General features: G+C 42.8%; 5 protein-coding genes across 5 annotated transcripts in view; 2 read left to right on the forward strand and 3 right to left on the reverse strand.

The window, feature by feature from the left end:
- Positions 1–14,857: 14,857 nt before the first annotated feature.
- Positions 14,858–18,514, forward strand: LOC128120726 (phospholipase A2-like). Its single transcript, XM_052754932.1, has 4 exons — positions 14,858–14,891; positions 16,108–16,267; positions 16,732–16,859; positions 18,365–18,514. Exons 1-4 carry the CDS (start codon positions 14,858–14,860, stop codon positions 18,469–18,471), a joined length of 429 nt encoding a protein of 142 aa, XP_052610892.1. The 3' UTR covers positions 18,472–18,514.
- Positions 18,515–19,988: 1,474 nt separating this feature from the next.
- On the forward strand, positions 19,989–52,614 carry LOC128120727 (phospholipase A2-like). The gene is made up of 4 exons (XM_052754933.1): positions 19,989–20,010; positions 23,901–24,060; positions 34,334–34,461; positions 52,508–52,614. The coding sequence occupies exons 1-4, from the start codon at positions 19,989–19,991 to the stop codon at positions 52,612–52,614; spliced, it is 417 nt and encodes a 138-aa protein (XP_052610893.1).
- A 16,293-nt stretch (positions 52,615–68,907) lies between these two features.
- On the reverse strand, positions 68,908–81,924 carry LOC128120728 (phospholipase A2-like). Its single transcript, XM_052754934.1, has 4 exons — positions 81,891–81,924; positions 73,148–73,346; positions 72,209–72,336; positions 68,908–69,014 (listed from the first exon to the last, which is right to left on the reverse strand). Exons 1-4 carry the CDS (start codon positions 81,922–81,924, stop codon positions 68,908–68,910), a joined length of 468 nt encoding a protein of 155 aa, XP_052610894.1.
- A 3,304-nt stretch (positions 81,925–85,228) lies between these two features.
- Positions 85,229–98,139, reverse strand: LOC128120729 (phospholipase A2-like). The gene is made up of 4 exons (XM_052754935.1): positions 98,100–98,139; positions 96,459–96,615; positions 95,521–95,648; positions 85,229–85,335 (listed from the first exon to the last, which is right to left on the reverse strand). Exons 1-4 carry the CDS (start codon positions 98,137–98,139, stop codon positions 85,229–85,231), a joined length of 432 nt encoding a protein of 143 aa, XP_052610895.1.
- Positions 98,140–108,340: 10,201 nt separating this feature from the next.
- The window catches only part of LOC128120730 (phospholipase A2-like), a 13,899-nt gene continuing 1,342 nt past the window's right edge, over positions 108,341–120,897 (reverse strand). Inside the window, exons 2-4 of the mRNA XM_052754936.1 lie at positions 119,571–119,727; positions 118,633–118,760; positions 108,341–108,447 (exon numbers count right to left, since the gene is read on the reverse strand). Coding sequence (XP_052610896.1) covers positions 108,341–108,447; positions 118,633–118,760; positions 119,571–119,727 — 392 coding nt within the window. The remainder of the gene's footprint in view (positions 108,448–118,632; positions 118,761–119,570; positions 119,728–120,897) is intronic.

Consider the following 120,897-nt stretch of genomic DNA (forward strand, 5'->3'; position numbering starts at 1 on the left):
TGACATTAAAGGCATGCACCACCATCACCACCACCACCACCACCTGCCTATATTTCTAGTTTTAAAATGAAGTTTATAGGTTAGTGAGATACAGCCTACAATACAAGTCTCTTGACCTGAGTTTATTCCTGGAATCCATTAAAGGAAGAAGGAGAGACCTGACTCCACAGGGTTCTTCTCTCACCTCCACATGTGCACTCAAGTGCTCTCTGTCTCTGTCTCTGTCTCTGTCTCTCTGTCTCTGTCTCTCTTTCACACAAACAACACACATTAATTAATTGGTTAACTAATTAAAGGTTGAATATGTAATTCGACCTACTCCATAGGCTGTGTCATGTTCTTGGGACAGACTTAGCATGTATTTTATACAGTTAACATTTAGGATTGTAGGGGCCAGCTCCTCCTGCCTGGGGCAACAGGTTACTATCTGCGTCCCTCAGACCCAACCCCAGAAGCAATGTCTGTATCTCCTTATGGCATTAAAGCTTCCATGGGCAAGGGACTTGACACTTTGCCAGTCACTGGCTTGAGCTGGTTGGGGTGTTGAGCTAGCCCTTTGTCTTTGTCTCTGTGACAGCACTGATTCAGGCTCTGTCACCATCTACAGCAGCTCTGCAGGTCGGGACTGTCTGTGAGGGTGCACATAGTCTACTTCTGTGCTACACACAGAGTAGTCACAGGCCCTGTGTGCTGACTGGACACTGTCAGAGCACAGCTACAGGACTGTAAAGAGAAGTCACTTGAGTCCTCCCCTTACTCAAGATGAAACTTTTTCGACTGGTCGCTCTGGTCACAGGAAGGACCCTTGTCCCCTCTGGTTGCCCCCCCATCTCCCTCATCTTCATTGACAGTTTCCCAATTGTCACACCTGAAGTTCTTGTTTATGGTTGCAATTCTATTTTTTTCCTGGCATTTTACATGAGAGGGTTTCTTTGAATAGTGATGGCTGGTTTGGAATTCACTCTATAGACCATCCTGGCTTGAACTCAGATAGTCACCTGCGTCAGCATCCAGAGTGCTGGGATTATATTGTGTGTGTTCCACTGTACCTGGCTTCTCCTGCATTTTAATGGTGAGCAAGTATCCTACTGCAGACTGAATCCTGGCTTATTTACCTACTCCTCAGCTGATGAACAGTTTGTTGTATCAAATGCTGACATTACAATGATGATCTGACCATTATCCTTGTCTATGAGCTGTGCATGGCCGCACAACAGATTCCTTCCAATTCCTCCAGTGTAAAACAATGAGCACGTGTTGGCTACTTCTCTGGCTCAAGGTCTGAGCTAGAACTGTGATGAATCCCACTGATGGCTAAGGCTAGGGTTTCACCTAGGCTTGAGTAGGGGTGGGGCAGCTTTCAAACTCAAGAGATGCTTGGAAAGAAAAGAAGGGTAGGGTTGGGGGAGAAAAGAAAGACAGGAGGGAAGAGGAGAGAGAAAGATGTGGTGTCACATGGGCACTAAAGCGAACATCTTGCTCTAAAAATACCAGACTTGCTGAGTGGTGTCCATGCAGGCCTTTATTCCCTGCACTGGAGATGCAGAGATTGGCAGATCTTTGCAAGTTGGAGGCCAGCCAGGTCTATAGAACCAGTTCCATGACAGACTCCAAAGCTACAGGAAACCCTGTCTCAAAAAAAAGAACCCCCCCCCCTAAAAGAACTGGACTCAAACCCTTGTGCTGTGCACTCATCATAAGAAATAAGATACAGGGGCTGGAAAAATGGCTCAGAGGTTAAGAGTGCTAGCTGCTCTTCCAGAGGTCCAGAGTCCAGTTCCCCGCAACCACATGGTGACTCACAAACCATCTATAAGATATCTGGTGCCCTCTTATGGCCTGCAGGCATATATTCCCGAACACACAGTAAATAAATAAATAAGTAAATCTTGGGGATAAAGAAAAGAAGTTGGATATAGGAAACCACACTGGACTGACTGTAAATGACCTGAAGGCAGGATTATATCCTGGTGGACTTCCAGTCTTCACTGTGCCTTAACACACACCACAGGATAATTGTCCCAGTAAAGTGTACAGCAGCCTAACTTTTTGAACAAAGAAAACAGAACACATCCTCTTCTCTACCTTTGTCTATCATGAGACTCTGAAGGTAAAGCCAGGTTAATCCCTGGTTCCCTGGTCAACCAGGTTCAGGAATAACCTGTCTCATTGGTGGTTTAAGGCTACATGGTTGTCAGTCACTCTTTTCTTTAGTGAACAGCTGCCCAGTCCTCTGTCTTTCTAACACCAACACTATCCCCACTGGAGTTGTAAAGGTCAGGCCTTGACCCTCCCAAGGTCAGGCCTGGTGAGCAACAGGTGCGGCCCGAGTGTCCTGCTCAGGCACAGTGTGTGGTGATGTTTTGCTTGTGCTGAAGTGTGATATTTTATTCTTCTGTTAATAGGTAAAGTTGCCTGGAGATCAGAGGCCAAAGCAAGCCAGGAACGGAGGTCAGGTGGTGGTGGCACATGCCCTTGATCCGATCACGTGGCAGGCAGTGTCTCTGTGTGGCTCGGGATGCAACCAAGTGTGGTGACACGTGCCTTTGGTCCCGGTGCCAACCATGGAGACCTGGGGGTCTGTGTGGACGGGCAGTGACGAGGAAGTGATGTGACTGGGCTTGGAGCTGGTGAGAGGGCAGAACAACAGGGCAGTGGAAGCTCAGTTTGGACAGGAAGAGGCTCTCTCTCTGTGTGGAAACTACTGCGTGGTGATAAGCTAAGCCTAGTCGTGGCTATTTGCTCTGATCTCTTTGGCTATTACCTTTGTATTTGGCTCTGTGTTTCTTATTAATAAGACTGTTTAGAAATTTGTCTACATTTGGCACCTACGTGGCAAGATTTCATTAAAAACCCATTGGTGCCGGGCGGTGGTGGCGCACGCCTTTAATCCCAGCACTCGGGAGGCAGAGCCAGGCGGATCTCTGTGAGTTCGAGGCCAGCCTGGACTACCAAGTGAGTTCCAGGAAAGGCGCAAAGCTACACAGAGAAACCCTGTCTCGAAAAACCAAAAAAAAAAAAAACAACAAAAAAAAAAACCCATTGGTGTCCTTTCAGGCCAGAGTTTACAGGCCCATGGCCCAGCCAGAGGTACAAGCAGTCCGGCTGCACTTGACCATAGCTACAAGTGGTCCATCTACACGTAGCTGGAGCTACTTGTGGCTAGATCTCCAACTCAGGTGGCTGGAGCTTAAAGGAGCCGGAGCTACAAGGGGCTCAGGCCCGAAACGGCTCAAGCTGGAGCATGTGGCTGGGTTTTTGCTTTTAGCTTTTTTCTCTTCTCCTGGTAGGTAGTAGACGCTTTCTCTCTCTCTCTCTCTCTCTCTCTCTCTCTCTCTCTCTCTGGATTCCCACCTTGGACTGCAACCACTCCAGGTAGCTGTTTTGAAATTCCCTCGGACTTCTACTGTTCTACACAGACTTGGTAAGTCAATTAAGATATCAGATATATTAAAGGGAGAAACTACTTAAAAGAGAAAAAAATTTTCCCACATTAAAAAAATGGGAAATATCTTTACAATGGTCGGAATTGGTCTTTGTTTGATAAAACCTTAGGCAGTCTGAAAATGGAACAATTACATGAGAGGATAAATGTTGATGGGATGTATGTAACTTCAATTATACATATTGGTTTAATTATCCTCATTTTATTATTAAAACAGTTGGTCAATTTAAGTGCCAAGATAAAGCTTTAGAAAAACCTGTTAAAATGAATTATAGAGAAATTCAGACTCAGACAGAAGAATTTAAGGGTGAAATTATTTCAGGATTGGACTATAAGGTTACAGAGAGACAGTCTGTTTTCAAACAATCAAAGTTAATTTATCTAATAACCATACGGCAACTACCTGATCAAGGGCGTGTACAAAGTAATTGGTCTTCAGTTGAAATGTTAGATTTGAGGAGATTTAAAGAAGTTGTAGTATCATATGGCATGCACTCTCCATTTGTAAACCAAATGTTAAACTCCTGGTCAACTTGTAGTAGGATTATTCCTCAAGACTGGAAAGAATTAGTAAGTGCTGTCCTGGAACCCGGAGTACAATTACAGTGGCGGATGTGGTGTAGATATGAGGCTAAAACCATAGAAAGTCAATGGAGAGCTAGAGGTGTGGAAATTTCCCAGGATCAGCTTCTAGGAGAGGGCCAATATGCTTAAATACAAAGACAATGCTTATATGATAACCAAACCTTAATTCTATGCCACATAGCAGCCATGAATGCATGGGACAGACTTGAGGAAACAGGAAAGAAAATTGAGTTATTTACAAAAGTTATACAGGGCCTTAAAGAATCCTTCACAGATTTCTTACAAAGGCGGTCTTTAGCATTAAATAGAATGGTCTCAGATTCAGAAGCTAGACAGATAATAATTGAATCTTTGGCTTTTGAGAACTCAAATGCAGCATGCAAAAGAATAATCAGGCCATTAAAGGCAAGATCTGCACCCTTGGAGGACTGGATCAGGGACACAATTAATGTTGAGTCTCATGGCCATGATGATATGTGGATAGGAGAAGCAATTTCAAAAGGTTTGAGGAATATCAGATGTTTTGGGTGTGGAAAGCAAGGTCATTTGAAAAGGGAATGTAAACAGGGCATTCTTAGAAAGAATGTTTATTCCAGGAACAACAGCAACAGAATGCCCCTCCCTTCTGGAGTATGCAGAAGGTGTGGTGAGGGTTAATATTGGACCAACAAATGTAGATCAACAAGGGACAGACAAGGTAATTTTTTGCCTCTGTCCTTGGGAAACTCCCAGAGGGGCCTCATGCAGGCCCCCACAGCAAATCCAGTTCAGACCTTTCCTGCCTTTATAGAAGACACCCCTACTCAGAACAATTAAATAACCAAATGCCTATTAAAATGAACCGTGCTGCTCAGGGTGATAGAACAGCTGAGGTAGAGAGAATAGAAAATTCAGGAGAAACCATAAAGCAAATTTTTTGGCAAACTTCTATAAATGAACAAAGACCAAAATTAAAAGTACGAATAAAGGACACTTTCTTGGATGGTTTAGTAGACACAGGTGCAGACGGGACAATAATTGCACCAGAATTTTGGCATCTAAATTGGCCTCTTCAGAAGGTAATTGTTCAGCTGTTAGGGATTGGAACATTATATCAAGTGAAACAGAGTGCAAGATGGCTCGAATGTATAGGTCTAGAAGGACAGAGAGGAAAATTAAAGCCATATGTGGCTAATATAGGCATGAATTTATGGGGCCATGATCTATTACAACAATGGAATACTCAGATGAACATTCCTCCAACCTCAGAAACAAATCATAAATTAACATATGTTTCTGAGAGAAATATTAGAAGGTATTCTTCTTTTTTCTTTAGTAAGAAAATTATATATATATATACATATATATATATATATACATATATATTATAATAAACTTGATTTTTAGCCACGGATTCCCCCATCTTCTCTCCTCCCACCCCCTAGCGCTCCCCCCAAATCCACCCCCTATTCCCACATCCTCCAAGCCCAGCCTGGTAGACTCAGCTGAGGCAGTTCCAGTCCCCTCCTCCCTACACCAAGGCTGGGCAAAGTGTCCCAGCATAGGCCCCAGGCTCCAAAAAGCCAGCCCATGGACAGGTCCCAGCTCCTCTGCCTGGAGGCCTCCCAAACAGTTCAAGCTAATCAACTGTCCCACTTATCCAGAGGGCCCAGTCCAGTTCCATGGAGGCTCCTAATCCTTGATTCACAGTTCATGCATTTCCACTAGTTTGGCTATTTGTCCCTATGCTTTTTCCAATCATGGTCTCAATATCTCTCGCTCATACAATTCCTCCTCTCTCTCGCCGATTGGGCTCCTGGAGCTCCACCTGGGGCTCGGCCGGGGATCTCTGCATCAACTTCCATCAGACACTGGATGTGAGTTCTACCATGACAGCCAGGGTGTTCAGCCATTCAATCACCAGAAAAGGTCAGCTCAGGCACCCTCACAACCATTGCCAGTAGTCTACAGTGGAGGTATCCTTGTGGATTTCTGGGGACCTCTCTAGTTCTCTGCTTCTTCCTGTTCCTCTGTAGTCTTCATTCATCATGGTATCTCCCTCCCCATTCTCCCACTCTGTTCCTGATCCAGCTGGTGCCTCCCGCTCCCCCAAGCTCTCTTTCCCATGACCCTTGCCCTCCATTGCCCCTCCCACCCCCAGTTTGCTCATGTAGATCTCATCCATTTCCCTGTTGTAGGGTGATCCCTGTGTCTTTCTCAGGATCCTCTTTACTAGGTAGCCTCCCTGGAGTTGTGAGTTGCAGTCTGGTTATCGTTTGCTTTACATCTAGTATCCACTTATGAGTGAGTACATACCATGTTTGTCTTTCTGAGTCTGGGTTACCTCACTCAGAATGATATTTTCTAGTTCCATCCATTTGCCTGCAAACCTCATGCTGTCATTGTTTTTCTCTGCTGAGTAGTACTCCATTGTGTATATATATACCACATTTTCTTTATCCATTCTTCAGTTGAAGGGCATCTAGGTTGTTTCCAGGTTCTGGCTATTAAAATAATGCTGCTATGAACATAGTGGAGCATGTGTTCTTGTGGTATGATTGAGCATTCCTTGGGTATACCCAAGAGTGGTATAGCTGGGTCTTGAGGGAGGTTGATTCCCAATTTTTTACCAAAATGCCATATTGATTTTCAAAGTGGCTGTATAAGCTTGCATTCCCACTAGCAGTGGAGGAGAGTTCCCCTTGCTCCACATCCTCTCCAACATAACCTGTCTTCAGTGTTTTTGATCTTAGCTGTTCTGACAGGTGTAAGATGGTATCTCAGAGTTGTTTTGATTTGCATTTCCCTGATGACTAAGGATGCTGAGCAATCCCTTAAATGTCTTTCAGCCATCTGAGATTCTTCTGTTAAGAATTCTCTGTTTAGCTCTGTAGCCCATTTTTTAATTGAACAGTTAGGTATTTTGATGCCTAGTTTCTTTTGTTTTTCTTTTCTTTCTTTCTTTTATTTCAGAGCTGCGGACCTAACCTAGGGCTTTGCACTTGCTAGGCAAGCGCTCTACCACTGAGCTAAAATCCACAACCCCTGATGTCTAGTTTCTTGAGTTCTTTATATATTCTGGAGATAAGCCCTCTGTCAGATGTGGGGTTGGTGAAGATATTTTCCTTTTCTGTAGGCTGTCGTTTTGTCTTATTGACCATGTCCTTTGCCTTACAAAAGCTTCTCAGTTTCAAGAGGTCCCATTTATTAATTGTTTCTCTCAGTGTCTGTGCTACTGGTGTTATATTTAGGAAGTGTTCTTTGGTGCCAATGCATTCAAGACTACTTCCTACTTTCTCTTCTATCAGGTTCAGAGTAACTGGATCTATGTTGAGGTCTTTGATCCACTTGGACTTAAGTTTTGTGCACGGTGACAGATATGAATCTATTTGCAGTCTTCTACACGTTGACATCCAGTTATGCCAGCACCATTTGTTGAAGATGCTTTCTTTTTTCCACTGTACAGTTTTGGCTTCTTTGTCGAAAATCTTATGTTCATAGGTGTATGGAATAATGTTGGGGTCTTCAGTTCAGTTCCATTGGTCCACATGTTGGTTTTTATGCCAGTACCAAGCTGTTTTTATTATGGTAGCTCTATAGTAGAGCTGGAAGTCAGGGATAGTGATGCCTCCAGAGGTTGTTTTATTTGTACAGGATTCTTTTGGCTATCCTGGTTTTCTTGTTTTTCCATATGAAATTGAGTATTGTTCTTTCCAGGTCTGTGAAGAATTGTGTTGGGATTTTGATGGGGATTGCATTGAATCTGTAGATTGCTTTTGGTAAGATTGCCATTTTTACTATGTTAATCCTACCTATCCATGAGCATGGGAGATCTTTCCATTTTCTGACATCTTCTTCAATTTCTTTCTTCAGGGACTTAAAGTTCTTGTCATACAGGTCCTTCGCTTGTTTAGTTAGAGTTACCCCAAGATATTTTATATCATTTTTGGCTATTGTAAAGGGTGATGTATCTCTGATTTCTTTCTCAGCCCATTTGTCATTTGTATATAGGAGGGCTACTGATTTTTGGAGTTAATCATGTATCTTGCTACATTGCTGAAGGTGCTTATAAGCTGTATCAGTTCCTTGGTCGAATTTTTGGGGTCACTCATGTATACTATCATGTCACCTGCAAATAGTGAAAGCTTGACTTCTTCCTTTCCAATTTGTATCCCCTTGATCTCCTTATGTTGTCTTATTGCTCTGGCTAGAACTTCAAGTACTGTATTGAATAAGTATGGGGAGAGTGGACAGCCTTGTCTTGTTCCTGATTTTAGTGGAATCGCTTTGAGTTTCTCTCCATTTACTTTGATGTTGGCTGTTGGCTTGCTGTAAATTGCCTTTATTATATTTAGGTATGTTCCTTGTATTCCTGATCTCTCCAAGACCTTTATCATGAAGGGGTGTTGGATTTTGTCAAAGGCCTTTTCTAGTGAGATGATCATGTGTTTTTTTTCTTTCAGTTTGTTTATATGGTGTATTATATTGACAGACTTTCATATGTCAAACCACTATTGCATCCCTAGGATGAAGCCTACTTGATCATGGTGGATAATTGTTTTGATGTGTTCTTGGAGTCTGCTTGCCAGTATTTTATTGAATATTTTTGCATCAATGTTCATGAGGGAGATTGGTCTGTAGTTCTCTTTCTTTGTTGCATCTTTGTTTGGCTTGGGAATCAGGGTAATTGTAGCCTCATAGAAGGAGTTTGGTAATATTTCTTCTGTTTCTATTGTGTGGAACAATTTAAAGAGTATTGGTATTATCTCTTCCTTGAAAATCTGGTAGAATTCTGTGCTGAAACCATCTGATCCTGGGCTTTTTTTTGGTTGGGAGACTTTTAATGACTGTTCCTATTTTCTTAGGGGTTATTAGTCTATTTAAATAGTTTATCTGGTCTTGATTTAACTTAGGTATGTGGTACCTATTCAGAAAATTATTAATTTCTTTTAGATTTTCCAGTTTTGTGGAGTACGGGTTTTTGAAGTATGACCTGATGATTCTCTCGATTTCCTCAATGTTAGTTGTTATGTTTCCCTTTCCATTTCTGATTTTGCTAATTTGGATGCTCTCTCTCTGTCTGCCTTTTGGTTATTTTGGATAAGGGCTTGTTGATTTTCTCAAAGAACCAACTCTTTGTTTCATTAATTTTTTGTATTGTTCTCTTTGTTTCTATTTTATTGATTTCAGTCCTCAATTTGATTATTTCCTGGCATCTATTCCTCCTGGGTGACTTTGCTTCTTCTTGTTCTAGGGTTTTCAGGTGTGCTGTTAAGTCACTAGTGTGAGATTTCTCCAACTTCTTTATGTGGGCATTTAGTGCTATGAATTTCCCTCTTAGCACTGCTTTCATAGTGTCCCATAAGTTTGGGTATGTGGTATATTCATTTTCATTGATCTCTAGGAAGTCTTTATTTTTTTCTTTATTTCTTCCTTGACCCATTGGTGATTCAGTTGAACATTATTAAGTTTCTATGAGATTGTAGGCTTTCTGTAATGTTTGTTGTTGTTGAAATGGAAATTTATACCATGGTGGTCTGATAGAATGCAGGAGGTTATTCCAATTTTTTTTGTATCTGTTGAGATTTGCTTTGTGGAAGAGTATGGGGTCGATTTTACAGATGGTTCCATGGAGTGCTGGAAGAAGTATATTCTTTTTTGTTAGGATGGATGTTCTGTAGATATCAATTAAGTCCATTTGAGTCACTACATCAGTTTAGTCCCTTATTTCTCTTTTAAATTTCGATTTTGTAGATCTGTCCAGTGGTTAGAGAGGGGTGTTGAAGTCTCCAAATATTAATGTGTAGGGTTTTATGTGTGATTTAAGCTTTAGTAATGTTTCTTTTATAAATGTGGGTGCCTTTGTGTTTGGGGAATAAATGTTCAGAACTGAAACTTCATCTTGGTGGATCTTTCCTGTGATGAGTATGTAATGTCCTTCTTGATCTCTTTTGATTGATTTTAGTTTGAAGTCTATTTTGTTGGCTATTAGGATGGCTACACCAGCTTGCTTCTAAAGACCATTTGATTGGAAAGACTTTTCCCAGCCTTTTATTCTGAAGTAGTGTCTATCTTTGAAATTGAGGTGTGTTTCCTGTATGCAGCAGAAAGATGGGTCCTGCTTTTGTATCCATTCTGTTAGCCTGTGTCTTTTTATAGGTGAATTAAGTCCATTGATATTAAGGGATATTAATGACCAGTGATTGTTAGTTCCTGTTATTTTTTGGTGGTAGTCTGTGTGTATTTCTCTTCTTTGGGATTTACTGCTGTGGGGTTATCTATTACCTGTGTTATTATGTGGCAAGGGGACTTTTTTTGGGGGGTCTAGTCTGTTTGGTGTTCTAGAGGTTTCTTGTATCTTCATAGGTATTTCCTTTTTTCAAGTAGGGAAAGTTTTCTTCTATGATCTTGTTGAATATATTTTCTGTGCCTTTGAGTTGGTATTCTTCTCCTTCCTCTATCCCTATTATTCTTAGTTTTGGCCTTTTCATGGTGTCCCAGATTTCCTGGACATTTTGTGTTATGACATTTTTGGCTTTGGTATTTTCTTTGACTGACAAATCTATTTTCTCTATTGTATCCTCTACACCAGAGATCCTCTCTTCCATCTCTTTTATTCTGTTGGTTATGCTTGCATCTGTGTTTCCTGTTCATTTACTCAGATTTTCTATTTCCAGCATTCCCTCTGTTTGTGTCTTCTTCATTTTTTTCTATTTCCCTTTTGAGGTCTTGAACTGTTTCCCTCACCTGTTTAATTACTTTTTCATGGTTTTCTTGGCTTTCTTTAAGGGATTTATTGATTTCTTCCAATTTTTTGTTTGTCTTTTCCTCCATTTCATTTTTCATTTTTTCTTGAAAGGCCTCTAGCATCTTCATGATGCTATTCTTAAAGTCGCTTTCTTCTGCTTCTTTTACATTGTGATGTTCAGGTCTTGCTGTTGAAGATGATGCTGTATTGCTCTTTATGTTGTTGTATGTATTTTTGCCTTGACGTCTGCCCATCTCCTCCTCTCTTGGTCCAATGAGAGCTGGCGGTTTGGTTTCCATGCCTCAGGACGTTGCTGGGGTCTCAGGCAGATGGATAAGGGGGCAGGGTGTGTAGATTGCAGAGTTTGGTGGTGGGGTTTGGAGAGGGGAGGCCTTCCAGCAGGAGTTTTGCCTGCTGCCTGGCAACTCTTGGTCCAGAGGGAGCTGGTGGTTTGGTTTCCGTGCATCAGGAAGTTGCTGGAGTCTCAGGCAGATGGGTATGGGGGCAGGGCATGTAGATTTCAGGGTCCAGTGAGGGGTTTTGGTGAGGGGGGCATTCCGGAAGGGGTTTTTCCTGCTGGTGGGCAACTGGGACAGAGTTGTGTGGGTGTTCCTGGGGACTGGTTGTGTCCCAGGGATCTGCACTTCCTGTTCACTCAGGGGTCTTGGATGGAGTTGAAGACTAGATAGTTATAGTTGTAGTTTTCCTTAATTATGATAGAAAGTAAATTAGGTATAGAACTTCGGAGTAACTAAACGGCATGGATGATGGAATGTTTTCTCTGAATTTGCTAAATACAAATGGACTGAACATTGTAAATGTAATTCTACTTGATAACTGCTTTGTTACATATAGTTTATCTATGTTAACCTTAAAACCTTTCCTGTTTATTTAGACGAAAGGGGGAGCTGATGGGGAATATTATTTGAAGATGTGTTTCATTTGTTTATGCTGTGGTATGTTTGTTTTAATAATGCAAAGATGTGTTGAATTCTTTTACGTTGCATTTGTTTAACTCTGTGAAGCTTTGTTTTTTGCCTGTGTAAAACACTTGATGGTCTAATAAAGAACTGAACGGCCAATAGCAAGGCATGAGAAAGGATAGGAGGGGCTGGCAGGCAGAGAAAATAAAGAGAGGAGATATCTGGAAGGAAGGGAAGAAGAAGGAGAAGGAGCAAGAGAACAAGAAGAGGAGGAGGCTGGGGGCCAGCCACCCAGCCACCCAGCCACACAGCCACACAGCCACACAGCCACATGTCAGCCACAGAGTAAGTATGAAAGTGAGATATACAGAAGTAGGAAAGGAAAAATCCCAGAGGCAAAAGGTAGATGGGATAATTTAAATTAAGGAAAGCTGGCTAGAAATAAGCCAAGCTAAGGCCAGGCATATGTAAATAATAATAAGTCTCCATGTGTATTATTTATTTGGGAGCTGAGTAGTGGGTCCCCAAAAGAGCAAAGCGACAAAATAGTAAAAGAGTAAACACAAAACAAACAAAACAACAGAGTGGAGGGGTGAAGAGAGAAGGAAAGAGAAGACAGAGAGGTAGGAGGGGAGAGAAGAAAGAAGCAGTGTTACGTGGGCACTAAAGGGAACATCTTGGCCTTAAAAATATTGCACTCAAAGCACTTCTGCTGTGAGCTCATCATAAGAAGTTTGATATAGGAAACCAAACTGGACTGACCATAAATGACCCAAAGGCAGGATTACATCCCAATGACCTTCCAGTCTTTACTGTGCCTAAACACACATCAGAGGATTATTGTCCCAGTAAAGTACACAGCAGCCTGACTTTTTCCAAGAAACAAAACAGAGCACATCCTCTTCTCTACCTTTCTGTACCACCCAATCCCACAGGTGAAGCCAGGTTAATCTCTGGTTCCCTGATCAATAGGATTTAGGAATGAGAAGTCTCATTGGCTAAAGACTACATGGTTTTCTCTTTTGTTTTAGTTAACAGCTGCCCAGTCTTCAGCCTTTTAACCGCAACCTCATCCCCACCCGTAACTCAAACTCAGGCCTCGCTCCTCTCAAGGTCAGACCTGTGAGCAACAGGTGCAGCTACAGCCACCTGCGCAGGCGCAGTGACTGGTAGTAGCTGGTAGTGGCTGTCCAGAGTCCTGCTGGAAGGAGAGGGCGGTTCTTGAGTATGGAGAAAACTAACTCAACTCACCCTTACATCGTTTGTATCCAGGGAAGAGATGAGTGGTAGGGAAGAAGAGGTGCTAGGATGCTAAGTTACAGCATACATGACAAATGGTCAAAGGCAGAGACAAGAGGGCATTGGGCCAGCAGACATTGTTCACAAGCTACCATGTGGTGGCTGAGTATTGAAGCCTAGTCCTCCATATGAGTAGAAAGTGCTCTTAAGTGCTGACCCTCTCTCCAGCCCCTGCAATGGTTGATTATCAGCTTCACACACTGGGTAGGGAGAGCCTCAGCTGGAGGATTGCCTGCATCATATTGGCCTGTGGGCACATCTGTTGGGCAGACATTTGAAGTCTGTCTTTCTTTTTTAATTTTTTGGTGGTTATTTTTAGACAGTGTTTCTTGATGTACCTTGGGCTGTCCTTGAATTCACTCTGAGACCAGGCTAGCCTCAAACTCAGATATTCGCCTGCCTCTGCCTCCTGAGTGTTGACATTAAAGGCATGCACCTCCACCTCCACCACCAATACCAGCACCACCAGCACCACCATCTGCCTACATTTCTAGTTTTTAATGAAGTTTGTAGGTTAGCAAGATCTAGCCTACAATACAAGTCTCTTGACCTGAGTTTATTCCTGGAATCCATTAAAGGAAGAAGGAGAGACCTGACTCCACAGGGTTCTTCTCTCACCTCCACACGTGCACTCAAGTGCGCTCTCTGTCTCTGTCTCTGTCTCTCTCACACACAAACAACACACATTAATTAATTGGTTAACTAATTAAAGATTGACTATGTAACTGGACCTATTCCATAGGCTGTGTCAGGTTCTTGGGACAGATTTAGCATGTAGTTTTTACAGTTAACATGGAGGATTGTAGGGACCAGCTATTCTTGCCTGGGGCAACATGACACTATCTGTATCCTGACTATCCAATCCTAGGAGCAATGTCTATATCTTCTTATGACCTCAAGGCATCCACGGGGGAGGAACTTGTCCAGTCACTGACTTAAGCTTGTTGGGGTGTTGAGCTAGCCCTTTCTCTGTGCCTCTGTGACAGCACTGATTCAGGCTCTGTCACCATCTACAGTAGCTCTGCAGGTCGGGACTGTGTGTGAGGGTGCACATAGTCTACTTCTATGCTACACACACAGTAGTCACAGGCCCGTGTGCTGACTGGACACTGTCAGAGCACAGCTACAGGACTGTAAAGAGAAGTCACTGAGTCCTCCCCTCACTCGGGATGAAACTCCTTCTGCTGGTCACTCTGCTCACAGATAAGATCCTTGTCCCCTCTGAGTGCCCCCTCCAACTCCCTTGTCTTCAATGTGCAGGCCCTGCTGGTCACACCTGAAGTTCTGGTTCAGTGTTCCTGTTGGGGTCTAATAGCCTGTGGGTTGGGGTTCCATGCTCACCACATGTCCACAGCAGCTGGGAACTCTACCCTCTAAGTCAACTCACATGATTCCTTAGGAAAGTCCACTACAGTCACCTACACAAGCAATGAAGCCTATTCTCTCTCTGCCACATTGCCCTGGCACCCATTTCCTTGGGCCCAAGTTGCCCTGACAATGTGATTTTTCTTTTCCTTTAAAAAAACATTCACTTTTATTTTATGTATTTGAGCCCTTTGCCTGCATGTATGTCTGTGAACTGTGTGTGAGTAATGCCTACAGAGGCCAGAGGAGGGGTTTGATTCTCCAGAACTGGGGTCATAGACTGTTGTGAGCAGCCTCATGGCTGCTGGACCTCAGTCTGGGTCCCATACAAGCTCACCAAGTGCTCCTGACTGCAGAGCCATCTCTCCAGCCCTTATTATTTTTTCACAGGATTATATAATTCTGGCTCAGGATGTCCTCCAACTAGCCAAAATTTACCTCAGCCTCCCAAGTGTTAGGATTACATACAGAACTATAAATAGAGAAGTCACTTGAGTCATCCACACATTCAGGATGAAACTCCTTCTGCTGATCACTCTGCTCACAGGTAGGACCCTTGTCCCCTCTGGGTGCCCCCTGTGTCCCTTGTCGTCAATGCACAACCCCCTAATGGTCACACCTGAAGTTTTGGTTTAAGGCTGCTATTCTTTTTTTTTTTTCTGGGCATTTTACACAAAAGTGTTTCTTTGAATAGCAATGGATGGTCTGGAATTCACTCTATAGACCATCGTGCCTTGAACTAAGTTATTCACCTGCCTCAGCCCCCAGAGTGCTAGGATTATAATGTGTGTGTTCCACTCTACCTGGCTTCTCCTGCATTTTAATGGTGACCAAGTATCCCACTGTATTCTGAATCCTGGATTATTTACCAACTTCTCAGCTGATGATCAGTTTTTTGATCAAATGCTGACATCACAATGATGATCTGACCATTAATCTTGTCTATGAGCTGTGCATGGCCGCACAACAGATTCCTTCTAATTCTTCCAGTGTAAAACAATGAGCATGTGTTGGCTTCTTCTCTGGCTCAAGGTCTCAGCTAGACCCATGATGAATCCCACTGCTGGCTAAGGCTAGGGTTTCACCTAGGTTTGAGTAGGGGTTTGGCAGCTTTCAAACTCAAGAGATGGTTGGATTGTTGGGTTACTGAACTAAGAGATCAGTTCGTCCCTGGCTGTAGATGGAGAGTGTTCTCAACCCTTAACACAGAGACCACAGGGCAGCTCACAGTGTGGTGGCTATCTGTCCTGACAGAAATGAGCAGGCAAGCAATGCAAAAGGCAATGTCTATAGAACTTAGTCCTGGGGAGTCAGCCCAGCCTGGTACAGTGGTGTTCGTTTATAATCCTACTACACGGGAGGCTGAGGCCAGAGGGTTCCTATGAAGGCTGAGGCTAGCCTGGATGACAGGGCAACTCTCTATCTCAAATAGGTAGACAGCTTCCTGCACAGGCCTGGTGACTTCAGTTTCCTCTACAATACCTACGTAGAGAGAGAGAAAACCATCTCTCTAAAGCTGTCTTCTGGTCCCCTCATCTGTAGCGTGATAGTTATGAGTGTGAACAAGTGCATGCCTATGAACTAGTTTGAAGGAAAGCACACACCTGCACACTTTTGCACACATTGTACATACACACATACACATATCTATTCACTGCTCTCCTGATGCAGCAGCTGGTAGGAGTCAGGAGGAAGCTAGCAGCAGGCATCAGACATCTGGTAAACCAGGTGGGATTGATGGAGTGTGCTGTGCATTCTTGCAGCAGGCGCTACTGCACACAGCATCAACCCTCGGTCTTTGCTGCAGTTCTATGATGTGATCAAGTGCACCATCCCTGAGAGTCATCCCTTGGAGGAATTCAATGACTATGGCTGCTACTGTGGCTACGGGGGCTCAGGTGCTCCGGTGGATGAGTTAGACAGGTGAGTGATCCATCTGGTGGGAGACTGGAGTGTCTGGGTTGGTGGGGACAGGACACAAGCAGAGCATCTCATGAGGCACAAATAGGAGACATGAAATTCACCAGACATAATATGTCTTGTTTAGTTTCTTTATTATTTTTGTTTGTTAGTTTCCAGACAGGGGTTCTCTGTGTAGCCCTAGGTTTCCTGGAATTCCTTCTGGAGACCAGGCTGGACTTGACCTCAGAGATCCATCTGCCTCTGCATACCAAGTACTGGGATTATTGGTAGACACCACCACACTCCACAGAAGTTGCTTTCAATAAATATATGCTTAATAGAAATCACAGACTCTGAAGCCTCAGGATGATTTCTTCTGGAACATCATGTTTAAGTCATCCTCACATGTTTGAGAAAGACTGCAAGTGAGAACTGACCTTCTGTGGGTCCATAGTCCTCACTCAGCTGTTCCTTCCTCTCTCCAGGTGCTGCCAGACTCATGACAATTGCTATGGTCAGGCCATGAAGATGGAAAGCTGCAAATCCTTCATTGACAACCCCTACAGCAGCTCCTACTCATACTCATGTTCTGGGAATGAGATCACCTGCAGTGGTAGGTTTACCCTCTGGGACCCCTGGATCCTGCTTGTCCCTCTTGTGTTTAGAAGGGACAGGGAAGTAACGAGGACCGTCACCATTTAGTGGTGATTTCCTTAGTCTCATTTGACCTCACAACAACCTTATCAGGTAGATACTAAAATATAGATGAGGTCACTGATGAGGAAGATGAGGTAGTCAGGGTCATTTGGCCATGGCCACCCAGCTTAGAAATGATGACATTTGTTTCTGGAACACAGATCTACACCATTCTAAAGCCTATCTTTAAAAAAATTTCAAGATTTTGCATATCTTGGGGAGGCATTTCTGTGCCACTGCACAGTTATGCAGGTCTCAGGACAACTTGCAGAGGTCTGTTCTTTCAACCATGTGAGTCCTGGGGATGGAACTCGGGTTCAGACTTGGCAGCAAGGGCCTTTATTCCCTGAGCCATCTTGCCTGCCCAAAGCCTCTCCTGTTAGCTGCTGTGTTATACTGATTCCATACTGACTAGACAATGGAGAGCTGCGTCATTGTGTAAGTCAGATATGGAGTAAACACCTATACAGGGCAAGATTTATCATTCCTATTTTACAGGTGAGGATTCAGAGGGCTGGGAATATAGATCAGTTGTTAGATATCTTGCCTAGCATGCACAGAGCCCTCTTCCACCTCCAGAACCCATACATTGAGTGTGGTGGTGCATACCTGCAATCTAGCACTTGGTGTAGACAGGAAGATTGTTTTCAGTTACATAAATTTATAAGTGGTAATTAATATTTGTAGTTTCTTTATTTTTTTGAGACAGAGTTTCTCTGTGTAGCTTTGGAGCCTGTCCTGGAGCTTGCTCTGTAGACTAGGCTGACCTCAAACTCAGAGAGATCCATTTTCCTCTGCCTCCCAAGTGCTGAGATTAAAGGTGTGTCACCACTGTCTGGCTGATAATAGTCGTTTTATAGGTTTTAGGATTAAATATATGTGTTTATTTTTATGCATAATAAATATTATACATAAAATACAGAATGAGTCGGCATCCTGTGTCTTTTTCAGTCAGTCACTCTCCACCATGTCTTTAGAGCCTGGGTCTCTCTCTCTCTCTCTCTCTCTCTCTCTCTCTCTCCTCTCTCTCTCTCTCGCTAAATATGACACTCACTTTTAGCTAGCCTGAATGAGCAACAAGTTTTGGGGATCTGTGCTCCCTACTTCCAAGAGAGTTACAGATGCCCCATCACATCTTGCTTTTTAACATGTTTCTGGGCATCCTAGGTCAGGCCCTCATGATTGTATGTCAACCCCTTTCCCAACTGTGCCATCTCCCCAGCCCACAACAACTAATGATATTATAAGTGTGTTCCAGCAATTTGGGCAACCCAATGGACTTCTGTGTGCTCTGTCTCTCAGCCCATGTCTCTCAGCTGCATCAGTAGGTGGGTGGGGGAAAGGCACCGGTTCCTTTTGGCTATAGATCATAGGGAATGGGGTAATGGGCTCCACTCAACTTCCTTTCTTGTTTCTCTGCAGACAAAAACGACCCCTGTGAGGACTTCATCTGCAACTGTGACCGCGAAGCCGCCATCTGCTTCTCCCAGGCCCCATACAACAAGGAGAACAAAGGCATTAAATGTTAGACTAACCACCTCAGTTACTGCCTACACCATCCCTGCCTGCCTGGTTGTGGTCGCTACTCACTGCCCCTCTAATAAAGCACATATAGAAAGAACTCAGCTTTGGTGATTGTCTTTTGTCTACCAAACATAAGTAGATCCTCAGAGGACATCATCCTGTCTATTCCTGGAAACTGAAGGTTAATGGGAAAGACTCTTCTGTAAAGCAAGCACCTTGAAGAGTGGGTGATGATTGCAGGCATGCCTTTCATCCCAGCATTCTGGGATGCAGAAGCAGAGGCAGAGGCAGGCAGGTCTCTTGAGTTCTTGTCAAACCTGGTCTAAAAGCAAATTCCAGGACATCCAGGACAGTTAAAGAAACCCTGTCTCAAAAAACTAACAAAAAAAATTCAAAATCAAAATAAAGAAACCAGCCTGAGATACATAGGTGGGTAGGCGGAACAGAAAGAGGAAGATGAGTGGAGAGATGCGGAAGGAAAATGGAAAGGAAAGAAGGGTAAGGATGGGAAGGGAAGGAAAGAGAGAGTTAGAAAGGGAGCTAAGACAGAGAGATTCAGTGTCACATGGGCACTAAAGGAACATCTGCTAGGTGGTGTCCGTGCAGCCTTTATTCCCTGCACTGGAGATGTGGATATAGGCAGATCTTTGCAAGTTGGAGTCCAGCCAGGTCTATAGAGCCAGTTCTAGGACAGACTCCAGAGCTACAGAAAACCCTGTCTCAACCCTCCCCCCTCAAAAAAGAACTGGACTTAAACACTTGTGCTGTGCACTCATCATAAGAAATAGGATACAGGGGCTGGAAAGATGGCTCAGAGGTTAAGAGCGCTAGCAGCTCTTCCAGAGGTCCTGAGTTCAATTCCCAGCAACCACATGGTGACTCACAAACCATCTATAAGAGATCTGGTGCCCTCTTCTGGCCTGCAGGCATACATCCAGAACACATAATAAATAAATAAATGAATCTTGGGGGGAGGGGAGAAAAAGAAGTTGGATATAGGAAACCACCTGGACTGACCGTAAATGACCTGAAGGTAGGATTACATCCTGGTGGACTTCCATGCTTTACTGTGCCCAAACACACGCCATAGGATAATTGTCCCATTAAAGTGTACAGCAGCCTAACGTTTTTGAACAAAGAAATCAGAACACATCCTCTTCTCTACCTCTCTCTATCATGGGGCCCCCGAAAGTAAAGGTAGGTTAATCTCTGGTTCCCTAGTGAACCAGGTTCAGGACTAACCTGTCTCATTGGCTGGTTGAAGGCTGCGTGGTTGTCAGTCCACTCTTTTCTTTAGTGACCAGTTGCCCAGTCCTCCGTCTTTCTAACCCCAACCCCATCCCCTCTGGAGTCCCAAAACTCAGGCCTTGACCCTCCCAAGGTCAGGCCTGGTGAGCAACAGGTGTGGCCCGAGCCCTGCGAAGGCTCAGTGACTGGTAGTATTTGGTAGTGGCTGTTCCAGAGTCCTGCTGGAAGGGTAGGGGGGTCTTTTGCATGGAGACAAACTCACCTCACCCCTGACATGGTGTTTATCCAGGGACGAGGTGAGAAGTGGGGAAAAGGAGGTGCTGGGGTGAAAAGTTAGAGGGGACATGAGAGATGGCCCAAGCCAGAGGCCAGAGGGCACTGGGCCAGCAGACATCGTTCCCCAGCCACCATGTGGTGATTGTTGAGGACTGGACTCACGGTCCTCAGCAAGAGCAGAATGTGCTCTCATATGCTGAGCAGGAGATTTACACAAAGAAACCCTGTCTCAAAAAATAAAAATAAAAAACAAAAAATATGAGAAGAAGCCAGTATGAGATAATGAGGGGTTATAGGGGACAGAAAAGGGAAGGAGAGGGAGAGACAAGACAGGGAAAGGTACAGGAAAGGAGGGGAGGGTGTTGTGGAATATTATTTGAAGATGTGTTACAATTGTTTACGCTGTTGAACATTTGTTTTAATGATGCAGAAATGTGTTGCATTCTTTTCTTATGCTTTTTTATTTAAACTTTTTCTTTTCCTTTTTATTACAATTTTTTTATTCATTTTAAATACCAACCACAGATCCCCTGTCTCAACGCTCTTCCTGCTCCCCCCACAGCCTCCTCCCCTCACTCACTCCTTTCCCCTCCTCCAAAAGTGTAAGGCCTCCCATGGTGGGTCAGCAAAACCTGGTACACTCAGTTGAGGAAGGGTCAAGGCACCGCCCCCTGCATCAAGGCTGTGCAAGTTGTCCCATCATAGTTAACGGGCTCCAAAAAGCCAGCTCATGCACCAGGGGTAGATCCTAATCCCACTGCCAAGGGCCCCTCAAACAGACCCAGCTACACAACTCCTGTATGCAGAGGGAAGGAGCAAGAGGACAAGGAGAGGAGGATGCCGGGGGCCAGCCACCCAGCCACCCAGCCACCCAGCCACCCAGCCACCCAGCCACCCAGCCACCCAGCCACATGTCAGCTACAGAGTAAGTGTGAAAGTAAGATATACAGAAGTAGGAAAGGAAAAAGTCCAGAGGCAAAAGGTAGCCTGGGTAATTTAAATTAAGGAAAGCTGGCTAGAAATAAGCCAAGCTAAGGCCAGGCATTGATAAGTAATAGTAAGCCTTCGTGTGTTTTATTTATTTGGGAGCTGAGTGGTGGGTTTCCAAAAGAGTAAAGTGCCAAAAGAGTAAAAGTATATTTAAAAAAAAAAAACCCAAACCAACAACAGAGGGGAGAGGTGGGGAGAGATGGAAAGAGAAGACAGAGAGGTAGGAGGAGAGAGAAGAGAGAAAGAAGCAGAGTCACATGAGCACTAAAGGAACATCTTGGCCCTAAAAATATTGGACTCAAAGCACTTCTGCTGTGCGCTCATCATAACTTGTTGGATACAGGATTCCAATTGGACTGAGGGTAAATGACCTGAATGCAGGATTGCATTCTGGTGACATTCCAGTCTTCACTGTGCCTAAACACACGCCACAGGCTAAAGTACACAGAAGCTTAACTTTTTGAACAAAGAAAACAGAACACATCCTCTCCTGTACATTTCTTTGTCACAGAACCCTGTATGTAAAACCAGGTTAATCCCTGGTTTCCTGGTCCACCAGATTTAGGAATCAGATGTCTCATTGGTTAAAGGTTACATTGATCTCAGGCTCTCTTTTTTCTTTTGTGAGCAGCTGCCCGGTTCTCCGCTTTTTCACCCCAGTCCTGTCCCTACCTGTGTTCCAAACTCAGGCCTCGCCCCTCTCAAGGTCAGACCTGTGAGCAACAGGTGCAGCTACAGCCACCTGCGCAGGCGCAGTGACTGGTAATAGGTGGTAGTGGCCGTCCAGAGTCCTGCTGGAAGGGTAGGGGGAGCTTGAGTATGGAGACAACCAACTCAACTCAATGCTACATGGTTATATATCCCGGGAAGAGGTGAGAAGTGGGGAAAAGAAGGTGCTGGGATACTATGTTAGAGGGTACATGAGAGATGAACAGACACAGAGGCCAGAGGGCATCGGACCAGCAGACATTGTTCCCCAGCCACCATATGGTTCTGAGAATTGAAGTTCGGGCCACAGCAAGAGCAGAAACCTCTCTTAAGTTTTGAGCCACCTCTCCGGCCCCTGCAATGGTTGATTCTCAACTTCACACACTGGGTAGGGAGAGGCTCAGCTGGAGGATTGCCTGCATCATATTGGCCTGTGGGTATACCTGTTGGACATTTGTTTTCTGTTGTGTGATATTTTGTTTGTGTTCTGACAAATAAAACCTTCCTGGAGATCAGAGGGTGGAGCCGGCCACTAGTTAACCATAGAAGCCAGGCAAGTGGTGGCTCATGCCTCTGGTCCTAGCACTTCGGAGGCTCACACCTTTAATTCTAGCACTCTGGAGGTGGAGACAGGATCTCAGCCCCCCTTTTGGTCCCAGGATTGAGAGAGGTAAGAACTCCTCTGGTGGCTGCTGCTCTGCTTCTTTGATTTTTCAGCTTTACCCCAATATCTGGCTCTTAGTTTTCATTGATAATTTTAATTAGAATCATGCTTCAGCTTTCTTTATTTTTTGTTTTTCATTTTTTTTGAGAGAAGGTTTCTATGTGTATCTCTGGCTGTCCTGAAACTCACTCTGAAGACCAGTCTGACTTGAAACTCAGAGATCTGCCTGCCTCTGCTTCCTGAGGGCTGGTATTAAAGGCGTGCGCCACCACCATCTGGATACATTCCCAGTTTTCTGGGTTTTTTTGTTTTTTGTTTTTTGTTTTTGGTGTTTGAGACAGGGTTTTTTCTGTGTAACATTCTTGGCTATCTTAGAACTCCCTTTGTAGACCAGGCTGGCCTTGAACTCACTGAGATCTGCCTGCCTCTGCCTCCCTAAGTGCTGAGATTAAAATGTGCAACATTATCCCCTGGCAACATTGAACTTCTGATCCTCTTGCCTCTGCCTCCAGAATGCTGGAATTACACAGTGTGTGTTCCACTGTATCTGGCTTCTTTTGAATTTTAATGGTGACCTGTATCCTACTGCAGACTTAATCAAGGCTTATTTTCCTACTCCTCAGCGGGATGAACAGTTTGTTTGTGTCAAATGCTGACATTACAATAATGATCTGACCATTATCCTTGTTTATGAGCTGTGCATGGCCATACAACAGATTCCTTCTAATTCTTCCAGTGTAAAACAATGAGCATGTGTCAGCTGCTTCTCTGGCTTAAGGTCTCAGCTAGAACTGTGATGAATCACACTGCTGGCTAAGGCTAGGGTTTCACCTAGGCTTGGAGTAGGGGTTTAGCAGCTTTCAAACTCAAGAGATGCTTGGATTGTTGGGTTATTGAACTAAGAGGTCAGTTTGTCCCTGGCTGTTGACAGGAGAGTGTTCTCAGCTCCTCAACACAGGGACCACAGGGCAGTTCACAGTGTGGCGGCTGTCTGTCCTGACAGTGAGAAATGAACAGGCAAGCAAGGAAAAAGGCAATGTCTCTGAACTTAATTCTGAGGAGTCAGCCCAGCCTGATACAGTGGAGTACATTTATAATCCTATCGCTGGGGAGGTTTGAGACCAGAAGGTTGCCACAGAGTCAGAGGCTAGACTGGGTTACCAGGCAACTCTCTGTCTCAAACAAGTAGACACCTTTCTCTAAGGCCTGGTGACCTGAGTTTGGTCTCCAAGACCTATATAGTGGAGGGAGAAAACCAACTCCTTAAAGCTGTGCTCTAACCTCCTCGTGTGTAGCATGACATTTATTAGTGGTCCCAGGTGCTTGCTTATACCTGTGTTAGGGCAAGCATGCACACACACAGACACACAGACACACACACACACACACACACACACACACACACACACACACACACACACACACACCTCTATTCCCTGGTCTTCCAATGCAGCAGCTAGTAGGAATCAAGGAGGAAGCTAGCAGGCAGGCATCAGATCCCTGGTAAGGACAAGTGGGACTGATGGAGTGTGCTGTGCTTTCTTGCAGCAGGCCCTAATGCACACAGCATCAGCCCTCAGGCTGTGTGGCAGTTCAACAATGCGTTCAAGTGCACCACTACTCTGATTGAACCCTTTTCAGACTACAGTTACTATGGCTGCTACTGTGGCTTGTTGAGATTCGGCGATCCAGATGAAGACTTAGACAGGTGGGTGATCCACTTGGTGGGACACTGGAGTGTCTGCTGTGGTTGTGGGGACAGGACACAAGCAGAGCATCTCATGAGGCCTGAATAGGAGACATGCATATTCACCAAACATCATATATGTTGTGTTCTTTATTATTATTTATTTTTCTTTCTTTCTTTCCTCTTACACAAAGAGATTTTTTGTGTAGCCCTAGTTGTCCTTGAACTCTCTCTAGAGACCACACCAACCTTGAACTCAGAGATCTTCCAGCCTTTGCCTCCTGAGTGCTGAGATTGAAGGTGTGCATCACCACCCACAGCATGTATTTTCCCCTTTTGTCATGCAAAGAAATCAGTTCAAGAGGACACTGTATCTACTGGTCCCTGAAAGCAGAATGTGTGAGGTGTTGTAGTAGTGCTGCCCTCAGTCGCCAGACTAGGGCACGGCCAGCCATCACAGCTCCCATCAAAGTGTCAGCCTTGGCTATAAAAAGTCATCAAAAGTTCAGAATGTATAATTTCATTGTGCTCCTGCAGCTTTGTTCAAAAATCGCTTTTTTGGAGACAGGGTCTCACTTATATATCCTGGCTGATCTCAAACTCAGAGATCCATCTGCCTCTGCCCCGTAAGTACTGGGAAATGGTAGAACCATACACTTCACAGAAGTTGCTTTCAATAAATATATGCTTAATGGAAATCACAGATTCTCGAGCCTCAGGACCATTTCTTCTGGAACATCATGTTAAATCATCCTCACATGTTTCAGAAAAACTGCAGGTGAGAACTGATCTCTTGACAGTCCATACTCTTTCCTCAGTTGTTCCTCCCTCTCTCCAGGTGCTGTAGGAATCGTGACAACTGCCTCGCTCAGGTCAAAAACCTGGAAAACTGTGCATTGCCCACAAGGAGACCCTACACCAGCTCCTACTCATACTCATGTTCTGGGAATGAGATCACCTGCAGTGGTAGGTTTACCCTATGGGAACCTCTGAATTCTGCTTATTCTTGGGCATCTTTGAAAGGGGCAGAAGTAACAAGGACAGTCATTTACTTGGTCCCATTGGACATCACAACAGCCTTATCAGGTAGATACTAAAATATGGATGAGGTCTGATGCGGTAATCTGATTAATCTTTTTCAATAAAAAACAGGAGTCACATATTGGGGTAAGAACCAGAACATCAGTGAACAGGGAACAGCCACCAGCTGCTTCCTACCTCTTCCATTCTTCCTTCCAAAAGGCTGAGATCCTCTCTCAGTCATGCCTTGCCACTTCCTGTCTCCATTCTGTCTAGAGTCCTCCAAACTTCTATGGTTAGCTAGTGGCTAGCTCTGCCCTCTGACTCCAAGCAAGTTTGATTTGTTAGAACACAGTCAAAATATCACACGACATTTCCTTTTTGTCTAAACAAAAAGGAAAGGTTTTTTTTAACTAACTTAGTAAAACTATATACAATAAGTACAATAACTATATACAAATATATACAGGCAAGAATTACATTAACAATGTCCAATCCATTTGCTTTTGCCTAATTGAGAGAAAATATTCCATTACCCATCCTATCTTGGTAAGTTCAAAGTGTTCTACCTAATTCATTTTCTACCCTAACTTGCATTACCAACCCCAAACTACTTTTTATGTCTCTCAAACTTATGCACTTTACATCTCTTTTGTGAGGTAAATTTGTTAACAAGGAAAACTATAACTACCCAGTCTTCCACTCCATCAGAGACCTGAGAAGGAAATATTACCTGAGTAAACAGGAAGTGTAGAGTAAATAACTAAGAAGTGACAGAAACAGTCCCCCAAGGTTCCTCTGTAACCTTGGGACATCCATCTTCAGCCTACAGGCCTAGAATATCTGACAGACTTTTCTGTGAAACAGGACTTTTAAAGGGCTCTCCTACCTTGTCTTTGCAAAGTTTGGCAGTCACTTTCTTTTATGTCCTTCTTGTCCAATTTGGACAGCATACTGTCAGCAGTTGAGGCAAAGACAGTTTCAGGCCTAGTGGCTACGCTTTGTCATAAAGAAAGTAAACTCCATATGGGGTTTCTTTGATGTCCATCATCTTCTCTGAAGTAGGTTGGTCCTGCCAGGAGCAGACATGTTTCATTGTCACTAACAAAAAAAACCTTATGTTACTAAAACATCTTAAATGCCATACTCAGTATCTCTGAAGTGTTTGAAGACCACCTGTCTATCTAAAATATATCTCTGTTTGACTTCAAAACATTCTTAACATGACTACAAGTTTGATTGTAATAGGTGGCTAATTACTAACCTGTATTTCTTTATTATTCTAAATAGTTTGTAATAATGACTTTAAAGGACTAGATATTTACATTTCATTGTTTAATGAACTGTATAGGTACAATACTTTGAAGAATAGAAAGGTATGTACAGTATATTATAACAAAAATAACCTTAAATTTGTATCAATATAAAAAATGTAAAATATTTAAGGCTATTAGTTGTTTTTATGGTTTAAAAGTAGACTCAATAATCTACATTTTATCCTATCATTTCTATATCCCCCTGTTTCTTTTCAGAACAAGATCCCCGAATTTAATCTCCTTTGTTCAGCCTTTTTCCTGACCATCACCAATAACAACTTGTAACCAAACCCCCTAAATAATGACAAATATCCATAATCCAATGAATGACCAAAAACCATACACCACACCTTTTGGGAATGTGGGTGTTTTGTTCTTAAAATTGCTTCCTATTTTCTGGGGATCATGGCATCTTTAGGGGACCCTTAAAAATTCGGATAATTGTCAAGTCCTGGGAGAGCGAGCTGTATCATTTGTTGTCCAGTCTCTGTAAAATGGGAAAGTGCAGGGCTTGTCTCAACTCCTGGCTAGAGTAGTCTGTGAGGCTGGACCATCTCATTCACCACCTTGAAATTGTCCTAAGCAGTTTGTAGTCCAAAGTTGATCTTTGGGTGGTGTTTATCAGCTCAGTGATGTTACCACAATGCAGATGGAAATGTCATGTTTAAGTTTTCTTCAGTGAACCACGACCATGCCTAACAGTAACTTTTGAAGTCTCCAAAAGGAATATAGGGCCCCACAAATGAAAATGTGAAATTTTTTAAAAAAAGAAAAAATGAAAATTTTTTAAAAAAAAGTTAAAGGACCATAATTTCTTATGTACATCCAGAATACAAAAACTTACTTCCTAGTTAACTGATAGAGACTCAATCCTGAAATCATGTACAGGGAGCTAGATGAATCCTATTTCTAGAATTAGTTAGTACTCTATATGACCATTAATATCGTGACAAAAGTTGAAACATATATAATTGTGTAAATATTAAGGTAATATATATATATACCTTAAGAAAATATTTAAAATAAAACCAAAGAATTATGAGATTAGTGGCAATAAACTAGTCCCTTAAGTTTAGTTTTTCTTCTATCTAATATCAAGTGGCTCTTCTGACATGAGACAGAGATTTGGGGTTTTCCTTTTAACAAGCATGCTTGAGTTTAGAGAATTTAGAGTTTTAGAGTTTTGTCTTGTTCAAATATAATCTTTATCAATTTTGATGGTATTCATAGTTTTTATTCTCCTGTGGAAACAAAAGCAAAACCTCTTCCCCAACATAACACATATCCTGGTTTCCAATCTGAGGTTAATACATCTTTAAAGTATACAGGATGGTTTAATTCAGCAGTTTTTTTTTCTATTATCCAATGTCTGTCCACAGCTGTCATTCTATTCTCATTAACATTTAGAAAATTACAATTAATAAAGCATTGTGCAATCTATTTCTGCCAGTCTTTATTACTAATTTCTTTTTATTAAGCATATCTTTTAGAGTTCAGTTAGATCCTTCTATAATTCCTTGCCCTGTAGGATTGGGTGGAATACCTGAAATATGCTTTATTTTGTATTATGAAAAAAAACTGTTTCATTTTACTAAAGACATATGTTGGAGCACTGTCAGTCTTAATTTTTACAGTTATCGCCATGATGGTCATAACTTCTAACAAATGTGTGATTACAGAATCAGCCTTTTCAAACTCAAAGGAGTTTTCCTTTAAAATCCTGAATATGTATCTTGGTATGGTGTACATATTTTAATTTCCCAAACTCTCCAAAATGAAATACATCCATTTGCCAAATTTCATTTCTTTGAGTACCCTTTTGGTTAGTTCTTGCAGATAGTAGAGTTTGGTAATAATAAAAATAGTAGGACAATGTGGTGGTATTGTGTTCCCCAAAATATTGTGCACCATAATAAACTTATCTGGGGTCAGAGACAGAGCAGCCACAATATTAAATATAGAAGATAGGCAATGGTAGCACAAGGCTTTAATCCTAGCATTCCAGAGGCAGAAATCCATGTGTTCAAGGATACAGCCAAGCATGGTGACTCATGCCTTTAATCCCAGAAATCGAGCTTTTAATCCCAGAGAGTGGTGGTAGAAAGCAGAAAGGTATATAAGGCATGAGGACCAGAAACTAGAAGCATTTGGCTGGTTAAGCATTCAGGCTTTTGAGCAGCACAGTTCAGCTGAGAGCCATTCGGATATGAGGACACAGAAGCTTCCAGTCTGAGGAAACAAGATCAGCTGAGAAGTTGGCCAGTTGAGGTTAGCTGTGGCTTGCTCTGTCTCTCTGATCTTCTGGTGTTCACTCCAATAACTGGCCTCAGGTTTGATTTTATTAATAAGACTCTTTCAGATTCATGCTACATCACATTTTGCTATAATGCCCATGACTTGTTGCCAAGTATGGGATATATGTATTATACCTAAGGGACAATTTCTATTTCTGGTTAGTTCTTGTAACTGAATAAATAAAAAAGTCAATTCTGAATCATCTGGAATGAATTTAGCAATTTCAATATTTAAAGCAACTCTTTCTGCATATTGAGAGTCAGTCACTATATTAAGAGGTTCTGGAAATCTATTAATACTAGGAATGCCCTGTCTACAAGACCTATTTAGGTGACCTTGTTTAGCACAATTAAAACATCTGACATTTTGATTTTTCTTCAAGCCTCTAGAAATCACCTTTGCTATTCAAACATCAACATGGTTATAAGATTCAATATTGATTGCATCTCTGATCCATTCCTCTGTGGGTGCTGGTCTTGCTTTTGAAGGACTAATTACTCGTTTGCATTGTGGATTAGCATTTTCAAACTCAAAGATTCAATTATTTTTTATCTAGCTTATGGATTTGGTATCATTCTATTTACAGATGAAGTTAATTCTTGTAAAAAATTAGTGAACCTTTCTTTTGGGCCCTGTATAACTTTAGTAGTAAATGACACAGTTTTCTTTCCAACTTCTTCATCTCTGTCCCAAGCATTCAAAGCTGCTTCATGGCATAGAGCCAAGATATGGTCATCATATATAGACTGTCTTTGTACATCAGCATAATCGCCCTCTCCAACCAGCTAGTCTTAGAAAATTTCTATACCTCTATCCCTACTTGGTTGTTCAATGGCCTCAGCCTCATCTTTCATCAAGGTCCTTCACTGTAATTGAGGACCAGGTTCCAATACTGTTAGAACCAAGTCTTTCCAGTCTTGAGGGTTAATTCTGTTCCTAGTTGACCATGAATTTTACTTCTGCCTCACAAAAGGAGAATGCATACCATATGAAACTATCACTTCTTTAAATCTCCTCAAATCAAGCATTTCCACAGGAATCCAGTCAGGTCTTACATAGCCTTGAGGATTCCTGTCATTTGATAGTTGTTCCTGTTTGGTGACTGGATAAATTAAGGTTGATTTTTTGAACTTTAGGCTGTTCCTTTCTAATTTCATAATGTAATGTTAAGGTTGGATCTCCTTTAAATTCCTCTGTCTTTGAATATCTCTATGATCTGTTTTAATGAGTATTTCTAAGGCTTCTAACTTATCATTCAAAATTGCATTTTTTCTTTAGTACGTATTTTTAAGGCTGGCATATTATCAGTCAATTTCTGATATCTGGCATTGATATCAACTAACTTTTTTAGGGATAAAACAAGAATTACCAAGCTGATAATGCTTATAATTAACATTACGTAAATCACAGCTAAGTTAATTATCCCCTCATGTAATTGTTCCATTTTTAAACCATCCATTGTGGAATCATACAGAGACCTAACTCCTTCCATCATAATAGTTTTTCCTTTTTTTTTTTTTGAGACTGGGTTTCTCTGTGTAGCTTTGCGCCTTTTCCTGGAACTCACTCTGTAGCCCAGGCTGGCCTCGAACTCACAGAGATCTGCCTGGCTCTGCCTCCCCAGTGCTGGGATTAAAGGCGTGCGCCACCACCGCCCGGCAATGTTTCCTATTTTTTAACATGGGAAAAAACTCTCTCTCTCTTTCTTTAACTAATTCCCCCTTTTAGAAGGTCCCAGCTGTCTCACCAAATCTGCTGATGATGACACTGAAGTGTGAGGCTAAGGTTGCTGTGCAGCACATCTGGATAGAGAACACAGGTGGTGCACAGCTGGCTGAGAACAGCTGCCCCGGTCAGATGTCAGGAGCCTGAGGACAGGGTCCAGGGGAAGTCCACAACCCACAGGAAAAAGTAGCCAAAGAGCCAGCAGTCTGAAAGGCAGATACAAGGGAACGTACAAAAGCAGCATGTGTGGTTGGCAGGAAGTGAAAAACACAGAGCTGCCTGAAGACAGAGCTGGCCAGTGGTGTGGGATGAACTCCAGCGGCTTTTGGAACCCAAGCCCCTGTCGAGTTAGGGGCTTGTGGAGATTGCTGTAGATAGGGTGTAACTGGAAAAACCCAACACCCACTCAGAGGGCTTGGGGAACAAATGGAAAAGCCAACCAGCCACATGGCAATTCCAGTGGGTGCAACTCCCATGCACAGCTCTGGCGGATGCCTGTGGCTGCAAATCCATGGGCAATCGGGCTGTTTCCTGAATTTGTGCCCCGAAATTTGAACACCAGATGATGTGTTAATTCAATTAATCTTATCAATTAAAAACTGGGAGTCAAATATTGGGGCAAGAACCTGAAAGATGAGAGAACAGGGAGCAGCCGCCTTTTACTTCCTTCCTCCCCCATTCCTTCATTTCAAAGGGCTGAAGTCCTCTCTCTGCCCCACCTTACCACTTCCTGACTCCTCTCTGTCTACAGTCCTCCAAAATCTGTGGTCAGTAGTGGCTAGCTCCACCTTCTGACTCAAAGGAAGCTTTATTTGTCAGAACACATTCAGAATAACACATAACAAGAGGTCCCTGATGGGGAAGAAGAGGAAGCCGGGGCCAGATGCGCAAGGTCAACAGCTTAGAATTGGATGGCATTTGATTCTGGATCAATCATCTACATCATTCAAATGCCCTTTTAAAAAACCTTTAAAGATTTTTATATATTTGTGGGTGAGGCATGCCTGTGCAACTACACATCTGTGGATCTCTGAAGGAATCTGTACTCACCCTCAACCATGTGAGTCCTGGGGATGGAACTCGGGTTCAGACTGGGCAGCAAGTGCCTTTATTCCCTGAGCCATCTTCCCTGCCCAAAGCCTCTTCTATTAGCTCCTGTGTTATACTGATTCCACATTGACTAAACAAGGGATAGCTGAATCATTGGATATAAGCCAAATACTGGCCTGAACACCTATTAAGGGCAAGATTTATCATTCCCATTTTACAGGTGAGGATGAGAAGGCTGAGAATATAGCCCCAGGTGCCAGAGTGCTTGTCTAGCATGCACAGAGCCCTGGGTATTCACCTCCAGAACCCAGAAATTGAGTGTGCTAGTGCACACCTGTAATCCCAGCGTTTGAGAGGTGGAGGCAGGAGGATTGTCCTAAATCATATAATTTTGAAGTGTTAGATGATACTTGTAGTTTTCCAGGTTTTAGGGATTAAATACATGTGTTTATTTATTTTTATGTATAGGAATGAGTTGGCATCCCGTGTCTTCTTCAGTCACACTCCACCATGTCTTTAGAGACTTGGTCTCTCTCTCACTAAACATGACACTCACCTTTAGCTAGCCTGACTGACCAACAAGTTTTGGGGATCTGTTCTCCCCACATCCCCAATAGACTTACAGAGGCCCCAAGCACACCTTGCTTTTTCCATGGTCTCTGGGCATCCTAGGTCAGGCCCTCATGCATGTATGTCAAACCGCTTTACCCAACTGTGCCGTCTCCCCAGCCACAACAACTAATGTTCTTATTGTGTGTTCCAGCAATTTGGACAACCAATGGACTTTTGTGTGCTCTGTCTATTTTTTTATTAATAATTTTTATTCATTAGTTTTTTGTCTCTTAAACCCCAAGTCTTCATCAATGGGAGGTGCACCCTGTCTTTTGGTTACAAATTGTTGGGAGCAGGGTCATGGACTCCACTCAATTTCCTTTCTTGTTTCTCTCCAGATAAAAACAACCCCTGTCAGGCCTTTACCTGCAACTGTGACCGCCAGGCTGCTCTCTGCTTCTCCAAGCAGATCAAAGACATTCACTGTTAGACTTGTCACCTCAGTGACTGGTACACCATCCCTGCCTGCCTGGTTGTCTTCACTACACACTGTGCCCTCTAATAAAGCACATATTGAAAGAGCTATGCATTGGTGATTGTAATCACTGTCTAACAAACATAACTAGATTCTGAGAGAATATCATTCCATTGATCCCTGGAAACTGAAGTATAATGGGAAATATGCTTCCAGGAAGCAAGCACCTTGAAGTGTCATTTATGAGACCAGCCATGCCTTTCTTCCCAGCATTCTTGGGATGCAAGGCAGAGGCAGAAACAGAGGAAGGTAGATCTCTTGAGGTCAAGGCAAACCTGGTCTAAAAAGCAAGTTCCTGGACCGTCCTATTACAAGTTCCTATTACACAAAGGAACCCTGTCTTGAAAACAAAATGAAGAAGAAGGAGGAGGAGGAGGAGGAGGAGGAGGAGGAGGAGGAGAAGAAGAAGAAGAAGAAGAAGAAGAAGAAGAAGAAGAAGAAGAAGAAGAAGAAGAAGAAAGAAGCCAGTCTGAGATACACAGCAGTGTGTGGGGGGACTGCTGTGGAATATTGTCTTGAGACATGTTACATTGGATTATGCTGTGGAACATTTGTTTAAATGATGTAAAAATTTATTGCACTCTTTTGTGTTGCATTTGTTTAACTCTATCAAGTTGTGTTACTTTAACTGTCTAAAACACCTGATTGGTCTAATAAAGTGCTGAATGGCCAATAGTGAGTCAGGGGAAAAGATAGGTGGGGCTGGCAGGCACAGATAATAAATAGGATCACATATCTCCAGAGATGAAATAGGAACAAGAAAAGGAGGAGAGGACATGAAAAGGGCCAGTCACCCAGGTACACAGCAAGCCATGGAATAAGAAATAAAGAAAGGTGTACAGAAATAGAGAAAGATAAAAGCTCAGAGGCAAAAGACTGAGAGGTTAATGTTAGCCAAGAAAAGCTGGGTATAAATAAGCCAAGCTAAGGTCGGGCATTCATAGTAAAGAATAAACCTCCCTGTGTTTATTGGGGAGCTAGGGGTTGGGTTCCCAAAAGAGCCAAAAGACTAAAAGAGTAAAATAATCAACTCCAGGGGACAGAAAAGGAAGGAGGGGGGAGAGATGAGGCAGGGAGAGTGACAGGGAAGAGGGAGGAATGGGAAGGAAAGAAAAGACAGAGAGGTAGGAGGGGAGAGAAGAGAGAAAGATACAGTTTCACGTGGGCACTAAGAAACATCTTGGCACTAAAAATACTGGATTAAAAGTGCTTCTGCTGGGCAGTAATTCTAGAAATGGGGATACGGAAACCACACTGGACTGATTATAAATGACCCGAAGACAGGATTACATCCTGGTGGACTTTTAGTCTTCACTGTGCCTAAACACACACCACAGGATAATTGTCCCAGTAAAGAACACAGCAGACTAAATTTTTGATCAAACAAAAAAAGAACACTTTGTTTCCTCTACCTTTCAATATCACCTGACCCCATTGGCCAAGTCAGGTTAACCTCTGGTTCCCTGCTTATTTTTTGTTTATTTGTTTCCAGACAAGGATTTTCTATGTAGCCCTAGGTTTCCTGGAACTATTTCAGGAGACCATGCTGACTTCAAACTGAGAGATCCATCTGCATCTGCCTCCCAAGTACTGAGATTAATGGTGGACATCACCACAACCCACAGAAGTTGCTTTCCATAAATATATGTTTAATAGAAATCACAGATTCTGAAGTCTCAGGACAATATCTTCTGGAACATAGTGTTTTAAGTTATCCTCACATGTTTGAGGAAGACTGCTGGTGAGAACTGATCTCCTGTGGGTCCACACTCCTCCCTCAGCTCTTCCTTCCTCTCTCCAGGTGCTGCCAGACTCATGACCACTGTTATGCTCAGATCAAGAAGCTAGAAAACTGCAAATTCTTCATAAGGAATCCCTACACCAGCTTATACTTGGACTTGTGTTCTGGGAATGAGATCACCTGCAGTGGTAGGTTTACACTCCAGGACATCTGGACTCTGCTTGGTCCTGGGCAGGTTTGGAAGGGACAAGGAAGTAACAAGGACAGGCACCATTTACTGGTCATTTCCTTGATCTCATTTGACCTCACAACAGCCTTATCAGGTAGATACTAAAATATAGATGAGGTCACCGATGAGGCAGATGAGAAATCTGGGCCACTTGCCCAAGGTCACCCAGCTTAGAAGTGATGACATTTGGATCTGGAACACAGATCTACATCATTCCAATGCCTCTGTTTAAAAACATTTCAAGATTTTATGTATTTCTGGGGAAAGTTTGCCTCTGCTACAACACAGGTGTGCAGGTCTGAGGACAACTTGCAGAAGTCGGTTCTCTCCTTCAACCATGTGAGTCCTGGGGATAGAACTTGGGTTCAGACTTGGCAGCAAGGGCCTTTATTCCCTGAGCCATCTTGCCTGTCCAAAGCCTCTCCTGTTAGCTGCTGTGTTATACTGATTCCATACTGACTAGACAATGGAGAGCTGAATCATTGTATAAGTCAGATACTGGAGTAAACACCTGTGCAGGGCAAGATTTATCATTCCCATTTTACAGGTGAGGATTCAGAGGGCTGGGAATATAGCTAGCTCAGTTGCTAGAGTGCTTGCCTAGCATGCACAGAGCCCTGGGTTCCACCTCCAGAACACATGAATTAAGTATGGTGGTGTACACCTGAAACCCTGCACTTGGAAGGTGGAGGCAGGAGGATTGTCTGAAATCATATAAGTTTAGAAGTGGTAGTTGATATTTGTAGTTTTCTAGGTTTTAGGATTAAATATCTGTGTTTATTTATTTTTATGTGTAGGAATAAGTTTGTCTTCTTCAGTCACTGTCCACCGTCTTCAGAGCCTGGGTCTCTCGCTAAACATGACATTCACCTTTAGCTAGCCTGACTGATCAACAAGTTTTGGGGATTCATGCTCCCTACTTCCCAAGATGCCCCAAGCACATCTTGCCTTTTACAAGGGCTCTGGGCATCCTAGGTCAGGCCTGCATGAGCTTTTGGCAACCACTTTAGCAACTGTGCTGTGAGAGCCCCCAAAAGTTTCCCAGTTAGATCTGATCTTTCTTTACACAGCGGGGCTGCATTAGGGGATGGATTGACCACGTGCACGGTCTCCAGGTGTCTGTGATGGTCTGCACTTGGCTGTGCTGGGGGAGGTCTTTTGCTCCACAACTTGGCATTGCTTTATAAGCCCTTTGGCAGAGACAATCAAGGCCTGATGGATGAGGATCTAGGTCCTCCCTAGGCCATCCTGTGTTTTCTGTCTGTCTGTCTCTAGCTATATTTCTATCTAATATTTCCTGCTGCTCCTGCTCAAGAGTACCCTGGGGAAAAGTCGGGATGAGACGGCCCCCCACACTGTGCCATCTCCCCAGCCACACAACAAATGATTTTTTTTTTATTATAAATGTGTTTGGACACCCAATACACTTTTGTGTCTTTGACTCTCAGCCCTGAGTCTGTACAAATGGCAGGGCCGCCACTCCCTTTTGGTTACAAATCGTAGGGATCATAATCATGAGCCACACGCAACTTCCTTTCTTGTTTCTCTTCACACAAAACAAGGCCTGTGAGGACTTCATCTCCAACTGTGACCACCAGGCTGCCATCTGCTTCTACAACACGCCATTCACCAAGCGTTACAAAAGCATTTACTGTTCGACTTGTCACCTCAGTGACTGGTACACCTTCCCTGCCTGTCTAGTTCTGTTCACTACACACTGTGCCCTCTATAAAGCACCTATAGAAAGAACTCGGCTTTGGAGGTTGTATTCTCTGTCCACCAAACATTTCCAGATCCTCAGAGAACATCGTTCCATCTAGCCCTGGAAGCTGAAGGTTAATGGAAAAGACATTGTCATTAGGGGAGTGTCTTGAAGAGTGGGTGATGAGCCTGGCCATGCCTTTTATCTGAGCACTCTGTGGTGGAGAGGAAGAGACAGAAGCAGAAGCAGAGTCAGGCAGATCTCTTGAGTTCAAGGCCAACCAGGTTTAAAACTCGAGGGCCGAGACAACCAGGGCTATTCCACCAAGAAATTCTCTCTGGAAAAATGAAAAAAAAAAAAAAGGAGGAGCAGGAGGAGGAGAGGAGGTGGAAGAGAAGGGAACAGAGAGAGAAGGGTTGGGACAGTTGAGGTGGGGAAAAGAACAGGAAGAGAGGGGTGGGGTGGGGAGGGAAGAGAGAAGAGGTGTCATGTGGGCACTAAAGGAACATCTTTTCCCCAAAAATACTGGGTTCAAAGCGCTTCTGCTGTGCGCTCACCACAGGAAGTTGGATAAAGGAAACCAACCTGGACTGACTATAAATGTCCTGAAGGCAGGATTACATTCTGGTGACTTTCCAGTCTTCACTGTGCCAAGCACACGTCACTGGATCGTTGTCCCTCTAAAGTACACAGCAGAATAACTTTTTGAACAAACAAAACACAACACATCGTATTCTCGTACTTTCCCTATCACGGGACCCTGTAGGTAAAGAGAGGTTAATCTCTGGTTTCCTGGTCAACCAGATTTAAGAAAAAGATTTCTCGTTGGTTAAAGTCTGTGTGGTTCTTGGTCTCTCTTTTCCTTTAGTGAACAGCTGCCCAGTCCTCTGCCTTCCCACCCCCAACCTCATTTCCACTCCCGCCCAAATGTCAGGCCTCACCCCTGGCAAGGTCAGTTCTGATGAGCAACAGGTGCAGCTAGAGCCACCAGGGCAGGCCCAGGGACCTGCATAGCTGGTAGTGACCATCCAGAGTCCTGCTGGAAGGATCAGAGATCTTGAGCGTGGAGACAAGCAACTCAACTCATCACCTACTGGTTGTTATCCAGGTAAGAGTTCAGAAGTGGGGAAAAGGAGGTGCTGGGTGCTAAGTTAGAGGGTACATGACAGATGGCCATTCACAGAAGCGAGAGAGCATTGGGCCAGCAGACACTGTTCGCCAGCCACCATGTGGTTGCTGAGAATTGAACCCATTCCTCAGGAAGAGCAGAAACTTTTCTTAAGTGCTGAGCCATCTCTCCAGCCATCCCTGCAATGGTTGATTGTCAGCTTCACACACTGGGTAGGGAGAGCCTCAGCGGAAGGATTGACTGCATCATATTGGCCTGTGGGCACATCTGTTGGGCATTTACTTTCTTTCTTTCTTTATCATTTTTTAGATGTTGGTTTCTGGTTTCTTTTTTTTTAATTAATAAAATTTTTCATTCATTTTACACACCAAAGATCTCCCTCTTCCCTCCACCACTCCTCCCAGCCTTCCCCCAAACCCACCCAGCACAAGAAGGCAAGGCCTCTCATAGGGAGGCACATCCAGTAGAGGCAAGTCCAAACCCTTCCCCTGCCTCAAGGCTGCACTGGGTTCCCATCAAGGGTAGTGGACTCCAAAAAGTCTGTTCAAGCACCAGGGATGGATTCTGATTCTACCACCAGGGGGCCCCCCAAGCACATCAAGCTACACAATTGTCTTGCCATGCAGAAGACAGTCCAGTCCCATGCAGGCTCCACAGCCTTTGATCCAACTTTCATGAGTTCCCACTACTTTGGTTTGGTCATCTCTGCATGATCTGCGTCATGATCCTGATGCCCTTGCTCATAGAATCCCTCTTCTCTCTCTCCTACTGGACTCCTGCAGCTCTGCCTGGTGTTTGGCTGTGGATCTCTGCATCTGCCTCCATCAGTCATTGGAGAAAAGTTCTGTGATGACAGTCACAGTATTCACCGAACTGATCACTGGGTCAAGCCAGTTAAGTTCAGGCACCCTCTCCATTGTTTCTAGTAGTCTAAGCTGGGGTCATCCTTGGGGATTCCTGGCAACTTCCCTAGTTTTTTGAGATAGGGTTTTTTAGTGTATCTCTGGGTGTCCTGGAACTCACTTTGTAGACCAGCTGGCTTCAAACTCATGTATTTGCCTGCCTCTGCTTTTGAGTACTGACATTAACGGTCTGCATCACCACTACCATCTGCTACATTCCTATTTCTTAAATGGAGTTTGAAGGCTAGTAAGATGCAGCATATGATGCAAGCCTGTAGACTTGAGTTTGATTCCTTAAAGGTAGGAGAGACCTGACTCCACAGAGTTGTCCTCTGCCCTCCACATGTGATCACAAGGGCTCTCTCTCTCTCTCTCTCTCTCTTTCTTCCTGTTCATCTGTCACTCTAACTCTCTCTAACCCTCCCAGTTCACCCACACACCAACACACACATTAATTAATTAGTTAATTACTTAAAGATTAAATTTGTAACTAGATCTACCTCAAAGCCTGTGTAAATACTTGGGACATACTTTGCACTTAGTTTATGCAGTTAATAGGGAGGATTGTAGGGTCCAGCAACTCATTCTTGGAACCACATTTCACTATGAACATCCCTCAGACCCAATTCCAGGAGCAATGTCTGTATCTTCTATGACCTCAAAATGCCCACGGGGGAGGAACTTGGCCCTTTGCCAGTCACTACACTTGAGCTGGTTGGGGTGTTGAGCTAGCCCTTTCTCTGTGCCTCTCTGACAGCACTGATTCAGGCTCTGTCACCATCTACAGTGGCTCTGCAGGTCGGGACTGTGTGTGAGGGTGCACGTATTCTACTTCTGTGCTACACACACAGTAGTCACAGGCCCTGTGTGCTGACTGGACACTGTCAGAGCACAGCTACAGGACTGTAAAGAGGAATCACTGAGTCCTCCCCTCACTCAGGATGAAACTCCTTCTGCTGGTCACTCTGCTCACAGGTAGGACCCTTGTCCCCTCTGAGTGCCCTATCTCCCAAGTCTTCAATGCACAGGACCCTACTTGTTACACCTGAAATTATGGTTTGGGGTTCCTGTTGGGATCTAGTAGCCTCTCGGTTGGAGTTTCCTCCTCCCCTCCATGTTCACAACAGCTGGCACCATTAGGCTCTAGGTTTGAACTCAGATGACCCCTTAGAAAAGTCCACTACATTCACCGACCCAAGCAAAGAAATCCCCTTCTGCCTCTGCCATATTGCACTGGCACCAATTTTCCTGGCCCTCAGGTGCCCCAGATATTTGAATTTTCTTGTCTTTTAAATAAATATTTAGTTATATTTTATGTATATGAGTGTTTTGCCTGCATGTGTGTCTATGAACTGTGGTGAGAAGTGCCTACGAGGCCAGAAGATGAGTTTGTTCGTCCAGAACTGGGTCATAGACAGTTGTGAGCTGTTATGTGGATGCAGAAACTGAGCCTGGGTTCCATCCAAGTCCAGCAAGTGCTCCTGACTGCAGAGCCATCTCTCCAGTTCTTATTTTTTATGACATTATCATGTGGCTCAGGATGTCCTCAACCTCAACATTGTAGCCCAGACTTGCCTCAACCACCCAAGTGTTAAGATTACATACATGTCTAACTTGCTTCTGCAATTCATTGTCCTTCTACTTTATGGGACAGGTTTCTCTGAGTAGCCATGGCTGTCCTGGAACTCTCTCAATTGACAAGGCTGGTGTTGAACTGAGATATCCACCTGCCTCTGTGTTCAGAGTGCTGGGATTAAAGTCCTGCAACACTATGCCCTGGCAACCTTGAACTTCTGATCCTCTAGCATCTCCCGACAGAGTGCTGGGATTATGTAGTGTGTGTTCCACTGTACCTGGGTTCTCCTGAAGTTTAATTGTGATCAAGTATCCCACTGCAGACTGAATCCTGGCTTATATTCCTATTCCTCAGCTGATGGACAGTTTGTTGTGTCAAATACTGACAGTACTCATGATGATCTGCTCATTATCCTTGTCTATGAGCTGTGCATGGCCATTCAACAGATTCCTTCTAGTTCTTCCAGTGTGAAACAATCAGCATGTGTTGGCTGCTTCTCTGGCTCAAGGTCTCAGCTAGAACTGTGATGAATCCCACTGCTGGCTAAGGCTAGGGTTTCACCTAGGCTTGAGTAGGGCTGGGGCAGCTTTCAAACTCAAGAGATGGTAGGATTGTTGGGTTATTGAACTAAGAATTCAGTTTGTCCCTGGCTGCTGACTGGAGAGTGTTCTCAGCTCCTCAGCACAGGGACCACAGGGCAGCTCACAGTGTGGTGGCTGTCTGTCCTGACAGTGAGAAATGAGCAGGCAAGCAAGGCAAAAGGCAATGTCTGTAGAACTTAGTCCTGGGGAGTCAGCCCATGTAGAACTTAGTCCTGGGGAGTAGCACAGTGGTGTTCGTTTATAATCCTACCACTGGGGAGGCTGAGGCCAGAGTGTTGCTAAAGTCAGAGGCCAGACTGGGTGACAGGGCATGTCCATGTCTCAAATAGGTAGACAACTTCTTGCTCGGGCCTGGCTGTCCTCTAACCTCCTTAGGGGTAGCATGACATTTATGAGTGCTCACAAGGGCATGCTTTCTACCTGTGTTGGGGTAAGCACAAACACACACACACATACATACACATACACACACATACACACACACACACACACACACACACACACACACACACACACACATCTCTATTCACTGCTCTCCTGATGCAGCAGCTGATAGGAGTCAAAGGGGAAGTGTCAGGAGTGATGGTCACGATCTACTGTGGGCCATGACACAGTTACAATTATACTAATTGATACTTCAGATGTCACCCCATCAGAGGAATAATTTCTCAGATGGGGTACCCTGTTTGGCAAAGCTTGTAGGCTACCACCTCTGAAAATGTTGCTTTCATCTGTAATTTCACTTTGCAAGAACAGCTATGACATCTCCCCATTTACCATGCATTTTCATGTAACATGTACATGTAATCTCATGATTCCATCTCAATCTTATGGGCACACATATATCCATGTCTTTCATTTGCTGTGGCAGCCTGATCTGAACCCTGAAGAGGACCTTGAGACTGGACCTCGAAGGTTCTCAATAAGTAAGGTAGCAGGCAGGCATCAGACCCCTGGTGAAGCCAAGAGGGATTGAGGGAGTGTCCTGTGCATTCTTACTGGAGGTGCTACTACATTGAACCTCAGCCCTCGGACTGGTTGGCAATTTGGCAATGTGTTCCGGTGCACCATCCCTTTGATTTGTTACTTCTCGGATTACAACTTCTATGGCTGCTACTGTGACTTGTTCATAAGCAACCGGGAGAAAGAACTAGACAGGTGAGTGGTCCATCTGGGGGAAGACTGGAGTGTCAGGGTTGGTGGGAACAGGACACAAGCAGAGCATCTCGTGAGGACTGAATAGGAGACATGCAAATTCACCATACATCATATATTTTTTTATTATTTAGTGTTTGTTCGTTTTGTTTCCAAACAGGGGTTTTCTGTGCACCCCTAGTTGTCCTAGAACTCTCTGTGGAGACCATGCTGGCCTTGAACTCAGAAATCTTCCAGCATCTGCCTCCTGAGTGCTGAGATTAAAGGTGTGCATCACCACTCCCAGCATGCATATTTCCCTCTTGTCATGTGAAAAAATCAGTCCAAGAGGATCCTGTATCTAATGGTCCCTGAAACAGAATGTGTGAGGTGTAAATAGTGGATAATGCTGGGCTCAGGCACCAGACTAGGGCAGGGCCAACCATCACAGCCACCATCAAAACATCAGCTTTGACTTTAAAATGTCACAAAACTTTGGAACATATAATTTTACTTTGTTGCTGCAGTTTTGTTTTTAAAAAATCATTTTTTGGATACAGGGTCTCACGTATGTATCCCTGGCTGAACTCCAACTCAGAGATCCATCTGCCTCTGCCCCCCAAGTACTGAGAATAAAGGCAGACACCCCCATGTTCCACAGAAATGGTTTTCAATAAATATGTGCTTAATAGATATCACAGATTTTTGAGCCTGGGGAACATTACCTGTGAAACATTGTGTTTAAGTCATCCTGACATGTTTGAGAAAGACTGCAGGTGAGAACTGACCTCCTGTGGGTCCATACTTCTCCCACAGCTGTTCCTTCCTCTCTCCAGGTGCTGTCAGGTTCGTGACAACTGCTACACTCAGTTCAAGAAATTGGAAAGCTGTAAATACCTCAAAGACAAAATCTACAGAATGTACTACTCATACTTGTGCTCTGGGAATGAATTCACCTGCAGTGGTAGGTTTACCCTGTGGGACCTCTGGACTCTGCGTGGCCCTGTATCAGTTGCCTTATGAAGAGCCTGCTCCAAGGCCACCTCAAGGGAATTGCAAGAAAAGCCATGAATTCAGCAAGGGCTTAGGAAAAATTCTTATATATCTGAGGGCGAGATTTTCTGTATGAGGGGTAAATAATAAGGAAACACACATGCTTTCTAGTGATAACTTACTCTTTTACTTTAACTTAAGAAATTATCTCCCTTAAATTCTCTCTCTAAAAATATCTCTATCTCCACACAGTTACATCACTTTACATACAGCTCCATTTTCCACACACACTTACACAAATCCCTTTTCTCTGTGATAATCTCTCTTGCTCTCTCTTTCCTGCCTAGCTATTCATGTTCTCTCCTCAGCTCCTTCCACACACACACACTGACACACTAACACACACACACTGCCACACACACACATATACTGACACACTAACACACACACACACTGACACACTAACACACACACACACTGACACACTAACACACACACACACACACACACACACACACCCTCACTCACTGCCGGCTCTTTCCACAGCTCTTTCACTCAGCTCTCCACAGCCGTCTCTCTCCACACCACAGCTGCTGTTGCCTCACAGCCAAGCTCTCCACAATTATAAGTTACATTTTCAGGGTCTACCCATTCTCACAACACAAGATAAACCACATAGTTTCTCTTAGGCTAGTGATGTCACATTGACCCACGCACATAGCTCTAAAATAGTGAGGGATCCAGACAGTAAACAATGGCTGAACCTTGAGCTGTCAGGGTCCGTGCAGAAAGAGAACTTGCAAGGAGCTATGTCTCAGTGTGAACAGCCTGGCCGTGATTTAGCAATGACAACACCTGGAAATTAGTCTTTGGGTATATTCTGCAGGGGCAGTTTAGTCTGCTTTGAATTTGTTCTGAAGTACAAAATTAGCTGTCAGTGAAAAGGCTGTCTTTGTGACTGAGAATTCTATGTCAGTCTGAGTAATGTAAAATATCCTAGTATTGTTTCTATACATCAAAATTATACAGCCTAGCCGGGCGGTGGTGGCGCACGCCTTTAATCCCAGCACTCGGGAGGCAGAGCCAGTCGGATCTCTGTGAGTTCGAGGCCAGCCTGGTCTCCAAAGCGAGTTCCAGGAAAGGCGCAAAGCGACACAGAGAAACCCTGTCTCGAAAAACCAAAAAAAAAAAAAATTATACAGCCTAAATAGAAATTATCTTACAGAACATCCACAGCTATAAGTGTGCCCAAAGATGAAATACATTTTTGAGATAAACACACAAGCAGTGGGAAAACACCCATAGCAGGTGAGGCTCCCCATCAGGTGGGTCTGGTGGGTCCATCTGTTAAACACTAGTTGTCACTGCTGTACATTCCCACAGCCCCTGCAGCCCTGGAGTGGTGATATTGTGTACCAAACATAGCTTATCTGATAATCAGAGGACAGAGGCATCCACTAGATTAAACATAGAGGCCAGGCAGTGGTGGCACACACCTCTAATCCTAGCACTTGGGAGGCAGAGAGCCATCTGGATCTCTGTGAGTTCAAAGCCACTCTGGATTACATGAGACTTATTTAGTCTAGGAGAGGAACAGAGCCAGGCAGTGGTGGCACAAACCTTTAATCCCAGTATTTAGGAATCACAGACCTTTAAACCCAGCCCTTGAGATCTCCTGTCTTTGCTACCAGTATTTGGGAAGCACACGTGCCATTAATCCCAGCACTAGGAAGGTAGTGGAATGGCTGGACAGAGAAAGGTATATAAGACTTGAGGAGACAGGCACTAGGGCCTTTTTGACTGAGGAAGCTTCTCAGCTGAGGATTCAGAGGCTTTCAGTCAGAGGATTCATGGAGAAAGGATCTCACGTTCCCTTCATTCTGAGGATTCGGTAGTGGTGAGAAGTTTCCTTAGTGGCTTGTTCCTTTGTCTCTCTAATCTTTCAGCATTTACCCCAATATCTGGCTCTGGGATTTTATTATAAGACCATTTAAAATTCATGCAACATCTGGCACCCAACATGGGGCTGGAACTTAAGACTCTTAGATTAAGAGTCTCATGCTCTACCAACTGACCATTTAAATTTTGTGCAACACACTGGGCAGTTTGGAAGGGACACAGAAGTAACAAGGACAGTCACCGTTTAGTGGTCATTTTCGTGGTCTCATGTGACCTCACAACAACCTTTTCAAGTAGATATTAAAATATGGATGAAGTCTCTGATGAGGCAGATGAGAAATCTGGGCAACTTGCCCAAGGTCACCCAGCTTAGAAGTGATGGCATTTGGTTCTGGGAACAGATCTACATCATTCCAAAGACTCTGTTTAAATACATTTCAAGGGGCCTGGAGAGATGGCTCAGAGGTTAAGAGCACCAACTGTTCTTCCAGAGGTCCTGAGTTCAATTCCCAGCACCCACATGGTGGCTCACAACCATCTGTAATGAGATCTGGCACCCACTTGTGTGTACATAATAAATAAATAAATCTAAAAAAAATAAAATAAAATAAAAACATTTCAAGATTTTATGTATTTCTGGGGAAAGTTTGCCTCTGCCATAACACAGATGTGCAGGTCTCAGGACAACTTGCAGAAGTCGGTTCTCTCCTTCAACCATGTGAGTCATGGGGATAGAACTTGGGTTCAGACTTGGAAGCAAGGGCCTTTATTCCCTGAGCCATCTTCCCTGCCCAAAGCTTCTCCTGTTAGCTGCTGTGTTCTACTGACTCCATACTGACTAGACAATGGAGAGCTGTATCATTGGATATAAGTCAGATACTGGAGTAAACACTAAACTATGCAGGGCAAGATTTATCATTCCCATCTTACAGGTGAGGATTCAGAGGGCTGGGAATATAGCTCAGTTGCCAGAGTGCTTGCCTAGCATGGACAGAGCCATGGGTTCCACCTGCAAAGCTCATAAATTGAGTGTGGTGGTGCACACCTGCAATCCAGCACTTGGGAAGTCGAGGCAGGAGGAGGAGGATCTTAAATCATATAATTTTTTTTATGCCAAATGCCATTTATTGAAGGAGGGAGGAGGTCTTAAATACAGGCTTACAGCACAATGGGAGAACCCCGGAGGGCAGAAGTTCACTACTGATGTTTTACAATCTTGCATCTAAGCTGTTAACGCTCATTATGCAGGATACATAGACAAGGAACTTCCCTTAAGCATTCAGGAGGGTGGAACCCGGCAGGGAATTAGTATAGGGAGGATATCAAGGTCAAGGTCAGCAAGCAAGGCAACAATTACCCAAAACGGGGGCCAGGGCCCTACAGGTCCCCCTTTTGCTAAAAAATGAGCTTCTGACTTAGGTTGCATGGGAAGTCAGCAGGTCACCTTACCCGTCATGGAGACGCCTGTCCAGGCCACACAGGCGCTCTGTCTTAGGTTGGTGAGCGCCCCCCAGGCATTACCCATCTCTGAATACTCATTATCATACAGGCTTAATCGTGTGTGAGCTGCAGAGTTAACTGCTGCCAAAGATCTCAAAGTGGCGCTGGGCTTGCAATCTGTGTGTTTGACACAGAAAAGACCAACAGAAGTCCTAACCCACCCATAGCCAGTAGGTTATAAAATCATATAATTTTATATGTATTAGTTGATATTTGTTGTTTTCCTGGTTCTAGGATTAACTATATGTTTATTTCTTTTTATGTATAGGAATGAGTTTGCATCCCTGGTCTTCTTCAGTCACTCTCCACCATGTCTTTAGAGCCTGGGTCTCTCACTAAACGTGACATTTACCTTTAGCTATTCTGACTGGCCAACAAATTTTGGGGATCCTTGCTGCCCACTTCCCAATAGTGTTACAGATGCCCCAACCACACCTTGCTTTTTCCATGGTCTCTGGGCATCCTAGGTCAGGCCCTCATGATAGTATGTCAACCGCTTTACCAACTGTGCCGTCTCCCCAGCCCACAACAACTAATGTGTTTATTAAGTGTGTTCTAGCAATTTGGACAACCCAATGTCCTTTTGTGTGCTCTGTCTCTCAATCATGAGTCTGCACCAACGCAAGGTGCACTGGTTTCTTTTGGTTATAAATCATAGAGATCAGGGTCATCGGCTCCACTTAACTTCTTTCTTGTTTCTCTCCAGAGGAGAACAATGTCTGTGAGGCCTTCGTGTGCAACTGTGACCGCCAGGTCGCCATCTGCTTCTCCAAGCAGAACAAAGACATTCGCTGTTAGACTTGTCACCTCAGTGACTGCCCACACCATCCCTGATGCCTGATATTGTTCACACTGTGCCCTCTAATAAAGCATCAATTGAAATAACCCAACTTTGGTGGTTGTATTCTCTGTCTACTAAACATAACTAGATCCTCAGAGAACATCATTCCATCTAGCCCTGGAAACTGAAGGTTAGTGGGAGAAACATTGCCATTAGGGAAGCACCTTGAAGAGTGGGTGATGAACCAGGCCATGCCTTCCATCCCAGAACAGTGGGATGCAGAGGCAGAGGAAGGCAGATCTCTGGAGTTAAAGAACCACCTGGTCTAAAATCCAGTTCCAGGACAGCCAGGACTATCACACAAAGAAACCCTGTTTTCTAACCAGAGCAACAAAAACAGAAGAACTCAGCCTGAGATACATAGGTTGTAAGGAGAAACAGAAGGGGAAGAGGAGGGGAGAGATGAGGCAGGGATAGAGACAGGAAAGGAGGGGATGGGTGGGGAGGGAAGGAAAGGAAAGACAGAGAGGTAGGATGGGGGAGAAGAGAGAATGAAACAGTGTCACAAGGACACTAAAGGACCATCTTGGCCCTAAAAATACTGGACTCAAAGCGCTTTTGCTGTGTGCTCATTCTAGGAAGTTGGATATAGGAAACCACACTGGACTGACTGTAAATGACCTGAAGACAGGATTACATCAAGGTGGACTACCAGTCTTCACTGTGCCTAAACACACACCACAGGATAATGTCCCAGTAAAGTACACAGCAGCCTAACTTTCTTAACAAACAAAAGAGAACACTTCCTCTTCTCTACCTTTTAATATCACAGGACCCCCTATGTAAAGCCAGGTTAATCTCTGGTTCCCTGGTCAACCATATTTAGGAATACGATGTCTCATTGGCTGGTTTAAGGCTACGTGGTTCTTGATCTCTCTTTTCCTTTAGTGAACAGCTGCCCAGTCCTCTGCCTTTCTGCCCCTACCCCCATCCACACTTGTGTCCCAAAGGTCAGGTCTCACCCCTCCCAAGGTCAGGTCTGGTGAGCAACAGGTGCAGCCAGAGCTCCCTGCACAGGCACAGTGACTGGTAGTAGCTGGCAGTGGGTGTCCAGAGAGTCCTGCTGGAAGGGTAGGGGGAGCTTGAGCATGAAGACAACCAACTCAACTCACCCCCTACATGGTTTTTATCCAGGCAAGGGATGAGAAGTGCAGAAAAGGAAGTGCTGGGGTGCTGAATTAGATGGTACGTGAGAGATGTCCAAACCCAGAGGCTTGAGGGCATTGGGCCAGCAGACATTGTTCATCACCCACCTTGTTGGTGCAAGAATTGAACCCCAAACTGGGAAGAAGAGGGAGTGTTCTTAACTGATGGGCCATCACTCCAGCCTCTGTAATGGCTGAACTTGATTGTCAGCTTGACACACCTGGGGAGGGAGAATCTCAGCTGAAGGATTGCGTGCTTCGTATTGGCCTGTGGACACATCTCTTGGGCATTTGCTTTTGTTTCTTCTTTCTCTTTCCTTTCATTGTTTTTTTTGAGAAGTGGATCCTTTGTGTATCTCTGGCTATCCAGGAACTCACTCTGTAGACCAGGTTGGCCTCAAACTCAGATATTCTCCTGCCTCTGGCTCATGAGTGCTGACATTATAGGCACTAAAGGGGTACACCACCACCACCACCATCTGGCTACATTCCCAGTTTTCAAATGGAGTTTGAAGCCTAGTAAGATGCAGCCTACAATGCAAGCTTGTAGACCTATGTAAATTTCCTGAGTCCTATTAAAAGGTAGAGGGAGAGAAATGACTCTGCAGTTTTCTCTCACCTCCACATGAGAACACAAGGGATCTCTGTCCCTCTGTCTCTGTCTCTGTCTGTCAGGGACAAGGATAGAATTTCTAGTTAGTGGAAAAATACAGACCCCCATAAGACAGGGAACTAGATCATCTTACAGTCAGGTTGCCTAGCAACAGGACATTGAGGCAGAGCCCTTGACCCTTTCACCCTGTAAACATCCCATACAAACATCCTGATAGCTTGCCCCACCTTATGCAGATGACAGCTTCTTGCTCCCCCCACCCTGAAGAAACTATATAAACCCTCTTGGAGAAAAATAAAGTTGCACCTTGATCAGAATCTAGACTTGGTATATTTCCTTGTATCTCCTGTCTCTATCATTCCGTCCTTAGGGTGGTCGAGAACCCGTTGTATCCCTGCAGGCGGGGCATCTGTCTCTCTCAAAACACATACATATTAATTAAACAGTTAATTACAGATCGAATTTGTAACTGGATATATCTCATAAGTTGTGTGAGATTCTTAGGACAGACTTACCATGTGGTATATACAGTAAACATGAAGTATTGTTGAGGCCAGCTACTCCTGCCTGGGACCACCTATCTTATGACCTCAAGGCATCCATGCGGAAGGGACTTGGCACTTTGCCAGTCACTGACTTGAGCTGGTTGGGTGTTGAGCTAGCCCTTTCTCTTTGTCTCTGCGACAGCACTGATTCAGGCTCTGTCACCATCTACAGTGGCTCTGCAGGTCAGGACTGTGTGTGAGGGTGCACATATTCTACTTCTGTGCTACACACACAGTAGTCACAGGCCCCGTGTGCTGACTGGACACTGTCAGAGCACAGCTACAGGACTATAAAGAGAAGTCACTGAGTCCTCTCCTCAATCAGGATAAAACTCCTTTGCTGGTTGCTCTGCTCACAAGTGGGACCCTTGTCCCATTTGAGTGTCCCCCAAGTCTCTTGTGTTCAATGCACAGCCCTGCTGGTCACACCTGAAGTTCTGGTTTGGGGTTTCTGATGGGTTCTAATAGTCTCTGGGTTGGGGTTCCCTCCCCGACCATGTTTACAACACCTGGCATGTTTAGCCTCTAGGTCTGAACTCAGATGACTCCTGAGAAAAGTCCACTACATTCACCGACCCAAGCACAGAAAGCCCCTTCAGCCTCTGCCATATTGCCCTGGACCCATTTCCTTTGCTCTAAGTTGCCCTGTGCTGTGGGATGTTCTATATGGCAAATGTGTTGCTGATTAGTCAATAAATAAAACATTGATTGGCCATTGGCTAGGCAGGAAGTGTAGGCGGGACAAGGAGGAGAATAAAGCTGGGAAGTGGAAGGCTGAGTGAGAGAGACACTGCCAGCCACCACGATGACAAACAGCATGTGAAGATGCCGGTAAGCCACGAGCCACGAGCCATGTGGCAAGGTATAGATTAATGGAAATGGATTAATTTAAGCTGTAAGAACAGTTAGCAAGAAGCCTGCCACGGCCATACAGTTTGTAACCAATATAAGTCTCTGTGTTTACTTGGTCGGGTCTGAGTGGCTGTGGGACTGGCAGGTGAGAGAGATTTGTCCTGACTGTGGGCCAGGCAGGAAAACTCTAGCTACAAGTCTGGTTGCTGTGGAACAATCTTTGTACACTAAATAGGTATTGCTCTCATGATTAATAATAGCTGATGGGCCAATAGCTAAGCAGGATTTTCAGGCAGAGAGAATGCTGGGAAGAAGGAGACAGAGGAGTCTCCAGAGACACAGAGAGAAGCAAGATGAATGTGCCGTGTTGAAAGAAGGTACTACCACATGGCAGAGGGTAGATAAGTAATATGGATTAATTTAAAATATAAGAGTAAGCTGAGCTATTGACGGAGCATTTATAATTAATAATAACTCTTTGTGTGGATATTTGGGAAGTCAACTGTCCTGACAAAAAACTTCACCTACAGCAGGGTTTCTAAATAAACAGGACACTCACCTTTAGCTAGCCTGACTGACCAACAAATTTTGGGGATCTGTGCTCCACACATTCCCATACAGTTACAGATGCCCCAACCATGTCTTACTTTTTAAAAATATACTTAATTTTATTTTATGTACAATGGCTCGAGTGTTTCAGATGCCCTGATTGTGAGCTGCCATGTGGGTGCTGAGAATTGAACCCGGGTACTCTGAAAGAGCAGACAGAGCTCTAAACTGCTGAGCTATTTCTCCAGTCCCACATCTTGCTTTTTACATGGTCTCTGGGCATCCTAGGTCAGGCCCTCATGCTTGTATGGCAACCACTTTACCAACTGTGCCGTCTCCCCAGCCACAACAACTAATGTTCTTATGATAAGAGTGTTCCAGCAGTTTGGACAACCCAATGTACTTTCCTGTGCTTTGACTCTCAACCCCAAGTCTATACTGATGGGAGGGCCACCGGTTTTTTTGGATACAAATCGTATGGAGCAGGGTCATGGACTCCACTCGAACTTCCTTTCGTGTTTCTCTGCAGGCAAAAATAACCCCTGTGAAGACTTCATCTGCAACAGTGACTACCAGGCCGCCATCTGCTTCTCCAAGGCTCCATACAACAAGTAGCACAAATGTGTTCACTGTTAGACTTATCACCTCAGTTACTGACTACACCATCCCCACCTCCCTGGTTGTCTTCATTATAGACTATACCCTCTAATAAAGAACCTATTGAAAGAACTCATTTTGGTGATTGTATTCTCTGTCTACCAGACATAACTAGATTCTCAGAGAACATCATTTTGTTTAGTCTTGGGGGCTGAAGATTATTGGAGAGACATTGCCATTAGGGGAGCGCCTTGAGGAGTGAGTGATGAGCCTGGCCATGCCATTGATCTCAGCACTCTGATATACAGAATAGGCATAGGCAAGCAAATCTCTTGAGTTCAAGGCCAACCTGGACTAAAAAGCAAGTTCCAGGACAGGCAGGACTATTATACAAGCAAACCCTGTCTCATAAAACAACTACAACAAAAGAAAACTCAGCCTGAGATATGTAGGGTGTTAAGGGCAGACAGAAGGGGAAGGGCAGGGGTAGATGAGGCAGGGATGGGGACAGGAAAGAAGTGTAGGGGTGGGGAGTGAAAAAAAATAGAAGACAGATATGTAGGAGGGAAGAGAAAAATGCAGTGTCACATGGGCACTAAAGGAACATCTTGTCCCCAAAAATACTAGACTCAAAGCACTTCTCTGTGTGCTCATCATAAGAAGTTGGATATAAAAAAAAAAAAGAAGTTGGATATAGGAAACCAATGTGGACTGAGAGTAAATGACCTGAAGGCAGGATTATATCCTGGTGACCTCCCAGTCTTCACTGTGCCTAAACACACAAGCCATGGGATAGTGTCCCAGTAAAGTGCACAGCAGCCTAACTTTTTACAACAAACAAAACAGAGGACTTCCTCTCTCCACCTTTCCATAGCATGGGACCTGGCAGGTAAAGCAAGGTTAAACTCTGGTTACTTTGGCAAAGCAGATTTAGGAATAAGATGTCTCATTGGCTGGTTTAAGGCTACGTGGTTCTCTGTCACTCTTTTCTTTAGTGAACAACTGCCCAGTTCTCTGCCTTTCCACCCCCACCCCCATCCTCACTCCCCTTCCAAGGCCAGACCTGGTGAGCAACAGAGCAGCCTATGCAGTTGTAGTGACTGGTAGTGACTGTCCAGAGTCCTGCTGGAAGGGTAGGGGGATCTTGAGCATGGAGTCAACCAACTCAACTCAAACCCTACATGGTTTTTATCCAGGGAAGAGGTGAAAAGTGGAGAAAGGAGGTGCTAGGGTGCTAAGTTAGAGGGTACATGAGCAATAACTAGACACAGAGGCCAGAGGGCATTGGGACAGCAGACACTGTATGCCAGCCACCTTGTAGTTGTTGAGAATTGAACTCCATTCCTCAGGAAGAACAGAAAGTGCTCTTAATCATAGGGAGCAGGGTCATGGGCTCCACTCAACTTCCTTTCTTGTTTCTCTGCAGACAAAAACAACCCCTGTGAGGCCTTCATCTGCAACTGTGACTGCGAGACTGCCATCTGCTTCTCCCAAGCTCCATACAACAAGAATTACAAAGGCAAATACTGTTAGACTTGTCACCTCACTGACTGCCTACACCATCCCTGCCTGCCTGGTTGTCTTCACTACACACTGTGCCCGCTAATAAAACACCTGTTGAAAGAGCTTGACTTTGGTGATTGTAGTCTCTGTCTACCGATGTAAATAGATTCTCAGAGAACATCATTCTGTCTAGTCCTGGGAGCTGAAGTATAATGGGAAAGATGTTTCTAGGAAGCAAGCACCTTGAAGGGTCATTTGTGAGCCCATTCATACCTTTCATCCCAGCATTTTGTGAGCCACCATGTGGGCGCTGGGAATTGAACTCAGGACCTCTGGAAGAGCAGTCGGTGGTCTTAACATCTGAGCTATCTCTCCAGTCCCCTTGTTTTGTTTTTTATTATTTTTGTTTATTTGTTTCCAGACAAGGATTCTCTGTGTAGCCCTAGGTTTCCTGGAACTCTTTCAGGAGACCATGCTCACCTCAAACACAGATCCATCTGCATCTGCCTCCCAAGTACTGGGATTAATGGTGGACATCACCACACCCGACAGAAGTTGCTTTCCATAAATATATGTTTAATAGAAGTCATACATTCTGATGTCTCAGGACAATTTCTTCTGGAACATAGTGTTTTAAGTTATCCTGACATGTTTGAGAAGGACTGCAGGTGAGAACTGACCTCCTGTGGGTCCACACTCCTCCCTCAGCTCTTCCTTCCTCTCTCCAGATGCTGCCAGACTCGTGACAACTGCCGTGACCAGGTCAAGAAGCTGGAAAGCTTCAGATCCCTCATAGATGACCCCTACACCAGCTTATACTCAGACTCGTGCTCTGGGAATGAGATCACCTGCAGTAGTAGGTTTACACTTCAGGACATCTGGACTCTGCTTGGCCCTGGGCAGGTTTGGAAGGGGCACAGAAGTAACGAGGACAGTCACCACTTATTGGTCATTTCCTTGGTCTCATTTAACCTTACAACAGCCTTATCAGCTAGATACTAAAATATAGATGAGGTCACTCATGAGGCAGGTGAGAAATCTGGGCCACTTGCTCAAGGTCACCCAGCTTAGAAGTGATGGCACTTGGTTCTAGCACACAGATCTACATCATTACAAAGTGTCTGTTTAAAAACACTTCAAGATTTTATGTATTTCTGGGGGAGGCATGCCTGTGCCACAACACATGTGCAGAGGTCTCAGGACAACTTGCAGAAGTCTGCCCTCTCTTTTTACCATGTGAGTCCTGGGGATGGAACTCGGGTTCAGACTTGGCAGCAAGGGCCTTTATTCCCTGAGCCATCTTGCCTGCCCAAAGCCTCTCCTGTTAGCTGCTGTGTTTTACTGACTCCATACTGACTAGACAATGGAGAGCTTCATCATTGTGTAAGTCAGATACTGGAGTAAACACCTGTGCAGGGCAAGATTTATCATTCCCATCTTACAGGTGAGGATTCAGAGGGCTGGGAATATAGATCAGTTGCTTGCCAGGCATGCAGAGAGGCCTGGGTTCCAACTCCAGAACTCATGATTTGTGTGGTAGTGCACACCTGTAATCCTAGCACTTGGGAGGTGGAGGCAGGAGGATTGTCTTAAATCATATAATTTTATACATGGTGGTTGATATTTGTTGTTTTTTTGGGGTTTTAGGATTAAATATAGTGTTTCTTTATTTTTATGCATAAGAATGAGTTGCTATCCCGTGTCTTCTTCAGTCACTCTCCACCATGTCTTTAGAGCCTGGGTCTCTTACTAAACATGACACTCACCTTTAGATAGTCTGACTGACAAATAAGTTTTGGGGATACATGCTCCCTACTTCCCAATAGAGTTACAGATGCCCCAAGCACATCTTGCCTTTTCAAGGGTTCTGGGCATCCTAGGTCAGGCCCTCATGGGTTCTTGGTAACTGCTTTACCAACTGTTTTGTGGGAGCCCACAAAGCTTTCCCAGTTAGAGCTGAGCTTGCTTTACATTGCAGGGCTGCATTAGGGGATGGCTGGATCACGTGCCTGGTCATCAGGTGTCTGAGATGGTCTGCACTGGGCTGTGCTGGGGGTGGTCTTTTTTGTTCCACCCCTTGGCATTCCTTTAAAAGTCCTTTGACAGAGACAGTCAGGGCCCAGTGGATTAGCATCTAGGTCCTCCCGAGGCTATCCTGTGTTTTCTGTCTCTCTCTCTCTAGCTATATTTCTATCTAATATTTCCTGCTGCTCCTGCTCAAGAGTACCCTGGGGAAAAGTAGGGGTGGGATGGCCCCCACACTGTGCCATCTCCCCAGCCACAACAAATGATTATTTTTATTATAAATGTGTTCCAACTATTTGGGCACCCAATGTACTTTTGTGTTTTTGACTCTCAACCCTGAGTCTGCACAATGGGAGGGCCACCGGTTTCTTTTGGTTATGAACCATAGGGAGCATGATCATGGGCTCCACTCAACTTTCTTTTGTAGCACAAATCTTAAAAGGTCTTATTAATAAAATCAAACCTGGAGCCAGGTATTGGGGTGAACGCTGAAAGATCAGAGAATCAGAACAAGCCACAGCTACCTCACCTTGCCAATTCCTCAGCTGATCCTTTTCCTCAGACTGGATGCCTCTCAGCTGAACTGTGCAGCTCAAAAGCCTAAAAGCTTAACCTGCTCTAGTTCCTCGTCCTCACGCCTTAAATACCTTCCTGCTTCCTGTCATCACTTCCTGGGATAAAAAAAGGCTCTTGCTACCATGCCTGGCTGTTTCCAGTGTGGCCTTGAACTCGCAGAGATCCAGGCAGATCTCTGCCTCTGGAACGCTAGGATTAAAGGCATGTGTGCCACCATTTTCTGGCCTCTATATCTAGTGGCTGTTCTGTTCTCTGACCCCAGATAAGTTTATCAGGGTGCACAATATTTTGGGGAACACAATATCACCACATCCTTTCTTGTTACTCTGCAGACAAAAACAATGCCTGTGAGGACTTCATCTGTAACTGTGACTGCCAGGCTGCCATCTGCTTCTACAACACTCCATACACCAAGCATTACAAAAGCATTCACTGTTAGACTTGTCACCTCAGTGACTGGTATACCTTCCCTGTCGGCCTAGTTCTGTTCACTACACACTGTGCCCTCTATAAAGCACCTATAGAAAGAACTCGGCTTTGGAGGTTGTATTCTCTGTCCTCAAAGAACATCATTCCATCTAGCACTGGAAGCTGAAGATTAATGGAAAAGACATTGCCATTAGGGGAGCGTCTTGAAGAGTGGGTGATGAGCTCTGTGGTGGAGAGCAAGAGGCAGAAGCAGAGTCAGGCAGATCTCTTGAGTTCAAGGCCAACCAGGTTTAAAAGTTGAGATTCTGGACAACCAGGACTATTACACCAAGAAATCCTCTCTGGAAATATGAAAAAAAAAAGGAGGAGCAGGAGGAGGAGAAGGGGATAGAAAGAGAAGGGTTGGGACAGCTGAGGCAGGAAAAAGAACAGGAAAGGAGGGAGGAGTGGGAGGGAAGGAAAGTGAAGACAGAGAGGTAGGAGGGGAGAGAAGAGAGAAAGAAGAGGTGTCACATGGGCACTGAAGGAACATCTTGGCCATAAAAATATTGGACTCACAGGGGTGAGGAGGTTGGTATACACCTTTAATTCCAGCATTCAGGACCAGAGATAGGCAAAGCTCTATAAGTTCAAGGCCAGCCTACTTTACAGATCAAGATCCAGGGGAGGCTCCAAAGCTCCAGAGAAACCCTGTCTCGGAAAAAAAACAAATCAAAACAAAACAAACAAACAAACAAACAAACAAAAAAACCCAAACTGGATTCCAAGCGCTTCTGCTGTGCGCTCATCACAGGAAGTTGGATACAGGGAAACAAATTGGACTGACTGTAAATGCCCTAAAGTCAGGATTACATCCTGTGACCTTCCAGTCTACACTGTGTCTAAACACACGCCACAGGGTAGTTGTCCCAGTAAAGTGCACAGCAGCCTAACTTTTTAAACAAACAACATAGAACAGATCATCTTCTCTAACTTTCTCTATCATGAAACCCTGTAGGTAAAGCCAGGCTAATCTCTGGTTTCCTGGTCAACCAGATTTAGGAAAAAGATTTCTCTTTGGTTAAAGGCTATGTGGTTCTTGGTCTCTCTTTTCCTTTAGTGAACATCTGCCCAGTCCTCTGACTTTCCACCCCTAACTCCATCCCCACTCCTGCCCAAAAGTCAGGCCTCACCCCTCGCATGGTCAGTTCTAGTGAGCAATAGATGCAGCTAGAGCCACCAGGGCAGGCACAGTGACCTGGAGTAGCTGGTAGTGACCGTCCAGAGTCCTGCTGGAAGGATAAGAGATCTAGATCATGGAGACAACAACTCAATTCACTACCTACTTGTTGTAAGAGTTCAGAAGTGGGAAAAAGGAGGTGCTAGGATGCTAAGTCAGTGGGTAGGTAACAGACGGCCATTCTCAGAGGCGAGAGATCCTCTGTCATGGCAAAGGCAGTTTCTGACCTAGTTGCTAACTTTTGCCATGAAGAAAGTAAACTCTATATGGAGTTTCTTTGATGCCCATCCTCTTCTCTGAAGTAGATTGGTTCTGCTGGGAGCAGACACGTCTCATTTTCATTAAAAATAAAACAAAAAAGAACCTTATGTTATTAAAACATCTTAAAAGCCGTATTCTGTAGATCTCTGAAGTGTTTGAAGATCACCTGTCTATATAAAATATATCTGCTTGACCTTAAATACATACCTCTTTAGATTCCTTAGCTGGATGCCTTCATTCTCCTGGAAAGACAAAAACAAAACCTTGCTCCAACCATAACTTTGGGGAGTTTACCTTTTGGCAAGTTATATCGGATCAAATGAAAACCATTTGTTAGTTTTATAAGTTAGTTTAGATTGAATGGTAATGCTGTTTGATGAACTATCACCTCTTCTAATCCAGAGGTCTGTCTTGTTCAAATATCATCTTTATCAATTTTGATGGTATCCATAGCTTTTCTTCTCCTGTGGAAACAAAAGCAAATCATCTTCACAATACAACACATATCCTGATTTCTAGTCTGAGGTCAACACATCTTTAAAGTATACAGGCTGATTTAATTCCGCAGGTTTTTTTTCTATTATCCAGTGTCTCTCCACAGCTATTATTCCTTTCTTACCAGCATTTAGAAAATTTCAAGTTAATAAAGCATTGTGCAGTCTATCTCTGAGGGTCTTTATTACCCCTTTCTGTTTATTAATCATATAATTTAGAGTTTGATTAGATCTTTCTATAACTGCTTGTCCTGTAGGATTGTGTGGTATACCTGTAATATATTTTGTGTTGTAATATACAAAAAAAGCTGTTTCATTTTACTAGAGACATATGCTGGAACATTGTCAGTCTAGATTTGTACATGTGTCCCCACAATGGCCATAACTTCTAACAAATGTGTGATTACAGAATCAGCCTTTTCAGAACTCAAAGCAGTTGCCCTGTGAAATCCTGAATATGTATCTATGGTAAGGTGTACATATTTTAATTTTCCAAGCTCTGCAAAATGAAACACATCCATTTGCCAAATTTCATTTCTTTTAGTACCCTTTAGGTTACTTCCTGCAGGTAGTGAAGTTTGGTTATACAATGAACAAGTAGGACGTTTCCTTATAATTTCCTTGGCTTGTTGCCAAGTGATGGAAAAATCTTCTTTCATGTTCTTGCTATTGACAGGTTGTGTCTTACAAAATTCTGAGGCTTCTAAGATATTTCCTATGAATAGTTGATCAATTTTATCATTATATTGTTCCAGAGGGCCTTGTGGACCTGTATGGGATCTGATATCTGTTATTTATAAGGGATGATTTCTGTTTTTGATTATTTCTTGTAACTGATAAATAATATTTAATTCTGTCAATTCTGAATCATCTGGAATAAATTCAGCAATTTCAATATGTAAATCAACCCTTTCTGCATATTGAGAGTCAGTAACTATATTAAGAGGTTCTGTAAAATCTAAGAATACCATGAGAATAGCATATAATTCTGACTTTGGTGCAGAATCATAAGGGCTTTGAGGCACTTAAATTTACTGACTTATAACTTGCCTTTCCTGATTTGTTTGCATCAGTATAGAATGTTGGGGATCCAGAAATTGGTGTTCCCCATACAGTATGAGGAAGGATCCAATTAGTTCACTTTATAAACTGAATTCTTATGCTTTGGGGATATTTGTTGTTATCGCTCCCCAAAATTACTGCAAACTTTGCCAATGTTCATTTTCTGTCCCTAAAGAGAAAATTTGCATTAGTAAGAGATACTACAGTCTTCTGGGTCTATTCCTGCTAATTGACAAAGCCTCAACTGTCCTTTTAGAATCAACTCAGAAACCTTTTCTACATAGGTCTTTAATTCTTTACTCTGTTTTTGCAGTAAAAATATCCATTCTAAGATATTATCTACTCTCTGCATTAAAATCCCTGTAGGGGAATGTGTAGAAGGTCAAACAACCAGAATATGATCAAGCTCTGGATCCAAAGGATCCATGTGTGCATCCTGTAATTTCTGAACTGCCAAGGCCAATCCTCTCTAAGCCTCACCTCATACTTTCCTTGAACTATTTAAGTCCCTTTCACCTTGTCATGTTAGAAATAAATTACTTAGTTCTTGAGTTCTTAATCCAATGTGGGCCATAGCTAGTTAAAGTCTCCCAGCAATTTTTGAAAGTCACTAAGAGTCCACAATGGATATCTCCTAATTTGTACCTTTTCGGGTTGAATTTTTTGTAAACCTATTTTATATTCTAGGTAATTAATAGAATCTTGTCTTTGTATTTTTCAGGAACATTCTGTAATCCCCCAAAAGGCAAAATTGTCTTTACTTCTTCAAACATTTTCTCTAAAGTATCTACATTTGAATTAGCTAGTAAGATATTGTCCATTGATTGGTAAATTATGGATTGAGGAAAATGACTATGAATAATTTCCAAAGGTTGTTTTAATAAATATTGACACAGTGTGGGACTGTTTAACATCCCTTTTAGAAGAACTTGCCACTGATATCTTTTAAAGGGCTGAGAATTATTATATGTAGGCACCATGAAGGCAAAATTTTCTCTATCCTTTTCTTGTAAAGGTATAGGAAAGAAACAGTCTTTAAAATCAATCACTATACTTTAGGTAATAGAGAAGGCAAAGAAATTCCAGGTTGTAGAGTGCCCATCAGTTGAATTACTTTATTTATGGCTATCAAATCTGTTATCATTCCCCATTTTCCAGATTTCTATTAATGACAAATATAGGAGAATTCTGGGAAAGAAGGGGAGGAGGTGTGGGGATGGAAGGAAAGAGAAGTCAGAGAGGTAGGAGAAGAGGGAAGAGAGAAAGACACAATGTCACATGGGCACTAACAAAACACCTTCACACTAAAAATACTGGACTCAAAGCACTTCTGCTGTGTGCTCAGCATAAGACTTGGGATATAGAACACTAAACTGGACTGACAATAAATGACCTGAAGGCAGGATTACATCCTGTGACCTTCCAGTCTTCACTGTGCCTAAACACACACCACGGGATAGTTGTCCCGCTAAAGTACACAGCAGCCTAACTTCTTAAAACAAACAAAAAGGAACACTTCTTCTTCTCTACCTCTTAATATCACCTACCCTGCAGGCAAAGCCAGGTTAATCTCAGGTTTCCTCGTCAACACGATTTAGGAATAAGATATCTCATTGCTTGGTTTAAGGCTACGTGGTTCTCGGTCTCTTCTCCTTTAGTGAGCAGCTGCCCAGTCCCCTGCTTTTCTATCTCCACCCCTATCGGCACTGATGTTCTAAAGCTCAGGCCTTGCCCCTCCCTAGGTCATGCCTAGTGAACAACAGGTTCAGCTAGAGCCACCTACACAGGCACAGTGACTGATAGTAGCTGGTAGTGGCCGTCCAGAGTCCCCCTGGAAGGGTGGGGTAGCTTGAGTGTGGAGACAACCAACTCAACTCACCCCCTACGTGGTTTTTATCCAGGGAAGAGGTGAGACATCAGAAAAAGGAGGTACTGGGGTGAAAAGTTAGAGGATGCATGAAGATGGCCAAACCCAGAGGCCAGAGGGCACTGGGCCAGCAGACACTGTTTGTCAACCACCATGTGGTGGTTGTTGAAGACTGAACTCCTGGTTCTCAGCAAGAGCAGAAAGTGCGCTTATGTGCTGAGCAGGAGTATTTCATAAAGAAACACTGTCTCAAAAAAACAAAACAAGCCGGGCGGTGGTGGCGCACGCCTTTAATCCCAGCACTCGGGAGGCAGAGGCAGGTGGATCTCTGTGAGTTCGAGGCCAGGCTGGTCTACAGAGTGAGTTCCAGGAAAGGCGCAAAGCTACACAGGGAAACCCTGTCTCAAAAAACAAAAAAAAAAAAATGAGAAGAAGCCAGTGTGAGATAATCGGGGGTTAGAGGGGACAGAAAAGGGATGGAGAGAGGAGAGCTGAGGCAGAGAAAGGTACAGGAAAGGAGGGGAGGAGTATTGTGGAATGTTATTTGAAGATGTGTTACATTTGTTTATGCTGTGGAATATTTGTTTTAATGATGCAAAGATGTGTTGCATTCTTTTTTATGTTTTTTATTTAAACATTTTATTTTTATTTACTTTTTAAATTCATTTTACAAACCAACCACAGGTCTGCCTCTCATCCCTCCTCCCACTCTCCCCCTCCATCCCCCGCAGCTCCTGACCAACCTCCATTCCCCTCCTCCAAAAGGGTAAGGCCTCCCATCGGGGATCAGCAAAACATGATATATTCAGTTGAGGAGGGGTCAAACCACTCTCCCCTGCATCAAGGCTGTCCAAGCTGTCTCACTATAGTTAATGGTCTCCAAATAGCCAGCTCATGCACGAGGGATAGATCCTAATCCCACTGCCAAGGGCCCCTAACAGACTAAGCTAAACAACTCCCATATGCAGAGGCCTAGTTCAGTCCCATGGAGGTTCCACAGCTGTCAGTCTAAAGTTTGTGAGTTCCTATGAGCTTGGTTCAGTTATCTCTGTAGATTTCCCCATCATGATCTTGTCCTCTCTTGCTCATAGAATAATCCCTCCTCCCTCTCTTTGACTGGACTCCAGGAGCTTAGCCTGGTGCTTGGCTGTGGATCTCTGCATCTGCTTTCAGGCCATGATCGTACTGTGCTCAGTACTCTGCATTGTGTTGCATTCTTTTATGTTGTATTTGTTTAACTCTGTGAGGCTGGGTTACTGTGCCTGTCTAAAACACCTGATGGTCTAACACATAGCTGGAGGGCCATTAGTGAGGCAGGAGAAAGGATAGGTGGGGCTGACAGGCAGAGAGAATAAATAGAGGAGAAATCAGCTGTACCCGGCTGGGCTGACTCCCCAGGACTAAGTTCTACAGACATTGCCTTTTGCCTTGCGTGCCTGCTCATTTCTCACTGTCAGGACAGACAGCCACCACACTGTGAGCTGCCCTGGGGTCCCTGTGTTGAGGAGCTGAGAACACTCTCCAGTCAGCAGCCAGGGACAAACTGACCTCTTAGTTCAGTAACCCAACAATCCAACCATCTCTTGAGTTTGAAAGCTGCCCCACCCCTACTCAAGCCTAGGTGAAACCCTAGCCTTAGCCAGCAGTGGGATTCATCACAGTTCTAGCTGAGACATTGAGCCAGAGAAGCAGCCAACACATGCTCACTGTTTACACTGGAAGAATTAGAAGGAATCTGTTGTGTGACCATGCACAGCTCATAGACAAGGATAATGGTCAGATCGTTATTGTAATGTCAGCATTTGACACAACAAACTGTTCATCAGCTGAGGAGTAGGTAAATAAACCAGGATTCTGTTTGCAGTGGGATGCTTGGTCACCATTAAAATTCAGGAGGAGCCAGGTACAGTAGAACACACATGGTGTAATCCTAACACTCTGCAGGCAGATCTAGGTGTATATCTGAGTTCAAGGCCAGGATGGTCTATAGAGTGAGTTCCAGGACAGCTATTGATACACAGCAAAACCCTATGATGAAAAATCAATCAAAAAAGAATTGCAGACACATGCTAGGCAAGTATGTAATCCTGATACTTGGAAGGTTGAGGCAAGTCTGGGCTAGAATTTTGAGTTGGAGGACATCATGAGCCACATAATAAGATTATGTAAAAATAACATTAAGGGCTGGAAAGATGGCTCTGCAGCCAGAAGCATTTGCTTGCACTATGTTTTTGTTTGCAGGTGTTTTTACTTAGTTTTTGTTCCTACTTAACAGACTGGTTCACTGTTCTGCAGAAACCCTTAAAGAAGACCTATCCTCTTTTCTTCCCAAGGCTTTCTCAGGTCCTATGTAGATACGGCCCACGTTGGTAGTCCAAAATGTTGTTCTTGTTGTTTACGCTTTTACTCTTTTGTCCCTTTGCTCTTTTGTGGGGCCAACCACCCAGCTCCATATAATAAGTCCATACACAGTGACTTATTTGTGGGATCCCACAACTGACTCAGTTTCCCAGTTTGAATCTGAAGTCTATTCTGAATCAATAAAGTTCAAGTTTGTTTGCTCCAAGGCTGTGAGAAAGTCCTGATTAGCCCACAAGAAGGAACACACTATCTAGCTAGATGTAGGCTGCTGATGCCAGCCACAGGTACATTGAGATAGAAAATGAAACTCCCTGCTCCTTGATGCAAGGCAGGATAGATAGTTGCTGAATGCCTGTGCTGTGCATTGTTCTACCTCTGTCCTTCAAGACTGTATATAAGCTGTCTGTGAAATAAACTCGGGGCTGTCCGTCATTGACTGGCAGACCTCTTGACTCTTTTCTGTCTTCTTCATTGTCTCTTCAATCCACACGCCTCTACCCAGCTACCCAGCTGACTGTCGGCAGGCCCGACACTTATTATTACTTATAAATGACCAGCTTTAGCTTGGCTTATTTCTAGCCAGATTTCCTTAACTTAAATTATCCCATCTACCTTTTGCCTCTGGGTTTTTTCCCTTTGTACTTCTGTATATCTTACTCTCACGCATACTTCATGGCTGGTGGCTGGCCCCTAGCATCCCCCTCTCCATGTTCTCTTGCTCCTTCTTCTCCTTGCTCTTCCCAGATTTCTCCTCTATTTATTCTTTCTGCCTACCAGCCCCACCTATTTTTCTCCTGTCTTGCAATTGTCTATTCACCTCTTTATTAGACCAATCAGACAGATAAATAACACAGTTTCACAGAGTTAAACAAATGCAATATAAAAGAATGCAAAACATCTTTTCCTAATGAAAACAAGTGTTCCACAGCATAAACAAATGTAAAACATATTCAAATAATATTCCACAACACCCCTCCCCTCCTTTCCTGTACCTTTCCCTATCTCATCTCTCCTCTCCTTCCCCTTTCTGTCCCTTCTAACCCCCATTATCTCATACTGGCTTCTTTTTTGTTTTGTTTTGTTTTTTGAGACCGAGTTTCTTTGTGTAATAGTCCTGGCTCAGCACATAAGAGCTATGGCTTGTTCTGCTTCTCTGATCTTCCAGCACTCACCTCAATACTCAGCTACAGGTTTGTTTTTATTAATAAGACCTTTTAAGATTCGTGCTACCTAGGTTGACCCCACCTTGGTCTGCTGGCAGTGGTCCAGAGGGTGCCTGGACTCTGTTGACCAGCCTAGCAAATAACCTAGCTGTCATCATAGAACCTTTGTCCAGTGACTGATGGAGGCAGATACAGAGATCCACGGCCAGGCACCAGGCTGAGCTCCGGGAATCTGATTGATGAGAGAGAGGAGAGATACTGCAGGTGAGGGACATCGAGATCATGATGGGATGACATGCAGAGATGACTGGCCACACTAGTGGAAGCCCATGAACTGTGGACTGGTGGCTGTGGAGCCCCCATGGGACTAGACTAGGCCCTCTGGATACAGAAGATGGTTGTTTGGCTTGAACTGTTTGGGGGGCACCCAGGGATCTGTCCCTGGTCTATGGGCAGGCTTCTGGAATCTGGTGCCTGTGGTGTGACACCTTGCACAACCTTGGTGGAGTGGGATGGGGCTTGGACCTGCTGTAGCTAGAGTTTTCCTGCCTGGCCCACAGCCAGGACAAATCTCTCTCACCTGCCAGTCCCACAGCCGCTCAAACCCGACCAAGTAAACACAGAGACTTATATTGGTTACAAACTGTATGGCCGTGGCAGGCTTCTTACTAACTGTTCTTACAGCTTAAATTAATCCATTTCCATTAATCTATACCTTGCCACATGGCTCGTGGCTTACCGGCATCTTCACATGCTGTTTGTCATCGTGGTGGCTGGCAGTGTCTCTCTCACTCAGCCTTCCACTTCCCAGCTTTATTCTCCTCCTTGTCCCGCCTACACTTCCTGCCTAGCCAATGGCCAATCAGTGTTTTATTTATTGACTAATTAGCAACACATTTGCCATACAGCACATCCCATAGCAACCTGCCTAGGCTCAGAGTGCTGGGCTCTGCTGACTCCCCATGGGAGACCTCGATTTGGGGGATGTGGGGATGTGGGGTGGCTTGGGAAAGAGGGCTGATGGGTGGGAGGAGGCAGGAGGGGGATCTTTGGATAGTGGAGTGAGTAGAAAATTTCTTAAAGAAAAATGAAAAAAAAAAAAGATTCGTGCTACATCTGGTGCCCAACTTGTTGGGTACCAGCTCAGACTCGAGCCACACTGCCAGTTGTGGTGGTGCACGCCCATAGGATTTACTGAAGGAGGCAGAGGCGGGAGGATCCTGAGTTTGAGGCCAGCCTAGGAGGCTTGTTAAGGAGAAGCTTCAGCCAGGGCCGAGCCACAAACGGTGGTGGGACCATGGAGGCAGCGGTTGCTGCTCTGAGTTGCTGGCTTCTTCTCATCGTGTTGGTGACTATGGTGATGCTGCTACCTAGAATGAAGGGTTTACTTCTGTTTGTTCAGAGAATTGCCAGGACCATCGTGTTACAAGAAAGCAATGGCAAAGGTCAGTTTGGAAAAGTTTGGCAAGACAAATGGTGGGGAGAAATTGCTGTGAAGGTTTTCTCTTCTAGGGAAGAACATTCATGGTTCCGAGAGACAGACATTTATCAGACTGTGATTGCTCCAAACCACTGAGGAGGCACAAAAAAAATCTGCAGAGAACCATGACCACACCTAACAGCAACTTTGAAATCTTCAAAAAGATGACAGGAGTCCACAACAATGATTCCATATGGACCATGGTAAAACCATTAAGCTGATTAACACCACGGAAAGATCAACTTTGGATTACAAACTGCTCAGGACAATTTCGAGATGATCCAGATTCATAGGCTACTTGAGCAACGACTTGAGACAAGCCCTACATTTTCCCATTATGCAGAGACTGGACAAATGATATAACTAACTCTCTCAGGACTTGACAATTAACCCAAATATTGTCTTTTCAGGATTCCCCTAAAGATGTCTTCACCCCCAGAAAGCAGGAAGTAATTTTAAGAAAACAATGCCCACATTCCCAACAGGTGTGTGTGCGGGGGTGGTTTTTGGTTGTTTAATGAGTTATGGATATTGTAATTGTTTATGATGGTAGGTTGCAAGTTGTTAATTGTTGGTGGTCAGGAAAAAAGCTGAACAAGGAGATAGATTCAGAATTTTTGTTTGAAAAAAAGAAAAAGAAAAAAGAGAATATAGATATGAGGTATATCTTGAATCTACTCTGAGAAAAAAGATGAAGAAATAATAGAATAAATGGGTAGATCATTGAATCTACTTTAAAAAGAAAAAAGGGGAAGATACAAAAATGACAAAAGGTAGGTTACTGGATCTATTATGAAAAGAAAAAGAGAGAATATGGATATGATAAGATAAAAAAAGGAGATTATTGAATCTACTTTTAAAAATGAACTACTTGTTTTAAACAAGATAAGTAATGAATTTTTTTGTCTTAGTTTATCAAATGTTACTGGACTGGACATTGTATATATATACATGTATATGTATATACATGTATATATATATATGTATTTACATTTATATATTTATAAAATGGAGTTTGTCTGAATCTGTCAAATGTTAATGGACTAGACATTGTTAATATAGTTCTTGACTGTATATATTGTATATACTTACTGGATAGTTTTTCTTGTATTAGTTATAAACTTTTCTAAATTTTAGACAAAAAAGGGGAAATGTGGTGATATTGTGTTCCCCAAAATATTGTGCACCCTAATAAACTTATCTGGGGTCAGAGAACAGAACAGCCACTAGATACAGAGGCCAGAAAATGGTGGCACACACACCTTTAATCCTAGCATTCCAAAGGCAGATATCCATCTGGATCTCTGTGAGTTCAAAGCCACACTGGAAAGAGCCAGACATGGTGACTCATGCCTTTAATCCTAGAAAGTGATGGCAGAAAGCAGAAAGGTATATAAGGCGTGAAAACCAGGAGCTAGAGCAGGTTAAGCTTTTAGGCTTTTGAGCAGCAGTTCAGCTGAGATTCATTCTGGATGAGGACACAGAGGCTTCCAGTCTGAGGAAACAGGATCAGCTGAGGAACTGTTGAGGTGAGGTTAGCTGTGGCTTGTTCTGCTTCTCTGATCTTCCAGCATTCACCCCAATACCCAGCTCCAGGTTTGATTTTATTAATAAGACCTTTTAAGATTCGTGCTACAAAGAGCACTTTCTACTCTTGCAGAGGATTCTAGTTCAATTCTTAGCAACCACATGGTGGCTGGCGAACACCGTCTGCTGAGACAACGCCATCTGGCCTCTGGGTTTGTCCATCATATACATACCATCTAACTCAGCACCCCAGCACCACTTTTTTCCCACTTCTCACCTCTTCCCTGGATAAAAACCAGGTAGGTGGTGAGTTAAGTTTGTTTCTATGCTCAAGATCCCCCTACCCTTCCAGCAAGACTCTGGACAGCCACTATCAGCTGCTATCAGAAACTGCGCCTGCACAGGACGCTTTAACTGCACCTGTGGCTCACCAGGCCTGACCTTGGGAGGGGTGAGGCCTGGGTTTTGAGACACCAGTGGGGATGGGAGTGAGGGTAGAAAGACAGAGGACTGGGCAGCTGTTCACTAAAGGAAAAGAGAGAATGAGATCCACATAGCCTCAAACCAGCCAATGAGACAGCTTATTCCTAAATATGGTTGACCAGGGAACCAGAGATTAACCTGGCTTCACCTTTGGGGTCTCATGATATAGAAGGGTAGAGAAGAAGACGTGTTCTATCTTGCTTGTTCAAAGAGTCAGGCTGCTGTGTGCTTTAGGAGAACAATTATCCTGTGGAATGTGTTTAGTGAAGACTGGAAGGTCACCAGGATGTAATCCTGACTTCAGGTCTTTTACTAACAGTCTATTGTGGTTTCCTATATCCAACTTCTTTTTTTTAAGGTTTATTTATTTGTTTGTTTATTTATTATGTGTTCTGAATGTATGGCTGCAGACCAGAAAACCGAACCAGGTCTCATTACAGATGGTTGTGAGCCATCATATAGTTGCTGGGAATTGAACTCAGGACCTCTGGAAGAACAGTTGGTGCTCTTAACCTCTGAGCCATCTCTCCAGTCCCTATATCAAGTTCTTATGAAGAGCACACAGCAGAAGCACTTCAAGGCCAGTGTTTTTTGAGGGAAGGTGGTTTTTTTTTGGTTTTGTTTTGTTTTTTGAGACAGGGTTTCTCTGGCTTTGGAGCATGCCCTGGAACTGGTTCTATAGACCTGGGTGGCCTCGAACTTGCAGAGATCCACCTATCTCTGCATCTCCAGTGCCAGGGTTAAAGGCCTGCATGGACACCACCAGCAAGTTTAGTATTTTTGGAGACAAGATGATCCCTTTAGTGCTCATATGACACTGTGTTTTTTTCTCTTCTCTCCCCTCCTAACTCTCTGTCTTTCTTTCTTTCCCTCCCCACAGCTCCACTCCCCCCTTTCCTTTCCATTTTCCTTCCTCATCTCTCTACTCTCTTCCCCTTTCTGTCCCCCTACCCACTGTGTATCTCAGGCTGGCTTCTTCTTTATTTTTATTGATTGATTGATTGATTAGTTTCTTTTTTAAAGAAAGGGTTTCTTTGAGTAACAGTTCTGGATGTCCTGGAACTTGCTTTTTGGACAACGTGTGCCTTGAACTCAAGAGATCTGCCTTCCCAGATCTACACCCCAGAGTCCTGGGATGAAAACTGCTCATCACCCACTCTTCAAGGTGCTTGCTTCCTGGAAACATCTTTCCTATTAATCTGCAGCTTCCAGGGCTAAATGAATGATGTTCTCTGAGGATCTAGTTATGTTCCATAGACAGAGAATACAATCACCAAAGCTGAGTCTTTCTATATGTGCTTTATTAGAGGGGGCAGTGAGTAGCGACCACAACCAGGCAGGCAGGGATGGTGTAGGCAGTAACTGAGGTGGTTAGTCTAACATTTAATGCCTTTGTTCTCCTTGTTGTATGGAGCCTGGGAGAAGCAGATGGCGGCTTCACGGTCACAGTTGCAGATCAAGTCCTCACAGGTGTTGTTTCTGCCTGGAGAGAAACAGGGAAGGAAGATGAGTGGAGCCCATGACCCTGCTCCCTACGATTTGTAGCCAAAAGAAACCGGTGGCCCTCCCAAGGGTGCAGCCTTTGGGTTGAGAGACAAAGCACATAGAAGGACATTGGGCTGTTCAAATTGCTGAAACACACAGTAAAAAAAATCATTTGTTGTGGGCTGGAATGACAGTGGGGTTGGTAAAGTGATTGTCAAAAAGCACGAGGGCCTGACCTAGAAGGCACAGAGCCCATGTAAAAAAGCAGGATGTGCTTGGGGCATCTGTAACTCTACTGGGAAGTGGGAAACACCAGTCCCCACAACTTGTTGGTCAGTCAGGCTAGCTAAAGGTGAGTGTCATGTTTAGTGAGAGACCCAGGCTCTAAAGACATGGTGGAGAGTGACTGAAGAAGGCATGGGATGCCAACTCATTCCTATACATAAAAATAAATAAACATGGATATTTAATCCTAAAACTCAGAAAACACCAAATATTAACTACCACTTCTAAAATCACATGATTTAAGACAATCCTCCTGCCTCCACCTCCCAAGTGCTGGGATGGCAGGTGTGCACCATCACACTCAGTTCATGGGTTCTGGAGGTGGAACCCAGAGTTCTGTGCAGTGCACGCTAGGCAAGCACTCTGGCCACTGATCTATATTCCCAGCCCTCTGAATCCTCACCTGTAAAATGGGAATGATAAATCTTGCCCTGCACAGGTGTTTACTCCAGTATCTGGCTTATAGCCAATGATTCAGCTCTCCATTGTCTAGTCAGTATGGAGTCAGTATAACACAGCAGCTAACAGGAGAGGCTTTGGGCAGGGAAGATGGCTCAGGGAATAAAGGCCCTTGCTGCCCAGTCTGAACTCAGGTTCCATCCCCAGGACTCACATGGTTGAAAGAGAGAACAGACCTCTGCAAGTTGTCCTGAGACCTGCACACCTGTGTTGTGCACAGAAATGCCTCCCCCAGAAATAAATTAAATCTTGAAAAGCTTTTTAAAAAGATACTTTGGAATGATGTAGATCTGTGTTCCAGAACCAAATGCCATCACTTCTAAGATGGGTGACCTTGGGCAAGTGACCCTGCCTCATCTTCCTCATCAGTGACCTCATCTATATTTTAGTATCTACCTGATAAGGTTGTTGTGAGGTCACATGAGACCAAGGAAATGACTACTAAATGGTGACTGTCCTTGTTACTTTTTTGCCCCTTACAAAATGCCAGGGTGTTGCACAGAGTTTAAATGGTCAGTTGGTAGAGCATGAGACCCTTAATCTCAGAGTCTGAAGTTCAAGCCCCATGTTGGGCACCAGATGTTGCACGAATTTTAAATGGTCTTATAATAAAATCCCAGAGCCAGATATTGGGGTAAGTGCTGAAAGATCAGAGAGACAAAGGAACAAGCCACTAGAGAAACTTCTCATCACTGCTGAATCCTCAGACTGAATAGAAGGTGAGATCCTATCTCCACAAATCCTCTGACGGAAAGTCTCTGAGTCCTCAGTTGAAAAGCTTCCTCAGTCAAAAAGGCCCTAGTTCCTGTCTCCTCATGCCTTATATGCCTTTCTCTGTGCAGCCATTCCACTTCCTTCCTAGTGCTGGGATTAATGGTGTGTGTGCTTCCCAAATACTGGTAGCAAAGGCATGAGATCTCAAGTGCTGGGATTAAAGGTGTGTGACTCCCAAGTACTGGATTAAAGGTGTGTGCCACCACTGCCTGGCTATGTTTCTCTCCTAGACTGAATCAATCTCATGTAGTCCAGTGTGGCTTTGAACTCACAGAGATCCAGATGGATCTCTACCTACTGAGTGCTAGGCTTAAAGGTGTGTGCCACCACTGCTGGACCTCCATGTTTAATCTAGTGGCTGACTCTGCCCTTTGATCCTCAGGCAAGCCTTATTTGATGCACAATATATCACCACATCAAGGCTGCAGGGGGCTGTGGGAATGCACATCAGTGACAACTTGTGTTAAACAAATCGACCCACCAGACACACTTGATAGGAGCCCCACCTGGGAGGCCATGGGGTCACTAGCTGTAGAAACCAGATGTTTTCTGCCAGTAATTTTTCTGATGTGCCACTACATTTCTTCCCTAAGAACTGCTATGGTTGTTTTCCCACTGCTTGTGTGTTTATCTCAAGAATATATTCCATCTTTGGGCACACTTATAGCTGTGGATATTATGAAAGATGATTTCTGTTTAGGCTGTATAAATTTGATATGTAGAAACAGTACTAGAATATTTTACATTGCTCAGACTGACAGAATTCTCAGTCACAAAGACAGCCTTTTACACACACAGCTAATTTTGAACTTCAGAACAAATTCAAAGCAGACTGAATTACCCCTGCAGAAAATACTCAAAACTAATTGTCAAGTGTTGTTATTGCTAATCACGGCCAGGCTGTTCACACTGAGACATAGCTCCTTGCAAGTTCTCTTTCTGCCCGGACCCTGACAGCTCAAGGTTCAGCCATTGTTTACTGTCTGGATCCCTCACTATCTTAGAGCTATGTGCATGGGTCAGTGTGACATCACTAGCCTAAGAGAAACTATGTGACTTATCTTGTGTTGTGAGAATGGGTAGGCCCTGAAAATGTAACTTATAATTGTGGAGAGCTTGGCTGTGAGGCAGCAGCAGCAGTGGTGTGGAGAGAGACGGCTGTGGAGAGCTGAGTGAAAGAGCTGTTACCATGAAGGAAGAGCTGTGTGAAGGAACTGTGGAAAGAGCCGGCCGTGAGTGAGGGTGTGTGTGTGTGTGTGTGTGTGTGTGTAGAAGGAGCTAAGGAGAGAACATGAATAGCTAGGCAGGAGAGAGTGCAAGACAGATTTTCAGAGAGAAAAGGGGGTTGTGTGAGTGTGTGTGGAAAATGTAGCTGTATGAAAAGAGATGTAACTATGTGGAGACAGAGATTTTTCAGAGAAAGTATTTAGGAGAGAGGATTTCTTAAGTTGAAATAAAAGAGAAAGTTATCATCAGAAAGTGTGTGTGTTTCCTTACTATTTACTGCTCAGATAGACTAAGTCTAGCCCTCAGATACATAAGAACTTTTCATAAGCCCTCACCACATTTGTGGACTTTCTTGCAATTCCCTGGAGATGGCCTTGGAGCAGGCTCTCCATAAGGCAACTGATATAGGACCACGCAGAGTCCAGAGGTCCCGGAGGGTAAACCTACCACTGCAGGTGACCTCATTCCCAGAACATAAGTATGTATAGGAGGTGATGTAGGGGTTGTCTAAGAGGAATTTGCAGCTTTCCAGCTTCTTGATCTGAGCGTGGCAGTGGTCACGAGTCTGGCAGCACCTGGAGAGAGGAAGGAGCAGCTGAGGGAGAAATATGGACCCACAGAAGGTCAGTTCTCACCTGCAGTCTTCCTCAAACATGTCAGGATGACTTAAACATGATGTTCCAGAAGTAATCTTCCTCAGGCTCGAAAATCTGTGATTTCTGTTAAGCACATATGTATTGAAAGCCATTTCTGTGAAGTGTGGTCAGTACCAGCCTTTATTCTCAGTACTTGGGAGACAGAGGCAGACGATTCTCTAAGTTTGAGATCAGCCAGGGACACATAAGTGAGACCCTGCATCCAAAAAGTGGTTTTTTAAAGCAAAGGTGCAAGAACATAGTGAATTATATATTCCAAAGTCTCGATGACATTTTAAAGAGAAAGCTGATGTTTTGATGGTGGCTGTGATGGTTTGCCATGCCCTAGTCTGGTGCCTGAGTCCAGCATTGCCCACTATTTGTATCTCACACCTTCTATTCAGGGACCACTAGATACAGGGTTCTCTTGGACTGATTTCTTTACGTGACAAGAGATGAAAATACATGCTGGAGGTGGTGATGCACTCTCAGCACTCAGAAGGCGGAGGCTAGAAGATCTCTGGTTCAAGGCCAGCATGATCTCCATAGACAGTTCTAGGACAACTAGAACTACACAGAGAACTCTTGTCTGGAAACAAAACAAACAAACAATAAACAATAAATAAACAAAACAAAATACATGATTATGGTGAATATGCATGTCTCCTATTCTTGCCTTATGAGATGTTCTGCTTGTGTCCTGTCCCCACCAACTCAGATGCTCCAGTCTCCCCCCAGATGAATCACTCACCTGTCTAAGTCTTCCGCCCGGTTGTTCCAGATGACAAAGCCACAGTAGCAGCCGTAGTAGTTATACTCCGACATGGGGAAAATTAAAGGGATTTTGCACTCGAACACATTGCCAAACTGCCACCCAGCCCGAGGGCTAATTCTGAATGTAGTAGCTCCTGCTGTAAGAATGCACAGCACACTCCATGAATCCCTCTTGGCTTTACCAGGGGTCTGATACCTGCCTGCTAGCTTCCTTATTTTGAGCCTTTGAGGTCCAGCCTCAAGGTCCTCTTAAGGGTTCATATCAGGCTGCCACAGCAGATGAAAGACATGGATATAAGTGTGCCCATAAGATTGAGATGGAATCATGAGATTACAAGTGCACATTACATGAAAATGTGTGGTAAATGGGGAGATATCAGAGCTGATCTTGCACAGTGAAATTACAGATGAAAGCAACATTTTCAGAGGTGGTGACCTACAAGCCTTGCCTGACAGGGTACCCGATCTGAGAATCAGTCCTCTGGTGGAGTGACATCTGAACTATCAATTACTACAACTGTAACTGCATCATGGCCCACAATAGATCATAACCATCACTCCTGACACTTCCTCCTTGACTCCTATCAGCTGCTGCCTCAGGAGAGCAGTGAATAGAAGGGGTGTGTGTGTGTGTGTGTGTGTGTGTGTGTGTGTGTGTGTGTGTGTGTACACGTGCGCGATTGCCCAAACACAGGTTGAAAGGAAGCTCTTGGGAGCACTCATAAATGTCATGCTACACATGAAGATATCAGAGGGCAGCCAGGCCTGAGCAGGAATGTGTCTATCAATTTGAGACAGGGAGTTGCCCTATAACCCAGGCTACCCTCCGACTTTGAAGCAAACCTCTGGCCTCAGTGGTAGGATTATAAATGTAGTCCACTGTACCAGGCTGGGCTGATTCCCCAGGACTAAGTTCTACAGACATTGCCTTTTTCCTTGCTTGCCTGCTCATTTCTCACTGTCAGGACAGACAGCCACCACACTGTGAACTGTCCTGTGGTCCCTGTGTTGAGGACCTGAGAACACTCTCCAATCAGCAGCCAGGGACAAACTGGACTCTTAGTTCAATAACCCAATCATCTCTTGAGTTTGAAAGCTTCCCCATCCCTACTCAAGCCTAGGTGAAACCCTAGCCTTAGCCAGCAGTGGGATTCATCACAATTCTAGCTAAGACCTTGAGACAGAGAAGCAGTCAACACATGCTCACTGTTTACACTGGAAGAATTGGAAGGAATCTGTTGTATGACCAGTCACAACTTATGTAGAAGAATAATGGTTAGATCATTATTATAATGTCAGCATTTGACACACTAAACTGTTTATCAGCTGAGGAATAGGTAAATGACCAGAATTCAGTCTGCAGTGGGAGACTTGCTCACCATTAAAATGCAGGAGAAGCCAGGTACAGTGGAACACACACATTATAATCCCAGCACTCTGGAGTTTGAGGCAGGTGAATATCTGAGTTCAAAGCCAGGATGGTCTATAGAGTGAATTCCAGATCAATCATTGCTATTCAAAGAAACCATCTCGTGTAAAATGCCAGAAAAAAAAAGAATTACAACCCTTGGGAGCCCATTTTCAGATTTCTAGTAGCTTTAATCAGCAGGTCTGCATAGAGAGGATGATTGGATCATGGGCCTAAGTGCAGGTGTCTGAGAGGGTCTGCACTTGGCTGTGCTGTTTGGCAGTCTTTTGCTCCACCCCCTTGGTGTTTCTATAAATACCTTAGGGCAGAGACAGTCAGAGCCCATTGAGATAGATTCCAGGTTCTCTGGAGGCTATCCTGTATTTTTTGTTTATCTTCACACTCTAAATCTTTCTATTTAATATTTCTTGCTGATCTCATTCAAGTAAACTCTGGAGAACTGTGGGGTTGGTGGGTAAGTGCCCCACAGATTGGCGCCATGTACAGGCATGAAAGAAAAGGGAACAGGGACTAAAGACAAACAGGGACTAAATACAAAAGAAAGTAATAATAGTTTTACACTGAGTTTTTGGCAAAAGTGTTGTGTTAGTTCCTGCCAGGGAAAAAAGGGACATGTCAAGTGTTGTAATGGAATATACATATATTAATAAGGGCAAGGGGTTTTATCCTCCAGAGAAAAGGAAAAAGCAGACTGGAAGGATATCCGATGCTGGAGCACAAAAATCTCCTCTATCAAGATTTCTATCTTCTCTTAATTTCTATCTGTGAAAAATAAGTATAAGGTAGGGTGTAGTAATATACTGTAGGAAAAATGTTTTAGAGCGTGTAGAAAAAAATTATTTAAGTTAGGCAACTAGACAGAAAATCTCTTCAGTTTTCTAACATTGTGGGCTATGAATGCAAACTGGGAAAAATCTTTCTTTGAGATTTATGGGTAGTAAAAAAAGCTCTTCTTTGAGCTTATCTGGCAGAAAAAAGTTTCCTATGGAAGCTTTAGGCCTGGGGACAGCTGAAATGCAGGAGAAAGTGATTTCTCCCCGAGGCAAAAATGCAGGTGTAAGAAGCCAAAAAGTTTAAAGTTCAGATGTTTTGGGAAAAGTTGGTCTTTTTCTTTCTTGGGAAAAAAACTTTTTCTTAAACTAAAAAGCTTTTCTTGGCAAATTTGGGGAAAAATCTCTAAAAAGCCTTAATCTTCCTCAAATTAAAAGCTCTCTTAAAAAACTTAAACTAAAACCTTTCAGAACTTTCTCAGAAAGACAAAAATTAGAATCACCTGAAGATATTAGTATGGGAATCACCTGTGATTCACTCTAGGGCAATATAACAAACCTCTTAGAATAGCAAAACCTCTTTAAGCTTAAAAAAATTCTCCCTGCAATAAGGGAGGCAGTCCTTGAGTCCCCAAAATCCTCTCTTCTAAGCTCTGTCTCTTCAAGCTAGTAAAAGGCAGCAGAGAATCAGAGTCCTCTGAAGAAATGTTTGGGAGAGTGCAGGTGAAGAGCCATAAAGAGCCCAAAAGGGCAGGAAACTGTTTATGTGGGAAAAGTAACAGCCAAGACTTTTCAGTAACAGCTGAGCTGAGGCATCAAGGGTTTTGTTTCTGATCAACAACAGAGAGGTAACTGGCCAGCGTCTCCGAGTTGGAGTGCATACTGGGATACTAGAGTTCCTGCAGTTGTGAACAACTTCCTGGAGCATAGAGCTGAGGCAGGAAGGTGCAAGACCCAGGGGAAAACCACTAATGAACAAGCAAAGCTAAAGGCAGCAGGAACCGCACAGTAGCCCGCTTTCCTGCAAGTCCCAGGTTGATAGGTGGGATTACCCAGCATCCACAGCTGCAAAAAGGAATCTCTCTGAAAATAGCATCCTATCAGAGAAACAGCCTTTCTGGGAAAGCAGTAAAGCTGAAGTGTGTCTGCAGTTGGGCTGCTGAGTCAGGAACGCTGTCTGGGGAAAGAGCTCAGCCAGGGCAGAACGGAGAACAAACAAGGAGTTAAGTCTTTTCTATCAGAAAGCATCTTTTGGAGAAAAGCTTTGTTTTGACTGACTCCCAGTGAGGTGAGGGAGTGTAGCCCAGAGGGGTGATTGCCTCTGTTGCTCAGCTCTGTCTGAGACTGCGGGGACAAACGAAAGCAATCCACTGGGGGACTGGACCAGGAGAAAGCCTGATGAGGCAAACACCTGTCCTAATGTGAGCTAAGAGATGGCAAAAACCTCCCTTATTAGAAAAGCAGAAGGGCCGGACGGTGGTGGCGCACGCCTTTAATCCCAGCACTCGGGAGGCAGAGCCAGGCGGATCTCTGTGAGTTCGAGGCCAGCCTGGGCTACCAAGTGAGTTCCAGGAGAGGCACAAAGCTACACAGAGAAACCCTGTCTCGAAAAAGAAAAAAAAAAGAAGGAAAGAAAAGGAGAAGGTTGATTTTCAGTCTGTACACAAACCACACAGACCCCCAAAACAGAAACAGACAAAAAGCCCCTACCTTCAGTAGCAGGGAAAGCTGTCACTGTAGTGTCGGAAATGTTTCTGGGGCAGAGGGGATAAACTGAGACCAAACTAGGAACTGACAGGTAGATACTCTCTGAAGAAACAGATAACGGACAGATTCCTCCCAAGAAAGGTGCTAGAGTTTGAGGTAAATTGGAGTGGGGGACAAAAGCCCCTATTTTCAAAGGCAGCTAGCAGAGGAGCAGAACCACAGCCTGAGTTATCTGAAGCTCTGTATCTGGGGGTTAAGGAACAGTGAAAGACTCTGAAGGAGCTATGGAAAAATTCTGTTGTAAATGTTTGTTTTTCACTGGCTGAGGCAAACACAAGCCCCAAGGGAAGCTGGTAAAAGGAATGCCGGATTCAATTGCATGTTATCGAGGCAGGTGCAGGTTCTGATCCGGGGCCACTGTCTGATGAAAGAGAGACACATCTTAAAGCCAGCTGAGGAGAAAACAGAAATCTCCCAATGTCCCGTAATCAAAAACATAAAGCGCTTGATTCAAATCTCCCATTGCTAAAGCAAAAACTTTGAAAACCTCCCCGGTAAAAGAAGGCAGAAATCTCCTGACCTCCCATAGTTGAAAACTCAAAAAGCTTGGTTCAAACGTCCCAGGCAAAAAACTTGGAAAGCAAGACCAGTAAAAGTCAACTAAAAGTTGACTTTCAGACCTTAAAAGAACTATGGGAAATGAAGTCCAAAAGCTAGCTTATAACAACAAACTGCTATAGAGAAATGCATTCTGGGAAAGGTACTTTTTCAGGTGAAGATGGCAATGCTGTCCAAAAACTGTTTTTTCAGCTCAGAATCAAGTTTCTTCTCAAAGCAATGCTAGAACGCTTAATCTTACCTCTTGAGGTCTCAGGTCAGACAAAAAGCTACCTATAAGAGCAAACAAGCCACTTTAAAATCCTTAAGACAAGGGAAAGCAGTTTATACACTGAACGTGGTTTTAGATATGAAGAAACGTATGGGAAATTTTAAAAAGTTCTTTACCTCTTAAACAAACAACCCGCTGAATAATTCCTTTGCAAATCTTATAAGAAGACAAGGAAATGAGCATTCAAAAAGAAATGACTGCTTTATAGATGAGAAACAAACTTCAGAAAATCTCTTAAAAAATAGTTGCTTCACCTGAAAGTTCCTTATAAGAAATCAATGCTAAATATCACAGCTGCTAACAATAACATCAGGGGTTAAAGCTAATGAAGTGAAAATACTAAATCCTGAAAATGCTTTTCCTCTGAGTAAGCTAATGAAGGATATGTTTCGTGAAAGAACACCTATGTTCTTGACTCCTTTCAATAGTAGCAGTTTTGGTGAAAATGTTGGGCTAATAAAAATCTATCAGAAGCATCAGCATGTTATCATGGATAACTCATGGAAAATACAGCTTTAAAAAAAATAAGAGGGGAAATTGTATCAGAGTTTGGTGATGAGTGTAAAAAGGAGCTAAAACAATGCTCTTGATATTAAGGTTCCATCTTGCAGTCTGGGGACAGTAGAAAAATAAAGAGGCTTCCAGACAGCTGAGAAGTTTGAGACCATTTTAACTAAGTTTCAGCAATGTTTTCAGACCTGATGGAAGTTGCAGGTCTGGAAGCCCATTCCAATTTAGACAACTATCTTCTCCTGTTAGGAAACTGTCTGTTGAAACAGAATATTCTTTACAAGGTTTTTCTTCTCTTCTCTTCTTTTTTCTTTCTTTTGGGTTTGCTGTAAACTGAGATAGCTCTTAACAGAGTTGTTATAAAACATCTGAAATGCATAGCAACAGAAGTCACTAAGTTTCAGAGTTAAGAGAGAGCCATTAAAGAATTAAACTCCTGTTTCTCAAGAACTTTCAGAATGATAAGCTCTGAACTTTAGAAATGATTGCATACTTTCTGTCTGGTTAAGAGAATCTTTCGAATAAAGATAGTGATAATAATTAGGAGTAAGAAGTAGAAAATTATTTCTGTCTTGTTAGAAGATGTTAAATCTCTTCTAAGTGCTACAAAATCTTTAGGTGTTTGCTAAGTTAGACATATGCTAATAGTTGCCCTATACAGAGTTTGCTTAATATGGATTTGTAAAGTAGATCTACAGAATTTGTTTAAGTCATGCAGAAAATGGCCATGATGTAGGTTTAAATAAGAAGTAGATAAGTTTTAGATCTGTAGAATTTCTTTAAGAATATAAACTTGTAAGAAGTATCTAAGGTAGTCCTAAGACATGTAGTAATAAGCTTGTAAGAAGTGTGTAAGTTCAAATAAGAATATAAGAAAGATGCTAGTTGTAAATATAACTTTAAATAAGAATATAAGAAGTAAGTGTATAAGTAAATAGATAAATATATGTTCATTAGTTCTATGTGAGTTTGTTAAAAAGTGTAAATGTTAAGTGTGAGTCTCTGCTTAAAGTGTATTGTGAAAAAACCTGAGATACAGAAGGAGTGTCCTAAAAGACTGCAAAGCAGTCAGTCTGAGCAGTTTTCAAAAGCTCCAGAAGCTGCTAAAAAGCTAAGAATTGCAGACTCCAGAACCAGCACAAGGCATCTGAAGGTGAGGTCCATGGAAAAATCAATGCAACACAGAAAAACCTGAGCTAAGAGCAAAAAAATGGTGCAGTTTAAAATACTACTGTAACAAAAAATGTCTCCAGCTTGAGAATGAAAGTTGCAGAGACGCTTGTTAAACAAAAATGGTTAACTGCAAAAAGTTTTGGTTGTAAAACATCTCTTCATATTTGGAAGTGAAAGTCTGATACCAGAATTTACTCTTTTTGAACTTTTTGAACATAAAACATGAGATAAAACTACAAAAAGGTCTTGGTTATGGATTTCTTCATATTTGGAAGGCTGGTACCAGAATTTATTATTTGTATTTTGGGACTTAAGAAATGAAATGAACAATAGTGATTTCATTGCAATGGGACAATTTTGAATTTACTTCTAGTAATGACTTAGGAACTGTTTTCTGGAATTATTCGTGTTAAAAATGGAACTATTTAAATGAAGAAATTTATTGTTTTTACCTAAACTCAAGATGCAGTTTTGTGTATGCATATATGCTAGTGATTCATGAATTCTTTTGTGTCAAAAAATGGACCTGTTTTATGGAACTGTTTATGTAAAAATGGAATTACTTATGGAAGTGGTTTTGTGTTACAAAAGGGACTGTTTAAATGGAAAAGTTTGGGTTTTCTAACTAGGCTTGAGATTTTTTTTTTAAGTTGTAAAAAGAAGAAGTAATATTCCTTAGTGTATATAATTAAAAAAACATTTTGTGCCGGGCGGTGGTGGCGCACGCCTTTAATCCCAGCACTCGGGAGGCAGAGGCCGGCGGATCTCTGTGAGTTCGAGGCCAGCCTGGGCTACCAAGTGAGTTCCAGGAAAGGCGCAAAGCTACACAGAGAAACCCTGTCTCGAAAAACCAAAAAAAAAAAAAAAAACATTTTGTTATTTGAGTGGATTAATGTTATGTTTTGTTAGTAAGAAATGCAAATGGGTATACTAAGGTTGCTTTAAAGTGTAAAGAGCTTTTTTATTAAGAAACTGCTTTTGGGCCGGGCGGTGGTGGCGCACGCCTTTAATCCCAGCACTCGGGAGGCAGAGCCAGGCGGATCTCTGTGAGTTCGAGGCCAGCCTGGGCTACAAAGTGAGTTCCAGGAAAGGCGCAAAGCTACACAGAGAAACCCTGTCTCAAAAAAAAAAAAAAGAAAGAAAGAAAGAAAGAAACTGCTTTTGGATGTTTTGCTAAAAGTTTTGAAAGTATTAATAGTTATGGGTTTTTAGGAACTGTGTAAGTTTGGGTTTTTCTATCTAGGTTCAAGATTTTGTTTAAAAATTTATGAAGAAAAGGAGGAGTTATGAGTGAATTAAGGTTGAATGCGTGTTTGCAGAAATTATGTTAACCTATTGGTATTAGAACCCTGATTTTGTGAAGTTAAGGAAATATTTAAGTTTGTGTTTACATCAGAAGTTTCTCCTACATATTAGCAAGAAAATTCAAATGGTTCTATTAACACTTAAAGTTGTAAGACTGAGAAAATTCTAACTATGTATAGCACTATTTGTTAGTTCAAATGGTTCCATTAAATTGGGTTCCATTGCTTTAAGTTGTAAGATTGAGAGAAGTGAAACTATGTACAGCAATATTTGTTAACCTGTTAATGGTAATGATGAAGCTAAGCTTTAAATTTGTAGTTGCCTTAAGAGATTTTGGTTTAGAAATGACTGGATGCAGCTAAGACTGCTGTAGTCACCTTGGACCCAATCCAAAAAGAGAAATGCCATCTTTATCATCCTCTACTCCCATACTGGGAGGTGTAACAGCTATGGAGATTGCTGTGAGCTCTTAACAAGTTATTTTTTATATATTAAGAAAGAGGGACCTGTGGGAGCCCATTTTCAGGTTCTTAGTGGCTTCACTAAGCAGGTCTGAATAGAGAGGATGATTGGACCACAGGCCTGAGAACTAGATGTCTGAGATGGTCTGCACTTGGCTGTGCTGGGTGGAGGTCTTTTGCTCCACTCCCTTGGCGTTTTTATAAATACCTTAGGGCAGAGACAGTCAGGGCCATTGGACTAGGTTCCAGGCCCTCTGGATGCTATCCTGTATTTTCTATCTGTTTATCTCCACAATCTAAACCCTTCTATCTAATATTTCCTGCTGCTCTCACTCAAGAAAACTCTGGGGAACTGTGGGGTTGGTGGGTAGCCGCCCCACACAACCCTAAACCAGAACTTCAAGTATGACCATTGGGAAACAGTGCATTGAAGACAAGGGAGATGGGGGGGCACCCAGAGGGGACAAGGGTCCTACCTGTGAGCAGAGTGATCAGCAGAAGAAGTTTCATCTTGAGTGTGTGGAGGACTCAAGTGACTTCTCTCTTTATAGTTCTGTATGTAATCCTAACACCTGGGAGGCTGAGGTAAGTTTTGGCTAGAATGTTGAGTTGGAGGACATCCTGAGCCAAAATTATATAATCCTGTGGATAAAAAAATAATAAGGGCTGGAGAGATGGCTCTGCAGTCAGGAGGACTTGGTGAGCTTGTGTGGGACCCAGGCTCAGGTATGGCAGCCACAAGGCAGCTCACAACTGCCTATGACCCCAGTTCTGGAGGACCAGACCCCTCATCTGGCCTCTGTAGGCACTACTCACACACAGTTCATAGACACACATGCAGGTAGAGGGCTCATATATGTAAAATAAATTTCAATATTTTTTAAAAGGAAAAAAATCACATTGTCAGAACACCTTAGGCCTAAGGAAATGGGTGCCAGGACAATATGGCAGAGACAGAAGGGGCTTCATTGCTCGTGTGGGTGACTGTAGTGGATGTTCCTAAGGAGTCATCTGAGCTGACTTAGAGGGTAGAGTGGCACCTGTTGTGGACATGGGGTGAGCATGGAACCCAAACCCACAGGCTGTTAGACCCCAACAGGAACCCCAAACCAGAACTTCAGGTGTGACCAGCAGGGCCTGCACATTGAAGACAAGGGAGTTGGAGGGGACACTCAGAGGGGACAAGTGTCCTTACTGTGAGCAGTGCGACCAGCAGAAGCAGTTTCATCCTGAGTGAGGAGAGGACTCAGTGACGTCTCTTTAGAGTCCTCTAGCTGTGCTCTGACAGTGTCCAGTCAGCACACGGGCCTGTGACTACTATGTGTGGCACAGAAGTAGAATATGTGCACCCTCACACACAGTCCCAACCTGCAGAGCTGCTGTAGATGGTGACAGAGCCTGAATCAGTGCTGTCACAGAGGCAAAGAGAAAGGGCTAGCTCAACACCCCAGCCAGCTCAAGTCAGTGACTGGCAAAGGGCCAAGTCCCTTCGCTGTGGATGCTTTGAGGGCATAAGAAGATATAGATATTGCCTGGGCTTGGGACTGAGGGATGCTGACAGTGACATCTTGCCCCAGGTAGGAGTGGCTGGACCCTACAATCCTCCAAGTTAACTGTATAAAGTAAGCACTAAGTCTATCCCAAGAACCTGGCACAGCCTATGGTGTAGATATAGTTATAAGTTTGATTTTTATTTAATTAACAAATTAATTAATGTGAGTGTGTGTATATGACACAGAGAGAGGGAGAGAGAGAGGAGAGAGAGAGAGAGAGAGAGAGAGAGAGAGAGAGAGAGAGAGAGAAATTCATACACACAAGTGGAGGTCCGAGGACAACTCCGTAGAGTCAGTTCTCTCCTAAGTTTAAATGGGTTCCAGGAATTGAACTCAGATCTACAGGCTTGTATCTTAGGCTGCATGTTACTAGCCCAGAAACTGCATTTGAAAACTGGGAATGTACCCATATGTTGGTGTTAGTATATGCCTTTAACATCAGCACTTATGGGGCAGAGGCAGGCAAATATCTGAGTTCAAGGCCAGCCTGGCTTACAGAGTCAGTTTCAGGACAGCCATAAATATACAAAGAAACCCTGTGTTGAAAAACAAAAAACTAAAAACCAATAAATAAGGAAAAAATAAAGAAAGACATAATGACAGAGAGAGAAAGAGAGAGAGAAAGAAATAGAGAAAGAGAGAGAGAGAGAAAGAAAGAGAAAGAAAAAAGAAAGAAAGAAAGAGAAAGAAAGAAAGAAAGAAAGAAAGAAAGAAAGAAAGAAAGAAAGAAAGAAAGAAAGAAAGAAAGAAAGAAAGAAAGAAAGAAAGAAAGAAAGACAGCAAATGCCTTCACAACAGATGTGCCCACAGGCCAATATGCTGCAGGCAATCCTCCAGCTGAGACTCTCCCTACCCAGTGTGTGAGGCTGACGATCAACCATTGCAGGGGCTGGAGAGATGGATCAGCACTTAAGAGCACTTTCTGCTCTTGCTGAGGACTGGAGTTCCATTCTCAGCAACCACATGGTGGCTTTGTGAACAGTGTCTGCTGGGCCAATGACCTCTGGCCTCTGTGTCTAGTCTTCTCTCATGTACCCTCTAACTTATCAGGCCAGCACCTCCTTTTTCCGACATCTCACCTTTTCCCCGGATAAAAACCGTGTAGGGGTGAGTCGAGTTGGTTGTCTCCACACTCAAGCTCCCCCTACCCTTCCAGCAGGATTCTGGACAGCCACTACCAGCTACTCCCAGTCACTGCGCCTGGGCAGACAGCTCTAGCTGCATCTGTTGCTCACCAGTCCTGACCTTGGGAGAGGCGAGGCATGAGCTTTGGGACATCAGTGTCAATAGGGGTGGGGATAAGAAAGCAGAGGACTGGGCAGCTGTTCACTAAAGGAAAAGAGAACAAGAACCACGTTTGCCGTAAACCAGGCAATGAGACATCTTTTTCCTAAATTGTGTTGAGGAGGAAACCAGAGATTAACCTGGCTTTGCCTACGGGGTCAGGTGATATTGAAAGGTAGAGGAAATGTAATGTTCACATTTGTTTGTTGTAAAAAGTTAGGCTGTTGTGTACTTTATCAGGACAATTATCCTGTGGCGTGTGTTTAGGCACAGTGGAGATTCAAAGGTCACAGGATGTAATCCTGTCTTCAGGTCATTTACTCTCAGTCCAGTTTGGTTTCTTATATCCCACTTCTTATGATGAGCTCACAGCAGAAGTGCTTTGAGTCCAGTATTTTTAGGGCCAAAGTATTCCTTTAGTTCCCATGTGACACTGCTTCTCTCTCTCTTCTCTCCCTTCCTACCTCTCTGTCTTCTCTTTCCTTCCCTCCCTACCCCTCCTTTCCTCTCCCTGCCTTATCTCTTCCGTCCCCTCCCCTGTCTGTCTCCCTTAACACCCTTCTTTGTATCTAAGGCTGAGTTTTTCTTCTACTGTTTGGGTTTTTTTTTCCATTTACGGTTTCTTTGTGTAATACTCCTGGCTATCCTGGAACTGGACTTTTAGACCAGGTTGGCCTTGAACTTCAAAGATTTCCCTTCCTCTGCATCTGCATCACACTGTGCTGGGGTAAAAGGAGTGGCCAGGCTCATCACCCACTATCCAAGGTGCTCCGCTAATGGCAATGTCTTTCCCATTAATCTTCAGTTTCCAGAGCTGGATGGAATGATGTTCTCTGAGGATCTAGTTATGTTCCATAGACAGAGAATACAATCACCATAGCCGAGTTCTTTCTATGGGTGCTTTATTAGAGGGCACATTGTATAGTGAAGACCACCAGGCAGGCAGGGATGGTGTCCCAGTAACTGAGGTGATAAGTCTAACAGTTATCTCGTTTGTTCTGCTTGTTGTATGGAGTATTGAAGAAGCAGATGGCGGCCTGGTGGGCACAGTTGCAGATGAAGGCCTCACAGGGGTTATTTTCCTCTGGAGAGAAACAAAAAAGAAGTTGAGTGGAGCCCATGACCCTGCTCCCTAAGATTTGTAACCAAAAGACAGTGGTGCATCTAACATTGGTGCAGACTCAGGGTTGAGAGACAGAGCACAGAAAGGACATTGAGTTGTCCAAATTGCTGGAACACACTGATAATAAAAATATCAATTGTTGTGGGCTGGGGAGACGGCACAGTTGGTAAAGCGGTAAAAGGTCATGAGGACCTGACCTAAGATGCCCAGCAACCATGTAAAAATCAAGGGATGCTTGGGGCATCTGTAACTCTATTGGGAAGTGGGAAGCATGTATTCCCAAAACTTGTTGGTCAGTCAGGCTAGCTAAAAGTGAGTGTCATGTTTAGTGAGAGACCCAGCCTCTAAAGACATAGTGGAGAGTGACTGAAGAGGACACAGGATGTAAACTCATTCTTATACATAAAAATAAATAAACATGGATATTTAATCCTAAAACCAGGAAAACCACAAATATCAGCTACCACTTGAAAATTATATGATAGAAAACAATCCTCCTGCCTCCACCTCCCAAGTGCTGGGATTACAGGTGTGCACCACCACACTCAGTTCATGGATTCTGGAGGTGGAACCCAGGGCTCTGTGCATGCTAGGCAAGCACTCTAGCAACTGAGGTATATCCCAGCCCTCTGAATCCTCACCTGTAAAATGGGAATGATAAATCTTGCCCTGCACAGGTGTTTACTCCAGTATCTGACTTATACAATGACGCAGCTCTCCATTGTCTAGTCAGTATGGAATCAATATAACACAGCAGCTAACAGGAGAGGCTTTGGGCAGGCAAGATGGCTCAGGGAATAAAGGCCCTTGCTACCAAGTCTGAACCCGAGTTCTATCCCCAGGACTCACATGGTCAAAGGTGAGTACAGATTCCTTCAGAGATCCACAGGTGTGAAGTTGCACAGGCATGCCTCACCCACAAATATATAAAATCTTTAAAGGTTTTTTAAAAGGCATTTGAATGATGTAGATGATTGATCCAGAATCAAATGTCATCACTTCTAAGCTGTTGACCTTGGGCATCTGGCCCCAGCTTCCTCATCTTCCCCATCAAGGACCTCTGTTGTGTGATTTTCTGATTGTGTTCTGACAAATAAAGCTTGCTTTGAGTCAGAAGGTGGAGCTAGCCACTACTGACCATAGATTTGGAGGATTGTAGACAGAGAGGAGTCAGGAAGAGGTAAGGTGGGGCAGAGAAAGGAGTTCAGCCCTTTGAAATGAAGGAATGGGAGAGGAAGAAAGGAACTGGCAGCTTCTCCCTGTTCTCTCATCTTTCAAGTTCTTGCCCCAATATTTGACTCCTGGTTTTTGACTGATAAAGATTAATTAGATTAACACATCAAGTGGTGTTCAAATTTGGGGGCATGAATTCAGGAAACAGCCGCATGCCCAAGGCTTTGCAGCCACAGGCATCTGCCAGAGCTGTCTGTGGGAGTGGCACCTGCAGGAGTCGCCATGTGGCGGTCTGACTTTTCTTTTTCTTCCCCAAGCCCTCTGAGTGGGTCTGGGATTTTCCTGTTGCAGCCTTTCTACAGCAATCTACACAAGCCCAAAACCTGACAGGCACTTTGGTTCCCAAAACCACTGGAGTTCATCCCTCACCCCTGGCCAGCTCTGCCTTCAGGCAGCTCTGTGTTTTCACTTCCTGCCAGCCACACATGCTGCTTTTGTACGTTCCCTTGTATCTGCCTTTCAGACTGCTGGCTCTTTGGCTACTTTTTCCTGTGGGTTGTGGACTTCCCCTGGACCCTGTCCTCTGGCTCCTGACATCTGACTGGGGCAGCTGTTCTCAGCCAGTTGTGCACCACCTGTGTTCTCTGTCCAGATGTGCTGCACAGCAATCTTAGCCTCACACTTCAGTGTCAACATCAGCAGATTTGGTGAGACAACTGAGACTTTTTAAAGGGGGGAATTAGTTAAAGAAAGAGAGAGAGAGTTTTTTCCCAGGATATAAATTAGGAAACACTATTATGATGGAGGGAATTAGGTCTGTGTATGATTCCACAATGGATGTTTTAAAAATAGAAGCCCATGAACTATGGACTGGTTGCTTTGGAGCCCCCATGGGACTGAACTTGGCCCTCTGGATACGGAAGACATGTGTTTGGCTCAAAGTGTTTGGGGGGTACCCAGGCAGGGGGATCGGGATCTGTCCCTGGTGCATGGGCAGGCCTTTGGGAATCTGGTGCCTGTGGTGTGATGCCTTGCACGGCCTTGGTGCAGTGGGAAGGGGCTTGGACCTGCCTAGGCTCAGTGTGCCGGGCTCTGCTGATTCCCAATGGGAGACCTTGATTTGAGGATTGTGGGGATGCGGGGTGACTTGGGAGAGAGGGCTGGGGGGTGGGAGGAGGGAGAAGGGGGGATCTGTGGGAGGTATGTGGAGTGAGTCGAAAATTTCTTAATAAAGAAAAATAAAAAACAAACAAACAAACAAACAAATAAATAAATAAAATGGAACAATTAAATGAGGGGATAATTAACTTAGCTGTGATTTACATAATGTTAATTGTAAGCATTATCAGCTTAGTAATTCTTGCTTTATCCCTAAAAATGTTAGTTGATATCAATGCCAAATATCAGAAATTGACTGATAATATGCAAGCCTTACAACTACTTACTAAAGAAAAACATGTAATTTTGAGTGATACTTTAGAAGACTTAGAAAAACTCATTAAAACAGATCATAGAGATATTCAGACAAAGACAGAGGAATTTAAGGGAGAACCAATGTTACCATCACATTATGAAATTAGAAAGAAACAGCCTAAGGTTATCAAAAAACTCAACCTTAATTTATCCAGTCACCAAACAGGAAGAACTGTCAAATGACAGGAATCCCCAAGGCTGTGTAAGAGCTGACTGGATTCCTGTGGAAATGTTAGATTTGAGGAGATTTAAGGAAGAGATAGTCTCATATGGTAGCATTCTCCTTTTGTGAGGCAGATATAAAATTCATGGTCAACTAGTAACAGTATTATCCCACAAAAATGGAAAGACTTGGTTCTAAAAGTATTGGAACCTGGTCCTCAATTACAGTGAAGGACCTGGTGGGAAGATGAGGTTGAGGCCATTGAACAATGAAGTAGGGATAGGGGTATAGAAATTTCCAAGACCAGCTGCTTGGAGAGGGTGATTATGCTGATGTATAAAGACAGTCTATATATGATGACCATATCTTGGCTCTATGCCATGAAGCAGCTTTGGATGCTTGGGACAGAGTTGAAGAACTTGGAAAGAAAACTGTGTCATTTACTACTAAAGTTGTACAGGGCCCAAAAGAAAAGTTCATGAGGATTGACTTCATCTGCAAATAGAATGATACCAAATCCATAAGCTAGATAAATAATAATTGAATCTTTGCATGTGAAAATGCTAATTCACAATAGAAAAGAGTAATTAGGCCTTTAAATTTAGACCAGCACCCACAGAGGAATAGCTCAGAGATACAATCAATATTGAATCTTATAACCATGTTGATGCTTGGATAGGAGAGATGATTTCTAGAGGCTTGAAGAATAATCAAAATGTCAGATGTTTTAATTGTGCTAAACAAGGTCACCTAAAAAGGGATTGTAGATAGGGCATTCCTAGAAATAATGATTTTTCTAGGACTAATACAAACAGAAAGTCTCTGCTTTCTGGAGAAGATAAAGCAAAGGCAGAACCTGGAACAATGAATGCAAATCAACAAGGCACAGACAAAGTAACTTTTGCCATTGGAAAACATCTTGGAGGGGGGATGCTTGTGGGCCCTCATGTCGAATTTGGTTTAGGCAGTCCCTATCGACTTGTGGAAATGCTTCCTAGAGCAAATTAAATACATAATGACTATTGTAAAAAAAAAAAACCCATACTGCTCTGGATTAAATAACAACTTTAGAAGATAGAACAAAATATCCAGGTAAAACCATAAAGCAAATATTTTGGCAAACTTCTATACATGATCAAAGACCAAAGTTAAAAAATATGAGTAAATGACATTGTAATTGAGGGTCTTGTAGACACCAGGGCAGATATAACAATAATGACACCAAAATCTTGGCATCCAAATTAGTCTCTTCAGGAGGTAAATGTTCAACTTTTGGGGATTGGAACTTTATCTCAGGTAAAATAAAGTCAAGATATGTCAAATGTATAGTGCCAGAAGGACAGAGAGGAAAATTAGAGCCATAATTGGCTAACATAGCAAAAGATTTATGGGGATATAATTTGTTACAGCAATGGAATGCCCAGATTAATATTCCTCCAATCTCAGGAACAAATCATAAACTAACAAATGTTTCTGGGACAAATATTAAAAAGTATTATGAAGAACAGTCACTGACCATTCAGGTTTTTCATAAACAGGGCACAAAAGCTGCTGATCTTTAAGGTTACCAACAGCCCTACCTTTAAAATAGTTAAAAGACAAACCTATCTGGGTGGACCAATGGCCTTTGATATCAGAAATATTACAGGCCTTAGAACAACAGGTACAGGGGTAGTTACATAGTCAACATATTGAAGAATCAACTAATCCTTGGAATTCTCCTATATTTGTCATTAAGAAGAAATCTGGAAAATGGAGAATGCTAATAATTTTGAGAGCCAAAAATGAAGTAATTCAGCTGATGAGCTCTCTATAGCCTGGAATTCCTTTGCCTTCTCTGTTACCTCAAGTATGGTCTATTATAGTGATTGATTTAAAAGACTGTTTCTTCACTATACCTTTATAAGAGAAGGATAGAGAAAAATTTGCCTTCACATTGCCTACTTATAATAATTCCCAGCCCATTAAAAGATATCAGTGGAAAGTTCTCCCAAAATGGATGCTAAACCGACCTAACCTGTGCCAATGTTTTTGACGACTGTCATTGGAAATATTTCATAATCAGTTTCCTCCATCTAGAATTTACCATTATATGGATGATATCTTACTAGCTGATTCAAAATAGTTACCTTAGAGAAAATGTTTGAAGAAGTAAAGAAAAATTTTACCTTTTTGGGGATTACAAATTGCTCCCAAAAATACAAAGAGGAGACACTATTAACTACCTAGGATATAAAACAGGTTTACAAAAAAGATTCAACCCCAAAAGGTACTAATCAGTAGAGATCAATTGCAGACTCTTAGTCTTAGCATGGTGACATTACCTGGCTACAGCAATAATTGGATTAACAACTCAAGAATTAAGTAATTTATTTCAAACCTGACAAGGTGACAAGGACCTAAATAGTCCAAGTGGCACAGTCATATCTGAAAGAATGGCAGAATTCATAAAGCCAGCACAGCTGCTTGACAAAGATCCAGCAGAGCTGAGCCACATGGTGGCTGCCATGCCACCTTTGGTTTTCACCTCCACCTGTTACATACTTGGGGCACTTTTAATATTTGTACAATTTGGGGATATTGGATTGATGGAAATTCCTTATGAATCATTTATGTCTTCTCCTAGGAATGCTGCTTCTAAGCTTACCCAGGAAAGTCCTGAACATACTATTCCCACCACCACCACTTTGAGGGAGATATCCTTATCTACTTGAAGGACTTCCTTCTGCCTTGGAGGTTGTGACACATAAAGAAGCCAGAGGTCTCTTCATGTGGCTATGAGACATTCTTGAAACATCTGTCCCTGTACTTACACTGGAACAATATATTCAAAACAAAGTAAATTCAAAAAGATCAGCAAGATCTGGTGGGCTAGAGAAGTTGGCCACAGCTCAGATTACAAGCCTCTTCCCACTGTACACTCAGACAATTATGTGGCATACAACTCTGCCCCACATAGAGACATACTGATGAGCAAAGTATGGAGTGGAAAGATGATAAAAGTATAAGAAGTCAGGACCTCCCTCTCTTAAAAGTTAGAGTCACTATAATGTCAAGGAACAACAGAATGCCAAATTCTATAAAAATATAAAATATAAGCATTGTATTATGTCAGGATTTGAATAAAAACAGCAGCATCTTTAGCCTGAGGATTTTCCCTGAGCACTCTGACCACTAAGAGTTAGTAATACACTGCCTGAGACATGGCAAAATGCCCAGGGTGGTTGAAGATTTTGTATTGGTCTAGTGTCCTTGAAGCAATCAAAACAACCAGCCTGAGCACAGGCTGTCATGTGCCTCTAGATTCTCAAAAATTGGATTATGGGTTTTATAAGTAAGAATGATAACTGTTTATTAATGATGTCAAAACTTGAGGGAAAATGATTGGAAATGATAACTCTGTTCTGTCATAGTTTATTAATGATGACTAAAAGATGAGCAAAAGGAAGTGAAACACATGTCCAAAAACAAAAACGATATTTTCTGTGTTTTGGAACATCAAGAATGTATTCCTGCTAACTAAATTCTGTATAAATAAAGAAACACTCTGGCTGCTAGTCAGTCAGGCTGCAAGATTCTCCCAACCACCATGGCCTGGCTCACTTCTTAAACCCTCTGCAGGACCCATCCACCACCGGGGATCATTTCCGGCATCCAAGAAAATGATCAGCTGAGGCTGAGAGAATTGTCTTTGGCAGAAAACAAATTACAGGATGCACATGTGGATTGTTTGGATCCAGAGCTTGATTGTACTCTGGTTATTCAGTCTTCTCTGCATTCTCCAATAGGAAGGTAAATACAGGGAGAAGATAATATCTTATAATGGGTATTTTTACCACACAAACAGAGTAAAACATTAAAGACCTATGTAGAAAATGTTTCTGAGTTGAATCTAAAAGGAAAATTGAGGCTTTGTCAATTAGCAGAAATAGACCCACCAGAAATTGTAGTACCTTTTAATATTGTGGAAATTTCCTCTTTATGGACAGAAAATGAACATTGGCAAAGAGCTTGCAGTAATTTTTTGGGAGAGACTAGCAATAAATATTCCAAAAGTAAGATAATTCAGTTTATAAAGATAGCTAACTGGATCTTTCCTCACATTGTACAGGGAACACCAATTTCTGTAGCCCTTATGTTCCTTATTGGTCCAAACAAATCAGGTATTAATAGATTTCCAGAACATCTTAATATCGTTATTGACTCTCAATATTCAGAAAGAGTTGTTTTACGTATTAAAATTGCTAAATTTATTCCAGATGATTCATAATTGACTTTGTTATTTATTCAGTTACAAGATAACCAGAAATAAAAATCATCCCTTATATATAATATATATTATATCCCACACTGGTCCACCAGGCCCCCTAGCACAAGATAATGATGAAACGGATCAACTACTGGCAGGAAATGTGCTAGAAACCTCAGAATTTCATAAGAAACACAATGTCAAGAGCAAGGGCTTGAAACAGTTTTTTTTCCATCACTTGGCAACAAGTCATGGACATTATAGTGAAATGTCCTACTTTTTTTTATTACCAAACTCTACTATCTGTAAACTAACCAAAAGGGTAAATGAAATTTGGCAAATAGATGTATTTCATTTTGGAGAGTTTGGGAAATTAAAAGATGTACACCATACCATAGATACATATTCAGGATTTCAAAAGGAAAATCCTATGAGTTTGAAAAGGCTGATTCTGTAATCACACATTTGTTAGAAGTTATGATGACCATCATGGGAATACCTGTACAAATTAAGACTGACAATGCTCCAGCATATGTCTCTAGAAAAATGAAACAGTTTTTTGCATATTACAAAATAAAGCGTGTTACAGGTATACCACACAATCCTAGATGGCAAGCAGTTATAGAAGGATCTAATTGAACTCTAAAAGATATGCTTAACAAAAAGAAAGTAGTAATAAAGACCTGCATAAATAGATTGCACAATGCTTTATTAACTTTAAATTTTCTAAATGTTAATGAGAATGAATAGACAGCTGTGGACAGACATTAGATAATAGAAAAACTGCTGAATTAAATCATCCTGTATACTTTAAAGATGTATTAACCCCAAAATGAAACCAGGATATGTGTTATATTGGGGAAGAGGTTTTGCTTTGGTTTCTCAGGAGAACAAAAACTATGGATACCATCAAAATTGATAAAGATTATATTTGAACAAGAGAGACTTCTTGATTAGAAGACGTGATAGTTCATCAAACAGAATGACCATTCAATCTAACTTATAAACTAACAAATACTTTTCATTTGATCTGACATAGCTTGCCAAAAGGGAAACTCCCCAAAGTTAGGGTTGGGGCAGGGTTTCATTTTTGTCTTTCCAGACAGGGTCGCCTAAAAATGCCATTACCTCCCCAAAATAGGAAGCAATTTAAGAACATGACACCCACATTCCCAAAGGTGGGATGGGTGGTTTTTGGTCATTCAGTGGGTTATGGATATCTGTCATTATTTAGGGGGTTTGGTTACAAGTTGTTAATGGTGATGGTCAGGAAAAAAACTGAACAAAGGAGATTAGATTCAGGGATCATGTTCTGAAAAGAAAAAGGGAGGATATAGAAATGATAGGATAAAAATGTACATTATTGAGTCTACTTTTAAACCAAAAAAGAAACTACTAGCCTTAAATATTTTACATTGGTATAGATTTTTTTATATTGATGCAAATTTAAGGTTATTTTTGTTATAATATATTGTACATACCTTCCTATTCTTATTCAAGGTATTATACCTATACAGTTGATTTAACAATGTAATGTAAATATCTAGTCCTTGAAAGCCATTATTACAAACTATTTAGGATAATAAAGAAATACAGGTTAGTAATTAGCCCCCTATTACAATCAAACTTGTAGTCATGTTAAGTATGTTTTGAGGTCAAACAGAGATATATTTTAGATAGACAGCTGGTCTTCAAACACTACAGGGATACTGAATATGGCATTTAAGATGTTTCAATAACATATTTTTTTTTTAGTGACAATGAGACATGTCTGCTCCTAGCAGTACCAGTCTACTTCTGAGAAGATGATGGACATCAAGGAAACTCCATATGGAGTTCACTTTCTTCACGACAAAGCTTAGCCACTAGGCCTGAAACTGCCTTTGCCTCGACTGCTGACAGTATACACAGCAGGACACAAAAGAAAGTGACTGTCAAACTTTGCAAGGACAAGGTAGAACAACCCTTCAAAAATCTGTTTCACAGAAAAGTCTGTCAGATATTCTAGACCTATAGGCTAAATATGGATGTCCCATGGTTACAGAGGCACCTTGGGGGACTCTTTCTGTCATTTCTTAGTTGTTTACTCTGCACTTCCTGCTTACTCAGGTAATATTTCCTTCTCAGGTCTCTGAAGGAGTGGAAGACTGGACAGTTATAGTTATAGTTTTCCTTGTTAACAAATTCACCTCACAAAAGACATGTAAAGTGCATAAGGTTGAGAGACATAAAAAGATAGTTTGGGGTTGGTAATGCAAGTTAGGGTAGAAAATAAATTAGGTACAACACTTTGAACTTACCAAGATAGGATAGATAATGGTGTAGTTTCTCTCAATTTGGCAAATGCAAATGAACTAGACATTGTTAATGTAATTCTTGCCTGTATATATTTGTATATAGTTATTGTACTTATTGTATATGGTTTTACTATGTTAGTTTAAAAAAATACCTGTCCTTTTTGCTTAGACAAAAACAAGGAAATGAGCCGGGCGGTGGTCGTGCACACCTTTAACCCCAGCACTCGGGAGGCAGAGCCAGGCGGATCTCTGTGACTTTCAAGGCCAGCCTGGGCTACCAAGTGAGTTCCAGGAGAGGCACAAAGCTACACAGAGAAACCCTGTCTCGAAAAACCAAAACAAAAAACAAAAAACAAAAACAAGGAAATATGTGATATTTTGACTGTGTTCTAACAAATCAAACCTGCTTGGAGTCAGAGGGCAGAGCTAGCCACTAGCTAATCATAGAAGTTTGGAGGACTCTAGACAGAATGGAGACAGGAAGTGGCAAAGGATGGCTGAGAGAAGATCTCATCATTTTGGAAGGAGGAACGGAAGAGGTAGGAAGCAGCTGGCAGCTGTTCCCTGCTCACTGATGTTCTGGTTCTTACCCCAATATGTGACTCCTGTTTTTTATTAGAAAAGATTAATCAGATTACTGCATCAAACCTCATCCATGTTTTAGTATCTACCTGATAAGGCTGTTGTGGTGTCCAATGGGACCAAGTAAATGACTGTCCTTGTTACTTCTGCCCCTTGCAAAGTTGCCCAGGAGTAAGCAGAATTCAGAGGTTCCCATAGGGTAAACCTACCACTGCAGGTGATCTCACTCCCAGAACATGAGTATGAGTAGGAGCTGGTGTAGGGGTTTCTTATGAGGACTGCACAGTTTTCCAGGTTATTGACCTGAGCGAGGCAGTTGTCATGAATCTGGCAGCACCTGGAGAGAGGAAGGAACAACTAAGAAAGGAGAATGGACCATTCTCCCCTCCAGTCTTTCTGAAACATGTGAGGATGATTTAACATGATGTTCCAGAACAAATTGTCCTGTGGCTTGAAATCTATGATTTCTATTAAGCATATATTTATTGAAAGCAACTTCTGTGGAGTGTGATGGTGTCTACAATTAATTCTAGTACTTGAGGGCAGAGGCAGATAGATCTCTGAGTTTGAGATCAGCCAGGATATATAAGTGGGATCCTGTATCAAAAACAGTGATTTTTGAAAAAAGCTGCAGGAGTACAGTGAAATTACACATTCTGAACTTTTGGTGACTTTTAAAGCCAAGGCTGACACTCTGATGGGAGCTGTGATGGTTGGCTGTGCCCTAGACTAGTGACTGAGGGCAGCATTACCCACTATTAACACCTCACACATTCTGCTTTGGGGGACCACTAGATACAGGGTCCTCTTGAACTGATTTCTTTGCATGACAAGAGGTGAAAACACATGCTGTGGGTGATGATGCACACCTTTAACCTCAGCACGCAGGAGGCAGAGGCTGGAAGATCTCTGAGTTCAAGGTGGGCATGGTCTCTAGAGAGAGTTCAAGGACAACTAGGGCTACATAGAGAACCTCTTTATGGAAAAATAAACAAAGAAAGAAAAATAAATAATAATAAACAACACAACATATACGATGTTTGCAGAATATGCATGTCTCCTATTCAGTCCTCATGAGATGCTCTGCTTGTGTCCTGTCCCCACCCCACAGCAGACACTCCAGTGTCCCACCAAGTGGATGACTCACCTGTCTAAGTCTTCCACTGGGTTGAAGAATCTCAAGAATCCACAGTAGCAGCCATAGTAGTTGTACTCTGGAAAGGGATTAATCAAAGGAAGGGTGCACTGGAGCGCATTGCTGAACTGCCAAACAGCCCGAGAGCTGATGCCCTGTGCAGTAGTTCCTGCTGCAAGAAAGCACAACACACTCCATCAATCCGACTTGACTTTACCAGGGGTCTGATGCCTGCCTGCTAGCTTCCTCCTGGACTCCTACCAGCTGCTGCATGGGGAGAGCAGTGAATAGAGGTGTGTGTGTGTGTGTGTGTGTGTGTGCTTGCCCCAACACAGGTGAAAGTAAGCACTTGGGACCACTCATAAATGCATGAGTAGGTCAGAGCACAGCTTCAGGGAGTTGGTTTTCTCCCTCCACTCTATAGGTCTTGGAGACCAAACTCAGGTCACCAGGTCTAAGAGGAAGCTATCTACTTGTGTGAGATACCTTAACCCAGTATACCCAGTATAGCCCAGTAACACAGTATAACCTCAGACTTCTGTGGCAACCCTCTGGCCTCAGCTTCCCCAGTGGTAGGATTATAAATGTACTCCACTGTACCTGGCTGGGCTGACACCACCCCCCAGAACTAAGTTCTACAGACATTGCCCTTTGCCTTGCTTGCCTGCTCATTTCTCACTGTCAGGACAGACAGCCACCACACTGTGAGCTGCCCTGGGGTCCCTGTGTGGAGGAGCTGAGAACACTCTCCAATCAGCACCCAGGGACACACTGACATCTTAGATCAATAACCCAAAATCCAACCATCTCTTAGTTTGAAAGCTGCCCCACCCCTACTCAAGCCTAGGTGAAACCCTAGCCTTAGCCAGCAGTGGGATTCATCACAGTTCTAGCTGAGACCTTGAACCAGAGAAGCAGCCAACACGTGCTCATTGTTTTACACTGGAAGAATTGGAAGGAATCTGTTGTGTGGCCATGCACAGCTCATAGACAAGGATAATGGTCAGATCATCATTGTAATGTCAGCATTTGACACAACAAACTGTTCATCCACTGAGGAGTGGTACAGTGAAACATACATGTTATAATCCCACCACTCTGGAGCCTGAGGTGGGTAAATATGAGTTCAAAGCCAGGACTGTCTATAGAGGGAATTCCAGACCAGCCATTGCTATTCAAAGAAACACTCACATGTAAAATGCCAGAAAAAAAAATTGTAATTCTGTGGGAGCCCAATTTCAGATTCCTAGTGGCTTTACTCAGCAGGTCTGCATAGACAGGATGATGGGACCACGGGCTTGAGTGCAGGTGTCTGAGATGCTCTGCACTTGGCTGTGTGTGGGGGAGGTTTTTTGCTCCGCCTCTTGGTGTTTCTATAAATACCTTAGGGCAGAGACATCGGGGCCCATTGGAATAGGTTCCAGGTCCTCTGGAGTCTATCCTGTATTTTTTATCTGTTTATCTCCGCACTCTAAATCCTTCTAATATTTCCTGTTGCTCTAAATCAAGAAAACGCTGGGGAACTGTGGGGTTGGTGAATAAACACCCTGCAGAATGGTGACATGAACAGGCACAAAAGAAAAGGAAACAGGGACTAAAGACAAAGAAAAATAATAGTTTTACACAGAGTTATTGGTGAAAGTGTTAAGTTACCTTCTGCGGGGGGTGGGAGGGTTGTGGAGGGGAGCGACATGTCCAGTGTTGTAATGAACTATATATATTAATAAGGGCAGGAGGTTTTATCCTCCAGATAAAAGAAAAAATGAACTGGAAGGATGTCCAGTGCTGCAGCACAAAAATCTCCTCTATCAAGATTTGTATCTTCTATTTCTATCTGTGAAAAATACGTATAAGTTAGTGTAGCAATATACTTTAGGAAAAACTTAATAGTGTAAAAGACTGTAGAAAAATTAAGATAGGTTAGGCAACTAGACAGAAAAACTCTTCAATTTTCTAACTTGGGGGCTATGAACACAAACCAGGAAAAAAATCTTTCTTTGAGATTTACAGATAGTAAAAAAGCTCTAAAATGAGCTTATCAGGGAGAAAAAAATTTCCTATGGAAGCTTTTTGCCTGGGGACAGCTGAAATACTAAGTCCAAGCAGCAGGAGAAAGTGATTGTCCCTGAGGCAAAAATGCAGATGTAAGAAGCCAAAAAGGTTAAAGTTCAGAAGTTTTGGAAAAATCGGTCTTTCTCTCTTGGGAAAAAAATCTTTCTCTTAAACTAAAAAGCTTTTCTTGGAAAATTTGGGGAAAATATCTCTAAAAACCCTTAATCTTTCTCAAATTAAAAGCTCTCTTTAAAAAAACTTAAAATAAGCCGGGCGGTGGTGGCGCACGCCTTTAATCCCAGCACTCAGGAGGCAGAGCCAGGCGGATCTCTGTGAGTTCGAGGCCAGCCTGGACTACCAAGTGAGTTCCAGGAAAGGCGCAAAGCTACACAGAGAAACCCTGTCTCGAAAAACAAAAAAACAAACAAACAAAAAAACTTAAAATAAAACCTTTCAGAACTCTCTCAGAAAGACAAAAGTTAGAATCGCCTGAGGATATTAGTATGGGAATCACCTGTGATTCGCTCTAAGGAAATCAACAAACCTCTTAGAATAGCAAAACCTCTGTAAGCTTAAAAAATCCTCCCTGCAATGAGGGTGGCAGTGCTTGGGTCCCCAAAATCCTCTCTTCTAAGCTCTGTCTCTTCAAGCTAGTAAAAGGCAGCAGAGGGTCAGAGTCCCCTGAAGAAATGTTTGGGAGAGTGCAGGTGAAGAGCCATAAAGAGCCCAATAGGGCAGAAAACTGTTTATGTGGGAAAAGTAACAGCCAAGACTTTTCAGTAGCAGCTGAGCTGAGGCATCAAGGGTTTTGTTTCTGATCAACAACAGAGAGGTAACTGGCCAGCGTCTCCGAGTTGGAGTGCATACTGGGATACTAGAGTTCCTGCAGTTGTGAACAACTTCCTGGAGCATAGGGCTGAGGCAGGAAGGTGCAAGACCCAGGGGAAAACCACTAATGAACAAGCAAAGCTAAAGGCAACAGGAACCGCACAGTAGCCCACTTTCCTGCAAGTTCCATGTTGATAGGTGGGGCTACCCAGCATCCACAGCTGCAAAAAGGAATCTCTCTGAAAATAGCATCCTATCAGAGAAACAGCCTTTCTGGGAAAGCAGTAAAGCTGAACTGTGTCTGCAGTTGGGCTGCTGAGTCAGGAACGCTGTCTGGGGAAAGAGCTCAGCCAGGGCAGAACGGAGAACAAACAAGGAGTTAAGTCTTTTCTATCAGAAAGCATCTTTTGGAGAAAAGCTTTGTTTTGACTGACTCCCAGTGAGGTGAGGGAGTGTAGCCCAGAGGGGTGATTGCCTCTGTTGCTCAGCTCTGTCTGAGACTGCGGGGACAAACGAAAGCAATCCACTGGGGGACTGGACCAGGAGAAAGCCTGATGAGGCAAACACCTGTCCTAATGTGAGCTAAGAGATGGCAAAAACCTCCCTTATTAGAAAAGCAGAAGGGCCGGACGGTGGTGGCGCACGCCTTTAATCCCAGCACTCGGGAGGCAGAGCCAGGCGGATCTCTGTGAGTTCGAGGCCAGCCTGGGCTACCAAGTGAGTTCCAGGAGAGGCGCAAAGCGCAAAGCTACACAGAGAAACCCTGTCTCGAAAAAGAAAAAAAAAAGAAGGAAAGAAAAGGAGAAGGTTGATTTTCAGTCTGTACACAAACCACACAGACCCCCAAAACAGAAACAGACAAAAAGCCCCTACCTTCAGTAGCAGGGAAAGCTGTCACTGTAGTGTCGGAAATGTTTCTGGGGCAGAGGGGATAAACTGAGACCAAACTAGGAACTGACAGGTAGATACTCTCTGAAGAAACAGATAACGGACAGATTCCTCCCAAGAAAGGTGCTAGAGTTTGAGGTAAATTGGAGTGGGGGACAAAAGCCCCTATTTTCAAAGGCAGCTAGCAGAGGAGCAGAACCACAGCCTGAGTTATCTGAAGCTCTGTATCTGGGGGTTAAGGAACAGTGAAAGACTCTGAAGGAGCTATGGAAAAACTCTGTTGTAAATGTTTGTTTTTCACTGGCTGAGGCAAACACAAGCCCCAAGGGAAGTTGGTAAAAGGAATGCCGGATTCAATTGCGTGTTATCGAGGCAGGTGCAGGTTCTGATCCGGGGCCACTGTCTGATGAAAGAGAGACACATCTTAAAGCCAGCTGAGGAGAAAACAGAAATCTCCCAATGTCCCGTAATCAAAAACATAAAGCGCTTGGTTCAAATCTCCCATTGCTAAAGCAAAAACTTTGAAAACCTCCCCGGTAAAAGAAGGCAGAAATCTCCTGACCTCCCATAGTTGAAAACTCAAAAAGCTTGGTTCAAACGTCCCAGGCAAAAAACTTGGAAAGCAAGACCAGTAAAAGTCAACTAAAAGTTGACTTTCAGACCTTAAAAGAACTATGGGAAATGAAGTCCAAAAGCTAGCTTATAACAACAAACTGCTATAGAGAAATGCATTCTGGGAAAGGTACTTTTTCAGGTGAAGATGGCAATGCTGTCCAAAAACTGTTTTTTCAGCTCAGAATCAAGTTTCTTCTCAAAGCAATGCTAAAACGCTTAATCTTACCTCTTGAGGTCTCAGGTCAAACAAAAAGCTACCTATAAGAGCAAACAAGCCACTTTAAAATCCTTAAGACAAGGGAAAGCAGTTTATACACTGAACGTGGTTTTAGATATGAAGAAACGTATGGGAAATTTTAAAAAGTTCTTTACCTCTTAAACAAACAACCCGCTGAATAATTCCTTTGCAAATCTAATAAGAAGACAAGGAAATGAGCATTCAAAAAGAAATGACTGCTTTATAGATGAGAAACAAACTTCAGAAAATCTCTTAAAAAATAGTTGCTTCAACTGAAAGTTCCTTATAAGAAATCAATGCTAAATATCACAGCTGCTAACAATAACATCAGGGGTTAAAGCTAATGAAGTGAAAATACTAAATCCTGAAAATGCTTTTCCTCTGAGTAAGATAATGAAGGATACGTTTCATGAAAGAACACCTATGTTCTTGACTCCTTTCAATAGTAGCAGTTTTGGTGAAAATGTTGGGCTAATAAAAATCTATCAGAAACATCAGCATGGTTAAAGAACTCATGGTAAATACAGCTTTAAAAAAAATAAGAGGGGAAATTGTATCAGAGTTTGGTGATGAGTGTATAAAGGAGCTAAAACAATGCTCTTGATATTAAGGTTCCATCTTGCAGTCTGGGGACAGTAGGAGAATAAAGAGGCTTCCAGACAGCTGAGAAGTTTGAGACCATTTTAACTAAGTTTCAGCAATGTTTTCAGACCTGATGGAAGTTGCAGGTCTGGAAGCCCATTCCAATTTAGACAACTATCTTCTCCTGTTAGGAAACTGTCTGTTGAAACAGAATATTCTTTACAAGGTTTTTCTTCTTGTCTCTTCTTTTTTCTTTCTTTTGGGTTTGCTGTAAACTGAGATAGCTCTTAATAGAGTTGTTATAAAACATCTGAAATGCATAGCAACAGAAGTCACTAAGTTTCAGAGTTAAGAGAGAGCCATTAAAGAATTAAACTCCTGTTTCTCAAGAACTTTCAGAATGATAAGCTCTGAACTTTAGAAATGATTGCATACTTTCTGTCTGGTTAAGAGAATCTTTCGAATAAAGATAGTGATAATAATTAGGAGTAAGAAGTAGAAAATTATTTCTGTCTTGTTAGAAGATGTTAAATCTCTTCTAAGTGCTACAAAATCTTTAGGTGTTTGCTAAGTTAGACATATGCTAATAGTTGCCCTATACAGAGTTTGCTTAATATGGATTTGTAAAGTAGATCTACAGAATTTGTTTAAGTCATGCAGAAAATGGCCATGATGTAGGTTTAAATAAGAAGTAGATAAGTTTTAGATCTGTAGAATTTCTTTAAGAATATAAACTTGTAAGAAGTATCTAAGGTAGTCCTAAGACATGTAGTAATAAGCTTGTAAGAAGTGTGTAAGTTCAAATAAGAATATAAGAAAGATGCTAGTTGTAAATATAACTTTAAATAAGAATATAAGAAGTAAGTGTATAAGTAAATAGATAAATATATGTTCATTAGTTCTATGTGAGTTTGTTAAAAAGTGTAAATGTTAAGTGTGAGTCTCTGCTTAAAGTGTATTGTGAAAAAACCTGAGATACAGAAGGAGTGTCCTAAAAGACTGCAAAACAGTCAGTCTGAGCAGTTTTCAAAAGCTCCAGAAGCTGCTAAAAAGCTAAGAATTGCAGACTCCAGAACCAGCACAAGGCATCTGCAGGTGAGATCCATGGAAAAATCAATGCAACACAGAAAAACCTGAGCTAAGAGCAAAAAAATGGTGCAGTTTAAAATACTACTGTAACAAAAAATGTCTCCAGCTTGAGAATGAAAGTTGCAGAGACGCTTGTTTGAACAAAAATGGTTAACTGCAAAAAGTTTTGGTTGTAAAACATCTCTTCATATTTGGAAGTGAAAGTCTGATACCAGAATTTACTTTTTTTGAACTTTTTGAACATAAAACATGAGATAAAACTACAAAAAGGTCTTGGTTATGGATTTCTTCATATTTGGAAGACTGGTACCAGAATTTATTATTTGTATTTTGGGACTTAAGAAATGAAATGAACAATAGTGATTTCATTGCAATGGGACAATTTTGAATTTACTTCTAGTAATGACTTAGGAACTGTTTTCTGGAATTATTCGTGTTAAAAATGGAACTATTTAAATGAAGAAATTTATTGTTTTTACCTAAACTCAAGATGCAGTTTTGTGTATGCATATATGCTAGTGATTCATGAATTCTTTTGTGTCAAAAAATGGACCTGTTTTATGGAACTGTTTATGTAAAAATGGAATTACTTATGGAAGTGGTTTTGTGTTACAAAAGGGACTGTTTAAATGGAAAAGTTTGGGTTTTCTAACTAGGCTTGAGATTTTTTGTTTTAAGTTGTAAAAAGAAGAAGTAATATTCCTTAGTGTATATAATTAAAAAAACATTTTGTTATTTGAGTGGATTAATGTTATGTTTTGTTAGTAAGAAATGCAAATGGGTATACTAAGGTTGCTTTAAAGTGTAAAGAGCTTTATTAAGAAACTGCTTTTGGGCCGGGCGGTGGTGGCGTATGCCTTTAATCCCAGCACTTGGGAGGCAGAGCCAGGCGGATCTCTGTGAGTTCGAGGCCAGCCTGGGCTACCAAGTGAGTTCCAGGAAAGGCGCAAAGCTACACAGAGAAACCCTGTCTCAAAAAAAAAAAAAAAAAAAAGAAAGAAAGAAACTGCTTTTGGATGTTTTGCTAAAAGTTTTGAAAGTATTAATAGTTATGGGTTTTTAGGAACTGTGTAAGTTTGGGTTTTTCTATCTAGGTTCAAGATTTTGTTTAAAAATTTATAAAGAAAAGGAGGAGTTATGAGTGAATTAAGGTTGAATGTATGTTTGCAGAAATTATGTTAACCTATTGGTATTAACACCCTGATTTTGTGAAGTTAAGGAAATATTTAAGTTTGTGTATGCATCAGAAGTTTTTCCTACATATTAGCAAGAAAATTCAAATGGTTCTATTAAGACTTAAAGTTGTAAGACTGAGAAAATTCTAACTATGTATAGCACTATTTGTTAGTTCAAATGGTTCCATTAAATTGGGTTCCATTGCTTTAAGTTGTAAGATTGAGAGAAGTGAAACTATGTACAGCAATATTTGTTAACCTGTTAATGGTAATGATGAAGCTAAGCTTTAAATTTGTAGTTGCCTTAAGAGATTTTGGTTTAGAAATGACTGGATGCAGCTAAGACTGCTGTAGTCACCTTGGACCCAATCCAAAAAGAGAAATGCCATCTTTATCATCCTCTACTCCCATACTGGGAGGTGTAACAGCTATGGAGATTGCTGTGAGCTCTTAACAAGTTATTTTTTATATATTAAGAAAGGGGGACCTGTGGGAGCCCATTTTCAGGTTCTTAGTGGCTTCACTAAGCAGGTCTGAATAGAAAGGATGATTGGACCACAGGCCTGAGAACTAGGTGTCTGAGATGGTCTGCACTTGGCTGTGCTGGGGGGAGGTCTTTTGCTCCATTCCCTTGGCGTTTTTATAAATACCTTAGGGCAGAGACAGTCAGGGCCATTGGACTAGGTTCCAGGCCCTCTGGATGCTATCCTGTATTTTCTATCTGTTTATCTCCACAATCTAAACCCTTCTATCTAATATTTCCTGCTGCTCTCACTCAAGAAAACTCTGGGGAACTGTGGGGTTGGTGGGTAGCAGCCCCACACAACCCTAAACCAGAACTTCAAGTATGACCATTGAGAAACAGTGCATTGAAGACAAGGGAGATGGGGGGGCACCCAGAGGGAACAAGGGTCCTACCTGTGAGCAGAGTGATCAGCAGAAGAAGTTTCATCTTGAGTGTGTGGAGGACTCAAGTGACTTCTCTCTTTATAGTTCTGTATGTAATCCTAACACCTGGGAGGCTGAGGTAAGTTTTGGCTAGAATGTTGAGTTGGAGGACATCCTGAGCCAGAATTATATAATCCTGTGGATAAAAAAATAATAAGGGCTGGAGAGATGGCTCTGCAGTCAGGAGCACTTGGTGAGCTTGTGTGGGACCCAGGCTCAGGTACGGCAGCCACAAGGCAGCTCACAACTGCCTATGACCCCAGTTCTGGAGGATCAGACCCCTCATCTGGCCTCTGTAGGCACTGCTCACACACAGTTCATAGACACACATGCAGGTAGAGGGCTCATATATGTAAAATAAATTTCAATATTTTTTAAAAGGAAAAAAATCACATTGTCAGAACACCTTAGGCCCAAGAAAATGGGTGCTGGTTCAATATGGCAGAGACAGAAGGGGCTTCATTGCTTGTGTAGGTGACTGTAGTGGACGTTCCTAAGGAGTCATCTGAGCTGACTTAGAGGGTGAGAGTGGCACCTGTTGTGGACATGGGGTGAGCATGGAACCCAAACCCACAGGCTGTTAGACCCCAACAGGAACCCCAAACCAGAACTTCAGGTGTGACCAGCAGGGCCTGCACATTGAAGACAAGGGAGATGGGGGCACTCAGAGGGGACAAGTGTCCTTACTGTGAGCAGTGCGACAAGCAGAAGCAGTTTCATCCTGAGTGAGGAGAGGACTCAGTGACTTCTCTTTACAGTCCTGTAGCTGTGCTCTGACAGTGTCCAGTCAGCACACGGGCCTGTGACTACTGTGTGTGTAGCACAGAAGTAGAATATGTGCACCCTCACACACAGTCCCAACCTGCAGAGCTGCTGTAGATGGTGACAGAGCCTGAATCAGTGCTGTCACAGAGGCAAAGAGAAAGGGCTAGTTCAACACCCCAGCCAGCTCAAGTCAGTGACTGGCAAAGGGCCAAGTCCCTTCGCTGTGGATGCTTTGAGGGCATAAGAAGATATAGATATTGCCTGGGCTTGGGACTGAGGGATGCTGACAGTGACATCTTGCCCCAGGTAAGAGTGGCTGGACCCTACAATCCTCCAAGTTAACTGTATAAAGTAAGCACTAAGTCTATCCCAAGAACCTGACACAGCCTATGGTGTAGATATAGTTATAAGTTTGATTTTTTTTTAAAGATTTATTTATTTATTATGTATACAGTATTCTGCCTGCATGTGTCCCTGCAGGCCAGAAGAGGGCACCAGATCTCATTACAGATGGTTGTGAGCCACCATGTGGTTGCTGGGATTTGAACTCAGGACCTCTGGAAGGGCAGTCGGTGCTCTTAACCACTGAGCCATCTCTCCAGTCCCCATAAGTTTGATTTTTATTTAATTAACAAATTAATTAATGTGAGTGTGTGTATATGACACAGAGAGAGGGAGAGAGAGAGAGAGAGAGAGAGAGAGAGAGAGAGAGAGAGAGAGAGAGAGAGAGAAATTCATACACACAAGTGGAGGTCCGAGAACAACTCCGTAGAGTCAGTTCTCTCCTACCTTTAAATGGGTTCCAGGAATTGAACTCAGATCTACAGGCTTGTATCTTAGGCTGCATGTTACTAGCCCAGAAACTGCATTTGAAAACTGGGAATGTACCCATATGTTGGTGTTAGTATATGCCTTTAACATCAGCACTTATGGGGCAGAGGCAGGCAAATATCTGAGTTCAAGGCCAGCCTGGCTTACAGAGTCAGTTTCAGGACAGCCATAAATATACAAAGAAACCCTGTGTTGAAAAACAAAAAACTAAAAACCAATAAATAAGGAAAAAATAAAGAAAGACATAATGACAGAGAGAGAAAGAGAGAGAGAAAGAAATAGAGAAAGAGAGAGAGAGAGAAAGAGAGAGAAAGAAAGAGAAAGAAAAAAGAAAGAAAGAAAGAAAGAAAGAAAGAAAGAAAGAAAGAAAGAAAGAAAGAAAGAAAGAAAGAAAGAAAGAAAGACAGCAAATGCCTTCACAACAGATGTGCCCACAGGCCAATATGCTGCAGGCAATCCTCCAGCTGAGACTCTCCCTACCCAGTGTGTGAGGCTGACGATCAACCATTACAGGGGCTGGAGAGATGGATCAGCACTTAAGAGCACTTTCTGCTCTTGCTGAGGACTGGAGTTCCATTCTCAGCAACCACATGGTGGCTTTGTGAACAGTGTCTGCTGGGCCAATGACCTCTGGCCTCTGTGTCTAGTCTTCTCTCATGTACCCTCTAACTTATCACGCCAGCACCTCCTTTTTCTGACATCTCACCTTTTCCCCAGATAAAAACCATGTAGGGGTGAGTCGAGTTGTCTCCACATTCAAGCTCCCCCTACCCTTCCAGCAGGACTCTGGACAGTCATTACCAGCTACTCCCAGTCACTGCGCCTGGGCAGGTGGCTCTAGCTGCACCTGTTGCTCACCAGTCCTGACCTAGGGAGGGGCGAGGCCTGAGCTTTGGGACATCAGTGTCAATAGGGGTGGGGATAAGAAAGCAGAGGACTGGGCAGCTGTTCACTAAAGGAAAAGAGAACAAGAACCACGTTTGCCGTAAACCAGGCAATGAGACATCTTTTTCCTAAATTGTGTTGAGGAGGAAACCAGAGATTAACCTGGCTTTGCCTACGGGGTCAGGTGATATTGAAAGGTAGAGGAAATGTAATGTTCACATTTGTTTGTTGTAAAAAGTTAGGCTGCTGTGTACTTTATCAGGACAATTATCCTGTGGCGTGTGTTTAGGCACAGTGGAGATTCAAAGGTCACAGGATGTAATCCTGTCTTCAGGTCATTTACTCTCAGTCCAGTTTGGTTTCTTATATCCCACTTCTTATGATGAGCTCACAGCAGAAGTGCTTTGAGTCCAGTATTTTTAGGGCCAAAGTATTCCTTTAGTTCCCATGTGACACTGCTTCTCTCTCTCTTCTCTCCCTCCTACCTCTCTGTCTTCTCTTTCCTTCCCTCCCTACCCCTCCTTTCCTCTCCCTGCCTTATCTCTTCCGTCTGCTCCCCTGTCTGTCTCCCTTAACACCCTTCTTTGTATCTAAGGCTGAGTTTTTCTTCTACTTTTTGGGTTTTTTTTTCCATTTAGGGTTTCTTTGTGTAATACTCCTGGCTATCCTGGAACTGGACTTTTAGACCAGGTTGGCCTTGAACTTCAAAGATTTCCCTTCCTCTGCATCTGCATCACACTGTGCTGGGGTAAAAGGAGTGGCCAGGCTCATCACCCACTATCCAAGGTGCTCCGCTAATGGCAATGTCTTTCCCATTAATCTTCAGTTTCCAGAGCTGGATGGAATGATGTTCTCTGAGGATCTAGTTATGTTCCATAGACAGAGAATACAATCACCATAGCCGAGTTCTTTCTATGGGTGCTTTATTAGAGGGCACATTGTATAGTGAAGACCACCAGGCAGGCAGGGATGGTGTCCCAGTAACTGAGGTGATAAGTCTAACAGTTATCTCGTTTGTTCTGCTTGTTGTATGGAGTATTGAAGAAGCAGATGGCGGCCTGGTGGGCACAGTTGCAGATGAAGGCCTCACAGGGGTTATTTTCCTCTGGAGAGAAACAAAAAAGAAGTTGAGTGGAACCCATGACCCTGCTCCCTATGATTTGTAACCAAAAGACAGTGGTGCATCTAACATTGGTGCAGACTCAGGGTTGAGAGACAGAGCACAGAAAGGACATTGAGTTGTCCAAATTGCTGGAACACACTGATAATAAAAATATCAATTGTTGTGGGCTGGGGAGACGGCACAGTTGGTAAAGCGGTAAAAGGTCATGAGGACCTGACCTAAGATGCCCAGCAACCATGTAAAAATCAAGGGATGCTTGGGGCATCTGTAACTCTATTGGGAAGTGGGAAGCATGTATTCCCAAAACTTGTTGGTCAGTCAGGCTAGCTAAAAGTGAGTGTCATGTTTAGTGAGAGACCCAGCCTCTAAAGACATAGTGGAGAGTGACTGAAGAGGACACAGGATGTAAACTCATTCTTATACATAAAAATAAATAAACATGGATATTTAATCCTAAAACCAGGAAAACCACAAATATCAGCTACCACTTGAAAATTATATGATAGAAAACAATCCTCCTGCCTCCACCTCCCAAGTGCTGGGATTACAGGTGTGCACCACCACACTCAGTTCATGGGTTCTGGAGGTGGAACCCAGGGCTCTGTGCATGCTAGGCAAGCACTCTAGCAACTGAGGTATATCCCAGCCCTCTGAATCCTCACCTGTAAAATGGGAATGATAAATCTTGCCCTGCACAGGTGTTTACTCCAGTATCTGACTTACACAATGACGCAGCTCTCCATTGTCTAGTCAGTATGAAATCAATATAACACAGCAGCTAACAGGAGAGGCTTTGGGCAGGCAAGATGGCTCAGGGAATAAAGGCCCTTGCTACCAAGTCTGAACCCGAGTTCTATCCCCAGGACTCACATGGTCAAAGGTGAGTACAGATTCCTTCAGAGATCCACAGGTGTGAAGTTGCACAGGCATGCCTCACCCACAAATATATAAAATCTTTAAAGGTTTTTTAAAAGGCATTTGAATGATGTAGATGATTGATCCAGAATCAAATGTCATCACTTCTAAGCTGTTGACCTTGGGCATCTGGCCCCAGCTTCCTCATCTTCCCCATCAAGGACCTCTGTTGTGTGATTTTCTGATTGTGTTCTGACAAATAAAGCTTGCTTTGAGTCAGAAGGTGGAGCTAGCCACTACTGACCATAGATTTGGAGGACTGTAGACAGAGAGGAGTCAGGAAGAGGTAAGGTGGGGCAGAGAAAGGAGTTCAGCCCTTTGAAATGAAGGAATGGGAGAGGAAGAAAGGAACTGGCAGCTTCTCCCTGTTCTCTCATCTTTCAAGTTCTTGCCCCAATATTTGACTCCTGGTTTTTGACTGATAAAGATTAATTAGATTAACACATCAAGTGGTGTTCAAATTTGGGGGCATGAATTCAGGAAACAGCCGCATGCCCAAGGCTTTGCAGCCACAGGCATCTGCCAGAGCTGTCTGTGGGAGTTACACCTGCAGGAGTCGCCATGTGGCGGTCTGACTTTTCTTTTTCTTCCCCAAGCCCTCTGAGTGGGTCTGGGATTTTCCTGTTGCAGCCTTTCTACAGCAATCTACACAAGCCCAAAACCTGACAGGCACTTTGGTTCCCAAAACCACTGGAGTTCATCCCTCACCCCTGGCCAGCTCTGCCTTCAGGCAGCTCTGTGTTTTCACTTCCTGCCAGCCACACATGCTGCTTTTGTGCATTCCCTTGTATCTGCCTTTCAGACTGCTGGCTCTTTGGCTACTTTTTCCTGTGGGTTGTGGACTTCCCCTGGACCCTGTCCTCTGGCTCCTGACATCTGACTGGGGCAGCTGTTCTCAGCCAGTTGTGCACCACCTGTGTTCTCTGTCCAGATGTGCTGCACAGCAATCTTAGCCTCACACTTCAGTGTCAATATCAGCAGATTTGGTGAGACAACTGAGACTTTTTAAAGGGGGGAATTAGTTAAAGAAAGAGAGAGAGAGTTTTTTCCCAGGATATAAATTAGGAAACACTATTATGATGGAGGGAATTAGGTCTGTGTATGATTCCACAATGGATGTTTTAAAAATAGAAGCCCATGAACTATGCACTGGTTGCTTTGGAGCCCCCATGGGACTGAACTTGGCCCTCTGGATACGGAAGACATGTGTTTGGCTCAAAGTGTTTGGGGGACACCCAGGCAGGGGGATCGGGATCTGTCCCTGGTGCATGGGCAGGCCTTTGGGAATCTGGTGCCTGTGGTGTGATGCCTTGCACGGCCTTGGTGCAGTGGGAAGGGGCTTGGACCTGCCTAGGCTCAGTGTGCCGGGCTCTGCTGATTCCCAATGGGAGACCTTGATTTGAGGATTGTGGGGATGCGGGGTGACTTGGGAGAGAGGGCTGGGGGGTGGGAGGAGGGAGAAGGGGGGATCTGTGGGAGGTATGTGGAGTGAGTCGAAAATTTCTTAATAAAGAAAAATAAAAAACAAACAAACAAATAAATCAATAAATAAATAAAATGGAACAATTAAATGAGGGGATAATTAACTTAGCTGTGATTTACATAATGTTAATTGTAAGCATTATCAGCTTAGTAATTCTTGCTTTATCCCTAAAAATGTTAGTTGATATCAATGCCAAATATCAGAAATTGACTGATAATATGCAAGCCTTACAACTACTTACTAAAGAAAAACATGTAATTTTGAGTGATACTTTAGAAGACTTAGAAAAACTCATTAAAACAGACCATAGAGATATTCAGACAAAGACAGAGGAATTTAAGGGAGAACCAATGTTACCATCACATTATGAAATTAGAAAGAAACAGCCTAAGGTTATCAAAAAACTCAACCTTAATTTATCCAGTCACCAAACAGGAAGAACTGTCAAATGACAGGAATCCCCAAGGCTGTGTAAGAGCTGACTGGATTCCTGTGGAAATGTTAGATTTGAGGAGATTTAAGGAAGAGATAGTCTCATATGGTAGCATTCTCCTTTTGTGAGGCAGATATAAAATTCATGGTCAACTAGTAACAGTATTATCCCACAAAAATGGAAAGACTTGGTTCTAAAAGTATTGGAACCTGGTCCTCAATTACAGTGAAGGACCTGGTGGGAAGATGAGGTTGAGGCCATTGAACAATGAAGTAGGGATAGGGGTATAGAAATTTCCAAGACCAGCTGCTTGGAGAGGGTGATTATGCTGATGTATAGAGACAGTCTATATATGATGACCATATCTTGGCTCTATGCCGTGAAGCAGCTTTGGATGCTTGGGACAGAGTTGAAGAACTTGGAAAGAAAACTGTGTCATTTACTACTAAAGTTGTACAGGGCCCAAAAGAAAAGTTCATGAGGATTGACTTCATCTGCAAATAGAATGATACCAAATCCATAAGCTAGATAAATAATAATTGAATCTTTGCATGTGAAAATGCTAATTCACAATAGAAAAGAGTAATTAGGCCTTTAAATTTAGACCAGCACCCACAGAGGAATAGCTCAGAGATACAATCAATATTGAATCTTATAACCATGTTGATGCTTGGATAGGAGAGATGATTTCTAGAGGCTTGAAGAATAATCAAAATGTCAGATGTTTTAATTGTGCTAAACAAGGTCACCTAAAAAGGGATTGTAGATAGGGCATTCCTAGAAATAATGATTTTTCTAGGACTAATACAAACAGAAAGTCTCTGCTTTCTGGAGAAGATAAAGCAAAGGCAGAACCTGGAACAATGAATGCAAATCAACAAGGCACAGACAAAGTAACTTTTGCCATTGGAAAACATCTTGGAGGGGGGATGCTTGTGGGCCCTCATGTCGAATTTGGTTTAGGCAGTCCCTATCGACTTGTGGAAATGCTTCCTAGAGCAAATTAAATACATAATGACTATTGTAAAAAAAAAAAACCCATACTGCTCTGGATTAAATAACAACTTTAGAAGATAGAACAAAATATCCAGGTAAAACCATAAAGCAAATATTTTGGCAAACTTCTATACATGATCAAAGACCAAAGTTAAAAAATATGAGTAAATGACATTGTAATTGAGGGTCTTGTAGACACCAGGGCAGATATAACAATAATGACACCAAAATCTTGGCATCCAAATTAGTCTCTTCAGGAGGTAAATGTTCAACTTTTGGGGATTGGAACTTTATCTCAGGTAAAATAAAGTCAAGATATGTCAAATGTATAGTGCCAGAAGGACAGAGAGGAAAATTAGAGCCATAATTGGCTAACATAGCAAAAGATTTATGGGGATATAATTTGTTACAGCAATGGAATGCCCAGATTAATATTCCTCCAATCTCAGGAACAAATCATAAACTAACAAATGTTTCTGGGACAAATATTAAAAAGTATTATGAAGAACAGTCACTGACCATTCAGGTTTTTCATAAACAGGGCACAAAAGCTGCTGATCTTTAAGGTTACCAACAGCCCTACCTTTAAAATAGTTAAAAGACAAACCTATCTGGGTGGACCAATGGCCTTTGATATCAGAAATATTACAGGCCTTAGAACAACAGGTACAGGGGTAGTTACATAGTCAACATATTGAAGAATCAACTAATCCTTGGAATTCTCCTATATTTGTCATTAAGAAGAAATCTGGAAAATGGAGAATGCTAATAATTTTGAGAGCCAAAAATGAAGTAATTCAGCTGATGAGCTCTCTATAGCCTGGAATTCCTTTGCCTTCTCTGTTACCTCAAGTATGGTCTATTATAGTGATTGATTTAAAAGACTGTTTCTTCACTATACCTTTATAAGAGAAGGATAGAGAAAAATTTGCCTTCACATTGCCTACTTATAATAATTCCCAGCCCATTAAAAGATATCAGTGGAAAGTTCTCCCAAAATGGATGCTAAACCGACCTAACCTGTGCCAATGTTTTTGACGACTGTCATTGGAAATATTTCATAATCAGTTTCCTCCATCTAGAATTTACCATTATATGGATGATATCTTACTAGCTGATTCAAAATAGTTACCTTAGAGAAAATGTTTGAAGAAGTAAAGAAAAATTTTACCTTTTTGGGGATTACAAATTGCTCCCAAAAATACAAAGAGGAGACACTATTAACTACCTAGGATATAAAACAGGTTTACAAAAAAGATTCAACCCCAAAAGGTACTAATCAGTAGAGATCAATTGCAGACTCTTAGTCTTAGCATGGTGACATTACCTGGCTACAGCAATAATTGGATTAACAACTCAAGAATTAAGTAATTTATTTCAAACCTGACAAGGTGACAAGGACCTAAATAGTCCAAGTGGCACAGTCATATCTGAAAGAATGGCAGAATTCATAAAGCCAGCACAGCTGCTTGACAAAGATCCAGCAGAGCTGAGCCACATGGTGGCTGCCATGCCACCTTTGGTTTTCACCTCCACCTGTTACATACTTGGGGCACTTTTAATATTTGTACAATTTGGGGATATTGGATTGATGGAAATTCCTTATGAATCATTTATGTCTTCTCCTAGGAATGCTGCTTCTAAGCTTACCCAGGAAAGTCCTGAACATACTATTCCCACCACCACCACTTTGAGGGAGATATCCTTATCTACTTGAAGGACTTCCTTCTGCCTTGGAGGTTGTGACACATAAAGAAGCCAGAGGTCTCTTCATGTGGCTATGAGACATTCTTGAAACATCTGTCCCTGTACTTACACTGGAACAATATATTCAAAACAAAGTAAATTCAAAAAGATCAGCAAGATCTGGTGGGCTAGAGAAGTTGGCCACAGCTCAGATTACAAGCCTCTTCCCACTGTACACTCAGACAATTATGTGGCATACAACTCTGCCCCACATAGAGACATACTGATGAGCAAAGTATGGAGTGGAAAGATGATAAAAGTATAAGAAGTCAGGACCTCCCTCTCTTAAAAGTTAGAGTCACTATAATGTCAAGGAACAACAGAATGCCAAATTCTATAAAAATATAAAATATAAGCATTGTATTATGTCAGGATTTGAATAAAAACAGCAGCATCTTTAGCCTGAGGATTTTCCCTGAGCACTCTGACCACTAAGAGTTAGTAATACACTGCCTGAGACATGGCAAAATGCCCAGGGTGGTTGAAGATTTTGTATTGGTCTAGTGTCCTTGAAGCAATCAAAACAACCAGCCTGAGCACAGGCTGTCATGTGCCTCTAGATTCTCAAAAATTGGATTATGGGTTTTATAAGTAAGAATGATAACTGTTTATTAATGATGTCAAAACTTGAGGGAAAATGATTGGAAATGATAACTCTGTTCTGTCATAGTTTATTAATGATGACTAAAAGATGAGCAAAAGGAAGTGAAACACATGTCCAAAAACAAAAACGATATTTTCTGTGTTTTGGAACATCAAGAATGTATTCCTGCTAACTAAATTCTGTATAAATAAAGAAACACTCTGGCTGCTAGTCAGTCAGGCTGCAAGATTCTCCCAACCACCATGGCCTGGCTCACTTCTTAAACCCTCTGCAGGACCCATCCACCACCGGGGATCATTTCCGGCATCCAAGAAAATGATCAGCTGAGGCTGAGAGAATTGTCTTTGGCAGAAAACAAATTACAGGATGCACATGTGGATTGTTTGGATCCAGAGCTTGATTGTACTCTGGTTATTCAGTCTTCTCTGCATTCTCCAATAGGAAGGTAAATACAGGGAGAAGATAATATCTTATAATGGGTATTTTTACCACACAAACAGAGTAAAACATTAAAGACCTATGTAGAAAATGTTTCTGAGTTGAATCTAAAAGGAAAATTGAGGCTTTGTCAATTAGCAGAAATAGACCCACCAGAAATTGTAGTACCTTTTAATATTGTGGAAATTTCCTCTTTATGGACAGAAAATGAACATTGGCAAAGAGCTTGCAGTAATTTTTTGGGAGAGACTAGCAATAAATATTCCAAAAGTAAGATAATTCAGTTTATAAAGATAGCTAACTGGATCTTTCCTCACATTGTACAGGGAACACCAATTTCTGTAGCCCTTATGTTCCTTATTGGTCCAAACAAATCAGGTATTAATAGATTTCCAGAACATCTTAATATCGTTATTGACTCTCAATATTCAGAAAGAGTTGTTTTACGTATTAAAATTGCTAAATTTATTCCAGATGATTCATAATTGACTTTGTTATTTATTCAGTTACAAGATAACCAGAAATAAAAATCATCCCTTATATATAATATATATTATATCCCACACTGGTCCACCAGGCCCCCTAGCACAAGATAATGATGAAACGGATCAACTACTGGCAGGAAATGTGCTAGAAACCTCAGAATTTCATAAGAAACACAATGTCAAGAGCAAGGGCTTGAAACAGTTTTTTTTCCATCACTTGGCAACAAGTCATGGACATTATAGTGAAATGTCCTACTTTTTTTTATTACCAAACTCTACTATCTGTAAACTAACCAAAAGGGTAAATGAAATTTGGCAAATAGATGTATTTCATTTTGGAGAGTTTGGGAAATTAAAAGATGTACACCATACCATAGATACATATTCAGGATTTCAAAAGGAAAATCCTATGAGTTTGAAAAGGCTGATTCTGTAATCACACATTTGTTAGAAGTTATGATGACCATCATGGGAATACCTGTACAAATTAAGACTGACAATGCTCCAGCATATGTCTCTAGAAAAATGAAACAGTTTTTTGCATATTACAAAATAAAGCGTGTTACAGGTATACCACACAATCCTAGATGGCAAGCAGTTATAGAAGGATCTAATTGAACTCTAAAAGATATGCTTAACAAAAAGAAAGTAGTAATAAAGACCTGCATAAATAGATTGCACAATGCTTTATTAACTTTAAATTTTCTAAATGTTAATGAGAATGAATAGACAGCTGTGGACAGACATTAGATAATAGAAAAACTGCTGAATTAAATCATCCTGTATACTTTAAAGATGTATTAACCCCAAAATGAAACCAGGATATGTGTTATATTGGGGAAGAGGTTTTGCTTTGGTTTCTCAGGAGAACAAAAACTATGGATACCATCAAAATTGATAAAGATTATATTTGAACAAGAGAGACTTCTTGATTAGAAGACGTGATAGTTCATCAAACAGAATGACCATTCAATCTAACTTATAAACTAACAAATACTTTTCATTTGATCTGACATAGCTTGCCAAAAGGGAAACTCCCCAAAGTTAGGGTTGGGGCAGGGTTTCATTTTTGTCTTTCCAGACAGGGTCGCCTAAAAATGCCATTACCTCCCCAAAATAGGAAGCAATTTAAGAACATGACACCCACATTCCCAAAGGTGGGATGGGTGGTTTTTGGTCATTCAGTGGGTTATGGATATCTGTCATTATTTAGGGGGTTTGGTTACAAGTTGTTAATGGTGATGGTCAGGAAAAAAACTGAACAAAGGAGATTAGATTCAGGGATCATGTTCTGAAAAGAAAAAGGGAGGATATAGAAATGATAGGATAAAAATGTACATTATTGAGTCTACTTTTAAACCAAAAAAGAAACTACTAGCCTTAAATATTTTACATTGGTATAGATTTTTTTATATTGATGCAAATTTAAGGTTATTTTTGTTATAATATATTGTACATACCTTCCTATTCTTATTCAAGGTATTATACCTATACAGTTGATTTAACAATGTAATGTAAATATCTAGTCCTTGAAAGCCATTATTACAAACTATTTAGGATAATAAAGAAATACAGGTTAGTAATTAGCCCCCTATTACAATCAAACTTGTAGTCATGTTAAGTATGTTTTGAGGTCAAACAGAGATATATTTTAGATAGACAGCTGGTCTTCAAACACTACAGGGATACTGAATATGGCATTTAAGATGTTTCAATAACATATTTTTTTTTTAGTGACAATGAGACATGTCTGCTCCTAGCAGTACCAGTCTACTTCTGAGAAGATGATGGACATCAAGGAAACTCCATATGGAGTTCACTTTCTTCACGACAAAGCTTAGCCACTAGGCCTGAAACTGCCTTTGCCTCGACTGCTGACAGTATACACAGCAGGACACAAAAGAAAGTGACTGTCAAACTTTGCAAGGACAAGGTAGAACAACCCTTCAAAAATCTGTTTCACAGAAAAGTCTGTCAGATATTCTAGACCTATAGGCTAAATATGGATGTCCCATGGTTACAGAGGCACCTTGGGGGACTCTTTCTGTCATTTCTTAGTTGTTTACTCTGCACTTCCTGCTTACTCAGGTAATATTTCCTTCTCAGGTCTCTGAAGGAGTGGAAGACTGGACAGTTATAGTTATAGTTTTCCTTGTTAACAAATTCACCTCACAAAAGACATGTAAAGTGCATAAGGTTGAGAGACATAAAAAGATAGTTTGGGGTTGGTAATGCAAGTTAGGGTAGAAAATAAATTAGGTACAACACTTTGAACTTACCAAGATAGGATAGATAATGGTGTAGTTTCTCTCAATTTGGCAAATGCAAATGAACTAGACATTGTTAATGTAATTCTTGCCTGTATATATTTGTATATAGTTATTGTACTTATTGTATATGGTTTTACTATGTTAGTTTAAAAAAATACCTGTCCTTTTTGCTTAGACAAAAACAAGGAAATGAGCCGGGCGGTGGTCGTGCACACCTTTAACCCCAGCACTCGGGAGGCAGAGCCAGGCGGATCTCTGTGACTTTCAAGGCCAGCCTGGGCTACCAAGTGAGTTCCAGGAGAGGCACAAAGCTACACAGAGAAACCCTGTCTCGAAAAACCAAAACAAAAAACAAAAAACAAAAACAAGGAAATATGTGATATTTTGACTGTGTTCTAACAAATCAAACCTGCTTGGAGTCAGAGGGCAGAGCTAGCCACTAGCTAATCATAGAAGTTTGGAGGACTCTAGACAGAATGGAGACAGGAAGTGGCAAAGGATGGCTGAGAGAAGATCTCATCATTTTGGAAGGAGGAACGGAAGAGGTAGGAAGCAGCTGGCAGCTGTTCCCTGCTCACTGATGTTCTGGTTCTTACCCCAATATGTGACTCCTGTTTTTTATTAGAAAAGATTAATCAGATTACTGCATCAAACCTCATCCATGTTTTAGTATCTACCTGATAAGGCTGTTGTGGTGTCCAATGGGACCAAGTAAATGACTGTCCTTGTTACTTCTGCCCCTTGCAAAGTTGCCCAGGAGTAAGCAGAATTCAGAGGTTCCCATAGGGTAAACCTACCACTGCAGGTGATCTCACTCCCAGAACATGAGTATGAGTAGGAGCTGGTGTAGGGGTTTCTTATGAGGACTGCACAGTTTTCCAGGTTATTGACCTGAGCGAGGCAGTTGTCATGAATCTGGCAGCACCTGGAGAGAGGAAGGAACAACTAAGAAAGGAGAATGGACCATTCTCCCCTCCAGTCTTTCTGAAACATGTGAGGATGATTTAACATGATGTTCCAGAACAAATTGTCCTGTGGCTTGAAATCTATGATTTCTATTAAGCATATATTTATTGAAAGCAACTTCTGTGGAGTGTGATGGTGTCTACAATTAATTCTAGTACTTGAGGGCAGAGGCAGATAGATCTCTGAGTTTGAGATCAGCCAGGATATATAAGTGGGATCCTGTATCAAAAACAGTGATTTTTGAAAAAAGCTGCAGGAGTACAGTGAAATTACACATTCTGAACTTTTGGTGACTTTTAAAGCCAAGGCTGACACTCTGATGGGAGCTGTGATGGTTGGCTGTGCCCTAGACTAGTGACTGAGGGCAGCATTACCCACTATTAACACCTCACACATTCTGCTTTGGGGGACCACTAGATACAGGGTCCTCTTGAACTGATTTCTTTGCATGACAAGAGGTGAAAACACATGCTGTGGGTGATGATGCACACCTTTAACCTCAGCACGCAGGAGGCAGAGGCTGGAAGATCTCTGAGTTCAAGGTGGGCATGGTCTCTAGAGAGAGTTCAAGGACAACTAGGGCTACATAGAGAACCTCTTTATGGAAAAATAAACAAAGAAAGAAAAATAAATAATAATAAACAACACAACATATACGATGTTTGCAGAATATGCATGTCTCCTATTCAGTCCTCATGAGATGCTCTGCTTGTGTCCTGTCCCCACCCCACAGCAGACACTCCAGTGTCCCACCAAGTGGATGACTCACCTGTCTAAGTCTTCCACTGGGTTGAAGAATCTCAAGAATCCACAGTAGCAGCCATAGTAGTTGTACTCTGGAAAGGGATTAATCAAAGGAAGGGTGCACTGGAGCGCATTGCTGAACTGCCAAACAGCCCGAGAGCTGATGCCCTGTGCAGTAGTTCCTGCTGCAAGAAAGCACAACACACTCCATCAATCCGACTTGACTTTACCAGGGGTCTGATGCCTGCCTGCTAGCTTCCTCCTGGACTCCTACCAGCTGCTGCATGGGGAGAGCAGTGAATAGAGGTGTGTGTGTGTGTGTGTGTGTGTGTGCTTGCCCCAACACAGGTGAAAGTAAGCACTTGGGACCACTCATAAATGCATGAGTAGGTCAGAGCACAGCTTCAGGGAGTTGGTTTTCTCCCTCCACTCTATAGGTCTTGGAGACCAAACTCAGGTCACCAGGTCTAAGAGGAAGCTATCTACTTGTGTGAGATACCTTAACCCAGTATACCCAGTATAGCCCAGTAACACAGTATAACCTCAGACTTCTGTGGCAACCCTCTGGCCTCAGCTTCCCCAGTGGTAGGATTATAAATGTACTCCACTGTACCTGGCTGGGCTGACACCACCCCCCAGAACTAAGTTCTACAGACATTGCCCTTTGCCTTGCTTGCCTGCTCATTTCTCACTGTCAGGACAGACAGCCACCACACTGTGAGCTGCCCTGGGGTCCCTGTGTGGAGGAGCTGAGAACACTCTCCAATCAGCACCCAGGGACACACTGACATCTTAGATCAATAACCCAAAATCCAACCATCTCTTAGTTTGAAAGCTGCCCCACCCCTACTCAAGCCTAGGTGAAACCCTAGCCTTAGCCAGCAGTGGGATTCATCACAGTTCTAGCTGAGACCTTGAACCAGAGAAGCAGCCAACACGTGCTCATTGTTTTACACTGGAAGAATTGGAAGGAATCTGTTGTGTGGCCATGCACAGCTCATAGACAAGGATAATGGTCAGATCATCATTGTAATGTCAGCATTTGACACAACAAACTGTTCATCCACTGAGGAGTGGTACAGTGAAACATACATGTTATAATCCCACCACTCTGGAGCCTGAGGTGGGTAAATATGAGTTCAAAGCCAGGACTGTCTATAGAGGGAATTCCAGACCAGCCATTGCTATTCAAAGAAACACTCACATGTAAAATGCCAGAAAAAAAAATTGTAATTCTGTGGGAGCCCAATTTCAGATTCCTAGTGGCTTTACTCAGCAGGTCTGCATAGACAGGATGATGGGACCACGGGCTTGAGTGCAGGTGTCTGAGATGCTCTGCACTTGGCTGTGTG

Source organism: Peromyscus californicus, unplaced genomic scaffold (assembly GCF_007827085.1).
Source record: "Peromyscus californicus insignis strain IS unplaced genomic scaffold, ASM782708v3 Scaffold_2__1_contigs__length_46816999, whole genome shotgun sequence".
NCBI lineage: Eukaryota > Metazoa > Chordata > Mammalia > Rodentia > Cricetidae > Peromyscus > Peromyscus californicus.

Coding starts and splice junctions, on each gene's coding strand:
- LOC128120729 (XM_052754935.1), bottom strand. CDS start 98,139: ATGTCGCTCCCCTCCACAACCCTCCCACCCCCCGCAGAAG. Junction 95,649..96,458: donor CCAGTGGAAGACTTAGACAG/GTGAGTCATCCA, acceptor TCCTCTCTCCAG/GTGCTGCCAGATTCATGACA. Junction 85,336..95,520: donor GAGTGAGATCACCTGCAGTG/GTAGGTTTACCC, acceptor GTTTCTCTCCAG/AGGAAAATAACCCCTGTGAG.
- LOC128120727 (XM_052754933.1), top strand. CDS start 19,989: ATGGTGTTTATCCAGGGACGAG. Junction 24,061..34,333: donor CCAGATGAAGACTTAGACAG/GTGGGTGATCCA, acceptor TCCTCTCTCCAG/GTGCTGCCAGACTCATGACC. Junction 34,462..52,507: donor GAATGAGATCACCTGCAGTG/GTAGGTTTACAC, acceptor GTTTCTCTGCAG/ACAAAAACAACCCCTGTGAG.
- LOC128120728 (XM_052754934.1), bottom strand. CDS start 81,924: ATGAAACTTCTTCTGCTGATCACTCTGCTCACAG. Junction 73,347..81,890: donor GCTGATCACTCTGCTCACAG/GTAGGACCCTTG, acceptor CCCCTGGTAAAG/CCAAGAGGGATTCATGGAGT. Junction 69,015..72,208: donor GAATGAGGTCACCTGCAGTG/GTAGGTTTACCC, acceptor GTTTCTCTCCAG/GCAGAAACAACACCTGTGAG.
- LOC128120726 (XM_052754932.1), top strand. CDS start 14,858: ATGAAACTCCTTCTGCTGATCACTCTGCTCACAG. Junction 14,892..16,107: donor GCTGATCACTCTGCTCACAG/GTAGGACCCTTG, acceptor GCATTCTTGCAG/CAGGCGCTACTGCACACAGC. Junction 16,860..18,364: donor GAATGAGATCACCTGCAGTG/GTAGGTTTACCC, acceptor GTTTCTCTGCAG/ACAAAAACGACCCCTGTGAG.